General features: G+C 39.0%; 2 protein-coding genes across 5 annotated transcripts; both read left to right on the top strand.

The window, feature by feature from the left end:
* Positions 1-22,126: 22,126 nt before the first annotated feature.
* Positions 22,127-80,225, top strand: LOC133211664 (macrophage mannose receptor 1-like). Of its 4 annotated transcripts, none has more exons than XM_061352232.1 (30): positions 22,127-22,460; positions 26,158-26,559; positions 28,176-28,349; positions 33,137-33,301; positions 36,999-37,112; positions 39,458-39,604; positions 44,861-45,043; positions 48,280-48,437; positions 49,387-49,500; positions 50,798-50,913; positions 52,137-52,285; positions 53,762-53,961; positions 54,491-54,615; positions 55,768-55,855; positions 56,723-56,867; positions 58,382-58,423; positions 58,543-58,706; positions 60,498-60,565; positions 61,815-61,915; positions 62,397-62,539; positions 64,285-64,399; positions 66,271-66,440; positions 68,142-68,244; positions 69,124-69,353; positions 70,417-70,582; positions 71,589-71,741; positions 74,940-75,056; positions 76,931-77,098; positions 79,257-79,310; positions 79,633-80,225. In XM_061352232.1, the coding sequence occupies exons 1-30, from the start codon at positions 22,400-22,402 to the stop codon at positions 79,881-79,883; spliced, it is 4,386 nt and encodes a 1,461-aa protein (XP_061208216.1). In that variant the 5' UTR covers positions 22,127-22,399; the 3' UTR covers positions 79,884-80,225. The 4 variants fall into 4 exon arrangements, with proteins under 4 accessions (XP_061208216.1, XP_061208224.1, XP_061208238.1 ...); XM_061352254.1 differs by having other exon boundaries at positions 22,129-22,460; positions 26,158-26,272; XM_061352248.1 differs by lacking the exon at positions 22,127-22,460 and having other exon boundaries at positions 26,161-26,272; positions 26,376-26,559.
* Positions 80,226-85,325: 5,100 nt separating this feature from the next.
* LOC133211691 (macrophage mannose receptor 1-like) lies at positions 85,326-116,495 on the top strand. Its single transcript, XM_061352264.1, has 30 exons — positions 85,326-85,621; positions 87,312-87,710; positions 88,734-88,907; positions 89,974-90,138; positions 90,453-90,569; positions 91,107-91,250; positions 92,599-92,781; positions 92,953-93,107; positions 93,974-94,087; positions 94,800-94,915; positions 95,661-95,809; positions 96,237-96,436; positions 96,817-96,938; positions 97,680-97,767; positions 98,434-98,578; positions 99,038-99,073; positions 99,162-99,331; positions 99,798-99,865; positions 101,515-101,615; positions 102,699-102,841; positions 104,041-104,155; positions 105,325-105,473; positions 106,407-106,509; positions 107,189-107,421; positions 109,556-109,721; positions 110,666-110,818; positions 111,076-111,192; positions 112,461-112,628; positions 114,521-114,562; positions 114,993-116,495. Exons 1-30 carry the CDS (start codon positions 85,561-85,563, stop codon positions 115,235-115,237), a joined length of 4,341 nt encoding a protein of 1,446 aa, XP_061208248.1. The 5' UTR covers positions 85,326-85,560; the 3' UTR covers positions 115,238-116,495.
* Positions 116,496-117,956: the final 1,461 nt, after the last annotated feature.

Here is a 117,956-nt window from a genome sequence, read left to right as displayed (position 1 = left end):
AACCCCACGGTAACAGAAGATGGTGTTACGGATATGCTTGATCACAGTTTGTCGTACAAAGACTGTTGTTGCTTTGCATTTGTATTCAGTCTGTTAATACACCCTGCTTTCCTCTTATCTTTTCCAGCAACTCTAACTCCACTTAGAGCAATACTAGATGGCTTTACCATAAGATCTGTGTTTTCAGACTTGCTAGTATGTATGTCAGAAATTGTTCACTTTTGCGTACTCTATTTTAAAGTTTGCAATTGTACATTATACTGTAAGCTGACCTCAGTTATCCCATACACTCCTGCACAGTTACCTGACATGCCTTTGTTTCACTGTTTTAACAGACACTGGTATTTTGCCCGTTAATGCTTTCAAATGACTGCTTTGCATAACTTCCAAGTGGGGTGGCTACAAAACATGCCCAGAGCTGATGTGTTCCAGCTGGGGATGTTCTAGCCAGCTGGCTAGTTTGGTACTAATGGTTTCACATATTATTTTTTTCCTCCAGAATACTTAAGCACCCTTACAAACTGTCATTACTTCAGTGCTTGGTGCCATCACAGAAGTCTGTGGAATCTGAAAGGAAATACTAAAAAAAAATAAATTAATTCCAAGGTATTGTGTCATAGGTAATTTTTAATAAATTGAAGAGGTGATTTTCTTGAGAAAGAGCATGGAGCATCATATAGATAATGTTCTCTGTATGCTTTGGGTACGTTATTGCAAAAGCAGAGAAACAATGTGTATAGAGGTGACAGCTTTACACAAAAGTGAACATGACTGTTTAATCTGTAGTTCTTACACCCTGATTCACGGAGAAGCTTGAAGCACCAAAATCATCCAGTTGTCACTGCCTGTTTGCAGTCTTAGGTTTTCACATGTTGTGTCACATGTTCCGTAATAAAGACCTATGGAACTTCTGTGCAGAAATGACTCAACATAAACACTTTTTGTTACTAATTTGTCTTTGTGTTTAAAATTTTGGAAGTCTTCTTTCCTTAACACACAGGAATGCTTATTCCTGGTTCCTCCTTTGAAAGCTGAAAACTTATGTGTAATCTTAAGTTTTTCTGCTTTTCCAACTTGCTTATTTTGGGCATTTATCCATCTTTAAGAAAATGAAAATCACCTTTCATTTGTGTTCATCATGACCGAATAACACTTTCTAACGTGATGCCACTATAAATTCAGTATACTGAAAGTTGTGGGGACAAAAAGAAAAGACGGACACTTCTTGTTTTCCTTCTTGTCTCTTAGTCATAGAATCATAGAATAGTTGGGGTTGGAAGGGACCTTAAAAATTATCTAGTTCAGCCCCTCTGCCATGGGTAAGGACACCTTCCACTAGACCAAGTTGCTCAAAGCCCCATCCAACCTGGCCTTCAACACTGCCAGGGATGGGGCAGCCACAGCTTCTTTGGGCACCCTGTGCCAGTTCCTCACCACCCTCACAGTGAAGAATTTTTTCATAGTAACTAATCTAAATCTCCTCTCTGTCAGTTTAAAGCCATTCCCCCTTGTGCTATCACTACATGCTCTTGTAAGAAGTCCCTCTTCAGACTTCTTGTAGGCCCCCTTTAGGTACTGGAATCTGCTCAAAGGTTTCCCCTGAGCCTTCTCTTTCCCAGGCTGAACAACCCTAACTCACTGCTCTAAAGTATCTCCTGTAACAAGTTGTGAATTTTAGTTGACTTGGAATCAGTTTTCATTGTCCACAATTTGTGCAGTAGATCCCCAGAATTTTAGGTTCAGAGTCTTTGTGTTTCTGTTGCATCCCACATTTTCCATTTCAGATGCAATTTTCAGATTAAATTGAATTTGCAGCTGTATTACTTCATGTTGATTTTTCTCATTTATCAGAAAAGATTATTTGTCTTCTCAGTTGTTTGTGTCCTTTATGCTAGATACTCTGAACTGATGCCTCCTCCTGCCTTGCTAGATGCTGTCATTGCACTAATCCCTTCACTCATCCTCTTGTATGCTCTGTAACTGATAATTTAGCAATTACATTTCAGTTCACCTCCTCTCTGCCAGTTTGGCATCATGAACCTGGAGATGTCATTTCTGGTGCTTCTCTGTTTTGATTTATTGTAATGCATTGTTTTGACCAAGTTCACATATGTTCTGTCTTACTATAGTATTGAACGCTGAAATATGGGTGAAAGGGTGAAAGTACATGTTCAGCTACTGTATGGAAAAGCTTTTCAGCAAATAAATGAAGTGCCAGAAAGTTAATCTGTTTGAAAGTTAAGAATTCCTGGAAATATGTTATTTGTGTTTCAGTAGAAGACATAATTTTTGAATGTCTTGTTTCTTTACATGTAACCTTGTCAATGAAAGGCTAAAATGTTTTCATACTATTTTGTGTAACCCTTTGTTGTTCAACCCTTTCATTAAGGCATACAAAAATGTCCATTAACTTTAGAAGGGGTATTTTGGTGGCTGGTTACCATGAACTGAGGCAAATGCTGGAAAGTGCCTTCTGTGCATTTCACTTCTATAAACAAAGCTTGTTTACCAGTGTGTATCATCTCGTAACAAAGTTGTCAAGATCTATTGTAAAGCATCCCAGGTATAACACTAAGGCAGTGGTTAGAAGTTGCTACGCTGATGCAGTGGCAGTGTGTTCCAGTGTGCAGTCGGAGGAACAGTGGCAATGGATTTTCCTATTTCTCTTTGGTAACTGGTACCTGTGTAGGTGTGCATTTAACATCACTGGCCAAAGGATATATAGACAGCAGTAAAGCAACGGTTAAAAGGAACAAACCAGAAGAATTACAGCATGCTTCTCAGCAGGTGTGGAGCAGCATTTTGCCCTCATTGTACAGCTATTGTTTGTGAATTTTGAGGCAGGGAAACTGAATTTGAGTAACTGGAACTTCAGAGAATTCTGCCAGGGTGCAAATGCTTAGATTAACAAAGGAGAGAAATTTGCTTTTAATAGTGTATATATTTTGCTGATCAAATCTAGGCTGCTATTATAGTTCTCTGATTTCATCTAGATGGCAGGAACATCAGATTTACACTGGAGAACTGCTTAATACCTCATTCTCCACTTTGTCTAGTATTTTCTCTAATATCACTTACCTTATTTTTCACTTATATTTAAACAAATATCTGTGCAGTCTACATATAAAGGTCTTACCTTATTCCTTGTCTGCTGGGTTTCACAGACAGGATGAAAAAGAACATCTCTAATTACAGCAGCTACACTGGCACTTCGAACTGTGTAACTGCAGCTTCCTTTGGAGAAGGTGCGTGTATTGGTTTTGAAGAACATGGGAGCATAATTTTTCCAGTTAAGAACTCAAGGAGATTAACTAAAAAGGTAAAGTACAGGTTACAAAAGCCTCCATTGCTAAGAGCAGGCAGAATCATTTTTTACTCTGTTATTCAGCCTTAGTAAAGCTGACCCGCTCCACTACAGCTACTCCTTTCTCATTTTCAGCTGCAGTGAAAAATATTAACCTTCATGTGTGCATACGATCCAGCACCACAGTAGAACATGGAAGGGCCTTGACCTTTGAACTTTTTTCTCCAATGTGTAAAAATGATGTACTTTTCTGAAGCCTCGTTTCTTAAATTAGGATATTTTGTGTTTTAAAAACATTCCATTTGCTACCATGTAAAATTGCAGCTCTAAGGTTCACTTTTCATGCTGCTGCCTTGGCAAAAGGTGGTAGGAGCTTTTGTTCTCTCCTGCATGTGCTTCCGGAAATCAAATGATTTTTGTCTCTGTCATGAAAAAGGAAAGAAGCCTGCTGCAGTGTGCTTTGGTTTTAATAAAGTGTACTCAGTAGCAAAGTGCATTTTTGGTTTTGTTTGGTTTGATGCTCCCTTTGATGTTGGCGTGTGTATATATTTAGATATACTGCACTGTTGTACAAGAATTGTTTTAGTAAATAACACTATTTGTAAAAACTGTTAATTGGTTTTGGTATGAATGCAAAATATTAAAGTTGGAGTATTTAGTTCATTATGTTGCAAAGTTAATTTATAAATGTCATGGAAGACTAATCAGAAAAGGACTTCATTTGCTGGAGGGACTTGGAGCAGCAATAGGCACGGTGTGTTAGAAGCATTTAGCTCACATTGTCTGATTACAGGAGGGGCAGAGGTGAGGTTTGGGTTCTGGGATTTTGGGGGATTTTTTTCTTTTATATGATGGTGTACACATAATTATATTATTTGTACTTGTAAGGTTTTTAAGCTGTCATTAACTTCCTTCAGCTAACATCCGAGTAGTACATTGTACATCTTATTTCAAGTATGCTGCATATTCTATTTTGGTGAGAAATACAGCATGGGTATTTTAAAGGGGTGGTAAAGAACAATGAAAACAACTGTAACTGTACTGTCTAACGTTTATATACACAGATCAATAAGCAGATACTACTGGCAGCTTAACAGTTAACTCACAGAGTTATTTGACAGTTAATTCCATTTCTGATCACAGTTAATGCAAAGTAGCATTAAACTTACTTGTCTGCTCTTTGTGAAATTAATTGAAGATCAGGCTACAGCCTGGTCTGTGGATCTACATTACTGTGTAAGATACTGCCACAGCTGAAACTTGGTGGTCTTGGCAGATGGATGATGCGTTCTTAAAACAGTGCTAAACTTCATGGGCTTCTAGCTCAAACCAATGTGAGCATCTGAGATCACTATGGGGCTTTGGGAGCGGTGGGCAGCAGATTACCAATTTGGCCTGTTCTTCCTAAAAATGTGAGCTACATGCTTAGGGTGAGTGATTTTGGGGACTGTGGGTTCATTCAGTATGATAATTTATGTGTTTCAAAAGAATATCAATTCAGATGACAGAATTAAAAGTCCTACAGATAGTGTAGAAATTAAACATGTAATGTCTCTGATTTGGAACAGGGAAGGAGAATTTATACTGAGTTTTCTTTACTGACCTTTTCTTTTGGACAGAGGAAGTGTTTCTGTTGAGAGACCTACAATGAAAATAGTGTGAGAGTTTGCTCCATCATAGTCTTCAAGGCTTAAGACCTGATTCCATGAATCTGGGCAACAGGTAAAATAAGTATCAGTCTGTGTTTAATGGGATCAAACCAATGACCTTCACTTAAACTTCCAATGAAGTGGTTCCTACGTTATCTGTCTTCATGGCAGGCACTTAATATTGCATTGCAAAGCTGGGGACTGTAACGCATTGTTTCATTGCTGCAGCTGGGTTTCAAAATCTTACGCTACCCTATTGCAGGATAAACGCTTTGATCTCTCCCAGTATTTGTAAATTTAAATTATCTGTATTGTTTTAAGTCAGGGCTGTTTTGGTTGATCTGATCGTGGTCTGTGTTTTAAGTGAGAAAGAAGCCATTGTGAGAGAACCTGGAGACACTTCCTGTGGTTAAGGCTCTTTTGCACTTCTTAAAATTCACATCATTGTTGGGAGTAGAGGGCAACGTCCAATAATACAGAAAATCGTATGGGGGAAGAAGATAAATGGGTACTTCCAGTTGTAGATTGAGAGCTTCTTCAGACTACAGTCTCTTGAGTTGATATACAATATAAGGAATGTAGTGATTGTAGCACCACATACTTTGCTTTGACTTTGCTTAACACCGTTAAGCATGAGTTTTGAGTCCTTACGCATGAGCCTTTGATTTCCAAAATCAATGCAGGTTGGTGTTTATGTCATTTGACTGGTTGGTTTCTCTATGTACCACTTTCTGGCTGTCAAAGCACACATATCAAGAAATGGAACCCTTCAATGTATCCATGTCTGGGCCACTCAATTGTATACAGTATATTCTATAGCATTTTCTAAGATTGATTTACTAATAAGCAAACAAGTCTGCCCTGCCTGCTACTGAAATCACACTGGCATCTATTTCTAGCCAGCCGTGATGCCTCACCCCTGTTGACTCATGCATCCTTAGGTATTTGTGGGCTCTGCAGACGTGATTACTTTCAAGTGTCTGTGTCAGACTATCCTAATTTACTGTGCTTCCCAAAGGACTGGGAACATTTAAAGCCCTTGGGTTTAATGACTTTTAGACCAGCGAAAATGTCTCAAATTAGTCTTCCTTTGTGGTGACGTACTCTCTAGGCTGATGCTGAAGAACTGTAGCAGAGCTCATTTAGGTACACCCTGCAGCAAAAACCGTGTTGCTTGAGGTATGATGATTTACAGTAGTTTATATAAGAACAAATGGAAGTATCAACTTAGCCGAGGACAGAAGAGTCTTGGTTCTCTGGAACTGTGTAGAACACAGAATCAGTACCAACCACCTCCCTGAAACAGACTACTGAAAAGTTCAAATAGGTGTTCTTCAGGAAAAACAAACCACAGGTGTTATCTAAAAGACCCTCACTAGGGGTGTGTTTGTTCAGAGCGCTCTCTTTCCTCCTGATACAGTGAGGAAAAACAAATAGTAAAGCACGTTTTGCTTTGACTGTGAATCCACAGTTTCACATTGTAACAAGTTCCTTGCAGCTTCTGTGGAATCGTGATTTATATTTGATTGCGTGGATAATGACACTCAAGTAGGATTCGGCACTAGTAATCTTTAAAACTCCTTTTGCTCTCTTATTGGCAAAGCAGGCAATCTAATTTAGTAATTTATCTTGGTAAACTTGCTGTCTTTCAACACAGATACATTTTCTATTCTAGAGCACTTATCTTCCAGCTAATCAAAGCTTCCTGTCAATGTTATCTGTTCCTTCCAAGGTTTCAGAGTCCCACTGATTACTTCAGGGGGCAGCTATTTGCCTCCATAGACTCCCTTGAATCCATCTATCCATGAGGCTCAAGCTGACACCAGATTTGTTGCTTGGGTTTATTCAGGATAGATAGTTGGTAGCAAGCAATTGCACATCTGTAAACAGCTCTGAGCTGAGCAGCAATCAGTGGGATCCTGTAGTTCAGCAGCAGTGCAAAGAATCCAAATCCCAGCTCTCCTCTAAGTGTGTGTGTGTGCATATATATATATTCAATCAGTTCTGCACACTACATGTGTTTCCTAATGGTTATCTGCTTCTTTTATATGCTTTCTCATACTTGATCCTTACAGTTGGCATGCACACAAATCTAACTGCAGTAAATAATAAATTTAGTTTTCTATATACATATATATTTCTGTATTTAGACATTATACATGTCTATTTATACAAGTAATATACCTTATATATATTCAGACTGCAGATTGTTCTTCCGCAATACAGATGTGTCTTGTGGAGCCTTTAAGTTGTTTTCTGAAATGCAGGCACTCCTGCTCTTCCATCTCTGAAGCACAATCTCCTTCCCTCACCACTGGTGTAGTCTCACAACTGCTATAATTGGGCTTTGTATTTTCTAAGTCTCTGAAACGTTGCTTTGGGTGATGGTGTTTTCTTCACAAAGGACCCTGCTATTAACTTTGGACCATCATTTTCTCATTCACTTCATTTGTTGTTTCTCAGTGGTTCAGTTTCAAAAGGGAGTTGGCCATGTTTCAGCCCAGAAGAGGGCACCTCTGTTCTTGGGGTCCAAAGTTCAGTTCCAAACGGTTTAATGATACAAGCTGAGAGTTGCATCCTACTTGCAATTTTTATCCACTACAGGATCCAGGAAGGCAATTACTTTAGTGTGTGTGGCAAGTCCATCCTAAACTTAGGAGCGGTTCACCATTCAATGTGTGGTGCTTTTAGGAATTGGAATATGCTTGTAAAATCCCAGAGATGATTGCAGCTGTCATTCCAACTAGACTATGCATATAATGGCTCCTGCAGTCTTGTTTGTCTCTGCTAGAGACTTTGTACATTCCTTGGACTCTGGTTTGTCACTAAGAACTTCATATGATAAAGAGGGGGGAAGAAGAATGTAGAAGAAAGCTGTATTTATCAAAGTTCATGTTGCATTTCTCAGGTGTTAATTTATATCTTGTGAAGTGAGAGCATGTCCTTCAAGAGCACAGCTCGTTTCTACAACTTCCTGGGGAAAAAAGAGTTTCTAAATCTGTGACACGTACGGGTGTGCTTCCAGAACACCATGGATTGCTTTGAGAATGAAGCATTTTCTTTATCCTGCAGTGAATTACTGTGAGCCCACAAATTCCAGGTAGTCAGCAATGATGACTTCTTAAGCATTACTGAATGGCTGCAATTTCTACCACACAGGTAGATGAAGAGTCTAAGCTTTTCCAAGAATCATTCAGTCAGTGCTGCTGGGATTGTTTTTGTTGACATGTCCTCGCCTCATTTTTGAGAGTAAACTGCTAGGAAAAAGTTCTGTTATGGAACGGTTCTAAAGATACCAACCAAAATCTCACCATCAGCTCTTCATTTCTTTCTCATACTTTCCTCGGGAGGAAGCTGTTCTAATGATTTTAATTGTTTAGGTAGAGCAAATAGAATAGTTTGAAGTGTTTCATAGTAAATGCTTTCCTCTGGAAGTTGTTTTTAAAGTGGTGTGCTGCGCTGAACACAATATTCTGACGGAAATGTCTGTCTGCCTAATTAGCTGACCTTATTAAGGAGTGGAATTTGTAATAGGCCTTCTAAGAGTTTCCACTTAAGCATAATCCAGTATGATTCTGTGTTTTTATCATGGCATTTGTGCTATTAACCTGTTCCTGCCTCATGTTTTTCTACTATTATTCTTTTGATATTTTTTAGGATTTTTTTTTAAATACAGTTTCTATGAAGACAACTCCCAGTTAAAAGAGAATCACTTCCATGAAATGTGGAGTCGCCAATGGGGCCCAAGTGCAGTACATTTGTAATCATGCTGGGAGGGCCCATCCTGTCCTCAAAACACTCTCTTCAACAGGGCTCTTTCAGCAGCTCTTTTAAAATCTTGTTATTTTAGCATTAGGTGGGAAAAAATAGTCTTTTCCCTCTCCCATTTGTACTGGCTCTTTTTCAAACAAATCAATAACTATTGCACACAAAACCTTGGTGATCCTGACATTTTTCTCCTGTTTTTTGTCTTCCCTCTTACTCCTTCCTATGTTTGCATTTTCCTTCTATTTTTATCCTAACAAAGCTCAACCTCACTGGTCTCAGTTCCCAGCAAATTTTTTAGGCTGCAGCCAGCTGTGGGATGTGCAGCTCTCCTCACTATTTGGAAATAATGGTTCACTGTTGAAGGGTTGCTGCAAAATCCTGCCCTGGTCTGTCAGGAATCTTATTGCCGGCATTGCAGTTTAGGGTCACTTGATTTTTTTTCTGGCTCTTTTCTTTACTAAATGTGGTTTTTAAAATGTTTCAGAACACTGATGGGCACTTTGCAGTTCCCCCTTTGCAAGTTCAGAGAATTGCTTTGCTTAAAGAGTTTGAACATGTGCTGGATCAGAGTGGGTCTTGAAAGTGATAATGTCCCCTTTATCACTGTCATTTTGTATAATAATGTCAGCTAGCCTCTTACAGCCTCTTGTCTTACCTATGTAATGCCAGTGCTGCCTATATTCAATTTGTGATCTTGGAACTCCTCCCTCCTTTTTTTTCCTGGAAGACATATGAGTTGGAGATTTACCCAAACAAGTGGCAGCTCTGGTAAGAGCTACATTTCAGTTCATGTTTCTGATAAACAGCAAGATACGGGCCACGCATTCCTTGGATGTGATCCAACGAATCCAGATACATATACCGGTGCTCTCGGGTTTCACCGTATCCTGGACTACTGGTATCCATAGGGATGACACCAGAGGTGTGACTGCACATCAGTATTTTAAGAGGGTGCTCCAGGCTGAGTGTGGCACTCACACTTGCTTGTCCTAAATGGACAACTGAAGGTCCTAGATGCTGGGTAGTAGATGCCTGCAGAGTTGAGTTTCTGTATCCTTACTAGTAGCAAAACTGTTATTATGACACTTGCAATAGTGTTTCATGTATAGGTGGAGGTCAGGAAAAATAGCATTGACATCTTACATGTCCAATTGTAAATTTTGAATGTTCCCCTACTTCCTTAAGGACTATGACCTCCTGCTCCATTGCTGCCAAACTGGTTTTTATCAGGAGCCCTGCTGCAGGTTCCACAACAGTAAATCCTGTAAGCTGAAGAATCTCTGTTATCAAGAAAGTCTGCAAAAAAAGTCTCTCTTTCGTGATTCCCTCCTAAGCCCTGGGATCCTATAGGACAGCTGTAGCAACGTCCACAGAGTATTTAGGCCTGCATAAGGTCTGCATTAGCAGTTTAAGCCTAAAGAGTTTGTGTTTCATTTGAGAAGGGTGGTAACAGAGGGTTGTTAGCTTCTTTGAGAGCAGATATTGATAAAGATGTCACTTCTAATATATGCTTTGTATGGATGGCAATCTTTGCTTCACTGATTCTTTGAGTGTTCAATGATTGGGACTCCCAGGGCAAAACTGTAAAGGATGTTGTGCCATAAAATGGATCTTCACTGCACATCCCACCTGTCATGTTTACCCAGAAATACTTTCTCAGCTAAAGCAGACTTGTTATCCATAGGTCACTACAGGTATTTGGGCTATTTGATTTTTTAATATTTGTCTGTGTTACAGAACAGAATGGGCCGCCTTGGTAAAACACAAAATATGGTAGTGGATCTTTCTGAGTAATGTTGTCCTTTGGGACACCAATGACAAGCAAGAGACTGTGATGAAATGAATTTAATTTCTTTTCTTAGTACTTCACTGCCAAACTCATCAAGCATCGGCTTCACTCGAGTTGGGTATGACATGCGGGGTAGAGTCTCAAGGACTTAAAGAGTGGTGGAGAGAATGAAGGAGATAAGGCAAATTAACACTTGAGGTGGATGATGCAACGAGGAGAGACAAAGAAGGAAGAAGACTTTGCACAAATAAATGATTCTGCAATAAAGCACCTTTATTTCTAGAAGGACAGGCATACTTTCTATAAGGAGGATTCATCCATAGAAAGCCTTAGTTGTCTGTAAACCAAGCGGTATTTTAAGTCTGTATAAAAAACAACCTCTTTGCTTTATAAAAGGTGTGAAGTAAGCCAGTGAAATCTGAATTATGGTATTTTCTGTAATATCAAGAAACTTTCAGACATTCCCTGCTTTGGGTGCAGCAGTTAAGTACCTCACCCAGGAGACTTATTAAAACAAAGAAAAACTAAGGAGACATATAGGCAAGTCTCTTTGGACAGTGTTCTGAATCCTACGGCACGCAACATCCTGAGCACTTCAGTGTTCACCTTCAGTTGCTTACATTCGTACAGAATAGTTTGCAGAGAAAATCAGTGTTTATGATTTATGAAGCCCTTCAGCTTTCTTTCCCCACTACACCTACATTTGCTGTTCGCCACTTGAGTCTCAGCTTTCAGAGCGTAAAGGAAGCATGGGATGTATATATGGAGCATGGTTTACTATATCCTGCTTTGCTGCCTGTGTGATATTTGCTGATTTGGTTTCCTGTAAAAACTGATACATCAGCTCACTTCTGGTCATAGATAACAGGCAGGAAGAGCTGCCAGGACTCCCATGATGAATAGCCTGTATAAATCCTCCATGCAGCACAGGGCTGAAGTCAGTATTTTTATTTTAGGAAGAAACAGCAAATAGCACATTTTGATACTGCAGAAGGAAGCTGTACTCAGAAAATATAGATATTTTAAGTTGTTGATGATTTCAAACACGTTGCTCTACAGAAAGCTTAGATAAGATGACAATGTCAGCATGAAATTAGGGGGAATGAAGGGGCTGTATCACTGCTGTCTTGATTGCCTGGCAGGCTGTCACAACAGGCCTGCCTGAGCAGTTACATGCTGTACAGGCTGAAATAACAAACGGCACAGTTGCTGTGTGCCTTCAGAAACAGACTGTGAGCACCTCTTGTACTGACTGAATGCTGCAGAGATCTAATTTCTGGAATTGCAAGCAGAGGTAAAATAAGTGGTTTAAATGCAGACAGCACAGCAACTACTAGGCAATAAAAAGTCAGTATGTTTTACCTAAGGACTCTCAACAGTGCTTGAAATGATAGAAGTGCTTTGAAATATTAAGAAGTTTCTTCTGTGAAACAGTGGAAATGGCAAATCACAGAAAAGACAATGGTCTTCAGAAAAAGAGTGTCCAAAAAAGGGGAGAACCTATTCTATCACAAAACAATCCTTAACCTATCAGTGTAACTTTCCATCTGAATTTGTCTGATTTAATTACCATTTAATCAGTTTTGAGCCTTCACACTAACGACTAAATAACGGCAGGCATTCACATTTTCAAAGTAATTTAGATGCTTAACTCCCACTGAAATGGGGCGTCAAAATAACACAGCCACAACTGTGGCTGACCTCTTGCTTCTAACCAGGGCAGCAGGAAAGGCAAGTAACTAATCCTAAACCCTCTCTGCGTTTGCATTATTCTCTCTTTCCTCTACACATCTTTACTGGATGTTCTTCACCATGTGTGGTTTGGGGGTTTTGTTTGGTTTTGGTTTTGACTTACATAAAGAGTATCTTGTCCATCTATGGAAATACCTACAGAAGCTGGAGTCCAGGTCACCCATAAACAACCTGTATCTGCACAAAAACAGGAGGTAACAGCAGCTGGTAACGGCACTATCACTGATCGGCCAGGGAGGAGGCACAGGACTATTTTGCAGCAGAGAAAGGGAGAGTGCATGAGGCTCCTTAGCCCTATGGTGCTGTCGATGACTACATGTATGAAGGCTGATCCCCACTGCTGGTGCTAAAAAGGATTTAGTAATCAGAGACAATAGTCCTGTACTGTGAAATGTTTTGAGGGGAAGGACGTTTTTCAGGCAGGGCCTTGACTGGCTGCTGTCATTTGGTCTTTTGGTCTTTTCAGAACCATGTAGGAATTTGGCTTCCTGCTGTTCTGAGGAAAGCTGTCATGGCTGTACTTTACTGTTCATTCTGCAACAAGTTTTATCATGAGGAACATTACAATCTCACTTATGAGTGGTTATTGTTTTAGAAGTATTGATCAACCTACATGTCAGCATACCTTAACCTGGTGAAACGAGAAACATGCAGAAAACTGGTAGCTGAGGTTAAATTCCAGGAGCCTGGGTTTTAGCCCTGTTTGCACATCGTGAGAGTGCTGCTTCCCTGGATTCAAAATCTCTTGGCATAGATCCCGGAAATCTGGACTACTTCCCTTTCAGATTTGACAAAGTCAATATTCATAAATATTCTCAAGGAAATGCCTGTTGAGTCTGTTACACAGCGGTCTGAGACGTTTCACATAAATCTCACCATTTTAAAATATAATGGGAAACCAGTTGCACAAGTAACAGTGAAATTGTCTGTTTTCCTTTTGTGTACAGCAGGTACAGCTTGGCTTTGAGGCACCATGAGATTTTCTGACTCTCAGTAGGCCAGAAAGAGGTGGTTCAGTCTCTCTGCTTTTTCATGCCAGGGTATTTCTGCTGATAATGCTACCCAAGGAAGAGCTGAAGCGACGCCTTACTTGAGGATGCTTCTGGCCAGAGTCGATCATTTCACACTGAGCAGTTTTCAGATGGTGGGGTCTCTGGGGCGGTCTAGTGCTGCTTGTGATGTAACATGTTGCTACAGTCATTGGAGCTCTTGACAAACTTCTCAAAACTCAAGCCAAGGGTGCTGAATTTTGCAGAAACGGTGATTTGCAGATGTAGGCACACCCCTCAAGTTATCAAAACTTTGTAAGAGGAAGAGAGCAGTTTACGCTTCTGTCTTCTCTTTATCTTTCTCCCCCTAAGACCTAGTGCAGGAGGCACTGCATTGAGAGGAGGTGGTAAGGTGTTTATCTCTTGCAGCAGTGCTGCTCTGAAGTTCAGCTATGGAGGAGCAGACAGATAGAAGTGAGGCTGCTTACTGCAACTCCAGCAGCCTTCTGAGATCTAGGTAAAAATTAAGCCCCGAGATGTCTTTTACACCAGTCCCAGCCTCTTGTTTCAGCATGTGCTTTCTCAAAGCAGCAGCCAGCATCATCCTTGCCCCTCTTCACCCCCTGGCAGGTGTGCTCCCTCCATCACAGCTACTCCAGCTGATACCAGCCTCCCTCCCTCTATCCCTGTCTTGCAGGTCATCCTCATTCACACACACCTCTTCAGACCACAATCTAAAAAATTGTTATACGTGTTTAATTTCATTGGAAATAGGGTAGAAAGCAAAATAGCCTTGAGACTGTCTCAGCCACTTACTGGATCATAAATTCCATTATATTCAATACTCAATGTACACATCACTACATTTGCTCCTCTGTTAAGTTGAGGGAGGTAGTAAGTATCTCATTGTAATGGCAAGGGAGTGAAGGCAGGAATAAAGCGAAACATGGGATCACCAAATTAGGTGCTTGGGAGTGGCTTGATGCAGAACTGTGTGTTCATTAGGACTGGCAGTGTTCCTGGACGATGCTGCAGTGACAGGACATGTGCTGTACAGATCTGAAACCCACTGTGGGAGGCATCCGTCGCTGTACACGTGCCCAGATCTAATCCACCCTGCTGTGGTCTAATGAGTCACCCTGTCTCGTGAATCCAGCATGACAATCACTTTTCAAACAAAGCTGGTGAGCCTGAATGAATAAATAGTTTTGGACTAATCAAAATGACATTATTTGGTGACTAAACAGTGTCAAGTAAAAACATCATTATCGAAATTGGTCATTCTCAGGGGGGACAAACCCAGCTCATTAATGAACAAAACACAAGGTGACAGAGGGACACCTTACAGTTCACGTGATGGCCTGAAGGGAAGACACTGGGAGAGAAGCTTGGTCAGTTCTGGCAAAGATGGAACTGAAGAGTGGAAATTTTATTCTGTTCTGCAGGAAATATTACCCAAAACCCCCCAAAATCTTGTTGTTCAAATTAGAATGAAATTTAATGCTTTGTAAAACAAAATTTCATATTTCCCCCTACTACACTGAAAATGAAATCATATGTACTCAGTGACTGCTTAGCTTACATAATATTTAATAATATTTAAATTTTACTGGGTTAATCTGCTGGTGAAAAACAGAATTTTAAATTCTACAAAAATGGTGAAAGAAATTCCAGCCAGCACAGGCTTAAGGACTGCACTGAATCAGAGAGGAGGTTTGAACATGATATCGTAGATGTGACTGCAACTCTCAGTGCATTTAGTGAAATTAGGTATATTTCCTTCAAAAAAATCTAATATTCTGCCCATGGATAAACTCTATACCATGGATAACACTTCTGAACCTTGAGGCTAGCATATGTTTAAACTCCTATAATAATAATCTGACTAATATTAGGGATAGTATCGATTTTCTATAAAAATATGTGCCTTTCTTTTTACTCATGTTTTTGTTTCATTTCATAGTTCTTTGGGAAATTGAACTGAAAACTGCTTCCTTTTTTCAAATACACCTCCTCTGTCACATCTGTACAGTGCTTCGCTCCTGTAACCATTATGGACTAATACTCATGATGGCACAGACTTACTGTGATACTGATCACGGATGTAGACTTTTATTCGTAACAAAGAATACTGCTGTGTTGCTCAAGTACTATCCAACAGAATAGTTGCCAAACGAATAGTACCCTCCTTAATACTTGTAGGAATGCCACAGTATTCCTGTTCCTGTGAGACAGGGTCAAAGCTGTAGTTAAGGAGTTAAGGAGTATGGCCTACAATTTCAGCCAAAATTGTATTATTTGAAGTAAAGTTAAAACAAAGAAACCCCCAAATAACCCTCTTCTCTGCTTTTGCCTTTCATTCCTAAAACCCCCTATTTCCTGGTAAGAAAATACCTTCATTCCTTATTAAACACTATTTCACCTGTGAACTGCCACATTTCTGCTGTGTCTCTTTTTAACTATGACAGATAACTAGAACTGAGTATACAGCTCAAGGGTAGTAACAGTTATCCATATGTTATGGCATTACATTAATTCCAAGGTGTGCTCTGCTTGACTCCCACTGAGTTACGAATTTTGCTGACCTTGGACTCTGCAACAATATCCGCATAGTTGGTTATTATTACACGTGACAAAACTTAAGAGATCGCTGGTGTACTTGTAAAGTTATGAGGGGGATTAAGATGTGTATTCATTTGGTTAATTGAGAAGTAGACTTACAGTCCCTGGAAAAACGAGAAATGGCAGCCAGAGCTTTATAGTCATTTGTTGTGCAGATAACAGCATCACGGGTCCCACTGCTCTGGTTGTGTACAGCTCTTTGCCATGCACAGAGCATTGTAATTAAAACAAAATTCTCACAGTTATCACTTAGGAGTGCTTTGTTATTACAAAATGGGAGTAAAAGCTGAATAGACTGTGAAGAGCAACCAATGATTATGCCAGTGGCATTCACTTTCTGCATCCTGGCTAGAGGGGAATTGTAACATGGACTTCATGTTTGAGAGCAATTCTATTCTGGGAGTGAACTAAGGTACTTGCCTCTCAAATCACTGATGAGCAACTTTTTTCCTGTATAACAGATACCTGACATAGCTTGTAGGCAGATAATAGAAAAAAATCTTAATCACATTTGCTTTATGCTGGACAACTGAAGGGTAAAAAAGTAATTAAAAAATGTTTTATTTTTTTTTTTAAAGAAAAGGATGTAGGGCTTCACGACAAAGGCTTGAGGTGCTGCCTTGAGTAAACCAAAATGGCTATTCAGACTTAGTATTTATTCTATTGCTTTTCTTAGCACATGTATCCTAGTGATGACTGCAGTCCCAGGCTCAAGTTAGGGAAGAAGGGACATCTGACATGTTCATGGAAGGTATGAGATCCAAAGTGTTCCTCTATTTCTCTCCACCGACAGTGAAGGGAGGGTAGGATGATTGCACTGCTGCCTTAGGAGTTGTGTAGGTGAGCTGAACATATTTGGGTATTTAGAGGAGATTTTTTGGTGGGATTTAAAGCAAACTTTTTTGGTAGTGCTTTAGGTTGTGGGGTTTTTTTCCTTACCAGTGGTCAAAATTTCTTGATTGTGGTGGTATTGTGACGCTGGTATTGTAAAACCAGTTTTGAACTGGATTCTTATGCACTGTTCAGTTCACTCTTCCTATTGTCATTTGTGTGTGCCTGCAGAAGCCAACAGGATGAGCTTAAGCCTTGCAAAGCAAGAAAGGAGATGAAAGAGTACTAAAGGTTTTCATAACCCTTCTCCATACAGCTCCTGTATGTAGGAAAGATGCCTTTTTCAGCCTTAGCTACATTTGAAATCAGGTCTGGTGACTGCTGGTCAGTACCCATAGGCTTGTGTCTTGCTTTTTTTTTAGTTCATACGCAACAGTGCTGTAATTTTTCCTCAGTTTTATAGTTACATTTAGTTTGTCTGACATTGAAAATTTTTGGAAAAGATTGATGATTTCTGTGTTTTTCCTCTTATCCTTTAATTCCTTTTGACCCCTGAAAGATTATGGTTTAAATAAAGCTAAATTCTCCAATTCCTATATACTAGTTAGAATGTATAGAATAGTAAAGTTCTTGAAATGATCATCATAAATAATGTTTTAGCCTATGTCATGGTTTAACCCCAGCCAGCTGCAAAGCCCCATGCAGCTGCTTACTCACTCCCCTGCAGCGAGATGGGGGAGAGAATCAGGACAATAAAAGTAACAAAATTTGTGGGTTGAGATAAAGACAGTTAAATAGGTAAAGCAAAAAGCTGCATGTGCAAGGAAAGCAAAATAAGGACTTAATTCACTTCTTCCCACCAAAAGGAAGGTGTTCAGCTACTTCCCAAGGTAAGCAGGGCCTTGGGAAGACAGACACCATAACTCTAAACATCACCTCTTACTCCTCCTTTCCTCAGCCTTTATTGCTGAGCATAACACCATGAAGTGTGGAAGAGCCCTTTGGAATACAGCCTTGTGTTACCAATACAGGGATGTTTCACTTAGTAGGTTTTGGTCCTAAATCCAAAACATAGCCCCATCTGAGCTGCCAGGAAGAAAATTAACACCATCCCAGCCAAAACCAGTACAGTGGCTAATTATCACTTTTCAACAATACAATCTTCTAGAAAGCTAACTCTCCAAAATCATGCAATAATGTGACAATGTTGTTTAAATAGTCTAAGATGACGAATGAAACACTGTACTGTTATGGGTAATTCATTTCAGCATCAAAACTCCCTTGCTTGTTGCATTTAAACTACCTCAGTGTTCACAGAGTAAGTGTGTAATATCTGTATCAAGAGAGAAAGCATTTACAACTTGACATTTTACAAGCAGTTTGGGATGTCAAGCATTAAGGAGAAACCCTTTCATTCAAAGAAAGTAAGTCTTGGCTGTGTTCACCAAGTAGCCCCTAACAAAATATGCTGATTTTCAGATATGAATACCTTATAATTAAGGACTCTTGTATGCATTTTATATGGAACAGTCCCCACCCCATAATCCAACACCTAGCTGTATTTCTGAAACATGATGTAGTAGAATACCATGGAAAAATCAATTTAGAACTGATAAAAGGCATGTGACAGGATATGCATAGGCACACTGGGTGTTCTACAGCCAAGATCTTCCCTCCTTTGCCATTTGAGTCTCCTCTATGGTACAGAAAGCAGAAACCTAGAATTTCTTTACTCGTCCTGTGCATCTGAAAACTTTGGGCTATATTTACCATGGCTTTAACTACACAGGTGACACTCATTGTAGCTGTAAGCAACAAGAAATGCAAGGGTGTGGACATTTTTCTTTATTTTCATAGTGTGGTTTGAGCATGAACTGAACTTGAAATGTTAGAAATTGTGTATGTATACGTACATTCCAATAGCTATGTATAGTCATGAAGCAGTTAAAGTATATGCAAGGGCCAACAACATACTTGATTTGTAGTAAAGGCAGAATGCTGAAATTTTTAATTCTTTTTAAATTTTATTTCAAGCACAGATTGAAGACTGCATTATTTGGATTTAAAGAGAATATTGTACATGATATTAATGGTATCCTCAAGGGACTTTTGCTAGGTAAAGGTTCTCCGGTGACAGATATTGAAGCCTTGATTGTTTTCCTTCCTAAAACATTTCATTATATTTGGTTTTTAGAAATCAAAACTTCAAAATTATTTTTTTGAATAACATTTCACAGGAATCTGATTTGCATAAAAAGGAAATATTCACTTTGCCAATTCTCCAATTCATTTTTTTCCCCTGCTCAGTATCTTGATTATGGAGCGTCTTAATATAGTATTGGTATTGTGATAATAGTGAGGATGAAAACAATGCGCATTTTGTTCTTGAGTCTGTGTTTATAATGTATGACCATGCAAACACTACAAATGTATAGAAAACTATTGAATGCCTTCTGAGAGATACAGGTTCCCATACAAAAACATCAAAACCCATCTTCGCTGCAAATCTGAAAGAACCAATTCACTTGTTTTACTTCAACACAAACAAAACAGGCATATTATGTTTCAGGTTGGGATACGATTTTATTTAGACTGAACTTTGAATCCTTCTCTTCACTATCAAAGTCAAGAGCCACTGTGACTTCAGGATTCCAGGGTATTTTGCTAGGAAGAGTCATCACTTGCAAGTACTGGATGTGCCAAAAGCAGAGAGGGTCTGACCTGTTTCAAAGGAATTTAGGCCTTCCTGTTCCAAATGTAAATGGCAGCTGGCTTGCTATCCAGGGAGAGATGAAAACATATGTCTAAATAGGGCATGTATCCTGCCATTAGTTATTAGCAGATTGGACTTCTGGTAACTGTTTGCCTACAAATCTCTGCAGCCTGAGAATTTGCTGAACCCTTTTGTCTCAAAAGAGCAAAAATCTCTTGGACTAGATCAGATCAGAATTTGATTCATGCATTTGTGTGATGATTCCCAAACAGCAAGCCAGATCCAGGTATAATTGTTGAGGAGTATGCTGCAAATGAGATGTGGAGGTTATGGGAACAAGCTTATTGAGACCTGTGCTGCTTCAGGCAGGTGTATATATATATCAAAATGGTTTTGAAGAGCCAGTATCTCTAGTATGTGCAAAGGACAATGAGAAAATGGCAGTTTTCAGATCAGGAAGGGAGCTAATTTGATGAGGCACAGATCCCAAGAAAGGCTGGAATGCTTGCCTTGGATGTAGCTCTTCTGATGGCTCATTTTAGTTGAAAGGTGCCTCTGGAAGTCATCTAGTATGGCTCCCTCCCCAAAGCAGGGCTAACTTGAAATTTAGATCAGGTTGCTCAGCTCCTTGTCCAGTTCAGTTTTGAGACTCTCCAAGAATGGCCTAACACAGTTGCTCCTGTTACTTCAGAGTATGGTTCATTCCTGGTACAGTCACTGACTGCCAAATAGGTATAACTACGCATCTACTTGCTTCTGTTTTTCTGCCTATTTGTGTAACATGCATATGTACTTATGTACAGCCCTCTTTGCCTTTTGACTCATCTGGGTTTAATCTAAAGGCTTTTGTAGCAGTTGTACTTACATTCAGACTGAACTTCATACAGTGTCTCCCTTCTGTTTATCTTGGGTCAAAAGAATACCATGAATTCCCAAACTTTCAGTGACCATCTTACAAACAAAAGTATTATGTTGGGACAGCAAAATTATTCTCTATCTTCTGACTTGTTCCTTACAGCACTAGGTGCTTTCCTGGGCTTCCAGCTGTTAACTGCTAGTAAAATAAATATGTAAACAAATATTAAGGTGACTTAGGAAATACTTTTTTCTTCCATGTCTAAAATCACTTTTCATACACGATTTGAATGCCTGAATCTTTTGAAGGGGGTAGTGCTAGGATATGGAGGAATTCTTCATTACTGAATTGTACAATGACTGTTAGCTGTAATTTCCTCAGTGTGAGCACTCGGATCTTTTAGTTGTTCAGCATAAGGGCCGTTGCAAATAGTGAATAATAAATATCTACCATATTGTGCAGCAAGAGGTGACGTTTCCCAGATGAGAATTCATCAACATAACTGTACAGAACATTGCCGATTGTGGCTGAAATACTTCCCACCTTCTGTCCCCGGGCCAGGCTGTTTCTGACCTTTACATGGGTCCACAGATGTCAAGAGAAATTATGAAGCACTTCCTCTTCACTCCCTGCACGTAGTCTACAGGAGGGCCTAGCACAGCTGAAGTGCCTGGCTGGAATCCCTTCTGATGTTCATGTGACTCTCATAATTGACTTCAAACGAGCCTGGACTTCATCAGTTCTTCTCCTCTAATAATAAATGCTGTTGAAGTACCTTTCATACTAACCTCACCTAGGTGTTTCCCTGAATGCGTTCTACTTTTCCACCCAGAACTTCCAGCAGGGAGGCTTTTGGAGATTATTAACACTTACCAGAGATTTCTGAGTGCATGTCAGTACAGAGAGAGGTGCTGTTACAACATGCTTTACTGTCTATTTATTATTACAAATGGTAAGTTTGATGCTTGGCATATTCGGGTATGCTGTATCACTATGCTCAAGTCCCATGTATTACAAAAGCCTCTATATGTAAAACAGCAGTATGATTTAAGATTTAAACCCATTTGGGAACCTTTGGACTGTATACTGGTAACAGCCTCTGAGGAATAAATTACTGCTCCCCACAAAAAAAGTACATGGGGAGGTCCCTTACCCAGCACAGCAAAAAGCTGTAAAAAACTCAAGGCAGATTGTGCTCTGCAGGCACCTTTTCATAAAGATTATTTAATCCCACCCACCTAGGTGCTTCAGTTTGTGAACGCACAGCGAGCAAGCAAGGGTCTGTTTGTTCTCACACCGATTCACAAGCAAGATTTGTATCCTGTTAACAGCAGATACAGCCACGAGAATAAATGTCAAATAAATAAGTAAGTAAATAAATAAATAAATAAATAAATATCTGTTTGATTTCGTTTATTTGAGCTCATAAACCGCCTCGTTAAGAGTTTTCAAGCCCGTGTATTCCCCCCGGCTCTCGCTCAGCCCCGCTGCCCCGAGCACAGGCTGCACCCCCCGCGTTCCCTCCCGGCCCCGGCAGCCTCCCTGCTCTGGAGCCACCTGCTCTGCTCGCCAGGGTGATGGGGGAGCTGAGAGGGGAGGTGGAGGAAGCAAAGTCCCGGATTCCCAAAAGTAGGTCTCTGCTACTTCTGCAGCTCTCGCCCTCATGAGAAACCCAGTCGTTCGAGCACGGGTTCCGTTTGAGACTTGGCTTCCCCTCAGGAGGAAAGGAGGGAGATGTCCTGCTCACTTAGCAGGGGTTCTTGGAAAACAAACCACTGATCCACGTGCAAGGCTGGCAGGGTCGTAAAGGGGATAAAAAAATCCCCAAACCACCAACGGCAACAACGAGAAAAACAGCCCTCCTCTCAGCTATCACCACTTTATCACCTGCATGTTCCTGGAAGGAGGCTCTTCCCTCCGCTAAGGGGGGAGAAAAATCAGCTTAGGAAAGCAAAGTTTGAACAGCGAATTCCTGTTATTTCAAAACACCCCATGTGACAGGATATTTCCTTATCATTTCGAGCCCAGAGCTTTCCCCTGATCCACCAGCCCTTCACAAGTGCAGAGGACCTGCCCGGCGGGAAGCCTCTGCTCAGCGGCGGGGCGCCGCGGGCGAAGCTGCGGCGATGGCTCCCTCCCTGCTCCTACTTCTCCTCGCACTTCTTCCCCGGGTTTTTCCGCTGCTGGGTAAGTGCCCGCAGGGGCTGTGCGGGAGGCCGAGAACAGAAAGGGGTCGCGGCAGGCACTTAGCCCAGCCAGACCTGGGGGATGAGGGCGGTGGAGTGGGAAGAGTTCGTGCAGGTGGAGAAGACGCGGCCATTTTAACCCCCTCGGTGCTGCCTGAGGGGAGCCTCCCCTCGAGCCCTCCCTCAGCTGCCTGCCTCTCTTAACCCGCACCCTGAGGTGCCCAGTGAGCAAAGGCACCCAAGGAGGTGGCTTTTGGTGTGCCCATGGCATTGTGGATGCTAAACAGGGCTGTCACGAGCGGTGCCTCAGTTTACCCCACTGCTCTGGGGACTCAGTCCCTGATCAATTTAACATCATCACCCAGCTTTCCTGCAGGTAGCTCCTCACCACTGAGGTTTGTGGAGGGGCTTGGTGTTGGGGCTTCCCTTTCCTCCAGTCCTCTGGTCCTCTATGGGTCTGGGGACCTGGTTTTGGCAGATGGCTTTCCTGGGGTGATGTTAAGGTAGCTGAGGAACTGGTATATTTAGAGCTGTGAAAACAGGTGAAAGTTGTGTTTCTTGGTGGAACCTGGAGCTTGTGCTTGCTCACTCTAAAATTACCATCATTTCCAGCACACAGTTATTTTTTTCAGTGGAACTTTTGCATTTACCCTTACAAAAACTTACTCAACACATCATCCACTCCCCTGTTTGAGATCAAACAAAACTTCATGACCCTGCCTGCCTTGCTTTGTGTAATTAGCAGCAATTGTAGGCCATTCTCCATTTCTCCATGGAGAAGACACTCAACTTACCTGCTTGCTGCCTCATTGCTCCCCCCTCTTATGTTTCTGGGTTTTGGTGTGCTCTTCTGGTGCTCTCCGTTAGTGTTTAACACTGGTAATGCTTCAGCTGCTTCATGAGTTACTGCTTGATTTACACTTGCACAGCCTGTGGTAGTTTGCAAATGTTGCAGAATGTGAAGCTACCTTGGCATACTGGAAATATATGGGAAAGATAACTTGGCCAGAGAGATTTTGCAGTACTTGGCACAACTCTTCAGATACAAGCTGGGGCCAAAGATAGGCAAATAGTCACATTTTGGTGGGTGGAGAATAATGAAAGCCTGTGAGAAAAATTCTCACAAGACCTACTTGGGACATTTGAGGGAAAAGATTCTAGATGTCCCTGACTGGTTTATAATGGTGAGGTAAGTTGGCTCCTATGCCTGGCATGTGCCTTTGCATTTTAAAGAACTTCCTTCCAGGGGTAGGTTTCAGTGATCACGCTGTGGTGGACCTTTAAGTGTCCCACCTACAGCTCATGTATAGTGAGGAATGGCACCTTGCTATGGAAGCCCTATAAAAAATGCTGCTACATAACAGCGAAAAAGATTTGATGGTTATATGAGTAATTCTGCTCATCCCATTTTACAGATACAGCTCATCATGTTGACAGGAGCGATAGGTGTTTAGAGAGAAGAGTTGTCAGGGCATAAGATGTGTTGCACAAATACCTGGTTTGTTTCATATTCTTCTAGACTACCTAATAACTCACGGAGAAAGTGTTGTATGGGAGTCCCCTTTTGTGTCCAAGCAGGCAAAGCAAACACAGAAACGAAGCTTCTACAGGACCATACTACAAGTCTGTAGCATGGTCCTGTAGAAGGAAATCCTGCGATTATATTCCCAGCCACAGCTGCTCCTGCAGCCTGCTGCCTCCTGTTCTGTTTTGGTGCCAACTTATTCTCAGTGCCTGCTTGGCTATGTTGCCCCTTTAGCTGCTTACCTTTATAATAGTCCCTGTCAGAGCCCCGTGTGTGCTGGGGCCCTTGTATAAGAATCCGTGTTGTGTTTCCACGTTGCCAACACTTAGTAAATACACAGTCAGAATAGCAGAGGGCTAAAGATTTGTGAACCACACCTGCAGCAACTTTTTTTTTTTTTTTCCCCACATTTCTAATCTAGTTTCTGAAGCCAAAACTCTACTCCTTTTCAGGCTTGAGTGTAGCAATCCAGGCTTTTGACTTTGGGTTACCTTTCTCACATGCATAGCATCCTCTCCTTAACACTATAAGCTGCATAAAATAAGGAATGTTATTTTAGGCGACAAATACAATTTTGGGAGTTGGAAAGATCAGGCAGTGTTTTCTGCACACCCCTGATGTCTCTTTTACCCAGGAACTTTAAATAAGATTTCAGGTAAAGGAGTATTAGAAGCATTGCACATATCAGTTTACAGTAACATTGTGCTAAATGCTGGTAGAAAAGAGGAATAAAAAAATTATCACCAGGAATGATAATTACACGTTTCCTTTTATTGTCTGTGAGTAAAACAGACTGGCAAAAGGGAACAATTCCTGTCCCCGGTGCTCATCAGTTTTGCACTACCTCCCAGTGGGATGGAAGCCAAAGGACAGGACAAGGAAACTGAACCATGAATGAGATAAGTCTAGGTCAGCTCATTCTGTGAGAGAGGGGTTATTTATTCCCAGGTGGTTGTTCTTCTGCATAAAAGTATGATTATTTCCACACTGGAGCCTCAGCAGAGAAAATTTTCTGTGGTTAACCTGTTTTCTCCTTAAATATTTCACTATTATATAATTTGTTTAATTTGGTAATTATGCACCAAAATATTTCTTAATTAACTTCAATCCCGAGAGTCATATAAATTAGTATTCCTCTTTCCTAGCTTGTAGCCCAGTTAAAATATAGTTTAAAGACCTTGGGCATCCTGTGACATTCTGCGAACCAGTATCAGAGAGAACTATTAAGTTAGTATGCTAAAATGTGTCTCAGGGGGATGAGAGAGTAGAAATTCTCAGTCTTTGGGCAAGACCAGCTCAGAAATGTTGCACTCCATAGCACATCCAAGTGTAACAGATGCTGAAAACTTTTCTAATGATTATGATTTTGAAATAAACCTTGAATACATGAAAATGCGTGCTGTGAAACACGGGGGGAGGAACAACCTTGGGAGCTATGAAGAGCCTTGGAGATTTTTGTAAGTTATTAAGAGGCATCCCTGATAATGGCAAATCCCATTATTGTCATTGTTTCATGCAAACTGGAGAAATGGAAGAAAGGAAAAAGAAATCGCTGACAACTGCAGCAGAGTGAAAAATGAATGTGCTGTTCTAGCCCTACAGGTAGCTTGTGTATAACGTTTAAAAAATTATCCTTCCCGTCAGTTAAGACTTTGAGGATTTTAGTGGAGCGCACGGGAACAGCACTCCTCAAGGTGGAGGAAATGGAGCCTGAAGAACTTAGTGGCTGTTGTCATCTCCTCATGTCTGGGAGCCAGGAAAAAGGAGCCAGTGCTGCTTGGAGTGCTCATAGTCAGGATCTGCAGTGCATGGTGTATGCACTCCCCTGTTTCAGTAACTCCCATGGGTACAGCTTGGAATAATACCATGAATGTGTTTATTTTTCTTCACTTTAACCTGTGTTTTAAATGCTACAGGAGACACTAGATCTGCATCTCTGCTGCCTTGCACTTCTGAGTGTGGATGTTTCCACTGAAGCAAAGTATTTGAAATGGCCTCACATCTGAACTAGGTGCATTCTATGGTTAATTTAAAAGGTGTAGGCTACAGGGCTACCATATCTCCTTTTGCTGAACAATTTTAACCCCATGAGTAATGTCCAGGTTCATATTTCATTTAGATAGTAGGCAAGATTACTTCAAACCAAATGATTCGTGTGGTTTTTGTCTTGCAGATACTAGCATCTTTTTAATATATAATGAAGAACACAAGCGCTGTGTACTAGCTCTAAGTTCTAATTCAGTGACTACTGCTCCTTGCGTTCAAGAAAATGAGTCACAAAAATTCAGGTGGGTCTCAGATCACCAGCTTATGAGCGTAGCATTCAAATTGTGCTTGGGAGTGCCTTCGAAGAAAGACTGGGTTCCGATCACTCTGTATCCTTGTGACAAGGCTAGTGAACTTCAGCGATGGGAATGCAGAAATGAGACTCTCTTTGCAATCCAAGGGGAAGATTTGTTTTTCAACTATGGAAACAGACAGGAAAGGAATATTATGCTGTACAAGGGATCTGGTTTATGGAGTAGGTGGAAAGTCTACGGAACCACAGACGATCTGTGTTCTCGAGGCTACGAAGGTAAAGTTCTGTGAATTAATTTCTGTATTTCAAACTCATTTCTCTTGTGTATCTGTTTAAAATATCTAGAAGTGTAGGGGAATTTGCTTCATCTCATTAATGATATAATTATAGAATCATAGAATAGTTAGGGTTGGAAAGGACCTTAAGATCATCAAGTTCCAACTTCCCTGCCATGGGCAGGGACACCTTGCTCTAAACCATATTACCCAAGGCCTCGTCCAGCCTAGCGTTGAACAATGCCAGGGATGAAGCATTCACAACCTCCCTGGACAGCCTATTCCAGTGCCTCACTACCCTAACAGGAAAGAATTTCCTCCTTATATCCAATCTAAACTTCCCCTGTTTAAGTTTTAACCCATTACCCCTTGTCCTACCACTACAGTCCCTAATGAAGAGTCCATCCCCAGCATCGCTATATGCCCCCTTATGATCAGTGAATGTGTCTTCTGGTGAAATCAGCAATACCTGAGTGTGTATTATATGTTTTCTGAGGGGTTCATTTTGCTTTCTTGTCCATGTTGTCAAGGGTCTGATCGATAATTCACCATTCATGGTAGTTATTTATTTGGAGAGGGGAAAAAAGTCTGTGGTTATTTAGAACATGTGTATTTATTATATTATTACGCAACAGTTAGTGATAGCTTTTAATACTTACTTATGTACAGAAAGATGTAGTGTAAGTGTATAGCCTGTGATTATGTTTTTTTTTTCCTTGGGGAGCAATTATTAATAATGCTGTGAGGATTCAGTTAACTCTTGGCATCTTCAGCTCCAGTATTTGGCTTCCCATTTATTATTCTTTGATAAACAGAAATGGTCACAGGGGGAGGTATGGATGCATTTTCCGTGGTTTACACAATGGCTGATTACAATACTATCCTTGATCTAAATCCAGAATAGAAGAACCATAGCCAAGCAGACCATGTGAAAGGAGGCAGGGGGGGATGGAGTGATGGTCGCCATCCCTTCCTCCTGTGTTTTCCAGCAGGTTTATGAGGCACTGACCTTGATATGTCACCTTTCTAGTAGTCCCTGTCAAGTAGTGATCTCTGTATGTCCTCTCATGAATGCATGTACATACGTGCACACACAGAAAACTGCTTTAGTTACTTTGGTAAGTTTTATCGAGTCATATTTCTGCCAAAGCAAAAAATGGACATTTTATTTGGGTATAGTATAGCGTTTAGTGGTACGTATCTTTCAACTTTATGTGTATGTGCCCTTCCCTGTCTACAGTGGTCAGCAACTGAGTCAGTTATTAACAAAAATATTAGCAGTTGTTTGTGCTTAAACAGAAAATTGCTTAACTGTGTGGATTTTATACTTTTGATTGTTATGCATACAAAATTTAGCATGGGAATGTACTTGTCTTGGCTCAGTCAGTTCCAGTCCAGGTTTCCTTAAGCAGTAAAAAGTTGTCTCATTGTGGATATGCGTATCAGCTTAGACCTAGAGAAGTATAGTTGTCAAAGTCCCATTTCTAGTACAGTTTGTATACTAAGCTAGCAAGCTCTGCTTGCTATAATATGCTATAATATTATCATAAAGCTGAACTTATACATGTCACGTGCTTATTACTGCTCATACATTTTTAAATTGCTGTGTCTCCTTAGATACCTACACAGTGAAAGGAAATGCCAATGGAGCACCTTGTGTATTCCCTTTTAAATTTGGTGATAAATGGTATGCTGACTGCACAAATGCTGGCAGATCAGATGGCTGGTTCTGGTGTGGAACCACTTCAGACTTTGATGTTGACAAGATGTATGGATTTTGCCCATTGAAATGTAAGTTTTGTGTGTTCATCATTTTGCTGTGCTGTTATTCATTGGTGTTCTTACCATGTAATTTACTGTACAAAATACAGTTTGAAATGGTGCAGTTTTCTGTCTCCATTCAGCCTTTTATCCTTTTAGGAATTACTTAAATATGCAAATACAGGGCTCAGCATAAAAGGAATGACCAAATACATCTCTGTGTTTGAATTGTATGCTGGAATCTGTAATTACACCATTTACTTAAATAAAAAGTTAATTAGATGCAAAGATGTGACATTAGCGTAGGCAAAAGCCATGCAGAAATTTGTGCAGCAGTACTGGAAGCTAGAATATAGCTTAACTGAAAATGAAGACTACTTTGTGGAATAACTTGCCTTTTAAGCACGAAGCAGCTTATGTGAACTTTTTTCTTATCATAGTATTTCCGAAATCTGTGCGCTTCATTGTAGTTCTGAATTTAAAATCAATGAGAAGTATTTATATTCTAAATTGCCAGGTTTGAGTATAAAATACAGTTTCTCTGAACTTCTGTAAGACATGCACTAAGCATTTTGCCTGCAAGCTGCTGCTTCTTCTGTCATGCTGAGAGAGGTAGCACTTTTCCCTCCCTTCTTAATTACTATGTTCTGTGGTAAAGCTCCAGCTGACCACAATCAGAGCTAAGGAGAAAAATATGTCCTTCCTTTGATGTGAGGAAAACAGTTCACGTTGATCTTAACTAGTTTGATGATGAAGGATTAGTGTCCTGATTTCCATGGATGTTGCATTTTTTACTTTACACAAATAAAAACTGCATGGCTGGGTTTTTTGTTTGTTTTGTTTTTGTTTTTTGTTTTTAATCTGCCAGTATTACTTTCAAGATATTAAACCCATGTTGGGAGTACCAATCCCATTTATAGAGCATAGATTAATTTAAACATGCTACCTGTCTAGCATTTGTTGAGTATAGCGAATAGGAGGTGTAATTAAAATGTTGTTTAATTCTTTGGCATAATTCAAGGAAATCCATTCAGATGGCTGTGATTGTTTTTGGAAAAAGCTGCTTTATGCTGATTGTCTGCATGTTTCCTTCCTGATTCTTCAGTACTGGCTATAAAATATTCAAATTTGAGACAGCCTGTGGTAGCAGGAGTTTTAGTCCTATGAAAGAGGAATACACTTCATGACAGAGTGATAAGTTAATAAACCTTAACAGCACCTTTAAACGTAGAATGCTTAAGTCTTTGTATGTCAGGTTCTTTAATAAGATTGAAGTGTTTGCTGTTTCTTAAACTGTCTACAGGAGCAAAGGTGCTGATATAAAAAACATCGATGTGTTGCAAGGCGTTCATCCGAGGGCCTGGACATACAGTGAAATTATCATAATTGAACCAGTTGCTTTTTTTTTCATTCTCAAATGTTTTCTGAAATGAAGAACGCATAAGACTATACTTACAACAGTTATTATACTCAATAGAGGTGAAGAAATCTGACTAGTGGAGGTAACATAATCATGAGTCTGACCTTTTATTCAGTGCTTTAAAAAGAGATGCTGACACAATGACAGTAGAAACCTAAATCCCACTGGAACAAACTGAGAAATGTTGCTACATCAGACAATTTTTAGTAGCTTAGGAAGTACTGTTGTTTTGCAGGTTACACTGTTGAGCTGTATGTTGCACTGCAGTACAAAACTGGGTGTTGCAGAAGAAAACAGGTTGCACACTTCAGGAGAGTGTGCCTATAGATGTATTCAGGCAGGCAAAAGGCCATTAAGGCCTTTTTCTTGACAAATGAAAGAGCTAGAATTTTTGTGAAGAATTTAGAAAGCCTTATAAATTATGCATAAAACTTGCATAAAACTAGGAAGGAAACAAGAAGTGCAGAGAATGAGGAAATATTTAAATAGTCTTAGCCTGGTATGTTAATTATTGGACAGATCTACATAGAATCATAGAATCATAGATTGTTTAGGGTTGGAAAGGACCATAAGATCACCTAGTCACAACACCCCTGTGAAGGCAGGGACACCTCACCCTAGACCATGTTTTCCAAGGCTCTGTCCAGCCTGGCCTTGAACCCTGCCAGGGATAGAGCATTTACCACTTACATCTTTGTATTAATTAAAAAACACGGAATTTATTTTTTTATGACAGAATTTTCCCCCATGCTTCTGTTTCAAGATGTTTTTAAGGGTTTTTTGTTGTGGTTTTATGTCTGGTTCAAATGCCTGGTGAACTGATCAACTAAGTTATGTGGGGTTAATTGTGTTTGTTTCTTCTGATTTGCCTGGAACTCATAACCTGACTTTGGATGTCACAAACTTTTCTACGAAAAATAAAGGAGCACTTTGAGAAAAGATACCTAAGTGAAAATAAGCATGTGAAGGAAATTTAGTATAATTTGGACTTTTTTACTTTTGGCAGCATTATACAGGGTTGTAAAGACTGTATATAATAAACTGTAATATGCCCATAATGAGATTTCTTCCCTACCGTATGCTCAGAGAGGAAGCAATGGCAGTTATTTTATACACTACTTAACAAGATTTAGATTCAGTTTTTGTTTGCCATGGTTCTATTCATGCAGCTTCTGAGGATATTGGACTGGGGCTCCAGCTTGCGTTGGATGGATAACTAAAAAAAACAAGAACACTATTGTCACTGCTAGTCAAAGGCCAGATTTCAGCTTGTATTTTTGAAATGAAAGTCTCTCAAGAACCTTCCATTTGCCAGTTCAGGAGAAATAATATATTTTGATATGATAATCATGTTGTCATTATAATTTGAAAAATTATAAATGTCATAAATGTCTGCAATGGTCAGCACTTTATGCTTTTCCTGTAAGTTTGAACTTGTCTGTCAAGGGCTATACCTGAAATTCAAAGCATTTTTGCCTTGCTTTGCTTTAAAGATGGAGAAGTTTCAAAGACATGGGTGAATTTTTCCAATTTACTATATTTTACTTCTGGGATTTTGATAGTAATTGTAGTGGAAATAGCTAGTTCTCACTAATTTGAGTGTCTACAAAGAATGCGTACCGAATTCATCTGTGTAAGGATAAAGTTCAGCTTTTATTTCTATCTCCAGTCATGTACTAAGGACAGGTGTAGTTTAACATTAACTTAGATACTAAAATATATTGTTCCAGAAAAGTGATTTATTTTCTGGCTTTACTGGGGATACTAAGCTTTAAACAATATCATATAGATTTTCCAAAATCCTGCCCCATGAAGGCATTTGATCTCATAGAACTCAAATATCTCTAAACCAAATTTTCCAAGGTTTTGAAAGACCAAAGTTCTACAGGAGAGCACCATATGCAAGTCAGCTGTAAATTATAAGACTGGGGGAGTGAGGTGGAAGGTTGGATGAATGCCCAAGACTTGTATTAACGTACAAGATTTCTGAAACCCTTTATTTCAAGTCAGAAACAGTTTTCTTTATTGAATTATAGATTGTACTATTTTTTGCAGTCTTCCTTTCATACCAGGCTGTGCTTGTCCACAGGAATTTATGGTCTTGTAGAATATAGAGCAGCAAAGAAATTTTGGTTCTGATAATCATAAAACGTTTTGGAGAGAAGTTGGTTTGTGGATAATGATAATGGGATGAAAGTATCCATTTTTAGTCAAATGTCATTATTACAGTAGGTTATATATGATTTTTTTTTTTGCCATAGGAGTAATTAGAAAAGAAGCACTGCATATTATCTATACACTGTAAGAATTAATACAGGAAAAAGTGGAACTGGTTACTGACCTGCTGACATTTAACATGTATCATCCTTTGTCTTGAGTTTTGTTTATTATACTGTTTTCCTCTTATTTGCACACTCAAGTTTTCTAAGCTCTCTGAATTCGGAAAAGGAAAAGACCTCTTTCTCTCAATTTTTTTCACAGCTTGCAACTTGAAAACCTTTGATACAGGCTGCAGGAATTCCAGTCGTTTTCTGTTGTCAGCAGACATACAGTGACTTCTGCTATATTCTGCTTTTGTCGTGAAACTTTAATCTCTTTATGTGATATTTAGCTCACTCCTGGGGCCTTCTGTAGGTTCCATTTTTGGCAGAGCAAGATCACACTGTTTGCTGCTGCATGTTGTGGGGATTCAATTGAGATGAGCCAGGAGAGGTTACAGCAGTGGAAAGGAGCGTGGTATCTTCTGAGGCTGCTTCTAATGCTGCATGATGTTTCCTCTGGTTTGGCATTGCCTAAACGTGCTAAGGTCAGGTAATCCTGGAGATCAGTCTTAGGTCACATGGCAGAGGAGAAAGCATGATGTTATGTCAGATACATGCATAAGACAAATCAGGAACTGCATGAAAGTGTGAGATGGATGCTGATAACGCAAGTTTTGCATTCTGGGCCTGGGTCTCACTACCTCAAGTAAGAAGACCCATAGCCACTTTAAATAGTACCTCAAATCAGTAAAAAAACTGGGGGTGGGGGGGAAGTGGTCTGCTTGATATATATCTTAACTGGCATGAGTCTTGAAGTTTTTAGTCTTTTTCTCCACAGGGACAAATCAACTTTTTTTAGTGTGACTTTAGCCACTTATTTTCTACCTTAAACAGCAGCTTTGTTACACGAGAGAAAACGGTGACCTTGTTTCATTACCTCTGTACTGTCCAACAGGGCTGTCATAGTTCAGCTCTGCCCTGGATTTACTAATATATTAGAGAGCCTCCAGGCTCCTTTCAAACCAGTTTTCTATAGCAGTATTTAGGTTTTGTGTATTTTTGCTGTGCAGTTCATTCTGTATTTTTTCTGGCTCCATCTTCATGATCACTTACAGCATTTCTTTTTCTCCCTACAGTTAATAGTGTTGATTTATTGTGGAATACCGATCCTTTAACAAATGTCCAGTACCAGATAAACTCTGAGGCAGCTCTGAAATGGCACCAAGCAAGAAAAAGTTGTCAACAACAGAAAGCAGAGTTATTAAGCATCACAGAGTTGCATGAACAAACATATCTGACAGGTAGGGTAATATGACCCATCATTTCTTTTTTTAAAGAAGTGCATGCGTGTAAAAGTGACACTTATATGACATGTTCCATCTTGAAAATTGATATTTGTTCAGTTCTGCTAGTTCATAGATTTAAAGTTTTACCTTGAATGATTCAGCTATGAAAATTTGACAGATAATGATTATTTTATCCTGATTATGTATTGCCAGAAAGTTACAGTTACACAACCCCTGCAGCAATTAAGTAATGTAAGTAATAAAACATGCATGTTGGAATGCAGGAAAATGCAGAATTTTGTAAACTAAAAATGCAGGTACCGAGATTTTGCTCTACATGTTTTGTGTACTAGTCAGCATATTTGTCCCACCTCATTAAAACCATTGTATCATCAGTATGTGCTATAATATGAAAAGAAAGAAAAAGAACTAATAGACAAAAGGACTCACAAATAGCTTTTCTTGTCTTCAATCTCTGTCAGTGGTTTTTTAAGTAATTTCCAAACTTCTCCTCAGAGGAAATTCTTTCCTGAATTTGTACTTGAATAAAACTAGATTCTACAATGAGGTGGTCCCCTCTTCAGCACCTTCTTAGTCTGTGTATAGATGAAATAGTCCACTAACTCGTCTATTAAACAGATTAGAAAATGTTTTGGATATGATATACCAGTTGGACGATGTAACTTATTCAATTTAAAACTGTTTATATCATAAGCTATATGATGTACGTGTAAGTTCATAGAATGAGAGAATTAGAGAATGGTTTGAGTCGGAAGGGACATTTAAAGATTATCTAATCCACCCTCCCTGCCATAAGGAGGGACATCTTGCACTAGAAGAGATGACTCAAAGCCCATTCCAATTTGGCCTTCAGCACTTCCAGTGGTGGGAATACACAGCCTCTCTGAGCAACTTGTTCCAGTGTCTCACCACCCTCACAGGAAAGAATTTATTCCTAATGTCCAATCTAAATCTACCCTTCTTCAATTTAAAACCATTGCCCCTTGTCCTGTCACTACAAGCATTGCTAAAAAGTCTTGAAGTCTTTTTGTAAGTCCCATGTAGTTACTGAAAAAGCCATGATAACATTTTGATGGAGCTGTTTCTTCTCCAGCTGAACAACCCAAACTCTCTCAGCCATTTTTCACAGGAGGGTTGTTCCAGCCCTCTGATGATTTTTTTTTTTTCCCCTCCTCTGGACCTGCTGTAACAGGTCTGTATCTTCCTTGTACTGGGAACCTGAGGACTGGACACAGTGCTACAGGTGGGGTCTCCAAAGTGGAGAAAGGGGGAGAATTGGGAAGTTTAGATTGGATATAAGGAGGAAGTTCTTTACTGTAAGGGTGGTGAGGCACTGGAATGGGTTGCCCAGGGCAGTTGTGAATGCTCCTTCTCTGGTGGTGTTCAAGGCCAGGCTGGAAAGAGCCTTGGCTGACATGGTTTAGTGTGAGGTGTCCCTGACCATGGCAGGGGGCTTAGAACTAGATGATCTTAAGGTCCTTTCCAACCCTAACTATTCTGTGATTCCAATACCTTCCCTTGATCTGCTCGTCATGTTTCTTCCATGCAGCCCAGGCTGTGCCTGGCTTTAAGGGCTATAGGCGCACATTGGTGGCTCATGTATAGCTTTTCATCCACCAGTACCCCCAAGTCATAAACTGCAGTGCTGCTCTCAGTCATTCATCCCCCAGTCCATATTGATATTGGGGATTGCCTGGGCTACGTGTAGGGCCTTGCACTTGGCCTTGTTGAATTTTATGAGGTTTACATGTGCCCACACTTAAAGTCTGTTAAAGACCCTCTGAATGCCATCCCTTGCCTCAAGTGAATCAGTCATAGAATCATAGAATAGTTAGGGTTGGAAAGGACCTTAAGATTATCAAGTTCCAACCCATCTGCTATGGGCACAGACACCTCAGAGTAAACCATGCCACCCAAGGCTCTGTCCAGCCCGGCCTTTAACACTGCCAGGGATGGAGCAAACCATCACAGTATCACAGTATCACAGTATGTTAGAGATTGGAAGGGACCTCAAAAGATCATCTAGTCCAATCCCCCTGCCGGAGCAGGAACACCTAGATAAGGTTACACAGGAACGTGTCCAGGCGGGTTTTGAATGTCTCCAGAGAAGGAGACTCCACAACCTCCCTGGGCAGCCTGTTCCAGTGCTTCGTCACCCTCACTGAGAAGAAGTTTCTTCTCAGGTTTAAGTGGAACCTCTTGTGTTCCAGTTTGTACCCATTACCCCTTGTCCTATCATTGTTTGCCATCAGCTCAATGTCATCTGCAAACTTGCTGAGGGTGCACTCCGTCCCACTATGTCAATGATGAAGATATTTAATACTGTCAGCTCCAATAAGAGACCCTAGAGTTATACAGCTTGTTTCTATTTGGACACTGAGCGTTTATTGTCACTCTTTGGATGATGCAGACATCCAGACAATTCCTTATCCATCTAGTAGTCCATCCATCAAATCCTTTTCTCCAATTTAGATGAACTATAAATGAATTTTTAATTCTATGAACAGTCTGTTATGTCTAAACTTTTGTTTTCAATTTAAGGATTTGGTCAAAGCATTTTACTGAGTGTGATAAAATTATTGGTGAAATTAATGCTCAAGGAAGAAATATGGCACTAACATACATAAGTGAGGTATTAATAGGTGTGTTTTAGTTGAAAACTATTAGATATAGCTGCCAAATGCATGTGAAAATCAGTTTTTCATTGTACAGCTACCCTGGCAGCACCAGGATTTCCTGTCATGCTCAGTTCTTGATTGTCTTAGCCACAACTTGTTTGTATGGAAGAAGTGCTGGAACACATGTTCTGGGGCCAAATCAGGCTCTGGTATGACATTCCAGTCCTTTGCAGTGCCTAACTGCCTTTCTTTTAACCTTTGCATGCTTCAAGTACTGCTTACTAACATGGTGCCAAACTAAAATATATAGAGCAAAACTACATACTGGTATGATGCCATCAGAGAAGCAGAAATAAATTATACACATTGGACAGTGATTTTCTTTGTGCTATGCAGAAATATATTTAATTAAGAAAAATACCAGCAGTCAGGCAGCTGGGTTTCCAAGTCTTAAATTAAAGGCAGAGATAGACAATGGGTTAATAATGACTAGAGGTAATGCAGCAGGACCATACATAATCATGGTATTTCTAGGCGCTTTTCAGAATTACAGCAGTAAGTTGGAACTGGTTTTGGAAGCCTGACTGCTTGGCTAAAGAAATGAAATCCGAAGAGTCCGAAAAATATACAAGATGTGTTTGGTGTTTGGAATTACTGCATTTTAATATAGTTTAATAAAATGCAAACTTTTTTTTACTTTATTCTGTGTAAAGTTGAAACTCACTTGTGAATTTTATTGGAAAATAAAATACACAATAGGAAACCTTTCGTGTTTCATGTTATAAAGCTGATTTTTGTTTTTGAGACCTTTGTTCAATTTTATTGATTTAATAAGTATGGAAGAAAAATACTTGTTTCATATTTATGATCACTGTATGTGAAAACTGTAAAACTAGAGTGACCCATGTAAAATGATGTGCTTTGCAGGTTTAGTTTAGCCACCTTAACTAAAAGGCTAAAACCTGTACTGGGAAAAGGAGAAGCAGACGGTTTAGCCAGAATTCAGCTCTCAAGTTTGGAGAAGGTGTTTGCTCTTGCTGTGTTCTTGCAGTATCTTTTTTTGTCTCTGTTAGGTTTGACTGGCAGACTGAGTTCCGCTCTCTGGTTTGGTCTTAACAGTTTGAATTTCAACAGTGGATGGCAATGGGTTGGTGGTGCTCCTTTTCGATACTTAAATTGGGTTCCAGGTAAGGTTAAATATGTTGCTACTCAGTTTAAAAGGCAAAGATTTGGTCATTGGGTAACATATTTCTTTTCTAGTACTGTATTCTTCTTCAATTACCAAGTTCGTCTTGAAGTTTAAAGATTCTGAGTGTGGCTGTTACCACTGTAACAGTGCCCTTATGCTGGGGATACACACTAGGCTTAATTTATTATTCATAATGCAAATTGTAGCCTCAAAATGCAGAGGAAAATCTTAGAAGTCATCTATTTGCACTTCATTTGTATATCTTCTTAATTTATTTTATTTCTATATGAATAAATCTGATGCTGTGGGTGTCTTGATTTGTGAGATTATTTTTTTTTAATTGCTTTCCCATTTGTTTTGATTATTTACTTAAAGGTTAGATTTTCATTTTAATTTGGGATTTACCTAGCCATGGCAGTATCACGTATCAAACTGAACATGTTAGGCTAGTCTACTGCGAAGCAAACCCACACTCAGCACACCTGTAGTTGCAGTGTTGCACTCTGGTGCCATTATTTAAAACCTAGTCTCTATGCCATCTGTGTGCACAGTAAAGAAGAGCTGTTTTTCTGGTTTTCTATTCAGAGTACCTGTGATAAGGTGTCTGTTTGCAGGACCTTTGTTCCCTTACGTTTGCTATTCAGGAAGCCTTTGGAGACTAGTTTACAGTAGATGTCTGAAGTTGTGCAATGTAAATATTCTTCTTTCTCTTCATTGAGCATGCCACATGTATTTAATATGCAGTAACTATAAACATATGCTTCATCATACCTCCCAGTGGCTTCCTTGTGTAGATAAGGCCAAAAGCGTACTTTGGGTGGACAAACTTCTTGAATAGGTAAGCTCTGAAGAGTGATTAAAGCTACTTCATAAATTGCTCTCCAGTGGAGTGAGCACATGAAGCAAACAGGCTGAACTGCAAGTTGCTGTGAAGGTATTTGTAGGTCTGTCATACAAGTGCACTGATAGGGATCTGCATGTAATGAAGAGCGGGGGAAAACTGTGAGGTGAAGCGAAAGTAGTAAGGGGAGCTCTTCATGGCTGTTAAAACTGCAGACAGCTCTTTGTTGTCCTGTAACGAATTAGATGAGCTTTGATGTAACAAAAGATGGGCTTCATTTATCTTTAACTCCTCATGTTCCTTAATTTCATTCAAAGATAATACACTTACAACCCTGTAACCTGTTTTCTATTTGTGCTGTCTCCTTCATGACTTTATTTTTGTCAGCCTACCTCTGTCTCATTCTCATTACCCTGGACGTTCAAGAGCTGGCTGATCTTCTACCAGTACATTTTAAAAGAATAAGCTTGTGGAAGCTTCATATTCTTCCATCTCATTAGCCCCAAATAAATAGCAAAAAACCATGAGAACTAAGCTTTCAACATTTAAACTAAAATTATGCTGGTTAGGCATTTTGGATAGCTAACTCCTAACAGCTTAACTTTTGTTGTGCATTAAAACTATTTAAATCTCTATTTTTGAAGTAAGTGTATCTTTTTCTCCTATGGGAAGAAGATATGACTGCAAATACAGGACTAACTGTAATCATAATGTAATCATAATGAAATGATAATGGTATAAGATAATTTTCAGTGAACAGTCTTGCACAGTATAAAAAATACTGGTTCGCTGTGTTTATTGCTGAGCAGTACTTACTCCATAACACTTGTTACGGAGTAAAGTGTGGCACGTGTTGAGAAATGAAAGAAAATTCATGTTAAGTTCAGTCACATTAGACCAGATCTTGAAGTGTTCATCCACTTTATTGCAGAAATATGTTCTGCTCTACAGCTTCTACATTTCTTCTAGATGTTTCTTTAGTGCTAATGCTAATCTTCAGCTGTAAATATCCAAATATCCTGCTATTGTCGTATTGTTTAGACAAGTGGATGAGATGTGCATATTAGCAAAATAATTGATTATTTTTCTGCCTTTACTGCTTTATTACGTACAGAATTTTACGAGCTTACTGAACAGCTTTTTCGCCTAAAGACAGGGCTCTGAAGTTTAGACAGTCTTAGCGAGGAAACCAAACAAAGCAAAGTAAATAGGTGCACTGTAACACTGCCTGTCAAGACTTTGAATCTGTGAAGAGGCTGTTAAACTGTGAACTGGAAAAATATCTCCACTTGTGGTTGCTGTGAAAAAATATCTCTTAAAGGAATGAACTGCACTGTTCAGTCTAGGGGACTGTGGAGCGTCACAGTTACCTATATGTTAATGTATGTTAAAGCTAAAGCATGGAACAGATTAGAGAGTAATTAGGAGGATAACCATGATGTGCTTATGCTTTGTTGTTGAAGCTTTGCTTGTTTGTTCATTTTTTTTCTTTCTTTTTTAAGGACATCCTTCTCCAGAACCTGGAAAAATTTGTGCAGCACTAAATCCTGGCAAAGGTGCTAAGTGGGAGAATAGGGAATGCGATCAGAAGCTTGGCTATATTTGTAAACGAGGAAATGCTACTTTAGAAACCTTCATTATTCCTACAGGTAGGTTTGGTAATAAATCCCCAGGAAATGATGAATGACCAGTGTTTTTCATTTATGATTCTAATAAGTTTTTGTTCTTACATGTGGTAAAACTAACTAAAGGTCTCTGTAGACTATGGCTTGACTAAAGTTCCCTGTAAAAGTGAACATTGTGTACTTCCTTTTTGTTCTGGCCTCCCTACTTCCTGTGTAGCAGTCTTTCTGTGTAGCTTTTGAGTTCTAAATTGCAGACCTGTTAGAGAGCAGTGTAGGGGAGAGGGACCTGGGGGTCCTGGTGGACGACAGGGTGACCATAGCGACATCCTTGTGCCAAGAAGGCAGGATCTGGGTGTATTGAAGGGGGTGGTTAGTAGGTCAGAGAGGTCCTCTTCCCTCTACTCGCCCTGGTGAGACCTCATCTGGAATATTGTGTCCAGTTCTGGGCCCCTCAGTTTAAAAGGACAGGGACCTGCTGGAGAGAGTCCAGCGCAGGGCAACTAAGATGATTAAGGGAGTGGAGCATCTCCCTTATGAGGAAAGACTGAGGGAGCTGGGTCTTATAGTTTGGAGAAGAGTGGGGTGACCTTATTAGTGTATATAAATATATAAAGGGGGAGTGTCACGAGGATGGAGCCAGGCTCTTCTCAGTGGCAAACAATGAAAGGACAAGGGGTAATGGGTACAAATGGACACAAGAGGTTCCACTTAAACCTGAGAAGAAACTTCTTCTCAGTGAGGGTGACGGAACACTGGAACAGGCTGCCCAGGGAGGTTGTGGAATCTCCTTGTTTGGAGACATTCAAAACCCCCTGGAACGTTCCTGTGTAACCTTATCTAGGTGTTCCTGCTCCGGCAGGGGGATTGGACTAGATGATCTTTTGAGGTCCCTTCCAATCTCTAACATACTGTGATACTGTGAAATAGTGGAGTTCTCATTTCCAAAACCAAGCATATCTTTCAGGCTTTGTACATTAAATCAAAAGAGCAGTAATTTAATGTTTTCTTTTAAAAAAGTGTAATTATCTAAAGCCCCATGTACTCAGTGAAACTGATCTGTTTCTTCTTCCTGTCATTTTTACTGTTTACGAAATAGAGTACGTTTGCCAGTGCAAGTTGGTAGTGGATTAGGAGAATGAAAAAAATTCTTTTGGCAGCTACTAATGTTATATATCTATCTCTTTTACAAATAGACATATTTATATGGAGATACATAAAATTATTTATTTGTATATATATAAAAACTAACTTATTTGTGAAATTATTTAAATTATATATATATGTAGACTTTTTCAGAAGAAATATAGTTCTGGCACTTGCCTAGCGTAAATAGGAAAGACAAAACGGGGAAGTTTTTATAGTTTTATTTAGACCTGCATCCTTGTTATCTCTCTGTGTACTATAAAAACCTTGTAACTTATTGTTTTGTTTCATCACCTCTTCTTTTTCTTCTTTCTGAGTTTCTTTTCTTGCCAGGACATAAAAGTATCTCTTAAATTCACTGACATTATTTTCTATAGGTTTTGGAAGCAGAAAAAGAAACTATTCCAAGATTTCCAGTTCAAATACTAATATGTATTATTTGCAAACCAACTATTTTGGAAACTCAGCGTTCAACATTTGTCTTAAAAAACATGTTTTCTAATCGTTTTTATGCTTTTGCCAGTATGTAACCAGTCCAGTCAAAAACATTTAGGACAGAGACTTCTGCCTATTTCATTTTGCTTTATTACTAACGGGAAAAAAAAAAAAATCCAAAACAAAGCCAAACCACACAGGAATGAGCTATTATACCATTAACTAAATATTTGAACAAATATTTAATAATTAAATTAAAACTTTACTCTTGGAATCAAGTCGTTTGTTGCCTAGTTGAGAAGGAATTTAAAGCATATTCTAGTTATTTCCTAAATTAAGATGTAAAGTTCTGTTATTATCTGCATACAACTGATAACAACCAGCTAAAACAACCAGATACTTTAATTTATATAGGTTGTTTTAGATTGTTCAGTTTGCTACAGCTCAGCTTTTCAGGTATCAAACATCAGTTCTTAGACACTGGTGCTTATAAATATGCTATTGATTCGATACTAGCTGCTATCTTATTTAGATTTAATTTCAGCTTTGGGTGGTCTAATGGCCATTTCTTTCTTTTGCAGTATGCCTTTTATTTTCTTCCCTTTCTCCACTCCCCAGTTTACCAGTAATTTGGAGGACAGACAGAAACGAAACAAAAGTTTTCAATTATACAGAAATTGCTGAGTAATCATGGTGACAGATTAACCAGAGTTTGGAAGTGATTCACATCATAAAATATTTTCCAAAATGTCCCATGGGGGGAAGTCATAAAAGGAATAAGCATGTGATCACGCAAGGTGTTAAGTGCCCTCAGCTTCTAATGATGTAAAGGAAACTCATGGCAGATGATGTTTTCCTGATGAGGGTTCCTGAGTCAAGAAATAAATTAATCACAAATCCGTATGTGCACTTAGTTGTGCATGTCACATTGAACACAGAGACAATCCTTTGAAGTTGTAACTGGAAGTTACAGTTCAGTGTCACAAGGCAGTAAGTATATGAGGGCTGTGAGACAGGAATATATATTTTATGATAGAATATAATCACTCTTGTGTCCAAAACAAAATAGAGAAAAGTCTTTACAGGATATTTATTTTTGTTGCAGATGAAGATTTCCACAGAGCCAGCAGCTGTACAAGGTTTTCTCTTAGTAGCAGAAGCGCTTTTTCCAGCAGGGGGCCACGTCATTGTACACATCTAAGTGATGTGGGACCACAGGACTTCAAAGCATTGTCCCTGCAATACATCAGGGTGGATTAATAGGAGCCTGTTATTTTAACCTTCAAAACTAGCTTATTTTTTAACTTAATTTTCTAAAGAAAGGCTGTCTGTCTCTATACCTCCACCAAGTCACTACCAAAATAGATTTCATCCCAGTCCAACCAGGTGTAGCAATCTCAAAGTATTGTTTCAAAACACCTCATAAAACATTCAGTTAGAGGAAATAGGTGTTCTTACTGTCACTGTTGTGATTCTGTGTGAGCTCTCATGAGACCACAAAGGGTGGATATGAGAGAGAGAAATCTGAATGCCAATCCAAATGCCTGAATCGTGGTAAAAACTTCAACTAGTGCTTTCACCCATTTAGACACCCAAGTCAATCACTGTGAAATCTTCAGTATTCATGAAGCCACGCTTATAGTTTACAAAAGTATTTGCTTGCTATTTGAAGAATAACCATTCTATGCTACCAAACTTCATTTCTGTATCTTGATCTATTCCACAGTAAATTCATCAGCTTGACATTTGGGATAAAATTTTTTGCACATTAATATGATTTTGTTTGTTACATATTATTTGTTGTAATTTGTATTGATTCTTTTGCTTAAGTCAAATGAAGTTCAGGGACTAGTACTCGTTTCCATTAGGATAAAAGAGATAGACTGTATATATGGCTTTGTGTTGTCAAGTATTTTCTTTAAAAGGAGAATGGGTAAGCACAGGGTTAATTTTTTGCTCAGTACTGGAAATGAAGAGCTGAAGACTTTCTCTTACTGAGATTGTTTTTTCAGGGATTCCACCACTCTCTATTCCAGTTCTTACTCTCCTCTGTCAAGATTAACATGGCTCTGACAAGGCTTTGAACCCCTTATCCCGGGGATGTAAAGTTCAGTTTTACTTTGTGAGAACATGCTAGAACTTTTTTGAGGCAGGTCTGCAGGCAGCAGACACTGTTTACAGCTCTGCTAGGAATCTGTATTGTAACATTAAGTAACTACTAATCATGGAATCATAGAATAGTTAGGGTTGGAAAGGACCTCAAGATCATCTAGTTCCAACCCCCCTGCCATGGGCAGAGACACCTCCCACTAAACCATGTCACCCAAGGCTCTGTCCAGCCTGGCCTTGAACACTGCCAGGGATGGAACATTCACAACTGCCCTGGGCAACCCATTCCAGTGCCTCACCACCATTATGGTAAAGAACTTCTTTATGTCCAATCTAAACTTCCCTTGTTTAAGTTTTAACCCATTAACCCTTGTCCTATCAGTACAGTTTCTAATGAAGAGTCCATCCCTAGCATCCTTGTAGGCCCCCTTCAGATACTGGAAAGCTGCTATGAGGTCTCCACGCAGCCTTCTCCAGGCTGAACAGCCTCAACTTTCTCAGCCTGTCTTCATATGGGAGGTGCTCCAGTCCCCTGATGATCCTCGTGGCCCTCCTCTGGACTTGTTCCAACAGTTCCATGTCCTTTTTCTGTTGAGGACACCAGAACTGTAGACAGTGCTCCAAGTGATGTCTCAGGAGACCAGAGTAGATGGGCATCATCAGCATACTCCAGCTGAAAGAGGATGTGTGCTTACAGCCTGGGCCTGACTGGTCATAGCTTTGGATTCCTACTTAATTATTTCTACAGGATATATCCCACTGTTATGCACAAATACATTGCTTCTCCTTCCCTGCCATACACAAGTGCTTTTTGACAAAAGACTTTTTAGCAAGCCTTGTTCTACTCTGTATACTGGTGTTTGCTAAACCCATCTGCTGATTTTAAATAAAGTGCTGCAAGAATCATAATTTGTTTCTACAACAGCAATATTCTGTTTATTATCTATTCCGGTGGCACTCCTCCCAAGGCTGAGTTGTTTGCTGAACAGCTGTGTGGTTGCTGGCAGTACTCTGGTGCTATTCTGTTGAATATTTAAAAATGAATTTTAAGCATAAATCTTTTATGTAGTATAATTTTCTCAATGAAGCTTTTAAAAAGGATTCTTAAAAGCAATATTCTAACTTGTGTTCTCTCATGATCCTATAGAACCATTTATTTTTATTTTGCTAGTCTAGTAAATGGGGCTAATCCATAAAATGCCCAAGGTCTGGGGGAGAAAATGCCCTCAGAAATGTTTTGTAAGTCCAGGTTCTTAACATGTAGCTATACAGCAAGGAAGAATAAGAGAAATGCTAACATGAGGGGAAGAAAAGCACTGCTCTGCAAACTACATTTTAGCATTTATGTATGCATCTAAAGGTCAAACCTGTGTTTTAAGATAATTTTTAGTTCTGGCTTTTCACAAGGTGCAAGCATTTGCAGCTGTAGTGTGTGAAAGAAATCCGTGAGTATCATAAGTTTTACTTTTGCAATCAGATTATTATCCCTGTATGTATTTTTCAGCTATGCTGCTAAATCTTTCCTTATGTGGTTTTTAAGCTTTTAGTTAAGAGTAGAATTCTGAAACTCTTAATGGTAATTTTTCTTTTCAGAGACTAATGTGCCTATTAGATGTCCTGATCAATGGATATCATATGCTGGTCACTGTTACATAATTCACAGGGACCCCAAAATATGGAAAGATGCCTTAACATCTTGCAGGAAGGAGGATGGGGATCTGGCAAGCATCCATAATGTTGAAGAGTACAGCTTTGTTATTTCTCAGCTTGGGTACCGTGAGTATTTTGTTCCAATAACATATATATGTTTATACTGAGAAAGTAAAGAGTTTTCAGTGTATTTTGCCTTTTAATAAAAGGAAGAGACTGTTTAAAAAAATAAAAATAATTGTCCTGATCACCGATTGCAGGAGGAATTAAATTTTAAATTAAAATTAATCTTTGAAAGAAAAACACATACAATAAGATCACAGAAACTGAGCATACTACTGACACAGAAAAGCTGTGGTCATTGTTGTGAATTGCATGAAACCCAAACTTCTGTCTTTTAGGGTTAGCTTCTACCTCTTTTTATACAGATTAAAACAATTTTCAACTTTTTTTCAGAAGCTGGAAGGATTTTTACTATTGGTTTGCAGAGATAGATAAGGGGAAGCAAAGTCTGTTGGTCAAAGAGTTTGGGAAGATCTGGGTCCTGTTAGCAGCACTGCCATGCCCTTATTCTCCAAGTCACACTGCCTGTGTTTCTTCTGAGAAAGGAAGCCGGCTGGCCCAGCATGTGGATTCAGATGTGCCACAAATTAAATATGGTATTTAGGTGCTTAGATTCTGAGCACATGATCCAGTTTTTGCAAGGCAAGTTAGGCTATGGACTCTGTGTGTTCATTCCAGGACGTGAAACCATGCTGACACTGAGGCAGTTTTGCAGTTGGTGCTGCTGTACATGAACCTGATTTTGCATGCAGGATCAGTTACTGCTTTTTGATGCAAGCAGCATGTTCACACCTATGTATCCATCTTTGCAGTAACTGATCTTATGTGTGCTTTTAGTGTCAGGTAAGTGTGATTTAGAGAAAGTGCAGTAAGCTGCTTTGAGCTTCAGTGTTAACAGCAGTCTTGGCATGGAAAACATAAAATAGCTGATATGTTTTAGTTTTGTATCCTAGCCAACTCCACAGCAACTTGTGCTTGTCTTCACATTCCTGAAAGAGTGATTTGTTGTTTTTTCATGAACATGAAACTTTTACTTTTTCAAAGGAGATTGTTAGAAAGGTGAGACCTCCTGATGAGACAGTAGGACATTTGAAAGAAGTTAGGCTCTTCCTTCATTTTCTAAAGGAAATAAGTTGCATTTTCGCCTTACTCCTTGGAAACAAATTTTTTCATACCTTAATGCCTTCTCCAAAGACCTTTTCTGAACTGACTGTGCTGCACTGTTTTCGTAAATGTGAATGTTTCTGAAGCACGAATAGTCCTGAAGGAAACCAGGCTTCTCACATATGGAATACTCACTGCAACGGCCTATTTTGAAAGCATTCTTTTCAGAGGAGTAAAACTGGAACAACTAAAGAAGCCTTTTAAGGCAGTTTATGACAGTATCAGATTACCCTTGTTCACCACTGAGATGAGAACACCATGTATTGCAGTGCCTAGAAAATCTTGTCTGCATCAGAACTCTGCCTTACAGAAGAAACAAAAACCTATCTTTGTGCCAAACATTTCACAGTCCCATGATAAAATAATAGAAGAAGGGGTACAATGAGACGAGTATTGTCATAGTATTTGAACTTTCATTGTCACTACCCACAAAGGAGAACTTTAGAGAGGAACATGAAGAAGAATAAAGAAGTGCATTCTGGATGTTTACACAGAAGTCCAGCATGTGATATGGCACAACTGTGGCTCATTGCATGTCGGAGAGAGTAGAAAACAGCTTATTTACAAGTGGCTGAGGGAAAAATATTCTTAGTGTTTAGTCTTAGTATTTAGTCTTAGCTTTAGAGGTGACTGCAAAATGCCATGACAGCATTTCTTCTTTAGGGAGAAAATGTTATGTAGGAAGGGGCTTCACAGAGCCAGAAGTGGCTCTTGTCCATTTCTGATTTGCATGGCTTATGTGGAAGATTTTGATGTAATAACCTTATTGAAGAAAGCTGTTTATTGCTCATATTAACGTGATGTGAGCCCACTAAAGTAGGTTCTGGATATGGATGATGCCTTTGCTTTATTAAGTGCTCAGTAAACACAGACAGCAAGATTTTAACATACAACTAAACAAAACAAAACAAAGAAAATAACATGGATGGAGGTAGCTAAGGAAGGAATGAGAGCATGATGGCCAGTGGAACTGGAACAGGTTTCAATTTTGCTTGGAGAGGAGTGTTTAAAGCAGGGGTACTGAGATGTGATGGTGGGGGACTTCTGAACATGAAGAGCAGTCTGGTGGAAGAGATAAAGGTGCCTGTTTGAAAATGGAGCTTGATGTCCTGTGAATCTGAGCTCTTCTTACTAAGGGAAAGATGTATGTTTTTTTCCCTTATTAAGGGAAAGTATGTATGAGCTATGAGGGCTGATCATACTTAGGTATAGTAAAGATGGGAGAGAAGGAAGGGAAAGAGGAGAGATAGTTGACTCCCTTAAAGTGTCAGGTTGGCAGGGTGATTTTTGCAGCAGCTTGGTTGGTCAAAATGGGAAGCCTCCATGTTCCTGGAACTAGCAGATGGGAGAAATGTCACAGGAGAGTTTGAAGTTATGGGTGTATCTAGGAAAACTTCATCTGAAATGTGTTAATCAGAAAGGATTGCCTCAGGGTTATGTCTTTTAAGTCTTTTACAAGCACTTCTGTTGCTCATCACAGCAGCAACGGAAAAGAAGTTGTTCCAGTTCCATTACGAGACCCATTCCTGCAGCTGAAAGTTTTTTGGATGGGCTCACAATCCCATTTTTCATTTCCGTGAGTGATTTCATTGTCAGGTTTATTGTGGTCAGTCTGGATAGAGGATGTTAGAGGAAGACTTACAGAAGAAGGCAAGAACTATGATAATAAACTGAACAGGAAAAAGCTCTGAGTGCTGTAGATGGATTGTAAAAATGCAAGGTAATAAGCACTGGAAAAAAGCCCTCTTAGAAAATAGTTTCCTTGTAAGTGAAAAATAATCATAATGAGTAAATTCTAGCAACCAAATAGTTCATACTCTGCTTGGATAGACTGCTATCTAAGGAAAGGACTGTGTATGTAGCTGATCAGTATGATCTAAGTCATAGTGCAGTGAACAAAAGGAAACACCTGCTGCCTCTACCATAGGTTGGATGGCAGACTAGAAATAAATAATTTGTAATACTGACTGGCATGTGTATATGAGGAATGATCTGCCCTCTTTTTGAAATAGGGAGCCTTAATTTCCTGACTGCCTTTTAAACTTCCTGAGAATAAATTATCTTGTGTTCTATAAAGATAAAAACTCACATTGTGTAAAACGACTGTTGTCAGCCTTGTTGACTGTACCTTTTAGAGCCATCTGATGAGCTGTGGATTGGGCTGAATGACCTAAAGGTTCAGATGTATTTTGAATGGAGCGATGGGACACCTGTCACCTATACCAAGTGGCTTCGTGGAGAACCCACTCATGCAAACAACAGGCAAGAGGACTGTGTTGTTATGAAAGGAAAGGTAAAGTCATGTAGTTACTGAATTAACCACCTTATAATTCTGTTTATCAGTTGGGCTCTTTTCTAAGCAAGAACAACAAAGTAGGGTATATTACTGTTTGAAGCAGCCTGTTTTAGAGTCTTATAGGGCTTTTTGAGGAAGGATCTCCGTTGTTTTTGTTGTCTTCCCTGGGAAGCAGGCAAGTGGTGGCTTTCCTTGCCCTCCAGTATCCATATTTCTGGATTTCAGTTTGTGCACGTGGGCTTTTTTAGAGAGACTTTTAATTTCACTGTTAAGTACATGGACATGCAAATGCTTTTCTTCAGTAAGCTACCAAAGCATTTTGGGTATGTTTGAATTTTTTCTGCTGTGACTGAATATGAGATATACACTTAGCTTTAAAAATCACACTAATAGTTTTTAATGTGTTGGAGAGAAATATCATATTTATATTATTTTTAGAAGAAAACAGAAGGCTTAATTTTCTTGTTCTAGGCAAAGTTACAGATCTCAGGTCTAGGTGGATTAGATGTTATGCTTGCATTTGCATTGCTCATGCAGAACTATGAGAAAATTAGTTGGCAGTGGCATTAGTAGAAGCCTTTACTGAGTTGACTGTATGCCTACAATTAAAAGGCTGCTTTGGAAAGGCTGCCTTTTGGAGTGTGGCAATGATTGCTGACTAGGTGTACTACAGAAACTGAGATAATGGCTGGTGTGAAAGTCAGCCTGTGTGTGATGCTGCAAAATGCTGTTTATTCTCTTTGTGGTAATTAAAAACATAGAAGGTGTAAGTCATTGGCAAATCAGCCAGTAAAAATAGGTTAGAATGAGGTTGGAGTTAAGTACTGAACTTAGATGTAGGTTTTGCTTCTTTTAAAGCTAGCAAAAAAATCATTAAATACTTAAAAGCATAAAGCACCTTTTTTGCAGATTAGATTCCACTTGACTTGTCTGTTCTTATGTTCAGGATGGATTTTGGGCAGACCATTCTTGCGAAAAGAAAATTGGCTACATCTGTAAAAGGAAACCCATGTCAGAAGGTCCTGCAGAAGAGGAAATTATTGACATGGGCTGCCAGAGGGTAAGTGAAGAAAAAGTAGTCTGATCTGAATAGGCTGCTAGGAATGGTTAAGAGGCAAAAATGACGCCTACGTCACAGATTAAACAGGAAAAATGGGTTCTGTGTTGTCATTATCAAAACATCTGGCCCACTAATTTCTAGGGCAGGTGGGATAGGCATTCATTAATATATGAAAAAATCTAGGCTGTGACTGTCATTTGGCTCTTGATGCTCCCTTTTTTCAAAACTTAAGCCAAAACTCAAACCTGTAGTCCCTGCAGCTGGCCATTTGCTTGACTGGCACTCAAGCCTTCCTCTGGAATTGACCTGTACCAGCAGTTGCTTTTCAGCTCTGCCTACAATGTTCTTTAAAATTATTCGTATCAGGAAGGATGTGCTTGCCTACATACTATTCTCTAGGCTTTGCTGTGGTCTCTGGCAGTGCTCTCTACTTTGAAGAATTTGTTACGAGTGCCTGAATAAAATTAATCCATTGTGCTCCTTCTAAACTGCCAGCGGATCTATTGTTTATTTGGTAATATTTGCCTTCTGGTAACACAATACTCAGTAATTCCAAAAAGCCTACTGTAATTTCTTATGTCATAGGGAATCTTACTGGCTTTTTGTCTTCCATGAAGAAATTGCCTTTTCTCCCAAGTCTGCTTTACACAGCTGCAGAAGAAGTCTTTGATATTTATTCCTAGTATTTGTAACAGTATCTGGGAAGCTTGCAAATATTCAACTGCTGAAAAAGATAGAGAGCTCTTAATGCTTTTGGATACTGTCGTTGCCTGGAGAACTAAATACATGCTCATAAGTAAAAGTCTCCCATAGATGAGAAATTGAAAACCATCAGAAGACAATCTGTGTGAATTTTGGCTGGTCATAGCAAACTTCAGAGCATATTTCAGAATTAATGACATTTGAATGACAAAATATTAGAAGAGTGTTTTAATGTTACTTAATAATAAACACACTTGTTTGAGGTGTCATTCCTTTTCTGAAAAGCAAAGCTGAAATCTGCTTCTCAAGACTATTCTCATGATTGCACAATGCCTATGTGCTTGTTATAATCCTATACTGAGCACTAAAGGTACACAGCAAAACCTCTTCTGCCGTTGTAAATGGAATACACTGATTAAAAATCGTAATATGTGAAAAATAATATGATAAAAAGCTTTGATCCTGCTTGTTTCCAGTCTGTTTCAGTTGTTCCTTTGTCTAATTGTTAGCTGATAGTGGCATATTTTACTTTTTTTTCTCCAAGAAGCTTAGAAAAGCTGCAGCATATGTGATCATTTAATGTTTATTTTGACAGGGTTGGAAAAGACATGGTTTTTATTGTTACTTCATTGGAAATACATTTGTATCATTTTCTCAAGCGAATCAAACCTGTGGAAGGCATCAGGCCTTTTTAGCAACTATTGAAGACAGGTATGTAAAAGGCCACTTGCATTAGGGGATCACATCAGAATTTAACATCTGTCATCATCTGAATATCGTACTCTGATCCAGACAAACGTCTTGCTTGAAAGGACAGCTATCTGTAGATGCAGAGCTTCTCACAGTTTTCGCATGTAATTCAAATCCAGGAATTCAGTTTATGGTAAAAAATAGGTGATGACTGTGAAATCAGTATTGGTGTGGATGGTTATGTCAGGGAAAAAAATAGAATTATATTTCCTATTTTGTTAATTGTAGTGGCTTGAAGGTGAGTTTTGGTTGAGTGAGAGATGCAGAATCCAATTTTGATTATTATATTAAGAGATATGGCTCTGAATTCCTTTCAAAAGGTACCTGAAAATCCATCATAATTTGGCCAGGGTTCTGTGTGTGCTAAATCTGTGAACAACTGGTGCATGTGGAATGTTGGGAAAATGAAAGGGATAAGAACAGCTTATTTTGCTTGCAGTTACCTCAGTGCTTTTCCCTTTCTCTAATTTGTTTCTATGTAATCAAAATAGATGTTTTTGACTTTGAAAACTCTAGCTATCAGGAATGGTAGCTCTCTAAATATAGGTAGCACTGCAGCTGTCATAAAAATGGATTAACATTAATGTGGTCTTCAGACCTGTTAAGGGGAGGCTTACTTACTTTGATTTCTTAAGAGCTGTTTGTTTAAACACCATAATGAACTGCGACAGGTGTTACCTCTACATAGGTTTGTTTCATAAACATAACTTTTCTTGAATGATCATTGGATCTAATTTGTAGTGATCCTTAGTTTGATAATTTAGTATTATACTACTCTAGCCTCAATTTTTGTATATTTCAACATAATGCTGAGATTCCTTTTCCAGTTTTGGATTTGGCTGTAGCAAGAAGTTGGTAAAACACAAGGCTACTAGAAAATCTCCAAAAAATACAGTGGTACAACACATAGGTCATGTCAGGTTTCTTCTTCCCCACCAATTTCATTTCAATCTGATTATGTCACTTTCTTTACTGGACATCTGAAGAGAAGGCCAAATACTCTGTTATTGAGGCTTACAAAATATCTGTTATGTAATGTTTTGTTATGTGCTTTGTTGAAGTAAATCCATCCGAGCTGTGCTTTCAGGAAGGCACAGCAGTAGTCCTGTGGAAACAACAAGCCTTTAGTAATTTTAAAAATTAATTTAATGGTATTAATTTAACAGTTGTGTTCTTTGGAACAGGTATGAACAAGCCTATCTGACTAGCCTGGTTGGGCTGAGAACAGAAAGATACTTTTGGATTGGACTTTCAGATGTAGAAGAAAAGGGAACTTTCAAGTGGGCTAATGGTGAATCTGTTTTATTTACACACTGGAATTCTGAAATGCCGGGTAGGTACGGCTCTGTACTGTTTAATGAGTTCAGTGCCCAAAATATGCTGCTCACTACTTGAATTTTTTTAAATCATTCCACAGTTCTCACTTGGTGGTATAATGACTAATTGTTCTCAAATATACCTGGTTGCTTTCTCAAGCATGAAGTCCTGTCACTGACTTTGTGTTTAGTGATAAAATGAGTTTTTAACATGAGCCTGGGAAGAAACCTTAAACTGCGATCAAGTTTCTTATTTGTGTCTGTTCTGGGGAAGTTTGTGTCTGTGCTACTCCGGAAGTGCAGTCTCTGCTGGCATACTGCACCCTGCTTGCAAGTGCTGCCTGTTCAGTCATATTTCATAGTGCACTTGATCACTGCATGGTCTGAGGTGTGTGAGATCACAGCATGTATGAAGCAGCTTGTTTCTGTTCCTAGAGAAAATGAGATTGTGGGGAAGGGCAAGAGGGCCAAGGCAAGATTTGTGTTTATTTTTTTTAATTAATGTCTTTGCTAGATTAATTGTGATTTCCTTCTTTACTGGGTTTTGTTGATGAAAAAATTGCTTTTTCTTTTTCTGTTCTGAGGTAAGGCTATGTAGACCACCAAGCCAGTAATAAGTTAATATATAGCAAGCTCAGTTTTTGAAAACCATAGTCAAATCAGGCAAATTTGAGAAACTAGCTCTAACTGCATCTTCAGTTTTAGGGGAGGATTTGTTGGATCGAAGGTTATGATGTTGCTGGAGTCAGTCACTGGAGGTGATTTGTTGTGAGGCACAATTCAGTATCTCAAATGTGGATGAACCCCAGAACTGTTTTTGTTTTTTTTTTTTTGTTCTTGTTGATACTGTTTTTTTGGTTTTGTTTTTTTTTTTCTTTCTTTATGAATTGGAAACATAAAATCACAGAATGGTTTGGGTTGGAAGAAACATGTAAAGGTCTAGTGTTCATTCCCCCACTACCATGGGCAGGGACATCTTGAACTAGATCAGAGGGTTCGAAGTCCTGTCCAACCTGACCTTGAACATTTCTGATGATGAGACATCCAAAGCTTCTCTGAGCAACCTGTTCCAGTGTCTCACCGTACTCATAGTAAAAAGGAAATTTTTTCCTTATGTCCAATTGAAACCTGCTTTTATTTTAAAACCATTGCCCTTTGTTCTGTCACTACAGATCCTGCTAAAAAGTCTTTCTCTGTCTTCCTCATAAGCCCCCATTATATATTGAATAGCCATGATAATGTCTCCCCACAGCTTTCCCTTCCCCCACAGCTTTCTCTTCTCCAGGCTAAACAACCCCATGTGCTCAGCCTTTCTTTACAGGAGAGGTGTTACAGCCCTCTGATGATTTTTATGGCCCTCTTCTGGACATGCTCTAACATTAGCAATGTTTTTGACTACAAAGACTTAATTTCTGTCAGGATAGAATATGAAGTTTTCTAAATTCTTATGTCTCCCTAAAATATTGCTTTTCTGCATTCCTGTTTACAACCAGGCAGAAAGCCAGGTTGTGTTGCCATGAGGACTGGGATTGCAGGTGGATTATGGGATGTAATAAAATGTGAAGAAAAAGCAAAGTTCCTGTGCAAAGTGTGGGCAGAGGGAGTGACACTTCCACCTGTTCCTACAACAACTCCTGTTCCCAGGTGTCCAGAAGGTTGGGACTCAAACAATCGTATTAGCTTCTGTTTCAAAGTAAGTATATTGCTTATTTCTGCACTACGGTAGTTTCTATTTGCTGCACATACATGCAATAATAATTGGTATACATATATCTGATTGCTTCCTAAGCTAATTTGCGGATTATATGTAAAAGTCCTTTTCCCTTCTAATGAAATTCACATGGTTTTGTTTATTAAGTTAAAATCTGACCTTCAGGTTTGATCTTCTGGTATTCATTTCCCATCCTTCAAAGACTGAATTTCCCATTTTTTAAGATTGAATTTCCCATTCTTTTAAGAGTCAAAGTGCCTTTCTCTTCGCTGTTGTCTTGCAGCAGATAGTTATGTCAGCAATGCTAACGTGTCAGTTTGCTAACTTGGCTTAAAGATACTCATACTCAGTGAGTGTTTCACAGAGGTGAATGCTTATAAACCCTATATTCAGTTTCTCTAATCCCCACAGAACAAGTTCACTCTAAATGAATTGCTTTTGCGTAGCTGATGTTTCTTGATCCTGTGATCTGTATGGTCTGTTTTGTCTGATTCCAAAATGCTCTCTTTAGCCTTTTTCAAGACCAGAGCAAAAGAAAACATGGCTTGAATCTCAAGAGTTTTGTCGAGCTGTAGGAGGAGATCTGGCCTCCATTAATGGTAAAGAAGAACAGTATGTGATATGGCGTTCTATTGCGTAAGTGCCTTCAGTCCGTTCGCTTTAATTAGCCTTTTGATCTTTCTGGAATACTTAGCTTTAGGTGTGTTTTCTTCAGTATAAGCCAGTCTGGATACATTATCTGCATCTGTATAAACACAGCAAAAAAACAGAGCTGGTGAAATACCAGGAGTTGTATGACTAGCAAAAATCATCCCAGAAGCTAATGCTAAAATGAGACTGCCAAGATATCTAGTTGAGGAAACATTTATCATCTGATGTAGAATTACTTACTGTGGATTTGGGCATACTATAAAATTACCAGATACCAGTTTTTACATAGCAAGTGTACAAACAGGTGTGATATAATTCTGGTCAATATGTTGATTGTCTGTCACTTTTATGAACTCATCAGAAAGCAAAAAGAGCAACTTCAGATTCACTTTTTCCTACACAGGGAATATAAATAAGGTTAGTAAGTCCCTGAACTGTAAAAAGCAGGTGTGAGATTTCTGAATGAGATCAGATACTTTTAAAAAGGTAACACTTGGAATGTGATTTGAATAGACTGGGCTAAATGAACCTCTACATCCCTGTCTAACTAGGAAGCAAGACTGAAATATGGCAGCCTTGCAAAATGCTACAGCCGTACTAGAATCCCGTATAGGCTCCATACTTACAGTAAGGAAGAAGTCTCAGATGCTGCATTATCACAAAGTGACTCAGTAATTTCAGATAAATCAGTAAAATGTGTCTGCTTGCAAACAAGAATTAGTTTAAGTGCACTTTTTTTTAATGTGATTCAACTGCAGCAAGTAACTGTGTTTGGAAACTGTAAGTGACTTTACCGAGAAAATGGAGAGTTGATAAATGGAGCCACAGTAGCTAGTGAACCATTATGCAACAATGTTAGGCCACATTATTTTCAGGAGTTGGATTAGATCAAACATTTTCTTGGTCAGTATTTCAATCTGTTTGAATTAACATACACTGATAACAGCCAGAAGTGGTTACATTTTAATTAATTTCTTCCCTGGTTCTTATTGTTTCTAACAGCTTTAGGGATTATTACAGTTACTGTTGTGAATGATAGATTATTAAAAATATGCAATGCCTTTATTAATTCAGGGTTTATGTTTAAACTTCTAACAAATGGGACATCTATCATTACTTTTTTGGGTTTATTTTTAGGAACAATGGCTATTACCACCAGCATTTCTGGATGGGTTTATATTACTTGAATCCTGATGATGGCTTTGTTTGGAGTGATGGATCTCCAGTGAGTGATTTAATTTTCCATATCTGTTATTTTGCATTCCATGTGCTTCTCAAGTGTGTGTGGTATATGTGTTCCTGTGTAATATTATGCTTAATCATAATCCTCCACTGCATCATGCTCTCTTTAGGAAAGTTTATGAACAACAATTTCTTGTCTTGATTTCTTTTTTTTTTTCTTGCTAAAACATACCAATTTTTTATAAGAAAATGTGCATTGAATTGACAAAAAAATTAAATCCATGTAGACCAAAAGGATGCTCTTGTAAATACAAGGATTTTTTTGGACTGAAGTAGTCTATCTATAGTATTTCTCTTCTTTGCTAATTAGATCTTTATCTGACATGGCCTACCTTCCATAGAGCTAAAGGCAGTTGTTTTATGCTGGTGTGATTTGACTATACTTTAGACTAAGAAGATGCAAAACTGTAGAAGCAAAGGAGGTTTTGGTGATGTGGGTGTATTTCATGAAAGGCTGGTCAAAATATATTGATGGAAGTTTATGGTACAGAAAACTGAAATTGGAATTTATACAGAAAAATTAGAATAGCGGTAATATTTTTTTCTGAGAAAAATGCTAACATTTATGTTGTGTCTTAATAATGTCCTACTCTGATTCATATAGAATATTTATTTAGTTTAATATCAACATGTAGCATGCCCCATCATAATTAAAATGCAGTCCAGTTGTAATCTGAAAAGAAGTTTGAAATGTCAGCATTTGCATGGGGAGATTCTGGTTTCCTCTTAGATAAGTTTTTAAATTGACAGTAGGAACAACCTGAAGGTCTGTGGTTTGATGCTGTATCCTCTCTCTGTCCATTATTTTCTTTCTATATAACAGAATCTTCACAAAACCTTTTTGTCATAGGTGAGGTATGAAAACTGGGGCTTTGGAGAACCCAATAATTATCAAGGAATTGAACTTTGTGCGGAGATCAGTGGTGATTCCAGCATGTTATGGAATGACAGGCACTGTGATTATCTATATGGATGGATTTGCCAGATAAGAAAAGGTATGGATATATGTGTTAGTATGATAAGAAAAGATTCTCAGCTGATTATTTCCTTGACTTTAAGAAATAAAAAATCTGGAATGTGAAATATGAAAGTGGAATAAGGATTTCTATGTCTTCAGTGCATTTAAAGATACACAGCCTTTGGTGCCCTGCTGGGACTTCTCACTGATCCTTCTCTATGATTTCAGAAGAGGAAATGTGATATTTGAAAGATAGAAAATACTACTTTGAATATTCTCACATTCATTCACTTTTGACATTTCATTTTCCATGAAATCCTATTACGGATTATTTTTTTTTGTTTTCTGCATTGAGTTTCAAATTATTAGAAAATAGTTTGCAAATCAGTTCACATACCTGATTTTTTTTTGTGTGGAAACTCCCTCCTTCACTTGGTTCAGGTGCTGTCAGCTGTTGTCAGCTAATCATATCTGTAGTTGCAGATGCCTGGTTTCGAGATACTTTGCTTTGATTGGGTTTATATTCACATGTTGTTTTCTTGCTAAATTCTCTTGAGATCTGAGTTTGGATGCTTTTCTTTTCTGAAGACATCAACATAAAATTTATAATTTAGGGAAATCTTGGGTTCCACAAGCAGTGCATCTGCCTAAGTTTGAGTAATTTATAAAGTGCTCATTTAAGCATTTTGCCACATTCCTACACTGGGAGGGGAGCAAAATAAAGATGGTGCATTAGGTAATTGACAATAAAGTACCACATCTGCTTTACAATGGTAAGAGAATTTCTTATGGAGAGAATATCTCATTAAATGACGGTAGCTGTGAGATAATATTTTAACACAAGATAAATTGGTAAACCTATAAAGAGAGATCTCCTGTATTAGAAATTATTTTCCTGAGATGTTAATGATGACATCCAGAACGCCATCTTCATGGTGCCATAGCAAAAACAAACAGGGGAATCCTTTAGCCTGAAGTCTTCTTTTCAGAAATGACCAGTTCATTTCTTGGGATCTTTTCCAGTGAGATTTTACCTAGAAAAATATTTAAGATCCAGATAGAAGTTCTTCTCGAACAGAGAAAGATAAAAAGAACTTCACTTCGTGGTAGCTATGGCCCTGTGGAAAAAGCCTGCATTCCTGCTGCCTGTGGTTTAAGCCAGAATTCATGTAGAAATGACCTGGGGAAAGGAAGGAGAGGGAGATACAGGACTGTCTTAATAGAGTTAGTACTTTGGGATATAAGTTTTTCTGCATCCAGGGAATATGAAAATTAATTATTTAATTCAGGTAAATTTCAAGGTATTTTATAATACATTACACATACGGAACAGGGAACATAATTATGCAGGGAACAAAACCATATATTTAAAATCGAACTTGTACCAAATGTAGGACATTTAGGCTAGTTAGTTTCTTCTACTTTTTGATTTTAAATCCATTGCTAACCATAACATTCAATGCCAATGGAAAAACATGCCTATCAATCACAGTAAATATTTTCTCTTACATCAGAAAGTTTACAATTGTAATAAATACCTTGTTCTTCCAGGAGCAAGTGTAAATCCTGAACCAACAGAATCTCCTGCACCCAGTAAGTGTTACTGCTATTACTATTTATGTGTGTGTCTGTTTAAAAACAATTTTTGTTATTTTGCTAATAAGTGTCAGTATCTCAGGAACAATATATTTGGGTTACAACGTATTTTACAGAATACAAGACTACAGAGGATGGATGGATTATACATGAAGACAAACAATATTATTTCAGCACGGAGAGTGTTCCTATGGAAAAAGGTCGGGAGTTCTGCAAAAGGAATTTCGGAGACCTTGCTGTCATTGAGAGTGAAAGTGAAAGAAAGTTCCTCTGGCGATATGTAAGAAAAATCATTAATACTATGGAATAAATCATCCAAAACAAGTGAGCATGGACACAAGTCCTTTTCACCCTGGTATTTTTCCTACAAGATGTATGATAGTGAAATTGCAGGAGCATTAAGCCAGATTAAAATGAAGAACAAACTCAAGTCTTTTTTCAGATTGTTTCATAGCTGAGATGAGGACAAGTTTGGTTTGGTATTTTGTATAGAAATAAGCACAGTAAGCATTAAACATCATTATCTGCTTTTCCTATTCAGTATGGCAGTTACACCACTTTATATCTTTCTGCAATTTATAGTGTGCTAAGGTAAATCTTAATGCTTACTTTCAATTGATCCATGGCTTCATTTTAGCAAGAGGTATTGTGATTGTGAGCTATGATACTGTAGGTGGGATGAGTTAACTGAAAATAAAGTTTATCAACAGATGAACTCAAGATACCTTCAGTAGTGGATCAAAACATACAGTGGCTTATATGTACTACTCAGAATACTGGCTTTTGATTTTGTCAGTGTATTTGGGATGTAGTTACCTAGCAGCCTCTTTCTGGTTCTTGTGTGTGCTCCTTTGCCTCCTTCTTCTGGTGGGGAGAATATAATTATGCAGGAAAACTAACCTGAGGCATGGATTGTGCCGTAAGAGCTTTTAAATAATATTTCCTAGGTGGCTGCATTTGCTTGCCTGTTTATATTGTCTAGAAGCCAACTTCTTTTTACCAGGAATGTGCTTAAAAGGTGCATTGGAACAACATAGAACTTTTCCTGAGCTGGCTGGAGAATAGCGGTGAGATGACACAAGGGCCTATTATCAGTTTATCTCCAAATTGTAGGAGTGCTTGTCACTTGTACGAAACCTGTCCATGATACCCACTGCAGAGACTGTGCAAGAGGTGCTGATTTCAGTGACTTTCAAGTAAGACTGAGAAGCGTTGGTATAGCGACCACACCTTTTGGCCAGCAGTGAAGTTTGACTGGACTGTCAGCTGTGAGCTGTTTTAACTTAAATGTTGTAGTTGGAGAATACAGCGGTTAATATCCTCGGTCTGTTAGACATATACTACTGATTATTGACATAATAGTTAATATTTCTTAACATAATATTAAATATAAACAAAACAGTTACATGATAATGATATTAACATAATGATTTAACATAATACTAGGATAATAATATTTAATATTAACATTATATTTAATAATTATCATAATCTGAGACCCCACTTGCAGTACTGTGTACAGTTTTGGTGTCCTGAGCATAAGAAGGGCATGGAACTGTTGGAGTAAGTTCAGAGGAGGGCCATGGGGATGATCAGGGGGCTGGAGCACCTCCCGTATGAAGATAGGCTGAGAAAGTTGGGGCTGTTCAGCCTGGAGAAAAGAAGGCTGCGTGGAGATCTCATAGCAGCCTTCCAGTATCTGAAGGGGGCCTACAAGGTTGCCAGAGAAGGACTCTTCATTAGGGACAGTAGCGATAGGACAAGGGGTAATGGGTTTAAACAGGGGAAGTTCAGGTTAGGTATAAGGAAGGAGTTTTTTACTGTGAGGGTGGTGAGGCACTGGAACAGGTTGCCCAGACAAGTGGTAAATACTCCATCCCTGGCAGTGTTAAAGGCCAGTTTGGACAGAGTCTTGGGTGAGATGGTCTAGGTGGAGGTGTCCCTGCCCATGGCAGGAGGGTTGGAGCTAGATGATCTTAAGGTCCTTTCCAACCCAAACCATTCTATGATTCTGTGATTCTACTCCTATGGTAAAAAGAACATATATACAATTATAATCTTTATATTCTAGATCTTGAAAAATGGCAAAGAGGATGCATATTTCATTGGTTTGCAACTCAGTGTTGACCAACGGACAAGGTAGGCCAACTAGAACCGTTAAGCTTACATTGTGCTTTAAAATAAAGAAATCTACTGAGCTGAGCAAAAATAATGAAGTCCTTGAAAAATTACACTGCAGATCATGTATTTTGCATATTTACTCATTAATTCTATGTTCCTTTATTCTGTGATTTATACTAAAGAGATGCCCGAACTCAAAATTGTAGGTAAAAGTGTTCTTATTCACCACCCTTAACTGTTGGGAAGAAACTGCAATAAAGGGAAGAAACTGCAATAAAGGAAAAAAATGCAACTTACTTTCTTTTTGTAGAATAAAGATAGCTGTTGCCATTATAACTTCAGGTGCACTGGTTTTCTTCAAGCCTTTTTGGATGTCAGTATCCAGCACCATTTTGATTTTTACATGTGATGTTAATTTAGGCCTGGATTGTGTTTAGTCTGGGTCTCGAAACGTCTGGATAGGCGCCTAGTAGTTCTTGGTTCTCCTTATAGTCCACAGTGGTAATGAGGAACCTCCAGAGTATAATTAGGATGTTAGGTGAGCCATATCACCTTTTAAAAATGAGGTGTCTCTGCTAGTCCACTGGTTTTGTAAGGATCCTAAGATTAATATGCTTTTAAATGAAGTACCTTCTGTACGTGCTTGGAGGGTGAGCCTGGGCTCCTCTGTCACTTGCAGCCCAATAGTAATATGTCTCCTAGTAAGTATTTGGTTACGTGGTTATGATTTTATTTTTTGCTTTAATCTGTGTGGATGTGCAACTTTTTCAAAGTTTGTATGGAAAGGCACATTGTCACAGGAATTTCCTTGTAGGTGCTTTGACATGCCATTTTCCTCTGCATGACAGAACGAGGAAAAAGATGGAAAAAGATGATGCATTTTACCAGTGTTATGAATAAAACTGCTTATCTCTGCAATAGGCACAAGGAATGTATGACTTGGGGGAAATGCTGAGCATTTGGTCTCTCTCATCCTGAAATTATGTCTGGCTTTCACATTGGTTATTTTGAGTATTGTCCTATCAGTTGCAAAAGCGTCAGCGTACTGCTTAATGCAGAGTAAACACAACTTCAGCATACACACATGTATGTCTTTGTGCAGAGAGTAAATTTAGTGCAATTAAGAAAGAGGCAAACTGACCAAAAACCTTGTACACCTTAAACTATGAACTGCTGTATTAAACGTATTGCAAAATTACTTTGTGTAACATGGAAGCGATTCTAGTTGTATGTTAAAGAAGTGTTCTGTTGGATTGTTTTTCTTAAGCTGGATGGATGGCACTCCAGTGAATTATTTGGCATGGGCACCACATGAACCTAACTTTGCAAATAATGATGAAAACTGTGTAGTTATGTATAAGAATTTAGGTGAGTTTTGTATGTTTGTTCCTGAATTTCATTATTTGTGTGTTTGTGTCAGAACATTTTTCTTTCTTATGAGAGGCACCTCTTTCCCCCCTTCTTTTTGCTCTTTTGTAAAATGGTACAGTAGACCACAGTATTATTTTCAGGACCTAATATTTTTGTGCTCCTATGTTTATCTTAAGCCTAGCATGGGGAAGCTCTGATGGAGGTTTGTGGTTGTGTTGTTATATAACTGCTTTATATTTTTTTCTTAAAATTGGCCTAATGTTCCACTATAACAGTGGTGTTTCTAGTACCTGGTTCTATGGTGCTTTTAGCATTTTGTAATTACAGTGTGTATAAAGTGACATATTTAACTGAAATAGAATAATAATAAACTGAGAGACTGAGGATTTGGCACTTTATGTAAGAATGAGTGAAACTGATTCCTGTTTAACCAGTTCTGGATGTGTGTCATACAGTTCCCCATTTGTCCTACATTCAGGATTTTGGAATGATATAAACTGCGGTTATCCAAATCCCTACATATGTGAAAGGCACAACAGCTCCATTAATTCAACTGTTCCTCCGACAACATTTTCAACTCCAAGAGGATGTCATCCAGCTTGGTTTTCTTTTCATAACAAGGTACCATACCAAATACAGTGCATGTTGGGTGCTTGGCAAAGCATTAAACACAAAACAAGGCAACTATTTAATAATATTTTTTCTTATTATAATAAAATATGATTTTTTTTTGTGGGGAGCTGGTTTGCTTGCCCATCCACTGTTTTGCAGGAAAGGTGCTTTTTTGATGCTTCTAATTGAGCATATTCAGTTGCAGCAGACAAATCATACTCTAATTATCTCTTCAAAAGTTTTGATACGCATTTTTTAAAGAGCTTAGACAAAGTTCCTGAAGTACTGATGCATTGATCTTATGTTTTTTAACCAATCACAATTCTTTCTCCTCGTAATTCTTTCTCCATACTGAATATATTTTGTCTTCATTAACTTTACTAATATGTTATGCTTTGTAGAGTCAAATAAACAGGCAGACTATCAGTCACGCATAACTTACTACTATTAGCTGGGTGTCTATAAAAGGTCAGGTTTTGCTTAATTTCTAGGGATTTCAGATCAAATGTAGTATGTGTATTGTTAAGCAAAATGCTTTCTTGAGACATTTAATTTTATACAAAACAAGGACTAGTACAAAAAAGAGTTGTGGTCAATGGCTCAATGTCCAGCTGGAGACCAGTAACAAGTGGTGTCCCTCAGGGATTGGTGTTGGGACCGGTCTTGTTCAACATCTTTGTTGGTCACGTGGACAGTGGGATTGAGTGCGCCCTCAGCAAGTTTGCCGATGACACCAAGCTGTGTGGTTCGGTTGATACGCTGGAGGGAAGGAATGCCATCCAGACACGCTTGTGAGGTGGGCTGATGCCAACCTCATGAAGTTTAAGCATGACAAGTGCAAGGTCCTACACCTGGGTTGGAGCAATCCCAGGCACAGCTACAGGTTGGGCAGAGAAGAGATTGAGAGCAGCCCTGCAGAGAAGGACTTGAGGGTGTTGGTCGATGAGAAAATGAACATGAGCCGGCTTCAGTGTGTGCTCGCAGCCCAGAAAGCCAACAGTATCCTGGGCTGCATCAAAAGGAGCGTGACCAGCAGGTCAAAGGAGGTGACCCTGCCCCTCTACTCTGCTCTTGTGAGAGCTGACTTGGAGTATTGTGTGCAGTTCTGATGTCCTCAACATAAAAAGGACATGGATCTGTTGGAACAAGTCCAGAGGAGGGCTACGAGGATGATCAGGGGCTGGAGCACCTCCTGTATGAAGATAGGCTGAGAAAGTCGGGGCTGTTCAGCCTGGAGAAGAGAAGGCTGCTTGGAGACCTCCTAGCAGCCTTCCAGTATCTGAAGGGGGCCTATAGGGATGCTGGAGAGGGACTCTTCATTAGGGACTGTAGTGATAGAACAAGGGGTGATGGGTTCAAACTTAAACAGGGGAAGTTTAGACTGGATATAAGGAAGAAATTCTTTCCTGTTAGGGTGGTGAGGCACTGGAATGAGTTGCCCAGGGAGGTTGCTAATGCTCCATCCCTGGCAGCGTTCAAGGCCAGATTGGACAAACCCTTGGGTGAGATGGTTTAGTGTGAGGTGTACCTGCCCATGGCAGGGGGGTTGGAACTAAATGATCTTAATGTCCTTTCCAACCCTAACTATTCTATGATTCTATGAAAAAACTCATTTTAAGCTGGATATGTTTTTTTCAGATAAATGTATTATTTTACTGCCTTTTCTCCATCTTGCTTTGCTGAAGGCAGTGGTTTTCAATCTGTGAGGGATATTGGAGGAAAGATAATACCTAGATAATTTGTTCATGTTTTAGTGTTATAAAATATTTGGAGCTACGGAAGATGAACGTGTCACTTGGCATGCCGCACGAACAGCTTGCATGAATTTAGGAGGAAACCTGGCCACCATCCCTAATGAACAAGTGCAAGGTACTGTATGTAATTTTGTAGCGACTAGATGGGATATTTCATTTTTACAGGATGGCCATTGTATTTGTCTGAATATGGACAGGGTTTGAATAATGGTTGCTCATCTGATTTTCCTTCCAAAATGTCAAATTTTTAGAAATTTTCAATTAAGTTTTCACCCGAATCGGTCAAATTTTAATGTTGTCTTAGATATACATATACATGTATATTGTCATGGCAGACAAAGTAGTGCTTTTTCTGCTTACATATGATGCTAGCCAGACCCAGCAAGTTTCATTCCAAATGATGCAGTTTCACTAGATGGCATTAACTTGCTGTATAGCTTTTCTGTTAACTCAAGCAGAAGACTAGGGTCAGACTGGCTATCTTTGGGCATCTTAGGGCAGAGGTTTGACTGCGTGTACATCTACCTATAGCTCACCGCTTAGATGTACCGTTCTTTTCATTAGATGTGCTCATTTTAGTGAACCTAAGAGCTGCATTCGTGGCTGTGTGGGATGAGCAGAGGGAAATTACCTCATGCGTGAATAAACGGTACAAATTCAGATTAAAAATTAGGGAATATTTTGCTGAATGTTGATAACACCCTAATTTTAGAAATACTGTTATATACTACAGTGTTGAGAAACCAATTACAACACGTACTGTTTGTGAACTCAAAAGAGCATCCTGAAAAATCAGCCATTGTAAAACAAATCTGTGTTGTAGTCTGAGCAATTAAGTATTTTAAATTTAGACTGCTGACATAAACCTATGTTTTCCACATGTGAAGAAATGAAGAATCAAACTTTCACTTTTGAAACATAGTTAAATTCTCATCCAGCATCATTTCTGCACTAAAGATTTCAGGTGGTTGGTTCATGCACAGGGCTTGAATTCCAGCTAAAACAGAAATGAGTAATAAAGCTATTAGCACAAAACTATTGTTACTGCAGGCAGTGTAGGTACAAAGGCTTGAGTTCCTGCTACTGTCACTGGCGGAACAGCAATGCTAAAATTTGGCAAAGAAATCCACAGGTTTCCTGAAGTGTAAGTTGCATTCATTTTGAAAGACTAAAGAAGGTGAACAATTGATGAAGTATACAGAAATTAATCTTTTTTTTAGGGAAAAGTAAGCTCATAACAATGATTGTAGCAGTTGGAAAAAGCCATAGTATGTTCATTTCATCATAGTGTTTGATGTATTGTGGATTAGCGGATTGATGAATGCCAGCTGACCTAGCCAGCTCTATTTGTGAGATAGTCATGCTAGCTAAGGAACATAAGCACCTTCCTGAACCATGCAAAGCTGTGGTAATTGATTTGCTTGTGCTGAACAGCTCTGTTGAGACTCATTTTAAGCAACCTGCTTGTGCCTTCTGCTCCTTGCTAAGACAGTGCTGGCTATCGACAGGTGTTACAGGGAGAGAGGAAACACTTGCAGCACTGTTTGTGCACAGGCACAAGTGGTGGCTGCTCAGTGGTGTTGTCTGATGCCACCGCAGGGTAACCACTCTGGTAGGATTATCAAAAGTGTATGGGATCTACATGGCTGTGTATTTCTAAGTCAATGATTTTGTGAGACTAAAATTCAAAAATGTCCTGAAACATTATTAAAAGCATTTCTATTATGGTTTTGGGAGTCATCCCAGTACCAGATTAGGTATTTAGCTGAAGTATTTTGCCCAAAGCCACAGTTATACATCTGCTTCCCAGTTCATTAAACTCAAAAGATACCCCCTTCTCACCTTGCCTGCTTGTGTTCTCAACAATGAAGTGTTCTGTATTTCAGAAAAAAATATTTAATACCACCAAGCTTGGTGAGGTCAGACATTTCAGTTGTCCTTCACTAAAAGTATTTCTCTTTTTCTTTGCCTTTTTTTTAACTCTAGCTTTCCTCACATTCCATATGAAAGATTTTGTTACTGATACATGGATTGGATTAAATGATATAAATCATGAAATGAGGTTCCTCTGGACAGATGGAACAGGAGTTTACTTTACAAACTGGGCCAAAGGCTTCCCATCAGGACATATAGATTTATACTCATATGATGGCCAGGTAAATAGAAGCCACAAATTTTTCACTGAAATTTTATTTTAGATTTCATTTACACATTTGCTGGGATTTGGGACATGTTACTGCTTCACTTCTTACTTTCATACTTTTATACATGTCATATATAAATCCAAATAGAGTGAATGGTTTTGAGCCCTTGGGCAGTTGCTGTAGTAGCTGGTGACAGGATCTGTGGAGTGCTCATAAGAAGACTGGTTTCAGACATCAGTTCTATGTGCCTGTAAAAGCTACACTGCTGCTGTGTTCACCCTGCAGTCCCTCAGAGGCTGTGGCAAAGAGGACAGTAGGATTCTTGCCTCATTGCATTTGCCCCAAAAGCACATTGAATGAGCACATCCTCGTAGCCCTCTGACCACGGCTGTGCCTGAACTTAGCAGGTTTCTCAATTGTATGTAGCTTGCAATGTACACTTAAAACATGACCTTCTGTGTCTTACACTGAAGGAAATTCTGTTAGTCACAGCTGCAGAAGGGACATGAAAAGAGAGCCATTCAGTTTTTACAGGGAAAAAAAAAAAAAGGAAAATCACTTCCCCTGTTTCTCTGTCGTACAAACTGATCTGCTAGGTCATAGAGTTCTGCAGAGCTCTGATCTTATGTGTTGCGTTGTTCTGTGGTATGGAGCTACAGCACATTATAGAACTAGTTCTGTTTCTCTTGAATGCCATTTTTGGTGTAGAAATCTTATTTTCCTGTATAATGTCCTTTTTCCTGTTTTTGAAAGTAGCACCTCTGAGCTTATCTCTTATGGAAGGAGAAAACCTGGGAGAATTCAGAATTTAAAAGAGAAAGCATCTTTAAAATGTTGCTTCTGAGAGGAATATATATTTTTTTTTTTTTTATGAAAAGTGGTAGGATTTCTATGAAGTTGTCTGTGAAAACTTGTAAAGTCCTTATTTTATAGATTTGAGATTTATTTTTAAGTTTATTTGATTTTAGGAAAAAATAAGTTATCATATAAGTTAATATAAAATACCATGCAACTGTTCAGTTTGAAAGATTTAAATCTTAATGTACTTCACTCACAAATAAAGTGGTTCTCTGCATCTCCCCCAATATAAGTATATAGAATAGAGTAAAATAAATACAGATAAATGCGTCACTATGCAAACCCGTTTGTTCCCATGCAGCTTTTTGCATTCATCATTGATCTATATGTGCCAACATAGGTTCCAGCTGTCATGTCCATGTCAGAGAAATTGAAATGTGAGTGGTACTGACAGATCAATGGCGGCCTCTGGGCAGGACCAGTTCTGATTTTGTTGTGTGCACTATTACAACTTGCAATAAATTTGAAGAGACTGATATGTCAGAAATGTTGCATTGCTCATTGAAGATCCAGGGTTTTTCCTGGGGCAAAGTTAACTGGTCTTTTCTACAGTAGTCAACATCACTCATCTTTAAATTGTCGGTGGCTTTCCTTCTTTCCACGCTGTATGCCTGGAGGTATAAGAATACCGGAACTGCTCTGGTCTGCTTATCCACCCTAATGTCACGCAAAAGAGGAACATTAAGTAATCTGTGCAAGAGGTACAGGACCTCCACATCATAAAACTTACGCTCTGAAATGTTACAAGAGTATGAGAGTAAAACTACAGCATACTTATGTCTGAAGGCGTACAAAAGTTTTTTTTTTTGCTTCTTCTAGCTATTTGTAACTGATCTCATGTCTTTTTGCCTCGAGGCTGATTGTGTTGTCATGAGAAACAATCCTGTTAAGGAAGCAGGGAAGTGGGCTGATGAGAGTTGTGATAACAACAGAGGATATATATGCCAAATTAATGCAGGTACTCGTCTTTTCAGTTCAATCAAACCTTACTTTTTTTTTTCAGGGAATGGCTTGGGTGTGTGGATTTCAGCATTATTTTACTTCCAATAAGGATACATCCACAAATTGTTTTTCAGACAGGAACACAAAGGTCGTGTGTCAGAGGTCTGGTTAGGGTCACTACTCTTACCTGACCCTTCCCAGTAATGGCCATGTTCCTGCCTTCCTGAGCTGGAATTTGCATCTGCATCTTTGTCTTTACTATGACCCTTGACATGATATTTGTACTATGATTTTGTCTGTTACTCTCTGAACACATTGGCTTTAAAACATGTTCTGGAAAGTACTGGCTTGTAAATGTAGCATGAAATGTCTGAAGAGTGACTGTAACTCACCCACACCAAACTTGAGCTAATTCACCTCCAAAAAGGAAATTAAAAAGCAATGGAAACCTGGATTTAATTGTCTGATTTAAAGACTGATCTGTTGTGGAGTTTTTCTTTTCTCTGATCAAAAAAAACCCAACCGAAAGCCTTGGAAAACAACACAGTCTCTGCAAAACATTTCTTTTGATGAAAAGATATTTTATTAAAGAATTTGTGACCTAATGTAATACTAATTCATTTCAGTAATACTACTGGAGGATTATACAAAATGCTTCTTTACTACTTGTCAAAGATTGCTTTAAGATGCTCTTTGCCTTTCTACAGATTTGCAGTTGACTTTTACTAGTGATGCTGGCTTAAATAATATTGTATCTAACCCATGCTGATTAAAGATTAGGGAACATGGAATCAAGAAAAAAGGCTTTTTGTTTAACTCTGTTTGCAACCACAGTGAAATCACAATCCGCTTTTGAACAGCTATATGAGTCTTTTTTTTACGCTATATTTTACAGATGCTGAGTTACTGCCTTCTACAAGTTCATCCCCATCCAGCGTTACGCGTTATGACAACAGTAGTTATTTGTTCATCCATACCAAAATGAACTGGGAGGATGCACGGAAAACCTGCAAACGTGATCAGTTTGACCTTTCCAGCATCTTAGACCCCTACAGTCATTCATTCCTGTGGCTAAAGATGTTAAAATATGGGGTGCCTATGTGGATTGGTCTTAACAGTAATGTGGTAAGAATATCAAACTAATTGAACATGCTGCTGCTTCTCTTACTGATAAATCAGGAGCTGAAAAGTCTTATTATATCTCATTATCTTATTAGTTTATGTCTTGGTCATAAATATTTTAGTGTACTGTCAGATTTACAGGTAGGAATCCGAGCTCTTCGATTACTCTGATTAAACTGTATATATTACACACGTTTTTACACTTTTTCTGTGGTATCAAACTCTGTGCACTTCCAAACAAGATATTTTAGGCTGGCATCTTGAACTAGCTCTTTATATATATAGTGTATTTGAGATAAAATCCACGTATTTTAAGATGTACAGTAGAAATTATTTATTCTAAATAACATAATTTTCAGAAACAGAATAAGGTGCTGTTGCTATGACTTTCTCAACATTTTTGAGGATAGTTAGTCAAATAATTTACTTGTTTGCCTCATTTAATTTTATTTGTCTCCCCTTTCCCAATTCTTTGATATTTTGATACTTTCTGCATGCTAAAATACACTACCCTTTCTCCTTGGCACAGACACTTGTCCTGTATTCACTCCATTTGGCTGACCATATGACAGGAATACAAATGAGTGAATGTAACACACCACTTCCTAAACCGCAAAAGATTCCCCTAATCAACGCTATGATTCACTGACTTCACCAGCTTTGATGGGAAATGATTAAGCCTTGAATACACTGCAAGTTAAAATAATATACATTACTTGAAATTTTTGGGGAAATAATACAAGAAGTAATCAGACTTTTGTCCTACAAATTAGTTTTAAATGAAATTTTTATTAGTCCAAAATCAACATTTTGTTACATTCAGAATTAATTCAGTGTCACTTGCTCTGCATTTCCTTTTGCTGAAAAGTATTTTTTGCACTGCTGTATTTTTGGATGAGTAGTTGCTTGTCACAACGAGAGTTGAAAAGTTTCAGCCATTTGTATTTGTTATTGATTTCTTAAAAAAACCATCTAGCACAAGGCGCTGCATAGACAGACATTTGACCAGTGAGGGAATGGTTAATGCTTATGTTTAATAATTTCTGCTGGTTTGTTTTATTCTCAGACCAATGGACGTTATGAATGGATTGATAACTGGAGAATGAAGTATACTAAATGGGCTGAAGGGGAGCCAAAACAGAAGATAGGCTGTGTCTATCTAGACATTGGTGGAGCCTGGAAGACAGGATCATGCAATGAAAGTTACTTCTCTGTTTGCAAAAAAGCAGATGGTAAGAACTTGAATTTAACCTTGCAATGTAACTTGAATTACTTGTAACTTGTTAACTTGAATTTAACATTGCAATGTAATTGCAATGGTTATCTCAAAAGAGTTCGTTGTGCTGTGTTATGTCTCTTCTGACATAAACTTAGATGCTGGGTTTTAGTTCAAGAGCTAAATTAATAAAATCATTAAAATTTATTTGGGTCAAACAGGGCTGTTTTAAAATGAGGGCAAACACGTACTAAGAAAGAGCTAAGATGACTGTGAATGGCCATCACTTTGCATTAATAATCTCTGATGTATTTTGCAGAGCTTAGACTCGTATTACTCTGCTATTTATTTTGATATTGAGCAAGTGTGCAAGACCAAAACCTTTAGAAATCAAAAGGCAATGAATGCTAGGTAGTAGTCACACAGGTACAGTGTTGAAGGGAGAAGAGCTTAATGACCAAGCCGTAAGTTGACACACAGTATTTACCTATAACAGCTTTTCAGATTTTCCTTTTATAACTGAGGACAAACTACAGGTGGTATAGAAATCTTTAAGGATACTTCTTCAGGATGCCTTCTCTTTTGTTTTTGACCTGAAACTTCTGTTAATATCATCTGATAATGCCTTCTGCATTCCATGGCATTAGGTCACAGCCCATATGGCCAAGTTCATATGGGCCCTAATTCAGCATAGCAGTCACACATGAGAATATACTTGTGAGTAAAGAGTTGAGCTGCGTTTAAGCATCTGTTAAAAGATCAAAGTATGCTGGAATTCTTAGCTAGATTAGATTTCTTAAGACTACAGTTGCAGTACTTTTTATTCATAGATTTAGGATTTTCACATTACTGTCTTGTAGTAAGCAGTATGGAATACCAAGATAACTTTTTTTTTTTTAAGGCCTGAGTGAGTTTTCACACATTCAGTTAGAATAATCTGTTAATGGTAGAAGAATGCATAAGAAGCTGTTTCTTTCAATTTTGTGCTTACTTCTTTTTTAAAAATACATTTTTTTAAACAGTTCAAGCTCCCACTGAGCCCCCTCAGCTTCCAGGAAAGTGCCCTGAATCAGAAGGACACAAGTCTTGGATCCCTTTCCGAGGTCATTGCTACTACATTGAATCTTCATCTACAAGAAATTGGGCCCAGGCTTCTTTAGAATGCCTTCGACTTGGTAAGTATTTCCCTTAACCAAGGAACACATCTTTCTGAATTGTTTTTCCTCTCTATGAAAAGCTGAACTTATGCCATGTATTTTTGTGGTTTCAAGGATGGTCTGTCGAAGTATTGGATAGGATATCTGCATCCAGTTATTGCGTTAGTATGGGAGGATACGGAAAATAGCTGTCTACCTACTGACACACACTGTCTTTCATGTGTGTGGGACCAGGCATTAGAGGAGCTCTGTGGCCTGGAGCAGAGGTCACAAAAGTGGAAACTTTGTCCTTTGGCAGGACAGGAGGTAGTCAGCCTCATCCGCAGCAGGCACTAAATCTTATTTTAATGTCATTTTATACATTTATTCCTGATCTAATTTGCCCCTTCATTATTGTAGTTTTATACTACTGCAATGAAAGTTACAGCTCTCTAGGCAGAATATATTAGAAAACTAGGGTTGATGTGCTGTTTTCTTCTTGCAACTTCCTTCTCTGGAAAGTAGTGTAAGATTTGTTATACTAGACTTCATATGTCATTAGTGTCTATAGCACTGGTAGCAATGTGACTTAGATATCTAACCTGCCGTCAGAGTACACAGAGATCTTGTTCATGCTGCCAGTGACAAGGCTGAGAATGTGTTCCCTGTAGGCACACACACGTACAGTGCATCTATACATGTATTAATGGCAGGCCACACAGGTCAGCACAGACAGAAACAGAGAACACTCACATGAACACAGTCTGCACTAACCTTTATTGTGTTCCCCTCTCCGGTTGATCAGGATGAAAGTCTGTAGTGGGAATAGATACACAAATACAGTGTAGATCCCTCCAGCAGCTGGACTCAGGCACTTAGTTTGGCTTGTAGCTGGCCTATTGATCTCAGTGTCCTCAGTTGCTGGTAGCTGGAAATAGGAGCTCTCATGGTCACCAGCCTGTCTCCTGTTGCTGGTACACACCCATCCCCACCACACACATGCACACTGTTCCCTCCAGTAGTTAGTCTGTCATGGTCTCACCTGTAGAGACACACAGGGACACAAAGACATACAGAGCTAGCTGAAATTCCCCAGGTCTCCCAGTAGCCATCCCCTCCTTGGTCTCACCCTTAGAGATGCACACACACTAGTGGGTCTCATCCTTAGAGACCAGCAGCCCTTAAGGTCTCTTGAGCAGCTGGATGGGACTCCTGATACCTCTGATAGCCAGCTCAGTTTGTGGTCTCACCCTTAGTGATACACAATACACACCTGGCTGACTAGGCTGACCTGATACTCCCTAGTGATGACGCACTAACTTGTGTATCACAGTATCACAGTATGTTAGAGATTGGAAGGGACCTCAAAAGATCATCTAGTCCAATCCCCCTGCCGGAGCAGGAACACCTGCACTTACTCCAGTTGTGGCACCATGGACACAAGGGTCTCTTACTCATGGTCCCACTCCAGCTGCTGGTACTTAGACCCCCATGCACACATGCACACAGAGTGAACAGTTTTCACCTGTGATAGTAATGAGAAACAGAGCTTAATCAGAAGATAGGACTGTCTGCCCAGTTCAGGTGCAGTTGTGGCCAGACAGCTGTACTGAGAAGAAAACTGTTTACACATTATCAGTCTTTTTATCTTCTTATCCCTCTATTTTCTCATTCTTGTTCCTCACAAATGATATAGGTCCATCCCTCTCCTGGCCTTTGCTTCCTCCCCTAAACATCTCATCCTAAGTCAATAACCCTAGGCAGTAACTCTCCTCAGTCTGAAAGGAACTCTGACATTGTGCTGTCCTGATGGGTTTCATGCCTGGCCACTGTGGCTGAGCATGTCCTTTGACAGCCCTGGGAGGGGCCTGAGCAGGATGTTCTGAGTCCATAATCTGTGTTCTTCCCCTGACATTGTGCCTCTTTGCTCCTCTGGGCTTGTGAAGAGTGGCCTTTGATGGGCTGATGGCTCCTGTGATGGGCGTGTGAGTAGCCAGGGAAGAGGTCCCCTGTTTGCCATTGTCTCTCTGTGCTCCCTCATGGATGTGCAGTGGAGCTTTTTATCACACAGCATAACAGTAACCAAACATCTGATACTATTCAGCAAAAGCGGAACAACTAGAAAAACATAAAGACTTCACTGAAAAAGAGGAAGGTTCCATGTGCTCTTATATTCTGCTGTCCCTGCTTGCACTCTGGGTTTTTTTTGCAGTTGGACATTTTTCAATTATATCTTATCCATACCAGAATTCTGAACCGTTGTAGAATTAACAGTAGCTCAGCAGTGATTCAAATGACTTTTATATTTGCATTCTCTTAAGTGTGTCTTCCTTACCTGAGAGACAATAATTTCAAAAATTCAACAGCCAAATCAAAACAGTCAAGTGCCAAACACAGCCAATTGCTGGATGCCAGCCCCACACAAAAGACAACTGAAGATGCACTTTCTCTGGTGTTTAATGCCACTCCATACAAAGCCATGAAGCTCATTCTGTCTGCTGGCTCCATTCTGTGACTTCTTGATTTTGCTAGAGCATCATACAGAATGAATCACAGCAGAATGCCTGGTGTTGTGTGTGGATGAATAACAGGGTACTATGCTAACTAGACAACAGGTGACCAAGGTGATCTTTGTTTCTCTGGTGGCTACAAAGAAAATACAGAAAAATAAACAAGACCTGTTTAAAGAGTTAAACTAATGACTGCATTATAAATTTGGCAAAGTCTGTACTATACATGAGCTATACAAAGGCTCAGAAAATATTTAATCATTAACGTGCAATGTCATATTGTGTACAGACTGAAGTTATGCATATGTTTTACTAAAAACTTTAATTTTTTTTAGTGTGGGTTTTGTTGTTTGGGGCTTTTTGTTTTTCTTTTTGTTTGGTTTTAATAGTAACACATCAGTAGAAATTTATGCTGATTACAATGTTGGCCTGTTGTACTTTGCCTAGTATCATTGTTTAGTTTTGTTGCTATTTCCCAGTGGATGAGGAAACAAACTCCTAGTGCGTTGCCATGGAAATGATAAGAAATACATCAGTAACAATGCTAAAGTCCTCCATAAGATATTTTCCAAAGTTAAGTTTTTGTTTTGAACTTCAGACTCAGTTTGGAATTTGGCACAGATAATCAGTGGCAAAATTAGACTGATGTTTGACAGGACAATGAGAATGCTTTGTGCTAGAAAATTTATGTCTCTAAGAGATTATTCTTTTTCTCTGTGTCTTCCAGGTGCCTCTTTGGTATCAGTTGAAGACTCAGCTGAAGCTAACTTTCTGACATACACCATTGAACCACTTGAAGGGAAAGCATCAACTTTTTGGACAGGAATGTACAGAAATGTGGATGGTAATTTCTTTACATTTGACATCATTTTCTTGATAAATAATAGTTACAAGCTGTTTGACCTGGGAGTTGAAAACTTCACATTATACTTCTGTAACTCACAAGAAGTGAAATCAAGAAAGTTACTATATTATCATCAGAGGGGAAGCTGGTGAATGGTAATCAAGCAATAAACAGTAATATATAACAGAAAGACCAGATATGGAACTTTCATCTTAAAGCAAGAAAAATCTTACAACAAAGTAAGGTGCAAATGTGCATATAACACAGTACAGATAGGACTGTGTTTGGAGTTGAGATGAAGTTTGGCTCTTCTCAGATGTGGAAGGGGCCCTAGCTTCATGTACTTGTCATTGATATACTCCAGTTTTGGAGCTAGAGAGCAATGTATAACCTCTAGTCTTTGGAATGACCATCCTGGAATGACCAGTGACCCATCTTGAGTTACAGCAGGCCCTCAGAACAGCTTCACATTTAAAGTGGAATTGTTTGTGTCTTTGGAATTGTTTATCACAAGTTTTTCTATTTTCTGCTTCACTGTAACAAAGGTAAAGAGAGAACAGAAAATAAGCTGCTTTAATTAAATTTGATGATTATTGCTTTTTTCAATAATACAGTTAGTATTCAGTACAAATCTGTATTTATGATAGACCTAAAAGTGCTACGGTCTTGTGGTGCTCAGACTAAAAGCTCCAATGTCAAAGGCAAGACTGCAGAATTGTTCACGTGACTTGGGGTGCAGTTTTCTTGAGTTTTGGAGGGTTTTTTTTACAGCTGCCTGCTCAGCCACTTCAATGACAGACTAGCTGGGGAGAAGACAAGTATTCAAATGCATTACTTGAATCTTAACCAGGAAAGGGGAGTTTTCAGCAGAAGAGGAAGAATTTGAAGAGAGCGATGATTTAGAAGCATAACCCATAAGGAAAAACTAACGTTTACTCGTGTGGTTAATGGACACATAAAATGTGTTTTAAAGTCATGCAGGGGCGAGTGCAGAACAATACAGTTCTTAGACATAAACAAAAGAGTTTTTTCAGCAAGTAGATGCCATTGTATTATTAGTTAATGATTATAGTGATTTCAGTTAGCTGCATAGCTAAATTTCGTATCTTTGGAAAAATTATTATATCCAGCCACCATGTCCTCTTTTTTTAAGAAAACCAAAATGTGAAGAATCTCATAAGAAAACAAAACACAGCTTTCATGCTGAGTCTAAGAATTTGCTTATTTGAGTACAGTTTAAAGAGTCACAAGGGGTAAATTTGTTCTAAATAAGTAGCACTATTAAAAGAAAGAAAGAAAAACAAGGAACAGGAAGGAAGAGACAGAAAGTCCCGGCACCGCTGAGCAACAGTGATCACAAGATTCCTGAAGTGAATCTTTCAAAAGGAAAACCGTGTGAGTAAAGTCAGTGGAAAGGAGCAGAAACTAAAAATCAAATAGAGTAAAATTGTATTTAGAAAGACTTCAGTGCAGGCTTTGAAAAGAGTAATAGAAAACCTCCCAGCAAATTACCGGAAAAAAGGGCTTTCTTGAGAAGGTAAATTATGTTTTAACATCAGTTATTTTTTAAACTGAGTAAATAATTGACACTGCACCATTGCAATATATTGTTGGAGGTACTTCTTTAAACTATCTTGCCTTTGTAACATCATAATCCAGATTGGCCTGCCATTTTCCAGAAGCTGTTGTTATATCATTTGGATAAAAATGTAAGGGCAACATGTTGTGTCAGACCAAAAATTCAAATAGTCTAGTGACCGGTCTCCAACAGAGGCTACATGTAGATTTCTCAGGAAGGCAATAAATGTGGAGTGGGTGTCAAGATGGAAATAAATACTGTCTTGGTTTTATATATTCAATGTTTTTCCAATTAGGGGAATGGCTGTGGCTAGACAACACTGCAGTGAATTTTGTCAACTGGAATGCAGGAGAGCCTTCCCCTCAACAAAATGAGCACTGTGTTGAAATGTACGCGAACTCTGGGTACTGGAATAATTTCTATTGTTCTTCCTACAGAGGCTATGTTTGTAAAAAGCCAAAAAGTAAGTGCTACATTGACAAATTTGTTTTATGCATGGAGTAGGCTCCTTGTGTGCTAGCATTGGTAGATGGCTGATGCACTCAGTGCATTTTAGCTGGGTGTTTTGAGGTTTTATAAATGCTGAGGGGTGCATGCCAACAAAGAGTAAGTAGCTCTTTGAAAGTACAAGTTCTGATGGGTGCTTAACCCCCTTCAGAATTGGCTTAAAAGGTTGTGTTCCTATCTTAACTGTACCTAGTGTATACACTTACTAAGTTTGCCGGTTCTATATTGATAATTGTTGAGTAATCACAATGTTAGTACTGTGCCTTGCACACAAATTTGTCTCATCTATTTGAAAATACATTCCGTAGGGTATACCCTCCGCTCAGGCCTTTGCTTATTTCCCTCTGGCAGTCTCGTGTGCCTGCATTTTCTGAGTACAAAGTACTTTCTGCGAATTGAGTATTTTTAATTGTAAGTTAATGAACAGTTATGAACCTTTTGTCTCTGTGTTCTCTTTTTTTTTATAAGATAAATGAATGAAATCAGAGCTTATGCTAAACCGAAAGTGTCCTGAAATAAAGAGTGTGCAAATTTGACATTAAGGACATCTAGTGCATATGAGTTCCTAATCATTTCTTCCAGCATGTATTGCATTATCAAAACGTCTTACTAATATTTACTGAGAAGAGTGAAATGCCTGTAGTAGCTGAAATACGCCCACTTCCTCTACATACCAGAAATGAAATTCTGCTTTTCTTTCTATACATTTGTTCTCATGCAAAATTATTCTTACTTACTCAGATGCTTGTAATGATGACTGTATCTTCTACGGGAAATACTGCAGAACTGGAAGATACAGCCATCTGTATGATTCAGAGTCTAGTTGCCTGTGTTTTGCGATTAACAAACAAGAAGACACTTTATTTTCATTCTCTATCCAGAAAACTTTTTTCCCATTCTCTTAATATATTTTTCAGGATTAGCTTCATCCAGTCTAGCCTTCTGAGCTGGAACACCATGGAGTCAGCCAAATACCAGTGTTAATGCAAGGACTAGACAGTTGCTTACTCAAGAACAGTGCACAGTTGAGTCCTATACTGTTGTAGAAATGCACCTTGGCTTGACACAGTTTTGTAAAGCTGCGATAATGCTCTATTTGCAGAATAAATAAAAAAAAAAAACCCACACCAAACCACCAAACTAAATGGCTATAGGCTAATAAATCAGGTAGTAAAAACATGATTTTACTTAGTTGCACTTACCATGGCTTATATTTCTTGTTTTCTGAAGAGGCTGTAAATGCAAAACTGTGATTGAAGCCTTCCAATAGAATAGATGTAATTTTGTGTTCTGTTTATTGAGGTAATTTTTAAGACAGCAATCTGAAATTCTGTAGCTGGTCTCTTTCATAAATAATCTAACTTTGTTCCGTAAGTAAGGAGGCACTCCAAAGAACTGTTCAGTAGTTCAGTAGGTGCTAGTTGGCTGTGCTAGAGATAATAACTAGGTATATTCTAGGGGAAGAGAAACCCCAGTCCACCCCAGTTCATCAGTTTGATGCCAGTGTTAGCAGTTGCTACCCAGAGGCTGGAGAGGGATCTCAGATTCTTCCAGCAAGCCAGGTTTCATGGTCCAGATATTAAATTTTAAGTGAGCTACAGACATTTTAGTTTGGATGTCATATGTGCTAAGACACTTTGGAGTCTGTGAGTGATTTCAATTGCCTGTGTAGGTATGCCATGAAAGTCTCTTGGCAAACCAGATTTATTTTACTTGTTACATTTTTATGAGGTAACAAGTACTACATTTGTAATTATACTGAGGATTATGTTTGATCATCTTTGTCCTGAAGATGCTGTGTAAATTTTCTTGTGGTTTTATAGTGATGTCAATCTCCATGGAACAATCTGATGATTCTTCTTTTCTGCTAGTATATGTAAATAACTACATAGGAGACCAGAATACGGTAGACTATGGTGCTGTGCCTTTTGATAGGCCAGATACAGCTCTGCTTGGACTAAAACCAGGCGTTTTCATTATGTAAGGGTGTGTATTATATATTTATCTGTATATGATGTTCAGTATTTTCCAAATGTAGAAATAAAAAATAATATAGGAATAAAAACCAGAATAACATAATAACATAATTCTTTTCCAATGTTTCAAAATGCCAGCAATTGAAATGCCACCAGCAGCTGAAGTACCACCAGCTGAAATGCCTACAAAGGGTAAGAATATTGTCTTTCAAGTAGCAAAAATCTCATGTAAGATCATAAACAGAACAAATCGTATTCTGTATTATGTCTCTGACATTTTCTGATATATCTGTTTCTTAAGAGCATAGGATAAAATGTCCTCCATTCAGTGCCCAAACACAGGTGTTTGTGATGTATGCAGTGTTAAGATTAAAATTCATCTAATTTGCCTCTCATTATTTTGAAACAAATGGAATGCTTTTGCGTAAAGGATCATGCTTTGTAAAGAAATTGTTTCCAGTAATCAGATAAAGAGTATTTGGTGTCCTCTTGATTTCTTTGTGTTTGTTTTCAGCAATGACGAAGGACAAGAAGACTTCTGCATTGAACCACAGTAAAACAGGAATTGTAGTTATTGTTGTCATCCTCATCCTAGTTGGAAGTGGCCTTGCAGGTTATCTCTTCTACAAAAGAAGGAAGAATCGCTTGTCAACAAATGACAGCTTTGAGAACAATTTGTATTTTAATAGTGATGCTGTTCCTGGAACCAGTGACACGAAGGATCTTGTGACCAACATAGAACGGAATGAACATGCAACACTTTAATGTAATGAAATGAAATGCAATGTAATATGTAATGTAAAATGTAATGTAATAAAATAAAATGTGCCTTGTTTTAATAAAATTATGCAACTAGATTTAAGCCAAAGCCATTTTCTCGTGCAAATATTGCATTAGCCAGTTGCAGTGCGTGCATAATGTTATTTACAGCAGTTACTTTATTTTGTAACCATTGTATAATGTGTAAGATTTCAGATATCCTGATTTGGTGACCCACACTGGTGAGTGTGGGTCTTAAGGAAAGAGATGATATTGACTAGTTATTAAATGGAACAATAGAAATGGATGCAATAAAGGAAGTAAAATGTAGACAGATCCACTTGAGAAGGCTCTCAAGATTTGAAGTTTCTGCAGCAGATTTATTTCCAACCATGCTAATGCACCAATTCTCCATGCTATTCAACAAACCTCTCTAATTCTACCATATCTCAGGCATTGCTAGGGACTCAACTACGGGGGTAGTTACTGGATGGCCGTTTCTGTTTAGGCACATCCTCTTTGAACCACATAGAGAAAAAATCCTTTTCTGATATAATTTCAGTTCCCACAATTACACACATCACAGAGAACCAAGTAGGTAGTTCTTTAGTTTCTTTTTTCTAGAATTTAATCAGGTAAAATCTGGGTACAGGCAGCTGGAGTGGAAAGTGTGGTTGGCATTAACTGCCAGTGTTCTGGCTGCCTGCAAGTCGATTGGTCTGGGGGAGGTAATGAAGGTGATGACAAAACTTCTTTCTTTACAGGACAGTTACTGAGAAGAGGGAGGAACATTATGTGTTCAGAACTTTTACAGGAGTGCTGGACAGCTGTTAGTATGATCACACATTGGTACTGTTCTCCTGCAGCCTCTCCATACACAGCGTAAGTTTGTGGGGTGTGTGCTGAAGTCAAGCATGTTATCTTTACCAGTGTATTAGTTACTACTGATTTGATTTCCTTTCTAAAATGGCTGGATCAGTTACCAATTATGGAAATCTTAGACTCCCCAGGGTGGAGTTAATATGCATTTTTGTAAATCTTACAAGATGCAAATCATAGAATCATAGAATAGTTAGGGTTGGAAAGGACCTCAAGATCATCAAGTTCCAATCCCCCTGCCATGAGCAGGGACACCTCGCACTAAACCATGTCACCCAAAGCCTCATCCAACCTGGCCTTGGACACTGCCAGGGATGGAACATTCACAACCTCCTTGGGCAACTCATTCCAGTGCTTCACCACCCTAACAGGAAAGAATTTCTTCCTTATATCCAATCTAAACTTCCCCCATTTAAGTTTTAACCCATTACCCCTTGTCCTATCACTACAGTCCCTAATGAAGAGTCTCTCCCTGGCATCCCTATAGGCCCCCTGCATGACTCCTCACTTGCATACAAAGGTTTATAAGGTTTATTTTAATGGTTTCAGGTTTTGTTCTGTGAAATAAACAGTAACTAGCTTTGACTTTTTAAACTTTTTTTTTTCATTTTATAATGTCTATATAAGACTGTAACAATAAAATTAAAAAGGAGGTGTTACAACTGGGGAGATTTTCCATCTGAAGTTGTGATTAAGTAACATACTGACCATATTTTCCTGAACCAGTCCCAGGATTGTCTCTTTAAAACCAAGACAAAAATGTCAGCTCAGTGATTTAGTAAAAATCTCATACATGTGGGTAAGATGGGGCAATTTGTGCTGGAACTACTTTTCCCCAGCTCTGCTCCCTTTCACCCAGTTACTTCCTTGCCTCTGTCCCTCCCACCGTTTCCATTTTTAATGCACAGTTGTTTGAACATGTCTTTTCAAGGAGTAGCAGCTCTAATGGTTCTTCATGCTACCTGATGTGGCTTACGTGCCAGAAACCACCAGACTGGTTAATGTGAGGATGATGTTTCAGTTACATGGAGAAGTGGTGCTGCCTAGCAAGGTATGTGAAAGGGATTCTGGCAGGTCAGGAGGCCCTGGCTGGAATCCCAGCCTTACTGTGCAAACAGCAAAGAGATGCAGTCCCTATCTGAAGGAAGTTCAGTCCTGTTGTGGGGCCCTGCACAATCTTGAGGCAGTATCTGCCTCAGATGCTGTCTGGTACATCTGTATAGCTAACCGGTATCATGGAGAATCCACCTACTGGAGCCTGAACAGTTCTGAACTTATTCACCCAGTTGCACTGCCTGAAATCCAACATCATCCTTGAGTTGAAGAGAATTAAAATGCGGTGCTAATTACCAGCTGGCAGCAGGGGTAGCTGCTTCTGTGAAATCCCATGTCTGTTCTGCTCTCCTCTACAAATGGGTATGGAAAAAACAGAGGAGGTACCAAATCAGAAGGTCTGCTCTGATCTGCTTAGCCTGCTTGTTAGAGTGTGAGTGAATAAGACTTGAAAGATTTTCAGAAGAGGAGGAAAGTTAAGCTGCATGGTTTACTGCCCTCCTACTACAATACAATGGAATTTCAGTTCCCATTGAAATGAGCAACCATGGCAGAGATGGCACTTAGAGCACAGGAAATCCTTACAGTTCCGTGTAACGAGCTGAAGATGAGGACTGATTGAAGGTAGAGAAATGAACAAGCTTGAACGCTTTAAACAATACCTAATTTTAATATACGATTAAATCAAAGGCTTTTACCTGGGGACTTATACAGGATTTTTTAGGGTTTTTTTGTTTTGTTTTGTCAGTGGTGGCAACTCATTTATTAGGCTGTCTGAATGCAGGGTCCAGTCCCACGTTTTTATATCATCATTCCTTTGGTCATGCTTGTGACAAAACTGATCATGTAATTGCAAGAAAAATTGAGAGAGTACTTTCTGAAATGGTATTCTTTTTCCGTGCTCTCATGTTATTTACATCTTTCCTGGACTGAGTTCTTGCGTGCTTGTTTTACCAAACATCATTTGGTGATCTGACATTATGTTCTCTTTTTCTGCTGCTAAGCTGCAGTGTTACTGACAAGTGAATGAGTACATCAAGAATGTTTTGAAGACTGGGCTGGGGAAATCATTCCTGTTGCTCTATTTGACTGAAAAATAACAGTGTGTCTTCTTGGAAATAATTCATATTCATATGGATGAAACAGAATTTGTTATTTAATGTATTCTGATCCTTCACCAATTCTTTCAGCCATTTTCTACTACTGCTATTCCTGTAGGGGTAGGTCAGCTGCCTTAGAACCATCTTCTTGCTCTTGCGGCCTCTTGCTTTGTCTCCTGAGCAGATGCTGCTACTTAGAGGAGGTGTCAGGCTGCATGTTGCATAAATATATATTCACAGAGGAACTGGGATCTTGCATTCTTGTTGTAAGAACAAGGTAAATATTTTCTTGAGTAATAAGATGAAAGATAACATGATGGATAGAAAAGCAAAGGTAATTTTTAACTGTTCACTAATATTTCAAACCCATAATCCTCTGATTCTGCCAAGATTTCTTATATTTGATCTTGGCAGTTTAGACAGTAAAGAATTTCTTCCTAATATCTAATCTTAATCTACCCTCTTTCAGTTTAGAGCCAGGTCCTATTACTACTTGTTCTTTTATATTTAACTTCTCTAGGGAAGCATCTGGTTGAACCTGGATGAACTCACCCATGCATTTCTGTGGGCAGCTGAGGAATGACTTTTTAGCAATATCTGATAGTGCGTAAAGGTTTGTATCTTTGCACATTTGTACGTTTCTGGGTACCCTTCTGTTTAACTTTCATTTCCCCTTTTCTTCAGAAGAGCTCAAGCTTCAGAGGAAAGGTGGTGAATCTGCACGCTGTGAATGTAACTTCCTGCCTGGGAGCAGAGATTGTTGAAGGAACAATGCTGACTCAACACAAAATTCGGCAGCCTTTCTTCCTTGCCACTTCTAAAATGTCAGGCTGTGCCTTGCCAAGTGGAGATGCTGGAGTGCATCTTTGCAATCTTCTGATTTTCTTTCCCACTCTTTGGGCTGTGATGGGGTCTGCTCAGGCAAGCAAACACTGAGGTGAAGCTGACCTTAGTATGCTTTACTGTTTTTCAGCCTGTCTAAGCATATCGTCACTCACAGTCCTTCACCAAACACTCATCTTTCTTCAGAATAGAACTAGTTTCCCTGTTGTAATTCCACTTGTTGCCTCACAGTAGCTTTGGAGATGCTGAGATGTGTACAGCAGAACCACAAGACATTACATTTCTCCTGCCTAAATAAATAAAAATACTTTTTCCATCTGCACATCTGAGCTCCTGAACAAGGAAGCAAGGACAGTTGGAAAGTTGAGGTTGCAGAGCTAAGCATTCCCATGCTGGGGAGTACCAGAATGCTTTACTTCAGACTCAGTGCAGCCATCTTTGTATATGCATCATAATTTACTGAGTGATTGGCCATCTGCTGCCTTGTGGAGGCAGCTTTCTCTCTTCTCTCACTTTCTTCAGGTGTCAGTGTCCTTTTCAGGCTCACCTTCTTTCCACGTTTTTGGTCTAGCTATACCTGCTGGCCCTCAGGTCCCACTGTTTTCTCTCACTGTTGTAACTCTTGTTCTGCTCTAATTCCTTGTTTACTTTTTCAGAGTCAATCTGCATCTCAGCCAGAACAATAGAAGCAGGATCCCACACCTTCATGTAGGTTTCCAGGGCTTTCATTGCCTGGAACAGCAGCAGTTCTCAGGGAAAGACCCTATAAATGACTTGCTGCAAATACAATATTGGGGAAGTTACTCCAAACTAGCCTCTCCTAATGATAGAGGGACAGAAATTTTTCAAAGGCCACAAGCAAACAGGGATGCAAACATTCCACAGGAGTGCCTTTTCTCTTCCCTACCCTCTGTGTGTATCTAATTCTTTTACCTAACATGAAGGAGAAAGCTTTTTCAAACTAACTATCCAAATTCTGTCAGAATGCCTGAAGGGTGTGCACTTTAAGGATGCAAACTTTCACAGACCAGTGGGGTGGAAAAGGTGGCAGCATTCCATATTTCTCTCTAGTAATAGTTGAAAATCCACTGTTTTCCAGTTACAGGTTCTCTTCTTCCTAGAACTGTGTGGTTTCTTTTTGGAGTTTCTTCGGCTGTTGCTGTCAGTTTGGGTTCAGTGCTCCTGCATATAGCCAGGAATGGAGCAAAAGAAGGGAGAGGTGCCTCCTGAAGAGCAGAGGCCCTATTTTCTACAGTTTTTCTCTTTTCCATGGAACTGCAGACATGGGCAATTCTGGTTCTCTCTGATTCCAAGCCACAGGTACTTGATCTGCATGGTGTCACAGCCATGTTTTCACAGTACTGCATTGCACTGTGGCTTTTTTCATCATTTATTGCTACAGACAAACCTCCCTCTTCTTTTTTCCTTTTTCCTTTACTTCTGGTGAAGAGACATTCATGTCACCTTCTTGAAAAAAGAATGATCCTGAATTTTAAAGTATGTCTCCAAAAATCCTCACTAAAATATTTTCTCTTAGATCTCGTATTTTCACGGACGACAAAAATTTTATACAATAGAGAAACTAGCTTAAAAAGCAAAGTTTATTCATCAATGTATTATTTCAAAATTACTCATGTGACATGATACAGTTCCTTATTTCCTTATTTGCAGCTCAGAACTTCCCTGCATCTGTTGGGTCTTAAAAGCAAGAAAGGGTGATTCATTGCATGAGGGTTTTCTTGCGAGGCACAGAGTTGGTCTTAGCATCAGTTTGATGTGAAGGGGAGAAGGGAGTCAAACGTTTGGCCATGGCTGTCTACCTGCTCCTGACATTTCTCTTTTCCTTTAGTACAGCTCTTCAAATGTCCGGTAAGTGTCTGTCCTCTGATGAATGTGAAGGTTTGCAAGTTTTTTCTCATGCTTTCCTGATGTCCCTGCTCGGTGACCAGTGAGTTTAGATCTAGTTACAGCATGTAATTGGAAACAGTTTTATTCAACTCTTAAATTTGGCGGTATCTATATTGGCATTCTGTTTCCTTAAACAAGCTTTTAAGGTAGTGCACAAATGAAACAAATAAGCCAAGAGATGTGGGTATAGTCTAGACAGTACTGATCCCTGAAAATCAGCCAGCTGAATGCAGACAAAAGCCAATCTGGAATTATTCCACTGGGGGTTAGAACAGCTCAGAGGTACAGCGCAGCATCCCATCAGCATGCACAGAACCACTGGCTGATGTGTGCTTTGAGTTTCTTAGTTCATATAGACTATGGCATACTGATCCTTGTATATTGGAATTCAATTTTTCCAAACTGGTGGCTTTAGGATGAACCTTAAAAGCTTCAGTCTGTTATATTTCAGATACTCCTGCTGCTGAGAGGAAAACAAATGATGGTGTGTCTGCAGCTCTTTCCTGCAGGAAGCTCCCAGCTAGAGAAATGGGGAAGTCCAGTGCTATTGCTTGAATGGCAACAGGGACTTGCCAACACTGATTTAATCTACTACAGGAGAATTTCTTTGCATATTTTTGGGTCAGACCAAGTTGGCTTTAACCCAGCCTCTGCTAACCTTGTCAAGAACCACTGCAGCAGGACAGCTATGCCAGGGCAAATGCCATCTGCCTTATTCAGGTCTGCAGCCTCTCAGACAAACATCACTAAGGCTGTTCAACTACTCCTGGCAGCTTGGGTATATGGGGGGGTTATGAAGGCCCATTTAACTATTCCATCCCTGGCAAGAAACCTTGGGTGGCAGTAAAGCTCAATGGCACAGTGGGGCACTTTGGATGATGTTGCTTTCATTTTTAGATATTGCTAAGGTGAGCTGCAAAAATGGTCAGGGTTCAGAGCAGGCTGAAGTTATGTCCCTTTTTTAAAGCTGGTCTTAAGAAACAAAATGCTGTTGTGCAGTGTCTCGCATTTCTATTTACAAATGTAGCTATTAATGGCACTTGGGGTACTTACTTAGCCTAACTGTGCTCAGAACTGAACTGATGATGCTGCAAGTTGTAGCTTCCCTCCTGAGAAACTCTCAAGTTGAACCTTGTGAAGAAACAACTTTTTGCACAGTTGCCAAGAATTTCAAAAGTAATTAACCAAAACCAAAGAATACACTCCTTGCTTGATGAGCTGAAAACCATGAATTCATTCTGGACCAAATATTCTGAGGTGAATTTTGAAGTATGTAAATGATTTTTAATAGCTAAAAAAAAAAAAGTCCTTTTACTTGCAGAATTAAAGCCTGTTTAATGTGCTGTGGGGTGGTGGAAGAACTCATTAAATTTGATGAAAGCCGTTTTTGAATGGTGTTTTGAGAACAGTGTGCTTTAAGGAGGGATGTGAAGAAGAGTGATTTCTATTGAAATAAATGTATTTTCAGCTTTGCATTGTTTGCATCTTAAGAACCTATTGATGAATATCCTTCATACTGATTGATTAACCTTGATTTCTTTCTCTGTGGACCTTATATATTAATTCTTTTGTTGTAGCAGACTGTCAAATAGCAAGTAACTGATCTACAAAATCTTGCTTCAGATGTTTGCTTTCTCATTTTACTTTATAGATAGTGGGATATTTTCATTCTATAATGAAGACAGCAAGCTCTGTGCCCAAGCTCAAAACTCTAGCTCGGTCATAACTACTACTTGTGATGAGCACAATGAGTTTCAACAGTTCAGGTGGATCTCTGCCAAGCAGCTGCTGAGCGTGGGGCTCAAGCTGTGCCTGGGAGTGCTCTCCAAAGATGAAGAGGCTGCCATCACATTGGAATCCTGCAACAGGACGAATGAGCTCCAGTGGTGGGAATGTAGAAATGAGATGCTTGCAACCTATGGCAAGGATTTATTTTTCAACTATGGCAAAGGGAAAGGGAAGAAAATTAGGTTGTCCAAAGGATTAGGCAAAGGGAGCATGTGGAAAATCTATGCAACTGCAGACAGCATGTGCTCTCAGCGCTATGAGGGTGAGTACTGAAAATTAATCTCTATTTCTAGTCAACTTGACTGCCCCTATTTGCAAAGCATTCCACCTCCTGCTTGCCATGCAGCAATCCTTTTCTTACAGTGACATCAGCAGCAGAGCTAACGGCAAAGAGTCTGTAGAAAAGCAAGCAAATACGACTGTATTTATTTCTGCATAATCTGGAAAGTGCAGTTCTTCCAAGTGATAGAATAAAATGATGAAGGCCTATAATATAATCATAATGGAGAATAGGAAATCTATTTGTACAGCAAAAGCAGGAGAAAACCTATGACTATTTCAAAACATGTCTGATCGATTTGTCTTAAATATTTATTTTTTCTATTACTTGGATTTCCTTTTCATGCATTATTATCCCCCTGGAGGTGTTTAGAGTGTGCCTCTAGGCCTGAGTGTTCAACTTCTTTTCTGCTGTGACACTAGTCGGGTGTGAAGCTAAATAACAAGGGTTGAAAATTTGGCTGTGACCTACAACAGTTCCAGCCGGAATGAGGTTTGTCATGATTTTGTTAGATAACAGGAAATTACACTGCATAGAGATGGGAGGGTTTCTCCCAAGCAAGAGCACTTGCAAATTTAAGATATAGCTTCCTTTCATGATGAATAATAAAAATATCTCCTGTCAAGCCTCTTCAACCATACAGGGAAAAAACCCAAAACAGAAGAGCCTAAATATCATCCAAGGACATAAGTATGTTATGCAATGGGAGAAGCTGAGTCTAGAGCACCTCTGACACTGTAGTCCAGATAGCAATGAAAAATGAAAGTTAGATAGAAGTTGGTCTGAGGGCAAATTAAAAGCTGTTTGAGAGTTTTAATTCTGAGTATCTTTACATAATCACACCTAATTAGCACAGCAGCCTGGGAAGGCTTTTTGGTAATGAAGTACTCATGAGCTGAGCTCTTGTACAACTCAGCTGTGTCCATGGAGAGCTGCCTATGAACAGACACTGTGCTGAATGTCTGACACCAACTGACTACTACTGATCTATTGTTCTCTCTGTAGATATCTATACACTGGGGGGAAATGCCTTTGGCGCACCTTGCGTGTTCCCTTTTAAGCTCCATGGTAAATGGTACACTGAGTGCATCCCCCGCAGTGACGATGCAGGCTCTCTCTGGTGTGCAACTTCTTCAGACTTTGATAAAGACCATTTGTTTGGAAACTGCCCACTAAAAGGTAATTTATTCATAAAGATTTCAGGAAAGTCTTTAAGCAAAGTTTTCATCCACTTTCACAGCCAAAATCTCCCTGGGATGTGAAATCTGAACAGAGTCTTGGGGGACATGTCCCTGTGTGAGGTGTCCCTGGCCATGGCAGGAGGGTTGGAACTTGATGATCTTAAGGTCCTTTCCAACCCTAACTATTCCATGATTCTATGGTTAGCACTGGGCAGTGAGCTAGATTCTACTAGCCTCGTTCACTGGTGAGTTACATGATAGCAAAATGAGGTATCTGCTCTTCAGTCTCACTGTTTCTCCAGCAGAGATGAGGAGCGGTCCTCTAGTGTTTCTGAGACTGGTACATAGAGGGAATATTCTGAGGGTGGTGACTGGAACTGGTGGAAAAAGGAAGAGAAATTGCTAGGACTAGGGAGAAGCAAGAGCAAATGAAAGTCAGAAAGTAGTGCAACAGATGGAGAAGGTGAGATACAGGGAAGCATGAGACAGTGGGGTATTGTAGGATGGAAAACAGGAAGGCTGAAGTGAATGGAAGGGTGCAGGATATGGGCAGTGGCCTTTACCTGCTTCCAGTGCCCCAGTGCTCCTTATGCCTACAAATCATCCAACAGAGCTTTCCAATATTCCCATCATAAGTTCCTTAGCCCTCACCCTCACTTTACATCTGTTTGGAAATGATCATTTCTGTCATGTTGAGAAGTTTTGAAGAGCATAAGAGGAGTCCTAAGGTCAGAAATGGGTTTGGAGATTTTCTGCCTGAGGAGTAAAGAAATGCATGTGTACAGGTAGAATATATCAGTGAGTGGGTTAATGTGGACTGAACTGTGAGACAAATAGATGAGTTCTTTACATAAAAAAGAAAAATCAGGTTTGTAAGGAGGAAGAATGCCTTATGTGATTAATATATTATTAATACTGAACAAAGTATATTTAAGTGGGGCAAACTATATGTAAAATATTAGCAAACCATAAAGTTATGTAGTTTTAGTCTGCAATGAAGATTTTATTTTCTAAGTTGCCAAGTGTGATTATCTTTGTCAAACAGCTGTTATCATGTTTTATAGACACCATCCACAACAACCTTTGGAAAACAAATCCTGTGACAGGAACTCACTACCAGATAAACTCAGAGTCACTTTTGACATGGTACCAAGCAAGAAAAAGCTGCCAGCAGCAGAATGCAGAATTATTAAGTATCACAGATGTTCGTGAAGAAATGTATTTGTTAGGTAAAGTAAAAAACCCAGAACATCATCAAACAAGCAAGTTAATACATATGTTTAAAATGCAGATCATCTCCAAGAGCCTTAACGTGGATACTTGTATTTACCTTGTGAAAATAGACCTTAAAAAAGCTTGTTCCTTTCTCATAAAAAAATGCATTAAAATACTGGAAAAATGTAACCTATATTAAAGAAAAAAATATCTACAAGGGCACATTTTGGTTTTCCATGCTTTAAGATTTTATTTCAGGTTTTAGTGAATAACTTACAAAATCAGAGGCATTTAATAACTTTACTGTTTGTTTCTTTTGGCCATTTAGGGCTCACTAGTGACCTGAGTGTCAATGCAAAGCTCTGGACTGGTCTTTTCAGTGCACTTGACAGTGGCTGGCAATGGACGGGGGGCAGTCCTTTCAGATACCTAAACTGGGCTCCAGGTAAGTGCTCTTTCCTGAAAAGATGATCACCATCTAGGTCAAAATTCTCTTCTCTTCCCCATATTATTTTCTTAAGATCTAAGTCGCTGCCTCGCATGTTGCTGTATTATATATTTTCATAATAGTTTCTGTGACTACAAGGAAATCCAAAGGTTGAGTACTCCTGTGGAACTAAAAAACACATTCCATGTCCCGTGTTCCACTGTAAAAGATGCTGAGTTGTTTGCTATACTATCACCCCATAAGTAATTGTGTCTTAGATGAACTTTTATAAAGCTCTTTGTCTGCTGCCATGTTTCAAACACACTAAATTTCTTCTTGAACAGTGCATGGGAGAAGAGTGGCCAGTCTCATATTTTAAATGCCAGTCCTCTCAGCCATCCCATTGGTGTTCCTTTGTCGCCTATCTAGTGAATTATCACTCTAAACAATAATTCAGTGGTGGCTTTGCAACTGCAAAAGACTTGTGTGTTCCCTCCTGTGATAAGGAGAAAATTTTTGGTGTTAACAGAGGGATTCTGTGCCTCTTTCCTAAAGGAAATCCTGCTGTGGAATCTGGAAAAATATGTGGGGCCTTCCAAGGTAGGAACGGCAAATGGGAAAACCAGGTGTGTGAGCGGAAACTGGGATATATCTGCCAAAAGAGAAATTCCTCCTTGGATTCCTCCACTATTGCCTCAGGTATGTTTATTAAAAAACAAGGCTATTTTTGTAGTCAGTGAGAAATACTAAGGAGATGCCATATATGCAGTGACAATATATTGTCAAAACAAAAGGATTACACTTGTTGACCTGGGAACTGAGAAGACTTTAATTTTCTTGTTTTGAAGATGATATCTAGGTATTGTTCATCATTTTGAAAGGATCCAAGGGAACCAAAGAGGGCGGTGTTATATGTTCAGTCATGTTGTCCAGACCACAAGATACTAATGAATACCCTGTACTCTGAAAAATACAGTAATGATGTGTCCTACTAAAAGATGTGAGCCAGAGTTCACACTCCCCCTGCTCTCTCTGACCTTTTTTTTTTTTTTCTGTTCTGAAAGGAAATATTCAGAATATGGGGCTGGCACCTTTCCCCAGTTGAGTTCCCTCTCCACCTGAAGCAGACTAGGTCTTATCTGTGTGAAGAAAGGTGTGCAATTACTTCACCTGGGAATTCCCAGCCTGTACCTAACTCTACAGTAGCTCAACTGCATGTATGCCAATATATAAGATTATTCTCTGGCTCAGGGTATGAATGGCACATCATAGCTGGTGTCCTGTACATTCTGGCTGCATCCAGAAGGCTCACTGGGAATGGTTTCTGACTCATGGTAACCTCAAAACCATGCCTGGATGTAATGCAAGTTCGTGCCGGTCAAAACTGTGTCCAGGAAGCACTGAACAATGTAGTTGATCATATGCCAACATTGGGTGCATGTGCTGCACTCTTCAGATTACTGTGTAGGTGCAGATCATGTGAACCTTCAAAGCTATGGAACCTGGTTGGCCACTCTAATTTCACACCAAGAAATAGCCTCTGAATGAAGCATTTCTGTGCAGCTGGGATTTCCGACACATCTAGTATAACATAAACATGCCTGGGGACTCTGATATATTGTTTGGGCTGTGCAGGAGCTCCAACTGTCTCCTGAGCACCTGGTGTTTCCAGAAAGTAATATACAAAATCTCTCAAATTCAATAAGATAATTTCCCCATGTAAGAAAAAGCACTCTCTTCTGTAAGACATGGCTGTACCCAGAGCCGCACAGAGAGTGGTTTAACAGGGAGTTGTATCCTGAAAGTTTGCATGCCAAATTACTTGGCATTTATTTAATCCTGGAAAAGTATTTTTCGTTAGCTTCCAGCACAATTGGGGTGTAAAAATCTGGTTTGTATTCTTTGTGATTCTCAGACTTTTGCTTCTCTCCTCTGCTAGTATGTGCTCCAGTATTTCAAATTCAAGGCAGTACAAGTGATTTTCTTTTGGATTAAAAGAAAACACTTAACAGGACTGCTCATTAATTGTTTGAAATAATCTTTTTAGGTGACTTAAAGCCTTTTAAGTGCCCCAGAGACTGGGTGGCCTATGCAGGTCATTGCTATAGAATTTACAGAACACCCAAAATATGGAAAGAAGCCCAGTCTTCCTGTAGAAAAGAAGACGGAGAGCTGGCGAGTATTCATAGTATTGAGGAGTACAGTTTTACAGTGTCCCAGCTTGGGTACAGTAAGTATTTTATCTGAAATTACACAGTTACTATTATTCATTTGATCATTATAACCATGATCTTAGATGTTTGTTGTATTTTTTTAAATATCCTTGGTCAACAGTGGGCATGAGATGTGATTGTTCCATTTTAAGGTCTGCCTGTACCTACAATTACCTTTGTGTTCCCAGAGCCAGAGGATGAGCTGTGGATTGGTCTAAATGACCTCAGGGTTCAAATGTATTTTGAATGGAGTGATGGGACACCTGTGACTTATACCAAATGGCACCATGGGGAGCCGACCCACACACTGAATGAGGCAGACTGCATCGTTATGAAGGGAGAGGTAAAAATCCCTCTCCCATTTTCATGCTTTCTTCTGTCCTTTGTGCCCTCTCAAAGGAAAATGTGACAAAAAAAAAGAAAAAAAGGTAAAAAGGACAGGGGTTTGGAAGCTTTTTATGAACTTGATTTAATTCAGGATATTTTAGGATGGAGGGAGACTGAAGATCAGATGGGGGAAGGTGTATGATGAAGCACCAGAAGCAATGCACTGCTTTGAGACTTAGTCTGCTCTACAATAAATCTCTCATCTGAAACTGGGTGAAGCAACTCATCATCCACATTCAACATGGCTGATCGTAGCTGCATAGTATGGTTCTTGGAGCAAGGACTTCCTTGTTTCCCCTAAGACACCTAAAATATAGGTTTATTAGGGCTACTTTGGAGTCCCATATTACTGGAGGCACAAAAAATTAGGTACAAAAAAAAATTATCTTGCTTTGTACTCAGCATAAAATGACATATGATACTATGGAAAAAAGACTCAAACAATGCATTTTATGTATTTTATGCATTTTATGCTTAGTTGAGCCAGCATTTCCTTTCTATTGTCACCTGGTTATATGAACATAATAAATAGTATGATGGTGAGAATAGGGTGGAACAGCATATTTCCCTCCTGTTCACATTGGCCACTGAATCTTTAATGGATGTAACCCTCATTCTCACACCTTTGAGAAAACGTGGCCCTTGCTGTCTTTTTTGTGTTCCTTGTTTTGGAGTTTTGGAGAACAAGGCAAGGAAGAGAGCTGAAATGGCCTCAGCCAGTCAAAGAGAGAGGGGTTCATTTTGAGGATGGTGATTATTTTGGTTGGATCTGTATTTCTCTAGATTTCACTTCTCTTTGTGTTTTCTTCTTACCATGCTCAGGATGGATCCTGGGCTGACAGTGCTTGTGAAAAGAAACTTGGCTACGTCTGTAAAAGAAAACCTTTGGCAGAACAAGCTGGAGAAGATGAGGTTACTTACCCAGGTTGCCAGAAAGTAAGTGTAAAGCAAAAGCAGTGAAAGGTTGTTTCTTCTTACTTTCACTCCCATGATGTTATCATGAAGTCAATTACTTTGACTGTTCTTGGTGGAGCCCTAGAAAACTGCTAATTTCTTTTGTACTGATACTTCTTAGACTACTGGGAAAAAAATTGTCTTAATTTAATAGACAAGTAGATTGATTTTTTTTCCATTCCCTTACATGAGCACTCCCCTCAGCTCTCTCCTAGTGCAGAAGTGGTCACTTCATCCATAAAAGCCTCTCTCTGCACATCATGTCAGTATTTTTTCATGCCCACTGGTCTTGGGTTGCATGCTGCATTCTTGGGTTCAACCAATTCACCACAGGGGGGCAGGAATATGTGGGCTGACTTTTGTTGGAGATTGTAACCTCCAGCAACAACACTTGCACAATGAGAAGGCAAAGCAGGCTTTACTCAAGAGGCTGTAAAGTGTCTGTGACGGTGCTTGTCAGCTCCAAGTCATAACCATGGCTCACTGCTCACAAAGACCCCTTGTGTGTCCTTTATCAAGGGTCAAGACATAAAGTTGTGGAGACAAAAGCTGTGTTTGATTATCCTCTGTTTCTTCTCATGGCTTCTGAGGTTAATTTTGACCTGAGGTGTGGTATTAATGTGGCTTTTGGAAGTGTACTGTGGTGTGCCATCTGACAGTCGCTTTTGTGTATCTCTGCTGTTGACACTGGCAGGGCTGGATGAAGCACGGCTTTTACTGTTACTCCGTGGGTCAGTTGCCAGCGACATTTTCAGAAGCAAAACAAATTTGTGAAGAAAACAAAGGTTACCTGGTTACTGTGAGAGACAGGTATGGAAACATAACTCTTGTCCTTTCCTAGGTGCAACCAGGCTGGAAGGACCAAACAGAAATCTCTTCTTTGCAGTTGTTCAGTGTTTGGTGTGGTACCACTCCTTTGTGGGAAATTTATGTTGGAACTAAAGAAGCGTTACAAAATACATCAGGGTCTTTTATGTCATCAATATAAGCATTCAAGCCATTGCAATTACACGCCTAAGCTGTTGTTGACTCTGAGTTTTTTAATCAACAAACCCAGAGTGCCAGGTTGTTTAAAACTTATTGAACTAAAAATAAAAAAGCATGCAACTATTTATTTCTTCTGAATATGAGCTTTTCAGCCTTTTCTTTGCAATAGGAAGATCCAGAGGCACACCCTTTTTAAGAATAATTTAAACATCTAGATGTTACCATAAAGCTCAGTAAAACACTGTAGCACTTATTTATGCAGAATGAATAATATGATGTACATTATTACTAGTACGGTTTTGCTTATGCTCATTGTGCACTCTAAATTCTAAACATGATTCATATTACCAAAATAAAAAATAAAAATTAATTTACATGACATTGAAATATAAATAAAAAAATATATTATGATTACATGGCAATTAGAACTTCTTCAATCCTTACTGATCTTTCTCCACATATTAACAAGTCACCGTAACTTTATCAGGTTTGCCACAATAAAGGGTTTGGAGAAATGTACAAATTATGATAAAATGTGATACATCCAACTGGTACTTATTCTTCACAGGTACGAACAAGCTTTTCTGACTTCTGTAATTGGATTAAATCCAGCAAAGTATTTCTGGATTGGTTTCTCAGACACAGAGGAGCAGGGGACATTCAAGTGGGCTAGTGGGGATGCAGTCACCTTCACGCACTGGAACGCAGGAATGCCCGGTACGTGGCCACCAGCTTTCCACTTTGGGGATCCAAGCAATGAGTGCTTGAAAGCTAAATAGTAGTTTAGAAACTCTTTTGGCATAAAGTGTCAGAAACACCAGTGCAGCTTTCGTCTTGTGCTAAAGGGATTAAATCTGGGGTCATGGTAACCCCTTCCAGTAGACTACCTGGGACTGCATGTCTCTATTGAGATCATTCGCTCTTTGTTGTTTGATACTGTTGATCAGTGATTCATAGTATAATGTAAATATATAATGTAAAAATGATAAAATTTCTTTTTATGGTTTAATTGAAATGCATGTGAGTAACTGTGAGCAACTGGCATCCAAACCCAGTGGGGACAGGTTACTCTTAAGTAAGTAACATATGCTTTGAAAAGACATAGGCATTTATCAATAAGGTCTGAAAATTTTGTTTCATAAAGGAAGAGAACCAGGCTGTGTGGCCATGATGACAGGAACTTCAGCTGGATTATGGGATGTTTTGAACTGCGAAGAAAACAACATGTTTCTCTGCAAGCAGCTGGTAGAGGGAGTGACACCCCCTCCTCCTCCAACAACAAGTCCTCTCCCATCGTGCCCAGAGGGATGGCAGTCTGTTCCTCAGAGCAGCTCCTGCTTCAAAGTAGGTGTTTAATTTCTGAATGCAAGCATTTGTAATTTCAAATAAGAATATATTTCATGTATGCATGGAAGGGGGATTTTACCCTGCCTACCTGATAGGTAGTCTGTGGTAACGTGTCTCCAGTATTACCAAGTAGTGTGGCTAGGAAGTGCTATGAAGTGCTGTATATTGGTTGAACTGAAGATTGGAGCCTGAGATGACTGGAAAAGTAAAGTTGCCATAAACAAATTTGCTAGATGACCACAAGCTTATGGTTGCACAATTAAATAGTAATTGATAAAACTAGAGACAAGGACACCATAATAAAGATAGAAGCCCATAATTCTGTTTCTAAATTTCAGTGATATCCAGCACAGTATTTAGTGGTCCACTTTTTATAGATTTTTCAGGAAGGAAGGGAGAAAATGCAAACATGGTTTGGTGCAAGAGATTTTTGCAGAGCCATTGGAGGAGATTTGGCATGTATCCACAGTGAAGAAGAACAAAACCTGATAGCTGGTTTGTGAGTATCTGTATAGTCCATTGTTTAAATATAGCAAAAAAAAAAAAAAATCACCTTTCTGAAAGGCAGAAATGATCAATTTCTACTCTGCAAGACTGTGTATATCTTTGCGAAGCGGCAAAATAAAATGGGTAGAAAGAGGTAACCAAAAGGATTTCTTGGTAGGTCTCTTGGAAGGTGGTGTTATGCATTGAAGTAGCCTGAACATAACACAGAAATGCAAGAAGGATCATCAAAATTGGTTTCAACTGCATTTAGTTCAAAGAGATCAAACTGATCTTTTTAGCTTATTTGTATTTGATCAGTAGATGAAATGCTCTTGAGTAAAGGAAGAGTTTGTGCTGTTTACCTTCCTTAATTAAGGAGGAAATGTGGGAGACTGAACCTGACCTATTCATGTAATTATATAAATGTTTACATCAAGCCTATGTGTACAGATAGGTCTGAATTTGGATGTTTAAGCTACTTAGTGGAACCAAGACCTTAACATATATTTACGTTTAACTTAGTATGTCTGGACTCATGGCACTTGTGATCTTTTGTATGAAGCTCTGTGTTTCACTGCCACATGCAGTGCCAGGGCATTTTTTGTCACGTAACAGTTGAATGATTACTTTATATGAATGTCTCAAATAATACTTCAAGCATCAAAACATGTCAAACATGAGAATAATGTAATGATATACCCCCTCCTTCTCTATTTTGCACTTTGTCTGATTGTCTATATTTGTAATCATTCAGAAAGAGGGATTATCTTCACTTATCTTACTGGATGGGTTTAAGTGCTTTGGACTCCGACAGTGGATTTACATGGAGTGATGGCTCACCAGTGAGTAAATAATTTATTTTTCCAGCTTTTTGTTTAATTTCCACTGGATGTCTTGGCAAACAGCTCTCTCAACCCCTCCTGTTTTTATCTTTTGATAGTTCATAGTTTTAGATAACAGTATGACATTTAGAATAATGAAATAACACCAAAGGTGATGGAGTATCTTTCTTGATCTAAGCAAATCTGGTTGTACTAATCTCTATATTGCAATTTGTCATTTTCTGTTAAAAATAAGTTTGTATGTCTACACAAGCTAGGCTTTGTTTCCCTCACTGTCTTAAGACAGTGAGGTAGGTGAGGTCTGCAGGGCCCAAGTCCCTATGACAACACTGATGAATTATCTGAGTTTGAAACATCTGAGCAGAATAAGCAACCCAGGGGTCAGGGGGCGCTACTTCGATACTTCTTTCTAAAGCTTGACAGAAGAACTTCATGTCTCCTGATAACAAAGAAGTCAACAGCTTCTTGGCTGACTAACAGGGCTTATAAATATACTGACAAATCATGCTGTGCAAGGGTCATGTCCTTCTTGTTCCAAGGTCTGGCATCAAAGCACAAGACAGACCACAAGATCAAATGAAGTACATTCTTCTTTAACAGGATTATATATAAGACAATTGTTTCACTTTAAAAGGAGACAGTAACAAGGCTGTGTTTCCACTATAGGTAAATTTTGAAAAATGGGCACATGGAGAACCAAACAATTATGATGGAAATGAAAAATGTGGTGTGTTTAATGGCTACACTTACATGAATTGGAATGATTTATTTTGTGAACATATGCAAGGCTATGTTTGTCAAATAAAAAAAGGTAAGGTAACTTTCTTCCTTAAGCAACTTTTGAAGGCATGTAAGAATACCCTTTCCAGGTCAGACTGCACTATCTACATGTATTAGAGCCAGCTGTGCTATCAAGCACAATGTGATACTTCATGCATTTGAGTTTGAGTAAAAGCAGTTTGAAACAATGACTTCATCCATGAGATACACATGTAAGTTTGGCATGTATATGCAGCAGGTTAAGGAGGTGAGATACAGAAGCCTAAATTTGGGCATAGTTTCTCTATCCTTAATTTGTGATCTGCACTAACATGGTATTTTGCTGAATGTAACACCTTTTTCTCAGATATTCTGAGAAACTGTGTGACAAAAATAAGCATATTGAGTAAAATCAATTTTATTACTGGGAATTAAAATGCTAACACCTGTATAAATATAATTCATTGGGAGATGTCTAAGATGCATACTCAGTTGTTGATTTAACTTGCAGGAGCACCACTGAAACCAGAGCCTGCTTCTACATTCAGTAAGTCTTGTAGTTCCATTAACAGATATTAATTAACATATAATGATGTTAATTTCTATGACAGACTACTTGACGTTTTACCTTGCAGATTATGAATATGTTGTTGGTGAAGATGACTGGATAATATATAATCACAAGGAATACTACTTCAGCAGGGAGCAAATGCCTATGGAAAAAGCCAGGGACTTTTGCAAGAAGAATGGTGGTGATCTTGCTGTCATTGAGGGTGAAAGTGAAAAGAATTTTCTTTGGAAATATGTAAGAAACATGTTTTATTTAGGAAAATGCACCATTCTGTTCTGCACTGAGGCACCTTTTTCACTGACTTATGAAATACTGAAAAATGCTCCCCATCATAAAAACAATCAGTGCCACCTTTCACGGGCTTAGGAGCTTTACCATAATCATTATTTTGCTAAATTGCTACATGTAGACAAATCCTGAGCTTCTTTTCAAGGACAATCTCAGGGTGCAACCTTCAAAAACCTTGCCCTATTTCTTTTTCATTTCATTCTGCTTTAAAAAAAAGAACCCTTAAATGCAGGAATTTTGAGGAAAATTCTGCATTTTGCAGTTCAGGCACAGAATTCCACATCTGCATACTATGCAATTGTACAACTGAAACCAAAGCATTTTTTGAGAGCTTGCTTATTTTGTTTGAAATCTGTTTTCTTACAGCTCATTAAAGTTCTTTTTTGTTTGTTTTGTTTGTTTTTTGTTTTAGGCTTTCTATAAAGACTGGGGAAATAGTTTTTATATTGGCTTAAGTGTGAGCCTTGACAAGACATTCGGGTAAGTAAAAAACAATTAAGTTTGCCAGACTCATAATGTGAATATTTGGCATGGATGTCTCTAAGAGACTGTTGAAGCTCAATGACAGCCACAACCTGTCTACAGGCATGTTTTGGCATAAAGTTTTAAAATATGATCTTGGTCCTCAGGGAAGCACTTCTCACATAATATTTTCATTATCCATTTCCTCTTCTTTTGGTTCTATACTCTGCTTTTGTATTGTAAGGCTGCGATGTTCACTCACAGTCAGTGCAGGGGCACCCCCTTTTTCTTTGTTAGATGGAAGATAAAATTGACATTACAGAATATTCAAATATCAAAGGAAAAAAACCACCCTCAAAACCTGCAGGAAGAGTCATCATGGGGATTTTTAGAGATGAAATTTCAATACTGGAGAACATTTGTCTGGAAGGTAATTTCCAAATGGTTGTACTGTCAGAGCCCAGGGCAGGACAGCTTCAAGCTACACGGAGTCATTATTCTTCTACATATGTCTTGGGAATCAGAGTATCCTTGGAATGTTCTAAATCTCCTCTGGAGCCTTAGATGAGTTACAGACACATATCTCCTGTGGCACTCTTCTTCCCTCCCCACTCCCTGTCTCTTTTTATAGAGACTACTCTTGGGATTTGAAGCTTGGTTGCATGAGTCTCAGCATCTTCATTTCATTCTTTCCTCTGTTGCCTCAGGATGTCTTTCTTGGCCACAGGCCACAGAGACTGGACAGTCTCATCTCCCGGGGCTCCTGCTTTCTACATTGCTCAAAACCCATTGTTGTTTGTCCAGTTCTCCGTTGCTTCCTCACCAGTTTCATCCTCCCCCCCTCCTGGATGGTGGTGCTGCTATTTGTCTTTATAATATTTCTCCTGGTTTATTATGTACTGTTTTTTCCTATTTAGCTTGGGAGGTTTGCAAGTGGAAGCAGCCAGGCATCCTGCTGAATTCCTTGTTTGTAGTTCACTTGCAAAAACACACATACAGTTGCTTAGTCTCCAAAACGGGAAAATCACTAAAGTGCCCTGGAACTGATGTCTGATGGCTCTTGGTCTTGGCAGATTACCGACCTGACTTTCCTTCTTCCAGCACGCTGAGGCTTTTTCACTTTTTTTTTGGCTACCTTTTGAGAATAAATTTGTGAATCACCAAACTAGGAAATGATTTTTGCGCAACTGAAAGCAATAGCTGTATAATATTAAAGATGTCCTTTGTTTAACAAAATGGTTCTAAGTGATCCCTAGTATGTTCAAAGCTCTCTCTTACCCTACAAGATCTTCCAGTATTGCTTTTGGAGCCAAGAATTTACTAAAACAGGCTCAGATTTCTATTTCTGTGCTCCACAGAAAGCCAGGTCCAGTGCCACACTGCTGTTTCCTGCAGGCTATCAATGCTCAGAGACCAAGAAAGGCTAGGACCACCAGTTGAGATGGTTAGTTCAGGCCTGATCCAGATCAACAGAATAGGCAGTTGATATAATGATTTCTTCACTAATTCAAAAGTGGAAGGTCTTGGTTTTCTTTTACCAGAGAACAACATGTTCATAAGCTAGGGTAATAGGAAACTTAAAATACAAATCTCAGCTATGTCCTTTACAAAGAAATGTTAACTAATTCAACTAAGAATTGTAAATTTCCCTAAATTACTTCTTTCAGGTGGATGGATGGATCTCCAGTGAACTATGTTGCCTGGGCTCCAAATGAACCCAATTTTGCAAATAATGATGAAAACTGTGTGGTCATGTATACCCAGACAGGTGGGTGCTGTACCATTCAGTCTGCAGGTGTAGCACAGGCTTGGGAGGGCTGTGTGTGCATTTCTGTGTATTTAACCCATTGGATTATATCTGCAATTTCATTCTTAGCTTTGTCAGAAAATTTTAATGTGAACAAATCAATTAAGCATCAGACCATCTGCAGATAGAATCAGTATTCCTCTAACCTGTCCATTTTATGACTATCTTTCAAGGATATCAGCTGTCTAATACCATTTGGGCAGTTCCTAATAATTCCTAGGACTTCAGCATGTCTTTGATTGTTACTAAACAATGATATACACTATTTTAATTAAAGTGAATACAAACATCCATTAATACAGAGAGTTGGAAGTAACTGTGCTTTCACTGGCCAAGCACTTAGTCTTTGGAGCTGTTAGTATCTTTTACTTTTCAGCATTTCTAGCCTCAAAATCTGTAGGTGAGGTAGTCTTCCTAGCCTCTATTAGAAGTCAATGGAAGGAAATGAACACTTCAGGGAGCAAATGCTATGTCCTGTTTGGGAGATCTTAAGATAAGATGAATTATGTCCTTAACTCCACTGAATTATGAAAATATCTCCGTTAAACATAAGATGGGATTAGCTCTGCTGTAAATAATTACCTTGTAACTGTCTTCAGCTAATGAAATGAATGTCATTTTTTTATTCATTCCTGATCCATAAAATAGGGATGATGATGTCAATGTTATACTCTTACATCACACTCCTGTAGGGAGAAAATTACCAAGAACACTATAAGACTGAGAATCTCAGGTAGTAAGGTAACAAAGATCAAATCCCTTATATAGATAAAGTGATTCTATAAGTCTTATAGATCTTTACAGAGGTGAACTAAACCTTTGAACTAAAACTCAGCTTTCATAATGATATGGGTTTGCAATATTGAAATATTTCTGTTCTCAGACAAAATATACATATGATGAATTTTGCTGGAAACCTGAATATTTCTGAGGAACATATTTAAAGTTACTTATTGTTTCTGGGGGAGAGAAATACTAGGAAAGGACATTTTAATCCCAGTCTCAGTTGCACTTTGTTTTTCTGTTATTCTAATCTGCTTTCAGGTACATGGAATGATCTCAACTGTGGCAGCATTGAGTTATTCATCTGTGAAAGACTTAACTCTACTGTTCGTCCAGCTGTTGCTCCCACTGCACCACCACCAAAGGGTGGGTGTCCAGAAGACTGGCTCCTCCTTGACAACAAGGTACAGTATGAAGTGCCAATATATTGTAGTTTGAAAATAACAGAACGAAAACAATCTGATTGAGGATTTCAGTGAAAATCCTGTACCAGGGTTTTCAGTTATCGCAAAATAAATTCTGATTGCATTTGAAGATTATAAAAACGTGATTCCTGAAATAGAAATTATAGCCTCTATTGGGATCACAGCAGTTATTAAGGAGGTCATGAGACATACCATAAGAAAGATTCATGTCATATATTTGCTGGTGTTTCGTGTTGCCAAGGATGGCTGAACAAATTTACTTGTGTGGAGCTGTTGTATATTCTCATACATTGCACTGAGCTTGTCTGCCTGTCACATGTTGCCTGGACACTTCGTAGTCCCTTGCTTACTATGTATTGGCTCTTAATCCTCAAAGGCACCTCCCCTTGGCAAATTTATCAGTATTTTTTATATAATCAATCATCTGTTAAGGTTTTTAAATAAAGCTTCGACAAATTTTATTATGTAAGATCACTCTTAGCCTTCTCAAAAGACAAAAGTTCAGGATAAGAGCCTGTATGTATTTAAAGTCCATAGATTATCATCAGTGAAGCTATAAAAACTAATTGCCCCCAGATTGCCTGATTAACTTTTCAGTTGCATGCTTTAATTAGCACATTTTGGTTGGTTGACTCTGACAAAGCTGTCTAATGACATCTTGGTTAAATCATATTACAAGAAATGGTAAATTTTTGGTTTTCTTTGTAATGTCAGAATAGTTCTCTTTCTGTGATGGATTATCCTGTGAGAACAAAACTTGGTTTTCAAACAGGGCAACAGAAGCTGAGATGTTCAACATCAATAACATATCTTAAACTTGTTTGTTTTCTGAAGTCTTCTTAGGTATTCCTCCCACAAAGTCACATCTCAGAAGCATGCTCAGAAGCTTTAACATAAGTTTTACTAAAACATTAGACTGACATATTCTAACTGTATGCTAAAGTATTGGGTTTTATATTAGTTTTCTACTATAGAACCTCTCTTTCATAAAGACAAGTCAGATGATCTTGAGGTCCTTTCCAACCCTAACTATTCTATGATTCTGATTACTGTTAAGTCAGCTAACTTCCCTTTTTGCTTAAAATGTCCAGCTTATCATTTTTGTTACAAACAGAGAAGCTTTCACCAGAAATTATAATGCCATCCATTTACAGATTTGGCACACTTCTCTTTTTCAGTGTTTCAAAGTATTTGGCTTTAATGAAAATGATACATTGACATGGCACGCTGCACGGAACAATTGTATTGATTTTGGAGGAAACCTGGCAACAATATCAAGAAAGGAAATGCAAGGTATAAAGTACCAATATTTTGATACTGGATGACACATAAAGTAATTCCTGATAAACAGATTAAAACAGGTGTTATAGCTTCTAAAATATATACTGTTATTTATGCCGTATTAATGTAAAGTTATGTTTAAAGAGAAATTACACCTTTGGAAAATTGCTTGCATAGGTTTTAGTGTCCTGACTAGTTTTAAAATCATAGCTTTGGGATTAATATAGGACATACAAAAGAACTCAAATATTATGATTTTATATTAGGGTCTTGTCATACAATAAAATGTCTTTTTTTTTTTTTTTTTTAAAAAGAAGTTTGCTTGTGAAAATAGCACACAAAGGGAGTAATATCCCAACGAAATCACTATGCACCTAGCTGCTGAGGCAAATGTGGGTGTCACTGGAGGACACATTCTCAGGCAGCAGAAAACTCCAATGCTGAAGTCCCCACTTCCCCCTGTTCCCCTTGCTCTGCTGGACCTCAGCCTCCTGCCCTTGCTGCTCAGCATGTTACAGGATTTTAGTGAGGCCTTATGTTTGCTCTGGAAATGTAATGCCTCAGGTCCTGAAGGCTGCATGTGGACCATCTCCTAGCTCACCCCATCAGTGCCTATGGTTTATATCTTTTTCTATAGTGAAGGAAGGACATTCTTCTAGTGGAAAGTCAGTCAAGGCAGGAGCTAAGGGAAACAGCATCTGACCTTCCAAAAAGATGAGATCCCAGTACATACATATTTGGATATTAAGTAGTTTTATTTGTGTTATGCCTATTTAGAAATGAAGTTATCAAGTCTGGTTACGAAGAAGTTATCAAAGAAAAAAGGGAGTGCACAGTCTGTAGAGTCATTTTCTATGTGCCAAGGTTTAGTGTACCCATGTTAATTTCTGTTCTGCCATTAACACTTTTTCCCTGCTTCCTCAGATGATGAACAACATGGGAGAGTGCACACATAAATTCACATTTTCTTAAAAATTTGCCCATCTTTGAGTTTAGAAATACTTTTTCTGGCTTTAACATCAGATGACTATGTATTATTTTTATTTTTTATCATAAGATCGCCACCTTATTGAAAAAGAGAAAACAAAACCTCATTCTGGTTCCATGCACTCTAAAGTCTGCACTGTTGGGAAAGGTACATTCAGTTTCACTCCTTGTACAATTTTTCTGTTTTCCTTCAGCTTCCCTAATGTCCCTCTTAAAAAGTGCTGCAACTGATGCTTGGATTGGACTGAATGACATAAATCAGGAGCACACATACTTGTGGACAGATGGAAGCCCGGTTTACTATACAAACTGGGCAAAAGGTTCCCGAAGTTATTATAGTAAGGTAAAGATTAATATTTGTTTATCACTTAAACATTATAACTTTGGTAGATGAATAAAATGTCATGCATTTTCATGTAATGCAGCTACAACTGTATTTTCTGTAAAGTTTCCTTTATGAAGATTTTTAGTAATCCTATTGCTTTTTAAAACCAGAGGAATCACGTAGGAGATCTACCTTCACACATTTTTTTCTGACTTAACTTCTGTGTTTTGTCATGATTCTGTATGAATCCGCAGAGGTTTGGAAGCATTACACAAAGATCAGACAAGTGAGAAATTTTTCTCGCTTTACTATGACTGATCAGGGATTCAAATAAGCCATAGCATAGCAGTAACAATATAATTTTGAGATATGGTGTTATTTAGGCTTGATGAAAATACCCAGATGACTGTGAGTATGTACATTTCTTGGCGCTGAACTTATTAAAATGAATTCATTGACAAAGTCCTCAGACGAAGAAGACTGGGTCTTCCTTCCTTAGTTTTATCTTCTCCCTTTAATCTTCATTCTGAAAGTTCTTTTCTCCATGCTGTGAAATTTTCAGCACAGCTATACATTTTTAATTGCAAGGCAAAACTGAGTGTTATTCAAAAATTATAAAATGGCTAGTGTAGAATACTGCTCAATAGTGCTATTTCTGTACTCCTGTGCTTAGCTTTACCAAGCTTCTCTCTTTTTCATGACAGAATTTCTCTGAGTTCAGCTAAAATGGGAAAAAGGTCTGTGAGGTCCAAGCTCTGCTGCCATCCAGACTAAATGATTATTATCATATTACTGCTCCTGACCATTGCTTGTTTGAGTTTGTATAGATGACCTTCATATAATTCACCTGTGTGGGTCTGTGTGTGATTGCTGTGTCTGTATGGCCGGAAGGAGCACGACTGTTTCTTACCTATCTACATCTTTTTCTTGTGGATCTCATTTACCCTGTAGGAAGACTGTGTCTTTATGACGAAGAACCCTATTGAACAGGCAGGAAAATGGAAAGATGAAGACTGCAAAGCAAGCAAAAGCTACATATGCCAAAAAAAATCAGGTGAGTTTTCTTTTACCACTTCCTAGTACAGCTGAATTTTGTGATTATGTCAAACTGGTATTAAAAATGACCTTCCTGTATTCAACCCTATTTTAACTGAAATTAATCTGACACTGTTACAGGCACTGCAGGCTATTTTAACAAAATGAGCACAAATTACATTTTTTTGGAGACAAACTCTTAATTTTTTCCTATTTTAAGGACTAGACCAATGAATTAATAAAATTAAAAAACTATGGATCATCATGTATTTTATTATTTTTAGTGATCAGATCAGGGAGAGAGAGAACAGTACTTTGTCTTAATACGGATAAATTCTTCAAAAACTGTTCCTTGTAAAAAATAAGACAATTGCTAATATACCATGGAAAAAGTGAAGGAATTGTTCCCTTTAATGCCCTGCATAGTTGCAGTATGCTTTGCGAAGGTCTGGAGCATGTTCCTAGAGGTGATACAGTTATTTATTTCAAAAGGTCATTCTGACAAGGACTAAAAAATTTTGCCACAGAAGATGAAAACGTGGCTTTCATCACTGCAGTGATAGTTGGGACACATCTTAATTTGTTATTCCAGCCTCTCTTAATTAGTTGACTATTCCAGTACACTAGATCTTCTCTCAGGTGTATGTATAACCAAGATAAAGCATTTGACTTCCATTTTGTCTGTTTGCTTATTACAGATCCCAAGCTGCAAAGCTCCCAGCCTGTAGTTCCAATGTTTGGCTATAACAAATATGGTGATGACCGTTATGCAGTCATCAACTACAAAATGAGCTGGGAAGAAGCAGAGAAGAACTGCAGAGACCAGTCTTCAGAACTTGCCAGCGTTTTGGATCCTTATGCTGAATCTTACCTGTGGTTACAAATATTAAAGCACGGGGAGCCTGTATGGATTGGTCTTAACAGCAACACGGTGAGTCCACCAAATGCTTGTGACAATCATACCGCTACCCTAGATTATCATAGATCAGCCATATTTCTTGCTCAGAGGTTGACAGGATTCACTCCTTTTTGCTCCCGTGTGAGTGCTATTGGTCGGATCCATGAACATGTGGCATGTGACATCAAAACCTTGCTTAGCCATAATGTAAGAGAGAGCTGCACTGTCACAGCCCACATTTCAAAGGCCATCAAGGACGTAGCTGCGGTAGACAGTGGCTTGAGTGGCAAAAGTGGGTGTGAGGTTTCCATTTCCTATGCTATGGTCTACCACATGCTCATGTGGGGGAGCATTGCTGTTTCTCAAGACACATTTTTGAGCACACCACAGAAAAGACTGGTTAAAAATAGTTTGTTCTTTGTGAGGTTATTTCTAGGTTTGGTTTAATTCACAGCCTAGGACTACAACAGCTTGTGATGGGCAATAGGGCAAATGAGAAGGGTCAGTGTAGAGGCAGGAACAGACCTCTGGCAATGAGGACACCCTAGGCTGGCTTTTGGAGGTGAAGCCAGTGTCTTGAGAAATACTGCCAACAAACTCAGTCCATGAAGTGTGGGAAGGTCTGAAAGGGGAAACATCTATTAGGGGCACGGAAAAAGAACACAAAAAAAAGAAGATGTAGTAAATACTTGTGGAAGCGGAGTTGTAAGGAAATCAAGAGGAGAGAGGTAGAGCTGAAGCTTGGTGGAACACAGGATTAAGAGAGGACACAGGTGCTTAAGTGAGAGGAACTGGTGCCTCACTTCAGCTGGAGCAGGCACTGGGGAACTAGGATTAGACAGGAACCTGGGATGAAACGTGGCCAAGGACTTCAAAGTCAAAATGACAGGAAAAGAAGTGGCACAAAGAACTGGATGGGAGCCTGACTCCAAGGAACACAGGAAGAAGGAGTTAGGCTGCACAGGATGTAGGTGACAGGAGCCATGGATGTGACTCATTTTGGTCATCCTCTGCAAATAGTGGTGAAATCCACTGACACACCCCCCTCCCCCCCCCCCCCAGCGTAGTTTGTCTTCCGTAGCTGGTCCTTGCAAGAACTAGAAGCCTAGAATAAGCCCTGTTAGCATGGGTGGCAGAGGTCTGTGGTGTGTGTCCCATGAGAAACGTCATCAATGTTCTTCTCTCCAGTGGAACTTCTACTTTTTGTATTTGTTTCTAAATATAGAGAGGAGGCTGTGTCAGAGGAATACTAACAGTGGTTTCTCTTCAATCTTTATTTGATATGTGTGTATCACAGTATCACAGTATGTTAGAGATTGGAAGGGACCTCAAAAGATCATCTAGTCCAATCCCCCTGCCGGAGCAGGAACACCTAGATAAGGTTACACAGGAACGTGTCCAGGCGGGTTTTGAATGTCTCCAGAGAAGGAGACTCCACAACCTCCCTGGGCAGCCTGTTCCAGTGTTCCGTCACCCTCACTGAGAAGAAGTTTCTTCTCAAGTTTAAGTGGAACCTCTTGTGTTCCAGTTTGTACCCATTTCCCCTCGTCCTATCATTGTTTGCCACTGAGAAAAGCTTGGCTCCATCCTCGTGACACTCCCCCTTTATATATTTATATACACTAATAAGGTCACCCCTCAGTCTCCTCTTCTCCAAACTATAGAGACCCAGCTCCCTCAGTCTTTCCTCATAAGGGAGATGCTCCACTCCCTTAATCATCTTAGTTGCCCTGCGCTGGACTCTCTCCAGCAGGTCCCTGTCCTTCTTAAACTGAGGGGCCCAGAACTGGACACAATATTCCAGATGAAGTCTCACCAGGGCCGAGTAGAGGGTTATGTGGACTCCTTTGATAAAATCTTCCACTTTATATTCACATTTGTTACTGCAAGAACCTTTCTCCATTTAGATCATGAGATGAGCAGTGTATATTGCATAATGTACGTTGTGCACTAAATGAACATCTGTAGGACCACTGCCCTAATTGCTGTGGAGAGTGGAGGCCTGGGCAAGACTGATATGTCTTCATGGCAGAGGACTAATTTATTTTGTGCAAGAAACCGTGATTCTGATTTTTTTGTAATTTTTATATACCTTCATGTGGAATCTTAATGTTCTTTCAATCTGATGCTTGTAAGTGACATGATCTTTATTGTTATTTGCTTTTAGACTAGTGGCCGTTATATATGGTCAGATAGAAGGAGGAGCAGGTATCATAACTGGGCCACTGGAGAACCAAATAAGAACACAGCCTGTGTCTATTTGGATATGGATGGGTTTTGGAAGACAGCACCTTGCAATGAAACATTTTTATCAATCTGTAAACAATCCAATGGTAAGTTGTAAATGGAAGAAATGTGATTTGGGAAGCTAGAACTTAATAGCTTTATCTGAATGCAGCTTTCCCACGTGTGCAAAGATTGTGATAGATAGTGCCTGCCTTTTGATAAGCTATTGCTTTCATTACAGAAGAACTCCCAGATCCAGTCTGTCTTGAGTGATTTCCAGACACTTCATTTCACAAGCCAGAAAACATATGCACATCATAAAGACAACTGCAATCTTTCATGCCACATGCAATAATTCTTTTCTGCACCCTTGGTTGTCAAGACCTGCAAATCTATTTTTGTATTTAAAAGTATATTTCATAATATTTGAAATAAGAATTTTCTCTCAGGTAGCAGCTAAATTGATTTGTTTAAAGGATAAGATCCTGGGAAGATTCTGTTGAGATACATTAGAACTCAAATATTGCATGTAATTTCCAAGATATTTTAAATTATATATGAAATTTATGATCTCTGCACCATACTTCAGAACGAATTTTATAATCATTCCAGCTCTGCTTTGGCTTTGATCGGGCAATGCAATAGGCTACTTCTGCATAGTTTAGGATGTATGTACATGGAAGGGTACAGGCAGCTTCTCTGACCACCCTTGCTACAAACTGCTACACAAGCCACTGGCTTGGGGTGCTATTGAGATCCTTTAGGTATACTGACTCATTCCTCGTTCTGTTTCACAAGTTTTAAGGAAAAATTGCCTTGCTGAACACAATTGCAGTTAGACTTCTGTAAGCCTTCTTTAGCAGACTAGAGAACCAGCTCCAACCAGTATAGTTTATTACCAGTTAGTTCAATCTTTTAATATTATTTAAGTCTGTGGGATAGTGCCTTTTCTGGAATCACTGTCAGACTGGTAGGGCTGGCGAGCAGTGAAGGAATACATGTTTACCTTGGCTTTTCAGACCCCACTGAAACCTGTGTGTCTTTTTAATAGAGTTAATCCCTAGTGAACCACCACAGCTTCCTGGAAACTGTCCTGAACCGAAGCGTGGTAGATCATGGATTCCCTTCCGCGGTCATTGCTACTATGTTCACACCACTTCTGAGGAAAGCTGGCCTGATGCATCCATGGCATGTATTCAAATGGGTAAGAGCCTTTTTTCATTAGGATATTTTACAGATTGTTTGCGTGCTTGGCTTTTTAATCCAGAATGAAGAGATAATACATAGATGTGTGTGTATGTATAGCAATTACAAGCTACAGCTAATTTAAATTTATTATGAAGCTTTTCTACTGTATGAAAAGGCTGATCATGAAAAATGTCATGAATGTTTTCTGAGATAATTAATTTCTAATGAAAAATCTTGCTGAAATTGAATATAATATTTAATTGATATTTTTAGGTGCTTCTCTGGTTTCCATAGAAGATTCTGCTGAAATGGACTTTCTCTTACTTTATTTGTCTCCACTTGCAAGTGACTTCAGAAAGTTTTGGATAGGATTGTTCAAAAATATTGATGGTAATTGTTTCACAATGCATATTGAGGTGAAAATAAACACTAAATAAACAGAGAGAATACTAAATAACACTAACATACTTAATACTAATACATTAATATTAAATAAATAATCAGGGAGAAATCAACTATTATATGTTTAACAACTTCTGCTAAAATTCTTAAAACAAAACCACACTTTCTGTATCTTTACTGTGATTAGAGTATATTTCCGTCTGTAAAAGTTTCTAGCTTAGCACTGCAGTTGATTGAAACATTTCCTATTGCCTTTTTTTACTCAAATTGCTTGACATATAACCAGTGTTAGTCTTTTAAGAAAAATGTTGTCTTGTAGTTAAAAGCTTCGGCAACCAGAAATTGAAATGCGTTTCTAAGCCACACAGGAGACAGCAGCTCATATGAGCTGTCTGGCAACATTTCTTAATTTTTTAATTGTTTTTTTAACTACAAATCTGATCCTGGTTTGCATATTACGGCAATTCTGAAATTATGGGAGACTTTAAGGGTACATCTCCAGAGCAAGTCTAGACTGGGCTGCAGTGAGTGGCCTTGGCCATGGATGCTCAAGTCCCTCTCTTTCCCCACCAGCAATGGTAGGCACCTTATTGCATGGTGGGCCAGGTTCATCTGTTCTAGCTTAAAACTAACAATACAAATGCAGTGATTTGGTCCTGACCTGGCCCACTACATGGCCAGCAGAGGCAAGAGGAAAGTGCAGCTGCAGACAGTGGGAAGGAGGGGGTGGCATTGCAGCAGTTGCAAGTTATATCACGATATACTGCCACGAAAGCTCACACTGAGGGAACAGAGATGGCAATTATTCCTATGTGATGAGCCTCAACAGGAGATGAGCAGGGAGCTCTCCTTATGGAGCTAATTCAGTCTGCAAAGATAATTGATTAATCCAGCTCTGATAAAGCAGCTATTCGCTGGTTCTGGATACACAAATATAATCTCTGAGCAATATGCATCCTTGAACTTGGCTCCCAGGCACAGGCTTCAGCTATAAGTCCTTGGGTAGCTTGGGCATGTCTTCCTTACACCACTGACAGCCATGGTCCTGAAGGCTACTGGAGTTAATCTTGTTTATGAGCACTTGCATTTGTTACATTCCCATCTGAATATCTCTGGTTGTTAAAAGAGTGAGAAATGAGCCCTCTGTGATACTAATTTAATCAACTAATACATTCCATATCTGATGTCATCATGCCTGGTAGACTAGAAATGACTCCTCACTTTATTCACTCACTAGGTAATACTTCTAATTTTAGGGGAATGGTTATGGACAGACAGAACTGCAGTAGACTTTGTCAACTGGGAGAAAGGAGAGCCTACAGTAATTTTTGATGAACACTGTGTTGACATGGATGTCTCAAGTGGAACCTGGAGGAACTATTACTGCTCTGTTGACCAGAATTTTATTTGCAAAATCCCCAAAAGTAAGTTCTGAATTTCTGTACACTGAGTTATTTTTGAAGTAGTGGTTATATAGATCAAGCCAAACTGCTTATGCAGTGGACATATTTTATGTATTGATGCTGGTGCATGTGCATCTGCATCAAAGCCAAGAGTAACTTCTGTTAACAACAGTGAGAAATAATGTTGAAGAATCTGAGTCACTGTTTCCTCCACTCAGCTTAAAAGCATTGATTTCATGGCATTTGTTGTACCTTAGGCTAGGAGAACATATCACCTATTGAGAGTGTGGACAAAATTCACAGTCATTATAGTTAGAGTGCAGGCGGCAGTAGACAAGAATAGATGACTAAACTAGTGCTAAGAGGAAAGGCAGACACTATCCTGATTGTTAAGCTAAGGGGAAGCAATGTAAAGTCACTGAGCTCCTGCAGGAAGAGGATAGGTGTTGCCATTGGTGTTGGTACCAGTGAAGTGTGCTGGATGACCAAGTGGAAATCATCAAGTGAGGGTGGGCAGTGGGGCCTAGTTCATTTCTCTGCTGACACAGGCACATGGACACATGACAAGACAACCAAAGAACATAGAACATTTCATTTGTAATGATTACTTGTGGCCCTGTGGCATTTTGTATATCAACCCACACAAATTCTGAAGATGTCACAGGCTGGGGTGAGTCCCCCTTGTGTGCACAGCATGAAGGATGTAAATGTGCCCCCATGCAGCTAGCGTGAGTCACCTTATACACACAGACTCAGCTCTGTTTGCACACATGAATAGGGAGACAATTTGAAACAGGCCAGATTTGTCACTGGCAAAGAGATCCACTGCACAAATATAATGGATGCAATGTGGAACCAATTGAGTCTCCTGATTGTGAATCTCCACATGTTGGCAGGTTGGCAATGGAGTCATCCATGAGTTTTGAAAGGCCCTGCCAGCCAGGCCTGCAAGCAATTAACTGAATCATACTCCCCAAGCAATGGAGGGAGGAAAAGGAAGTTGCCTAAACCTACAGCTTAAATGCTGTTAAGTACAAATGTGCTTTTCATCTTTGTAAGTGTAAAAATAATTAGTTCTTCAGTGTGTAGTGTGAAACCTTATGCTGTGGAAGCGTAAAAACTTCGAAAATCTGTCTCCCCTACCAAAAAAAGTGTTCAAAGCAACTAATAGTGAGACATCCTTTTTATATCCTTTTTATTTTTGCAAATGTTCTTTTATAAGAATATTCTATGGATCCTTCAAGCTATAGATAGCCTGGATTGCCAGGGAAAATGATATCATATATTTGTCATGTCCAAGTACTGTGTTCACTTCTGGTGCTCCCACATAAGAAAGTCATGGACCTACTAAAGTGGATCCAGAGGAGACCCACAAAGATGATCATGGCCTAGAGCACCTCCCTTATGAGGACAGACTGAGAGAGCTCGGGTTGTTCAGCCTGGAGAAGAGAAGGCTCCAGGCAGACCTTAGAGCCTAAAGGGGCCTACAAGAAATCTGGAGAGGGACTTCTTACAAGGGCATGTAGTGACAGAACAAGGGGGAATGGCTTTAAACTGAGAGAGGGAATATTTAGACTAGACATTAGGAAGAAATTCTTCAATTGTGAGGGCGGTGAGACACTGAAACAGGTTCCCAGGGAAGCTGTGGCTGCCCCATCCCTGGCAATGTTCAAGGTCAGGTTGGATGGTGCTTGGAGCAACCTGCTATAGTGGGAGGTGTTCCTGCCCATGGCAGGGGGGTTGGAACTGGATGATCTGTAAGGTCCCTTCCAACCCAAACCATTCCGTGATTCTAAGTTTATTTGAAATTTGCTAGGAATGCAAAGTGAAAATTATATATTCAGTATTTATTTAATCTTTGAATGATTGCTTTCAAACTATGTATAATATATATATATGTATTAATTTTAAAGTTGCTGAAGTTGAGCCAACCCATGATTCACCCATCAATAAAGGTAAGTTGGTTTCTTATAAGCCTGTTAAACAGAAATCTCAATGAGTTAGTAAGCATTTATTATTTACAAATAAAATTGTCTTCAGAAAAGTTTTATTTAAATACCCATTTAACTTTCACAGATTATTTCATCTGTAATCTGTTTGAAAGAACGCTTCTCTCAGACTGCATGTCTTACTGATTTATTTTTCCTTTTCTTTTTTCCCTTACTAATAGCATACTGTAGTACAATATAACGCTCCTTTTAAAAGGAACATACAAGAGATTGAGCCCAGTTTTGCATTGTCCATCTGGAACATGCTTCAATTTTAACTGCTGTTATGTTTGTTCAGTAGTTTCACCGTTCACTTGGTTTACTTAGATGTTTGTTATATGCATCGTTATATGGTCTTTGGCCATTTCCAGTAATTGTTCTGCTTTGTCTTTCACAGCATCGAAAAAGGAAGCTGCTGCTTCATCTGGAAACAATTTAGGTGGGATGATTGTTATACTGATCTTCTTTGTGCTAGCAGGGACTGGCCTTACATTCTATTTCTTCTATAAAAAACGACGTGATCGACAAGCATTTACAACCAGTTTCGACAATGCCATATACCGTGGTGATGCTGACCCTGAAACTCATGAATCAAATTGGCTTGTGACCAACATCGAACAAAATGAGCAGGCAACAGTGTAATAAGCAGAGTAATTTTGGGCATTATTTTGAAAGGAATTAAAGTGCTGGAATGCAAGAATTCTTAAGGCGAAGTGACTTTCTCTGGTTCAATTTGCACGGGATGCTTCTTGCTTTCTATACTTGCAAGAACAAGCAATCTTGCAAGGCAGATACAGAGATCTGCTCACAAACTGTTGTACCTGGGAGGACTGTTGAGCATGCACATAGATCTGTGTGAGTGAACTCTCAGCCAGTTTCAGAGTTTCAGTCTCTGCCTGGGTCCAGCGTCACTTTAGGCACAAGAAGAACCATGCTCACCACAGGCAACTGTGAGAATATGCTCCTTAGCATGCCCCAAAAGGTATATCCAGATCTGTTGGTAACCTGTAAGTGTCACCTCAATCCCCAGCAAAGACTGGCAGACTTGCTCAGGTTGGATGGGATTTCCAAGCTCAACTGAAGCATGTCCCTGCTCAAAGCAGGACTAGCTGCTAGGCAGCCTACTGCACATCCTCCTTTTGCTACTGAGGTACCCACAGAAACCCTTCATGTTGCCTGTAATACCTGTAATATCTGAATTAACGCATTTTCCTTATCTGTATAGAAAGTGTAAATTGTTTTCATTCTGCTCTAATTCTGTCACATTAGCATTGAAAGATCAACTGTAATAAGAGATAGGAATGTATTGTGAGTAGAAATACTTTATCATTTAAATAGTAGAATAGTGATCTCAAAGGATTCTGCAGAAGAGGGGATAGGCAGGATGAATTATACTTAATTCATACCCCAAAAAAGTACATAAAGTTTATTCTTGAAGTCTCCAATATCAGTGAAGATTTCATACCTTTTTAGGCCATTTTCTCAAAGCCTAATAAAACTTACCATTAGGAAGTATTTTTTAATTTCTAACCTACTTCCCCCTGTCCAAGTGTGTTAATTCTTTGACTATCGTTCTAGACTTCCACCGTGATGGAGCTGATAGCATTGCAATAATGTTCTCTAGGTTCATAAACCCTAAAAATGTACAGTAGGCTCACATAGAGGTTTTCTTTTTCACTTTTCCAGTGTATTTTATGCCAAATGTAAACAACAAAAAAATAGGCTCAAAGCTCTTAGTCTAGAGAAGGTCCTTATTTAATTTGATATTTTTGATATTTTAATCTTTTGACAGATTTTGTTTAAATTAAAATATTTTGTGTGTGTATGGAATACATGTAAATGAGTTTTTATTCTACATTCGTTCACTAAATAGGCATTAGAAGGCTGGTTCTAAGTAAAAGTATGTGTGTCTTCTTCAACTGAACAATTGATCATAAAAGTAAAAACAACAGGAAGGAGGGATGGGATTCTTAAACTTCTATACATAAACAAACATCCACTTTTCCTGGTCTAGCATGTTCTTAAAGGTCAGTAGGGATTTGTCTTTACCATCCTGTGAAAGAGCGTGTCTTTTTGCTTATTCATTCATGACATTTGAAAGTTTACCCTAATGAACATCTAAAGAAAGTGTAATTTAAGGCTATTTATGCGCTGTTCTGCTCTAGCAATTTCTGAGACAGGTTCTTATCAAGTTGATAGCTCTTGTCATGTCTCCTCTCCCTCTTCATATTTTCTTAAAGCAACACTAGTTCTTCCCATTTTAATTCACTGGCTATGTCTTCTAGATCTCTAATCCTTTTTGCTTTTGCTTTCTTTAGAAAATGCCTTGCCATATAGACAAGATGTGGAGACCTACTTTCTCAGTTGCTTGCCCTTTCTTTATATTAGGGCAGTATTTTAGAGAGAATGTCCTCCCTTTTATCACTATTTTCATTATATCCCTCAACTGTAACATGGTTAAAAAAGTAATTGATTCTCAACTTACACTTACTTCAGTGTAAGAAATAATAAATGCTTTTAGGGAAGGAAAAGCTGTGGAAGATTTCACCATGATTCTATGATTCTAAGTTTCTGTAATGTCAGACAGTGACACAGCCATGTCAGACAGATGTACAAAAAGGAATGGAACATCCTCCTCCAAAAGAATGCCAGTTTACAGAGAAACAGTTTGCTAATATCAGTACCAGTAACTTGGAACAGAAAAGAAAATATTAACTGCACTTCCCTGGCGAAAGCAGGAATCTCAAAAGAAGATTGTGAACTGGTGTGTTTACTTTGTCATTTATGTTTCTGAAACTAGGAAACTGAAAAAGGAAGCCAAGAGTAATTCGGAACAAAATGTAAGAGAGACATATAAATACAAACAGAATAGAGAGATAGTTGTGAAAGGAATTAGTGCCTTCAGGCCAGATTCCAGTGGGCAAGAGCCAGATTTTCCGGGGTCAGTAGGACAGGTCTGAACTACTCCATAAGCATAAAGTTGTCCTGATGTCACTGTATCCGGACACAGGAACAGTTAGTGTTATTTTGTTTCTTCTCAGCTGTGTCCTGATCTGACATACCATGCTTTCTTCCTCCTATGGAATTCTGCAAGGCATATCTTTTAATTCACTACCTCTTAAATAATGATTTCTAAAGCATTTTAAGCATATGGCTAGTGGTTTTAGTTCCTCTCAGGAAATATTTGCTCTCATTTCACGAAATGCACGCAGTGCAACCATTATACTGCCTTTTATCTAGACTCTTGATCTAGACAGCTAGATGAAATGAATCTCACCTCCTTTTAGAAGCAGTTGACATAACCCTCCTTTACAATCAATAATTAGGAATATACATATATATATATATATATATATATATA

This window comes from Neopsephotus bourkii, unplaced genomic scaffold, assembly GCF_033783945.1.
Source record: "Neopsephotus bourkii isolate Nb327-2 ecotype Australia unplaced genomic scaffold, CSIRO-AGI_Nbou_v1 NB_53, whole genome shotgun sequence".
In the NCBI taxonomy this organism is placed as follows: domain Eukaryota; kingdom Metazoa; phylum Chordata; class Aves; order Psittaciformes; family Psittacidae; genus Neopsephotus; species Neopsephotus bourkii.
The sequence above is the reverse complement of the archived record's forward strand: the minus strand, read 5'-3'. Positions and strand labels throughout refer to the sequence as shown.

Bases quoted from the DNA above. Each gene is read 5' to 3' on its own strand.
- LOC133211691 (XM_061352264.1), top strand. From the start codon at position 85,561: ATGGCTGTCTACCTGCTCCTGACATTTCTCTTTTCCTTTAGTACAGCT. The intron at 107,422-109,555 runs GTGAGTCCACCA...ATTTGCTTTTAG, and splicing joins TTGGTCTTAACAGCAACACG to ACTAGTGGCCGTTATATATG. The intron at 114,563-114,992 runs GTAAGTTGGTTT...TGTCTTTCACAG, and splicing joins TGATTCACCCATCAATAAAG to CATCGAAAAAGGAAGCTGCT.
- LOC133211664 (XM_061352232.1), top strand. From the start codon at position 22,400: ATGGCTCCCTCCCTGCTCCTACTTCTCCTCGCACTTCTTCCCCGGGTT. The intron at 39,605-44,860 runs GTAGGTTTGGTA...TTTTCTTTTCAG, and splicing joins AACCTTCATTATTCCTACAG to AGACTAATGTGCCTATTAGA. The intron at 49,501-50,797 runs GTAAGTGAAGAA...TTATTTTGACAG, and splicing joins TTGACATGGGCTGCCAGAGG to GGTTGGAAAAGACATGGTTT.